We start from the raw sequence: 125,430 nt of genomic DNA on the forward strand, positions 1-125,430 counted from the left end.
CTGGAACATAGTACTATCTAACATGGTTAACATAATGAGTTAATGACTGGAACGTAAGGGTTAATTAACACGAGGGAATAAAAGTTTGCGCGCTATTGTAAAACAATCCCGGACACACTGCACTTATGGCACCGCAGGTTAGGACTGCACGGCTACTGTCAGTCATTGCTGTCGCTTACTTATGCAAAGCACTGCAGGTCTCCAGTTTCCAAGGTTGATAGTGCAAGAACATAGAGATTATTTGTAATGAGATGTAGAGACAATGTTTTCTGAGTATCCTCAAGCGTAGCGCGGTGTACATCAGGCATGAATACATCACGTTGAATTTAAAGATACGACATGGCTGCTTACTATACAATATATAAATGGGTCAAGAAAATGAATGGCCGCCAATAAACTATTTGCTCTAAGTACCCCGTAAATTGGGGGATATGAATAAAAAGAGAAAAAGGGGAACAGTGTGAAAGAAATTTTCGCGCTGTCCCCAACACGTAAATTTGAGATAACTATCACAACATGATATAATATACACAAATGGCACTATAGCCCAGAAGGAAAATTGCTGACTTGGCCCTGTTCCAATCTGTCCTCGCCATTCACCTTATAAGACATCCGGATACGCATTGCAAGTGGTTTCTGTTCAGCAGGATATAGATAACAAAGAAACATCAACAATGAGCATGGGACTATAAATATAACCCCGAAACATTGCAGGGTAACTTTATTCTGAAGAACCATTGGGCTTTCCAGGATTCTGTTCACTGTTTTTTTTTTTGAAAAAAAAGGCTTTCCAAAAGTTCATTGTAATTGGACTACCCCATTTTGACCATTTGTCTGGTTATCACTCGAAATTGAGTACATCAATTTGAATTAAAAACCTGTATATTCAACTTCAAATGTTTCTTGGCCAGGATCTATTCAACCAACCAGGACAACTGGTTATAGGCAGAGTAATTCAGGATCTAAAAACCCTGGGCACAATTGTGATAGGACCAGGGTTTTTTTTACCGACCGGAACCGGTCCGGAAACCGCGGTAACCGGTCAAACCGGTCTGGACCGGTTCCGGTACCCGGTTTCAAACCGGCCCAAATTTAAAATTCAAATTTGAATTCAAAAAAATGAAAAAATCCCAAAAAATTACAAAAAATACTTCAAGTTGCGACGAATCTAATGGTGTCAATTTTTTTCAAATATTCGTTCATTTAGTATACTTTGCGGGCATTTGAAGTTAAACAAAAAAAACGTGCATGCAAAAGTATACAAATACAATGTAAAACATGTTATATATTGTATTAATGTAAAAGTAGTACAAAAGAGGATTGGAGGGTTCATTTAGACAAAAACATGTTATACAAACATTCAAATTTTGAACTAAAGTGGGTTTTCCGTCGGTTTTTTGTTCAACTCCCGGTTCCCACTCAAACCGGACCGGTTTATCGGTCAAACCGGTCGGCTAACCGGTGGAAACTGATTGAACTGCCATCTAGAGTTTGAAATTTGAATTTGACCGGTTTTTAACGGTTTCCGGTCAAACCGGACCGGTTTACCGGAACCGGAGGGTGGCGGTTTCGTCGTTCCGGTCGGTAAAAAAAACCTTGGATAGGACAACCTAGGGACTTCAGACTAATGATGGGTGCAAAATGCTTAGCTCTTTTCTTCACAGAATTATTCTCAATGAAAGCAATCAATATAACAATCAACAGTGCACATGTTGATAACATCTACATTAACGCAAATAATTATGCATTATGGTAGTATGCGCAAATGAGAAAATACCAGCAAGTAGCTTATATAAGAATCCATCAATTTCACGACAGCCTACATAGCAGCATATTATTAACAGTGCGACCGAGATTTACTCGCAGTTATAGTTCTTGCACGCTAGAACCCAAAATATTAGTCTACTTCTGTACTGATCGCATATGCTATAAGTCTTATCATTTTGGACAATGTACACGTGAGAAAGGCTCAGGTTGGTCCTTATCCCCCCCCCCCCCAAAAAAAAAGAAAGAGAGGAATTGATATTTTGTTAAGTTAGAGTACATGCTGTTAATATATAGAGAGAGTCTCTCTTTTCTATTTCTGGCCCATGTAGGCCTCTTGGCCCATACATTGTATATGTATAACCCTAGTCAATGGAATGTAGTGGGTTCAGCTCATTTTTCTCTAACATGGTAACAGAGCCACGGCTTCTCCATGCCGCCGCCGCACTTCTTGCTCCACCTGCCGGCGAGCGCGGCGCACTCCCCTGACGCCCCTATCTCTCAAGTCCTCTGCGCGCTCCTCCCCTTCTTCTGCGCCGCTGCTTGAGGCGGCGCCTCTCCCCCTGACGCCGTTGCTCCACCTGCCGGCTCCCCGCCCTTTTGTTGCTGTGCGCCGCCGCCTGACGCGCCGCTCCCCTCTCGAGAGTTTACTGCGGGCTGGGGTCGACCTCTTCCTGTGCCGGCGGCTCGCCGACGCCGCGCGTTTCCCTCCCCTCCTGCTGCTGCCATGGGATCTTCCCCCTCTCCTTCCAGCATACTTGCGCCAGTCTCTTTTGGTGCCCCTGTCATGGATGTGAAGCTCAATGGCTCCAATTACAGAGATTGGGCCTTCTCTCTCAGGATGCTGCTGCGATCTGTTGGTTTTTACCTCCATCTCACTGATAATCCACCAGTCCCTACAGCTACTAATGATAAAGAAGTCAAAGCTTGGCTCCTTGATGACGATTGTGTGATGGCAGCTATCTGCATGAATACTGATATGAGCATTCGCTCCTGTCTTGAGGATCATAATACTGCATAAGAGATGTGGGACTATCTAAAAGGTCGCTATCAACAAAGTAGCTCAGCTCTTCGCTATTCACTGCACCAAAATCTTCATCATCTCCAGCAACAGGACATGTCAGTTGAAGAATATTACATTTCCTTCACTAAGCTATCACGCCAGCTTGACTCCATGGTACCCAAGTGTTCTTCCTCATGCACGACTTGTGCTCCATCTTGGACTGCCAGAGACCAGTATGATCAGCAGAATACTATGTTTGACTTTGTCATGGGACTGCGGTCTGAGTTCGAACCTATTCGAGTTCAGCTTTTGGGGAGACCTACACTTCCTACACTGGCCGAGGCATTATCTGCTCTCATGGCCGAGGAGACGCGTCTTAAGACGATGTCTGCCATTTCACCGATGTCTCAGCTTTCAGTGCTTGCTGCTCCTTCTATGTCTGATCAAGTTGCAGCAGCGGCCACCTCTCAAAAGACTCCTTGCAGCCACTGTGGCAGGACCAATCATCCTGATGAGCGGTGCTTCAAGAAGTATCCTCACCTTCTGGTTCAAATGAGAAAGCGTGCTAGCTCCCGTCGTGGAATACCTGCATCTTCATCGAGCACACATGTAGCAGCACCATCTCAGCTCCAAGCAGCAGCACCTCAGTTACCACAGGATTATGTGCCACAGCCATCAGCAACTAAGTACCAACTGTTCCCACACCACCAACAGCCATCAGCACATCAGTTCCAGCAGCAGTCCAACAACACAATCTCTGCTCCAGTCAGTGCCTGCATGTCAGCTAGCCCCTTGTCCTCTACGTCACAGCCAGGTACTTTTTGGGTGTTGGATTCGGGAGCTTCGTTTCATATGACTTCCAACTCCTCTCATTTGGATTCTTGTCAGCCTCTTTCTCATAATCGTTGTGTTCAGACTGCTGATGGTAACTTTTGCAGCGTTACTCATCAAGGCAATCTTGTCACTTCTAATTTTGATGTTTCTGGTGTCTCTCTTGTCCCTAAACTTTCCATAAATCTGATCTCTGTTGGGCAACTTGCTGATCTGAATTGTGTCATTGGGTTTGATGACACTTCGTGTTTTATTCAGGATCGGCAAACCCGGGCTCTTCTTGGTACTGGCCATCGCCATAGGAGGTCATCTGGCCTCTACATCCTTGATCATCTTCGGTTGCCGTCTATTGTGTCGCCATCATCTTCTTCTGCACCGACGTCATCAGCTTTTGTTGCGGCTACCTTTCCTCAATGGCATCATCGTTTAGGCCATCTGTGTGGATCACGTCTATCCACCTTAGTTAAACAGGGTGTTCTTGGTCATGTTCCTATTGACCATTCTTTTGAATGTACTGGTTGTAAACTTGGAAAACAGATTCAGCTTCTATATCCTTCTAGTAGCTCAAAAACTACTCAACCTTTTGCTCTTGTACACTCTGATGTATGGGGTCCTGCTCCTTTTGTATCAAAAGGTGGCCATAAATACTATGTTATCTTTATTGATGATTACTCTCGCTATACCTGGATTTATTTCATGAAACATCGTTCTCAACTACTATCCATCTATCAATCTTTTGCTCGGATGGTTCAAACTCAATTTTCTTCTTCTATTCGTATTTTTCGTTCTGACTCAGGTGGGGAGTATCTTTCCATTGCTTTTCGTCAGTTTCTTTCTTCTGAAGGAACTTTGCCTCAGCTATCTTGTCCTGGTGCTCATGCCCAAAATGGCGTAGCTGAGCATAAGCATCGCCATGTTATTGAAACTGCACGAACTCTTCTTATTTCCTCTTTTGTGCCCTCTCATTTTTGGGCTGAAGCTGTCTCTACCGCTGTCTATCACATTAATCTTCAGCCATCATCTCGTCTTCAGGGTAAATGTCCTGGGGAAGTTTTACATGGATCCCCACCTGGCTATGCTCACCTTCGTGTGTTTGGTTCCTCATGTTATGTTCTTTTACCTTCTCATGAATGCACGAAACTAACAGCTCAATCTATTGAGTGTGTTTTCCTTGGTTACAGTCTTGAACATAAGAGTTATCGTTGTTATGATACCTCAGCCCGTCGTATTCGCTTTTCTCGTGATGTCACTTTTCTTGAAAACAAACCATATTTTCACTCTTCCGCTCCTACAAAATTGCCATCTGTTGAGCCTCTTTCTTTCCTCTTTTTGCCACATATCTCTGTTTCCTCACAAAATTCCTCACCTGACATGGTTCCATCTCTTCCTTCTGATTCCACTGAGATTACACATGTTCCAACAGCACCTCCTATTCAACCACCTCCACCTGTGTTATCCAGTCCACCACCACAATCACCACCTCCATCTGTTACGCCTTTTCCTTTTCACTATTGTCGTCGTTCCCGTGTTCATTCTCCAATCTCCAGCCCTACCATAGATGATTCACCACCTTCTTCACCACCTCATAACCTTAGGGATCGTTCTACTCTTCATGCTCCCGATAGATATGGATTTCCCAATGTTGGGGCTGTTTGTGAGCCTTCCTCTTATCAGGAAGCTGTTAACACCCCTGTTTGGCAAGATGCCATGTCGGCTGAACTCCTTGCTTTACAACGCACGGGTACCTAGGAGGTTGTTCCGTTGCCTCATGGTGTCAATCCCATCACCTGCAAGTGGGTATACAAGGTTAAGACCAAAGCTGATGGCTCTATTGAGAGGTACAAAGCTCGCCTAGTTGCTCGGGGTTTCCAACAGTCCTATGGTCGTGATTATGAGGAAACTTTTGCTCTTGTTGCTCATATGACTACAGTTCGTACTCTCATTGCTGTGGCTGCCACTCGTTCATAGATCATCTCCCAAATGGATGTCAAGAATGCCTTTCTTCATGGTGATTTGCACAAGGATGTTTACATGCATCCTCCACCGGGGGTTGAGCTTCCTTCTGGATATATTTGTCATCTTCGGCGTGCTCTTTATGGTCTCAAGCAAGCACCACGCGCTTGGTTTGAGCGGTTCAGTTCAGTTGTCAGTGCTGCTGGTTTTACTCCTAGCGAACATGATCCTGCTCTATTTGTTCATACCTCTCCGCGTGGCTGCACTTTAATTCTCCTTTATGTTGATGATATGTTGATCACTGGAGATGATTAGGAGTATATTACTTTTGTTAAAGAGCACCTTTGTGACCAATTCATGATGTCTGACTTGGGCTCCCTAAGCTACTTTCTGGGCATTGAGATTGATTCAACTGCTGCTGGCTATTATCTCTCTCAGTCCAAATATATTCAAGACCTACTTGCTCGTTCTGGTCTCACAGATGCTCGGAGTGCCGCCACCCCTATGGAACTTAATCTTCACTTGAAGTCGTCGGATGGTTCTCCTCTTGCTGATCCGACAAGGTACCGCCATCTTGTTGGTAGTCTTGTCTACCTCACTGCTACCAAACCGGATATTGCCTATGCCGTGCACATTCTGAGTCAATTTGTGAGTGCACCTACAATAGTTCACTATGCTCATTTACTTCGGGTTCTGCGGTACCTGCGGGGGACAATCTCCCGTCGACTCTTTTATGCCACCTCAAATCAACCCATGCTTCATGCTTATTCTGATGCTACTTGGGCCAGTGATCATGCTGATCGTCGATCTGTTACTGGTTACCGTATTTTTCTTGGTGGTTCACTAATTGCATGGAAGTCCAAGCGCCAAACTGCAGTTTCTCGGTCTAGTGCTGAAGCTGAACTCAGAGCTCTTGCCACAACAACAGCAGAAATTATTTGGCTTCGTTGGCTGTTGGCTGATTTTGGGGTTACTTGTGCTGATCCTACCATTCTCCGTTGTGACAACACTAGTGCTATTCAAATTGCCAACAATCCAGTCAAGCATGAGCTCACAAAGCATATTGGTGTTGATGCCTCCATACGATCTCATTGCCAACAATCAACTGTTGATCTTCAATACACGCCGCCTGAACTTCAGCTTGCTGATTTCTTCACCAAGACTCAGACTAGAGATCAACATCAGTTTCATATACTCAAACTAAGTGTGTCTGATTCACATACTTCTCAGCCACCTTAGTTTGAGGGGGGGTGTTAATATATAGAGTCTCTCTTTTCTATTTCTGGCCCATGTAGGCCTCTTGGCCCATTTGGCCCATACATTGTATATGTATAACCCTAGCCCTGTTCCGCTAGGCGTGCGACTAGGCGCGATTCAGCGCGCTTAATCGGTAGGCGAGGCCCGTCGCCTCGATTAGGGGGGGTCGGCGGCGTCTGGGCGATTGGCGGCGCTGGGCGGGGCTAGGCGGCGCGGAGGCGCGCTGCGCGGCGCGTAGGCGGGCCCGAGCGTCGCAGGCCGCGAAATTTCGCGCCGCGCGCGAAGAAATCCCGCGCGGAGGCGGGCCACGCGGCCGAGCGCGCGCCAAAAACGGGAGCCGCGGCCGAGCGCGCGGGAGGGATAAGAAGGAGACGAGCGTTTCCCGCCCGCCATTTGCTCCATCCGCTGACGACGACAGCATCGACGAGGTCATCCCCGCCGGTCGTCACCCGCTCCCCTGTTCCACCGCTCCCCCACAGGAAGGTCGTCACCCGCTCCCCTGCTCCACCAGTCGTCCCCACTGCCAGGCGCCGCGCCAGGAAGGTCATCCCCGCCGGCGCACCCCCAAGGTCAGTCCCCTCCCCTACTCCTCCGTCTTCCCCCTCCCCTGGTCCTCCTCCCCTGCTCCTCTTCTTCTTCCCTCCCCTGCTCCTCCCCTGTTTTGGCTGCTCTGAAATCTGAACATCTGAATGACTGAATGTGTAGCATACTAGCATCTCTGTTGTTCACTTGTTCTGCAGTATGACAATCTGAAAACTGAATGTGTTTCAATTTCCCTAGTATGCTCATGGATTGGAGGTGGCTGAAATGATTGAGATAAGTGACAACTTGTTGTTTCCTATTTTTTTTTTCATGAACTGCTGTCTATTGACTATTTAGTATTTACAAGATGTCAAAATGTGATGTAGGAGGAAGGAACATGCAAGATTAAGCCACCAAGGTATCAGGTATGTCTACTGACCCTATCTTTTTATTTACTTTAGCCTATATATATTCAGCATTTTTTGCTATATATACATAATATATTATATATATAAGTTGTATGCCAAAACGCCTAGAAAAACGCCTAGCAGCGCCTAGGCGCGATTACTCCCGACTAGTCTCTAGGCTGAGGGTCATCGCCTAGAATGCGCCTAGCGCCTAGCGGAACAGGGAACCCTAGTCAATGGAATGTAGTGGGTTCAGCTCATTTTTCTCTAACACATGCAACATTAGTCAACAGTGTATCTAAGAAATTAATGACACACGAGCAGCAATAGAAATACATCAGTCAGTTTTGCAAGAAATTTGCATTACAATGTGAGCTTTATGGCCTACAATTTTCCTGTTAGTACTTCAGCCATATAAATTTAACAGTTGTAAACCACATCGTACGGAAGAAGATTAAATTCGAGCCAATAAAAAAGATAGACTATAGAAGCTAAATAAAAGGGGGGAACCAAGGGATGTAAATCTTCATATACCTGGCCCTGTTGATTATTGGTGACACTGAGCCCTTGAGTAACCGAACCATTTCCATTAGCTGGAACAGTGTTGCCACTAGCTGGATCCAGTTTCAATTGGATGAACTGCACGCAAAAGAAACATTATCAGCATATCTATCAAATAGCTTTTATTAAAAAAACAAAGGAAGAATAAAATGATTCACTTAGCCTCTTTCTATTGCTCTAATGTGAAAAAAAGGTGTTATCTACATTTTTCTAGATCAGAGTAACAGAAAGTACAAAACTCAAGCTATATGAATTCAAGGAAGGAATGGTCAACAGGACATGGGTAGCTTATAGCCCATCAAACCCAAGCTGAAGATGGTAGAAGAAATGCAACAAAATTTCAAGAACTATCATGCAGTATAATCATCATTTATCACGTGATAAAAACTAATGTATGCAGAACAAAAACCATGGAGTATCAGGGGTAATTTATAGCGCCAGTGGAAAGCTCAAACATAGAATACAGCAATAAGATATTACCTTTGGAACAGCGGCCTGAAAAATAAAATCTGTATAGGTACTCGATGTCAAATTTGTAAAAGTGGCATGAATTGTCGTCTCTCGTGGGTTTCCAGGTTGTCTTTTCAAATCAAAGGTGATCTTCAAGGTTGTACTCTGGAAAGCTGTTATTGATGGGTGAACCGTTTTTTCTAGTCCTGCTCAAATCAGGAGGTTTAGTAACCATGAGCACGATGTAGTTACATTGTTTGCTAATATCAACAACAAAACTAACCAGAAACGGATGTACTTGATGACAAACCATCAAGCAGATCCATGCCTTGAGATACCAAACGTGTGGGTTTAGTCTCTGCTGCATTAGTGTTTAAATAATTCATCAATTGTTATACACATAAAATAGACGATTCAAACAGTCAACATTAAACCAAGCTAACCAGAAACAGATGTAGTTGATGACAAACTACCGAGCAGATCGATAGCTTCAGGTACAGCATGAACAGGTTTGGACTCTGCTGCATCAATATGACACAATTCAACACTGGTCAGCAATAAAAACATAGGCAATCGCTACAGCTAAGATTACTTTTACCTTGTCCAGGCGTGCCATTCTGTAATGGAGATGATCCAATGGATAGAAGGTCCATAAGAATATCTGTGCTAGCAGTTGAAGGTACACCTGAACAAAAATAGAAGAAAAAATTAAGTGCTAAAGTAAGGGAATTTTCTGATAACCAAAAAAATAGAATGTAAAAATTAGTGCACAAAAAGATAATAACTGAAGTACTGAACAACTCTTTCATGTACTGCTGCAGTAAATAAAATATTGACCTGCCTACATCACAGCAAGACTTTTTCATGGGCAAAAGTAACAAGCAAGGCTGTGTTAAATACAAATATTTGGACAAGATCCCAATATCCCACATTATAGCACTAGAACTAAATTTTAGGATAAAAGTATAAATGACTGATTAGCAAATTGTTGAGCATGGGGTGAGCTCAAATTCCATAAAAGTAATCTCCAGCAGATTACTCATCTCTCATACCCTATATATTTTCTCTCTCCATCACCAATAATATTTTTTGCGTTTTTGGTAGCTAGTGCTGTAGCAGATTACTCAAAGGATAGGGTAGAGGAAAGAATTCCCCTACATTTGAGTAAGAGGGAGGTGTGTTTTGGTAATGGGGATGGAATTGGTAATCTGCTGGAGCACTTCCCATTACCAAAAGGACAGTTTTTTGGTATTGGGGAAAGGGATGAGTAATCTGCTGGAGAAGCTCTTTGTGCAGATTCTGAGGGACAGATGGAGGGATTGCAGAGGGCACCAGTCAATAAAGCCCCTTTGCTCTTTTAACGTAATCAGAAAAGCAAGCTAAAATGGAAACCATGCATGAAATAACAGAGATAGTGGCAAAAGAATACCTGCCGTTGATGTACTCACTCCACCAATACCCAGAAGATCTTGCAGAAAATCATTAGGTGTTGTAGTAGAAGTGGTGGTTGAAGCTGGTGCATCATCAGAACTCAAATCAAGCAAATCAGCTAAAGGAGCTGAGGTGGGTTTTGCTACACCATTCGGAAGCTTAAGGCCTCCAGGAGCAACCGTCGGGGCATGTTTATTTGCTGAAATAGTTGCTTGTGTAGCAGTAGCCCGCTTCACCAGATAACTAGCTTCGTCCAATACAGGCATACGTTCAAGCAAAGATGATCTGCATTTGAAACCAGGCACTCTCAGATTTATATTTTTCATAGGAAAAAAAAACTAAACAAATCTACTGCAGTAACGTCTAAAACCACCTGATAGACTGATGTCTTTGTATTATGGAACTGAATTCAATTGATCTTTGCTGTAGTTCAAGCACAGCATTCTCCTTATTCCGAGCAACTATTTGTTTCACCCTCCTGTTAAAAAAAATAAATAAAGCCACAGTATTTAACAATGCAGTATTACACTATAAGAATCACCTAGTTATGGTAAATGTTTTGCATGACATGATAAGCGTAGTATTTTTAAGGCTATAAAAGAGCACCATAATTGGAATAACTGCCACAGATACGATGAAGTTAGAGCCTTAGAGGTAGATGTTGTATAAAATAACTAAGGACATATATATCACCATGTGTCTAAGTTGTCAACACCCAGAAATATGTGATAAGCTTTTCAAGAACATAACTTAAAGGCAGTATTAAAAAAGATGAGGAAATCGTATATGGTGGTGTACCAACAATGACTACCATAATGTACAGATAAATACAGCATAACATGGTTCTTAAAAAGATGAGGAAATTCTACATGGTGGTGTACCACCAATGACTACCATAATGTACAGATAAATACAGCATAACACGGTTCTTCTGTGTGTACAAGGAACAACGTTCCCACAATTTAATGACCGGCGAGTCTGAAGTTCACTCGTGGTAAGAGTAGGAGATAAAAAGGTTGCACAGATTTATGGATTAAGTCCACTTTACTAGCCCAAACTCAAGTTCAGGTCTGCAAAGCGCTCTCCCACTAAACAACAACAACAACAACAACAACAACATAGCCTTTTTTCCCAAGCAAGTTGGGGTAGGCTAGAGATGAAACCCGAAAGAATCATTTAATTTTCACTAGCAATTTTAATATATATATAGGACCCACATGTCAGCATCTATCGCCTTTCTTATTCATAATTATCTTCCCCAAAATAAACAGAACAAACAAGATGGACATGCTCCCTGCTCGACATAGGCCTGCCTACTCAGATGCTACACTGCTCGAAATGCTCTGTCTACTTGTATACATCATTGAAAACCAGGTTAGTTAGGGCGCGTGAGAGAGTTTTGCACCAGTTCTGTGGATAAAAACTTGATATTCATTTGCAAATTAATCAGGAACGTCATGAATACAAGAGAATAATGACAAAAGAATACAAGTTCATAGTTAAGAGAACTGCATCTTTGAGTTGGTATTTTGTGCGACAACTATGAGGTCAAGTTGAAAGAAAGATATCTTACTCTGAGGTCGATGGAAATCGTGAGGAGAGCTTCAGAAGAGCAACAAGACACATAGCTCCAGTTGTCGCATCTGCAGAGTGGCGGTTAAGAGCGATCTCTACAGCATCCACAGCATCAGATTCTGTTACCTGAACAAGTTAATGTATTTCACAAGATGTATGACAAGTTACAAATGACACTAAAAACACAGGATAGATTGCTTATACAACAATGTAGACAAGTAAAAGTCCAACCTTGGAAAAAGATTCTTAAGAAATATAATTCATTTATCTCAAGCTACATGTCTAAATTAATATTAAGGCCACCTGGCATGCATATATAGATAAACAAATAATGTGCATAGAATTTCTGGAATAATCACCCTTGTTTAGAACTTTAGATGGGCTGGGATGGCTGCCTGCCCAGCTCATTCTAGTAGAAGTTAGAACAGACAACAGCAGAACTTAAACATGTGACAGTTATTTAGTAGTTCATACAGTTGGGAGCACAATCAAGCAAGTTCAGAGGGTTAAAAAAGAACAAATCCTGCAACAAATTGTCCACTCACCGTAATTTTTTCCTCCCCATCCAGCATGCCAACATTGTTCACCAGCATTTCACCATATTCACCAATGCACCAAACAGCTACTCTCACTAAACTTCCCTAAATAATATAATATTGACAAAATTACGGACATCAGGTAGGATGAGATGGAATGGCGTGCACTATGAAGAGTATAAAATTTTCCCTAACCTGTTTGCCATATGCTTGCAAGGCCTTATACAATGACCTCACTGAATATCCTTGAAGCTCTGATGCATTGCTTAATACAACAATAAGGGCATGGCATACATCATCCTTCACATGATTTCCAGCCTGTTAAATAATAAGAATGAAACATGAATTTGGCTCGTTTTTGTACATCTAATAAGGCAAGACAACTCAAGTTTGACATCTCCCACTATGTCAAAATAATGGACTGAAACATAACTAGGAACAGTCCACAAGTATACCAGTAACTTTGTGTGCAAAGATAGTAATATTTGTGAAGTTTAAGCAGGCTATGACAAATTTTATGTCATAGTGGAAATGCCTTGCATCCTTTAGAGGTTTCTGTGTGCATGCTGTAAGCATGAGGTACAAAACGGCAAGGAGAAATGCAAGAAGACACAGATCATAAGAACAGGCAGAGTTTCTTCCTCAATGGGTATGTTTGGACACTAGGATAGCTGCCAAAGAAATTCTAAAGCTTCCTTCCCTGCAGTTTTGTATCAATGTGTGCTAATGCAGTTAATATCCCTCATTTGAATATCCAGGTTGTACTATACACAGACTTAAGGTGTTCCATATTTAAGAGCATGCAATGCAAGTTGAACAGACTTGCCCAGAAGATGAAGAAATGACTAAAAAAGATGCAAGGTTAGAAGTATTGAAAGAAACATAAAAAAAAATTGTGTTCTATGAGCACATATTTTTTAATATTAAAATATCTCCACAGTACTTAGGTACTTACCAGAGATAAAACCTTGAACATCTGATCAAGGTACCATAACTTCTCTTGAGAAAACCTATTGGACATGCAACATTGTTAAACGCTCCACGAGGCAACTAGAAACTAACAGAATAAATAGATACTAACTTTTCAACTATTGAGCATATCTTTGATGTGAGATCTCCTTTAAAGTCTGGATCCGCAATGCTTAAGTAATCAATGAGCTCTTTAGTCAGAGGCTTTACATTTGTGTCATTGACTAGCAGAAAAACAAGTTCAAGGGCCCTTTTGCGAATGGAGGCATCGGCATCCTGAAAGATGCACAGACAATAGAAATGTTAAAAACCAGAATAACAGAACTAGGTTGCTGGAAACAGTAAATGTCAGGCTTGATCATACACAATTATGAACTAATGGATCATACACTGTGAACCCTTGATTTTTAGATTGAATGCATTGCAAGAGCAGTAACATAGAATCCAGCTTTAGCAAATACAGGAGAAGTACTCAAAACCAAGGGCACAGGATTAGCGAATCTACAGAAAGGTCCCGGCACAACATTTGGACTAGATAAGCCAACAGCTTTGACACACACATTTGTTCATTTAAGATCCTTTCAAAGTTGAAAATAGAAGGCAGGTCTACAGTGTACACTAAGTTAGCACGCTATAAGGTATCTGCACAAAGGCGAATGCCTAAATTTTGGTAGTATTATGCTAATTTGCTGAATGTTATGAAGCGTTGTCCTGTAGCATAATATGAGGATTCTTAATCTAATGTCATACATACATAGGCATGAATTAGCGCGAGGTATAGTAAGACAAGCACTCAGCATGGATAGAGTTGCATGTATTGTTACCTTTACACACTCTAATATTGTTGTCCTGTGCCTCTGCACCGCCAGTGCATCAACTGCAATGGCCCTCATAAGCATGTTAAGAGCAACATATCTGAAAGAGGACAGGGTGACAGGCAGAGTAACTCCATCTATGGAGCAGATAGGTAAACCAATAAACATTTCATTTATAAAATGTGAAATAACATAACCAACGGCAACCAATTGTTCCATATATTATTGCTTGAAAAATAGTTAGTTAGTTACAACTGAATCAAATTTCATAAGCTATAGCCACAAGCTCAACATAATTACTGATTAAACTAGCAGATCAATCAAGAAAGGTAAAAGAAATTATTCACAAACAGTTTGGTTTATTTTTTTAAAAAAAGAAAAGAGGGTCAAGAACGAAAAGCAGAGAAGGTTGACCTTATATTGTTATCACGGTTTGACAAGAATCTACCCAAAATATTAATTGCCAGAACACGTAAACCACTAGTAGCTTCAATGCCCATTATTGTCTGGACACATTCATACAGAATGGCATTTCCAGCATTCTTGTTTGAGTCAGTTTTTGTTGCAACCTGGATAAACATAAATACCATGGTTAACTATCCACTTCAATATGCAAACAAATGGTCATGCAGATGAAAATAGGGTTGACCATGGGGAAAAATTAGTAAATAGGGAAGGTCTTGGAATCCAACATAGGCACCACCTACAGAGGGTCTAATGGAAATATGTCATAGTTTAGTTAGCACAGCATGAAATACATGAGTCATCCATTATGGGCTAAATAATGCAAAAAAAAACTAGTTCATGTTATTCTATAACACATCTATAAGATTCCAAGTCTGCTCTGATTGAAAGGCAAAACCAAGAGACATATGCAATCAAGAAAAAGATTATGACTAAAAGATACATGCCCGTGCCCTTGCTTTGTTAGATGGACAGTAAATGATAGTGTTCTACATGTGAAACCGAAGATAAAGGTTGATCAATCACCTGAGCAAGAATATCATTCATATATTCACTGCAATCTGCATCGCCTTGACCCAAGATGCGCATAAGTTTCAGAACTCGAATATGCAAGAATGGATCAGCAATTCCAGAAACATCATACTCAGGAGCATATGAACTATTGGACACATCTCTCAGTATGCGAACCAGACCTTCAATGCAGTTCTGCAAATGAGATGAAATGTAAAAGTGTATGAGGATAACGCATATGTCAGCCTCTCAGATATTATATTACCATTTTCAGCATCAAAAATATTAATGTGAAATATTACAAACTTGTGCATTAAATATCAAATAGGATCATTTAAATTATTATAAGAAAAATGTTAGACAGAGAAATTACATGTTTTCGGTTGATCTTTTTCCGTGCACTTACCTGTCATGCTATTTGTGATGTTGGGTGCAAGAAATAAATGTCCTTACCTTCCTCAGGTACTCCAGAGCATCTTTGCTGGCTTTGCATAGTTCTGTGCAGAGCTGAATTGCAGATATAAGAACCCCATGGTGTTTTTCTTTCAACAGTGATGCAGCCAGGGCCATGAAGTTCTCCGCCAAATCTGGCACTTTTCGTACGATCCTTATAGAGCACAAAGCAGCCTAATAACCAAGTAGAAATATACCATAAATTAAAAAAAATACCAGTAGAAATAATCAAATAATGATAGAAAGGCACAAGGTAAGCCCTGCATCCAAACATACTCATATAGTAGTTTACAAAGACTAATTGATGAAAAAGTTTACAGAGCGACTAAATTTGGTGGTTCCAATAAGTATGTTATTTCCAATCAACCTAGGTCAATTCCTTGAAATAACACAAGTCAATAATTCACTCGTTCAGCTGTCAGTGTTTGTCTTCGCCCTGCTCGACTGGACTCGTCTACTGGGATTGAATTACAGAGTATACAGGTACGTACCTTTTTCTTTGTATTGACTTCCCTACTGCGCATCAATCTCTCCACTTCTGGCGACAGATCCCGTGCCATTTCGGCAGAGCAGATGTTACCAAGCGCACACAATGCAAGGCCCACGATGAACTGGTTCGGGTGGTTGAGATCTCTGCCCCAAATTAAGCACTACCATTACTCAAAACTCGGTACACCATTTGAGGAAACAACACTCGCAGCAGTGACATTGCAGGGACAGTGTCGAGCGGGCCTACTGTTTGAGGGAGTTGGTGACGAGCATAAGCACCTCCTGCCGCTCGTCGAGGAGCAGCATGAGGCCGAGATAGCCCACCCGCTTCTCCGGGTACCCCGCGGCCGCGATGAGCTTAAGGCACTCCATATGGGCGAAATGGGTGGGGTAGCCGAGCATGTGGATGAACATGAGCTTGGCCATGTTCCTGTGCCGGAGCGCCGGCTCATTCTCGCTGATAGCCGTGCGTATCGCCGCGCACTCACGCCGCACCACCGCGCGCTCCTCCGCCGCCGTTTTGCACGCGCGTATCGCGCGTATCATATCCCTGCGGGGCAGCTCACGAAGCGCGGTTACAGCATTGGCACGCACGAGTGCTCCAGATCCGGCGCGGGTTGGGGGGAATTCTGGGGCGGCAGGGGGTTCTCACCGGAGGCGTGTGCCGGAGGAGAAGGAACTCATAGCGATGTCCGAGGCAAAGTCCTCGACGATCTTCTCGACCGTATCCATGCCGAGATCTCGGAGAGGACACGCCGCCGCGCGCGGAGGCGGAGAGGCGAGCAGCGGGATCTGACGCCAAGGTGGTTGGGGCGGGAAGCAGCGGAAGGCGAGGCGTGTGCGTGTCGAGCGAGGTGGACGAACGGGGGCCTCGCCGGATCTGGAGACTGGATGGAAATGGTGATACTGGAGGGTGGAATGTGCGAATTTTGTTCGTTTGTATTTTGTTTCTGTTGGGCCTATATTTGGATCGACGAATTTTGACCAAATGCGCGCAATTTCGATTGCCGTCTTGGAATTCAATCGAAAACCAACCATCGCGTGTATTTAGATCCGTAAAATGGTGGTAAAAAGAGTCATATCGGACACTGTAGCACACTGTGGTATTTTTCGTTTGTATGTAATAATTGTTGTCCTACTCTGACCTAACTAGATTCAAAAGATTCGTCTCGTCGTGTACATCAAATTTATGCAATTAGTTTTTTTATTTATCTACATTTAATGTTCCATACATAAGGCAAAAGATTTGATGTGATAGGTGAATAGTGAAGTTTGGAGAGAGAAATTTTGGAATTAAACACAGCCCATAGTCTTTCGGAAATTTGGAATTTTCGTATAGATTTTGTGCCGAAACAGTTTAATTTCCCAAGACATTATAGGAGATCTCCCATGTTTAGTCTTCGGAATGGTGCAGTCCAGTTCGGCCCAGGTCCTAAATTACTGGCCCGACAACAACATGTAGCTTGGGATTTCGGCCTGATTGACTCCAGCATTTTCTTGACCCGGCCCGACAAATGCTGAAACGCGGTAGGACGTTGAATTGATGGTCGTGAATTCGTGATTGGTACAATCTTCCAGAGCACGAGCATGATTCCAGTCCCAGTGACGTTTCTCGTACAGGTATGATGGATGCATACCGATGCAGTTGCTCTGACTGAATGAAAGGAGCAGACAGATGCTATTTTGGGCCCTGTTTGGTTTACTGCTAGTACTACTAGCACACATTTCCCGAGAAAAGAACCTTCAATGCATGAAGTACTAAACGAAGTTTATTTGCAAAACTTTTTCATGGATGGGTGTAACTTTTCACGACGAATCTAATGATAGTAATTAATCGATGATTTGCTACAGTGATGCTACAGTAACTATTCTCGAATCGTGCGGTCAAAGGCCTCGTTAGGTTCGTCTCGCGAAGTAGAACACGGCTGTGGAGTTAGTTTTGTAAATTATCTTTATTTAGTACCCTTAATTATTGGTCAAAATTTTTGTGCTACTTGTGTTAACCTAAACCAGGGCCTTGATGTCATCTGAACGACAAAATTTGGGACGGCGAGGGCGAGGCCCAGGATCTCTCGTTCAATGACACCAGTACACCCGCCCGTTCAAGGACGGGTCTGTGGCATGTGGGGACAGCTACTAGTAGCAACCAAACCTGAAAGACGCCAGCGCCATCAGCCATGTGAATCTCCGGTAGCTGAGGTTCTGGACGACACGATCCTGACAGGTATAGCCATAGCCGGTCGAGAAAGAAATCGGTGGATCGATGAAGCCTGATCCGCTGCTGCGCGGCGCGTGACGTCAGGAGCGGAGGGACGCCGACAAGGCGGAGTGGTACGGGACAAGGGTGTCCGAGAGACCCGGCATGGTCGGGGGACACGCGAGATACGGTAGTTTCCGCCTCCCTTCGACCCTTCTCCTCCAAGCCATGCGCTCTCGTCTCGTGCCCCAACACCGAATCTGCAGGTTTCCTGCGTGCTCGTTTTTTTCTACGCCGAGCTATGATTTTTCCATGGGAGACTATTGGAGGCATCGAGCTGTGGATGAGTGGAGCCGAAGATCTCGTGCTGGGGAGCATTGCGCATAAACAATGGCCTACTGGCGGCCTCGAGTCCCAGAGGCTCCCCTTCTTTTTTACCCCTTCCGACCGACGTGGTGGCCGCCGCGGCCGCCGAGCGAACGAGCGCTCGACATGTCTGTGAACATCTGGCTGGGAGCTCGACCAGGTCTCCGCGCCGAGCTCTAGCGGAGCAAGACACTGTGCGTGTCCCCCGGCCGGCGATGCAGTGCGGCGCACGCCAAAGAGGCCGGAAGCGCGTCGGAAACGGGAGGGCGCCGAGCTCCCCCGGCGCAGGAGAGGCTCTAGGCACCGAGATGGCGATTCCACGGGCACCCAACCAACCCACGGCCGGAGCAACCGGGGCCGCGGCTGCGATGTGCCTTGACCCGATAGACAATTGAGCCCCCGCGCACGCGCCACGGATCGTATTGGCGCAACGGCTGACGCGCGGCCACATGCCTGTCCGGTGCGCCACATGCTTGTGCCCTGCTCGCGCCACCCGAGTCGCCGACGGCGGCCGGCTTCCATGTTGAGTTCCCTGACCCCTGCCCACGCGCCCGATCGCGGGCGCCGGCGTGCACGCCCGGCGAAGAGCGAGCGCTAGCATTACCGCCGCAACATTCGAGTCTATCTAGCTACTGCCCCGGATGGCGTCGATGGCCAGACCGATCGGCTTGCAGACCGTCGCATCACGTCTCGCCGTGCGGTGATAAGCCGGCAAGGCAACTGAGCATCGATGCACCGAATTCGACAGTGGACACGAGTGTCACATGACAGCAGATGGCATGGCTCTGCCTGCGTTGAGAGATTGACTCCTACTAGCAGCTCAGGCTGTCAACGCTCTGTTGCACTCCAGCACAGCACGAAAGGAACAAAAGCCACCGGCGCCGGTGCAGTGGATTACCACTAAAGCACACACGAGACTGACGCGGGTCCTGTCGGTAGGCTACAAGAAATAATCAAGGCAACCTTTGCCTTTGGACGGCCACGGGCCTTGCTCTGCTCAACAGGCAGGCAGACAGATTGGCCGCCTTTGGGCCCCCCTGAACCCCGACAAGCTGCCTCCCGCTGCATCGATTCCTCCTGATCGTCTTCGCTGGCAGGCACCGCACGTCTCTCTCCCCTATATATGCTCGGCATCTCGTCCTCATCCCTGTCATCTCATCTGAATTCCAAACCTCTTCTCGTGCAGCAAGGATCACCAAAACTCGTAGCTTTAATTTGCCAGCGAGAAGACAGCAGCAGCTAGCTGCAAGAATAGAGGATCGATTGATCGAACGATCAGCAAGCAGTTGAGCACGACGACATGGAGCTGGAGCTCGGGCTGGCGCCACCGAACGCGCACCATCCCATGATCAACAACCACCTCGCCGTCGCCGACGAGCTCAGCAGCAGCTCGTCGGATTCTTCTGCGCGCGGGAAGAGAGGGTTCAGGGAGGCGTTCCAGCAGGAGACGCTGCTGCCGCTTTTCGACGACGGCTCGTGCAGGAAGAACAAGAAGCCGCTTGTTGGGTGGCCGCCGGTGAGCTCCGCGCGCAGCAGGGCGGGCGCCGGCGCCGGCGCCAACTACGTCAAGGTGAAGAAGGAAGGGGACGCCATCGGCAGGAAGGTGGACCTGTCGCTCCATAACTCCTACGATGAGCTCCTCGCCACGCTCGGCCGCATGTTCCCGGCCACCAGCAACCATGGTAGTAGTATTATTATTCCATTAGAATTCAGAGGATCTGCAATCATCCAATCAACCTATTCTGATTCCTGAATTATTGCCATGGCGTGCAGACGGCAAGGAAATCAGCAGCTCCACCAGCCATGTGGTGGTCACCTACGAGGATGGAGAAGGGGACTGGATGCTCGTTGGAGATGTGCCATGGGAGTAAGTTCATCGCCTTCCGATCCTGCTGTTGAATTCAGAGCAAGGTTTAGGCGATTGGATTGTTCCTGACATCGTTTCTGTGATTTTCTTGCAGTGATTTTGCGCGATCCGTCAAACGCCTTAAGATACTGGGATGACTACATGAGCTGCACACATCTCACTGCACTGATGTACATGTTTATAAATTTTTTTTCCTGGGTTCAAAAGCACAATGGTGTTGAGGGTCTACACAGTAGTAGTAGGTTACGGGTTACCTCTTTGCGAGTTGTGACAATACGTATACGACCAGGTCTTGTTTGTGAGAATGTTCGCTTGGAGACTTGTCTTTGTGTTTTGCGCGGTTTATGCTGCTGCTGATCATATACTATATATATACAAAAAGAAAAAAGAAAAAAATACTATATATACAATACAGATCTTTCTACCCTTTTTTGTAAAGAACATGGAAGCCTCTCCCTCTCTCCAGTCTCAAGAAAATCAGTTGACGCTCAGGCTAACTGTGGATTCTCCTGTTGCTTTAATAATGATGGCAGTCATAAGCAAATCACTTGACGCGGACGCTTGACGTTCAGGTTAACTGGGATTCTCCCTCTTTTTTTTTGAGTGGGGGGTTCTCCTTATTTGTGCTCCACATTTCAGTCTTCTTCTAATGCTTGAGTGGGACACGTCGGGTCACTCAACTTGGCGCGCAAACGGCCCACGGTCGCCAGTGCAGCCCGCATCGGCGTTGAGATAAAACAAGAGGCCTTTGGACGGATCAGGCCTAGCACAACACGCGGGTGCGCAGCCCATCGGAAATTTGTCTCGATTTCGCCGAACAAACACGCAAGCCCACCTGAGTGAAAGCCTTGGTTGCGGTGAGTCCACATACGGGCCCCGTTTGCCGGTTGTTTACGTTCGCTTCCAACCCAGTTCATCAAAACAAGGTCAGTAATCTCATGTAAAACCCTAGCTACGCATCCATTCTCTCGCTCGCTCTTTCCCCTTTCCACAGTTTTCACAGGCGACCGGCGGGCGATCTCTCAATCCCGGCCCGATCCCGTCGATTCCTCCCCTCCGGTGCCCTCGTCGGCGTCGGAGGGAGTGGAATCGGCGCGGATTCGGGTCTGGTTGTACATACCTACTATCTATAGGCGTAGTTCGTAGGCTAGTAGGTTAGGGTTTCCCTAGGCGGCGGATGGGGCGGCGGCTAGGTTTCTACTCCCTCCGAGGTGCGGTGGTTGGTGACGACGGCGGCAGCAGCGTTGGAGGCGTCGGCTCCTGCGGTTGCACTTCTTGGAGGTTAGTTATCCTTCTTCTCTTTTGCGGAAGGGAGGAAGTCTTTTGTTTCCCCATGGGATTTCTGTCCTGGGCCATGGTCATGGCGCCGGTTTGGATCGGTTGGTGGGAGAAGAGTTCAGAGGAAGACTCTTTGGATGCTCTTTCTCCCCTGTCGGTTGCTTTGTCGTCCGGTGATTTTGAGCTGCTGGCGGTGCTTGTGGCGTCAAGTCCCAAGTTCCTCGGCGTTGAGATGGCCGGCGGTCATCAGTTCCTGCTTGTGCGTTCAGTGGATCTACGGCATGTCGATGATTTGGCGTGCTACTCGGTGAGGCAGTCAAAAACTTTGTTTCTTCGTCGAGTTGGGCTTTGGCTTCAAGCTGCAGCCTTGACGGCTTCATCTTCCAACCTCTGGGGTGGCGGTGGATCGTCGCGGGGCGGCTCCTTGCGCCGGTGACGAAGACAACCGGGAGGCCCTTGGGTGGACCAAAATGTATTTCTTTCTTTTTCCAAGGGTGTGTTTGTAAGAGTTGCAATGTAAACCTTCATATGTGAAATGAAATCCCGGTTTTCTCAAAAAAAAAAAGTAATCTCAATCTCAAAAAAAAAATCAAAACAAGGTCAGATGTGGATTTCTGTATATTGTAGCCATGTACAAAGTCCAAACTCAAGCGGTTTACCCCAAAAGATTACAAATTTTTAGAAATCAACTTAGAATTGTTACTCCACCCACACATAACTAGTGGTAACAATTTTTTTGAAAATTGTTTCTGTTAACCATTGGATCCCACAGATTGGCTTGATACAAAACTCCCATCTACGGCGCAGCATTATTTCAATTCTTCCCCGAAATTTTATAAACTTTGCCGCATTATGTTGTTTGCGTCGTATTCAAACATGAGGTAATGAACGATGAAAACAATTGGAGGGAAGCACGAACTAGTGCAGGCAGCGAGATGGCGGGAAATGCCGGGAAAGGAATTCCCATCTCCCGCCTCCGCTCCCGGATAGCCCGCCTTCCTCAAATCACAGGCACAGGCACCACCGCCGCCCATGTTTCCCTACTGACAGGTGGGTCCGCTAGCATACCGCGTTTCTGAGGCCCCACCTGTCATGTGAATCTTCCAGGGCAAGGAGCGGGAAACATTTCGCGGCACGGCGGTGGCTCCCCCAAATTTCCCTCCCTTTTCGCTCCGCGTCCCCAAATTCTTCCCTATTAAAATCTACCCATTCCCCCTCGACCCTCCCTACGCCGCTCTCCCCTCCCAAACCCCGCGCGCCCAGATCCTAGGGTTTCCCGATCTCCTCCCCCCCTTCCGCCGCCGGGCCGCCGACGTGGAGAGCGCCGCCGCGATGTTGGAGCTACGGTTGGTGCAGGGGAGCCTCCTCAAGAAGGTCCTGGAGGCGATCCGCGACCTGGTTAACGAGGCCAACTTCGACTGCTCCGGGACCGGGTTCTCTCTGCAGGCCATGGACTCCAGCCACGTCGCGCTCGTCGCCCTGCTCCTCCGCGCCGAGGGGTTTGAGCACTACCGCTGCGACCGCAACCTCTCCATGGGCATGAACCTCAACAACATGGCCAAGATGCTCCGCTGCGCCGGCAACGAAGACATCATCACTATCAAGGCTGACGATGGATCCGACACCGTCACCTTCATGTTCGAGTCGCCCAGTAAGTCGCCAATCGCTTCTCGCCTTGTGTTTATCGTTTTCGCTGCTTCTAGTGGTTCTCGATCTTATTCCTGACCGTGGTTATTTCACTGTGGAAATGAACAGAGCAAGATAAGATTGCCGACTTCGAGATGAAGCTCATGGACATCGATAGCGAGCACCTTGGCATCCCGGATTCCGAGTACCAGGCCATCGTCCGCATGCCGTCTGCTGAGTTTATGAGGATCTGCAAGGACCTCAGCAGCATCGGGGACACAGGTACATGGATTTATTCAGTAGGCTATTTGTCTCTGTTGCACATGGATGGTCCTAGCTCTTGTCGATTGAACAGTTCCCATTTCATTCTGCAGTTGTCATCTCGGTGACTAAAGAGGGCGTCAAGTTCTCAACCTCAGGAGAAATTGGGAGTGCAAACATTGTCTGCAGGCAGAACCAAACTGTTGACAAGGTACCCTTTAACCCCGTTATCACCCCCAAATTGGAACAAGTCTCATCCTCTGAATTTATGTGTGCTTGTAACCTGAAAGTTATAGGGACAATAAAAGCAAGGGATTGTTCCTTGTAAGTACTTAATATCTCCTGAAGTTAGCAAACGTGCATGCATAATTTCTCAACCAGTTCCAACATGCCATACATTCATAATACCTACTGAAGTTGTGAAAGAAATGGAATTCAGATGATTGGCTTTGGTGCCAGCGCCAGCTTTCTGTTAATTTGTCTAGCCAGTACACTAGATGTTTCAGAAAGCAGAGGTTGCCACCATCATTTGGTTGGTTGAATTGGTATTGCTAACACTGAATTGAATCGGGCACCTGTTGCATATTTGATATTTAAAAGTTACATGCAAATAAGGTTCTCTATTATTGTAGTCAGCAAGTTTTTATCTCTTTTTGATATTGTTTTAGTCAGTATGTTTTTAACAAAATATTGCAGCATTAATGAGATGCTTGAACTGACTAATGGATACTGTTTGTATCGATGCAGCCAGAAGAAGCTACCATTATAGAGATGCAAGAACCAGTTTCCCTGACGTTTGCCCTGAGGTACATGAACTCCTTCACCAAGGCATCTACACTGTCTGACCAAGTGACTATCAGCCTTTCATCCGAGCTACCGGTGGTGGTTGAGTACAAGATCGCAGAGATGGGCTACATTAGATTCTATCTGGCGCCAAAGATTGAGGAAGATGAGGAGATGAAGCCTTGATGACAACAATATGAATCTTATGTTGCCTACGTTTCCTTGTCTATCAACCATCGTTTGCTTGGCTATTGTTTGCAAGCAAAAAAGGATGTTATGTGTTATCTCTTAGGCCAGACTGCTAGCTACTTGTATTTGTGACTGCCCTGTGAATCCATGGATTTACGGTGAATCTAGATTAGTGGGCTTTGTTTTGCGCATGTTGCATCTATTTGCCCTTTTCAATTCAGTCATTAAATTTTTTACTGAGCACAATGTGCCTTTGGTAATCACCCTGATGGTTGCTGGATAAACAAGCCTTACCTTGAATCTTGACAAGAATCAAGTTCAAGGTAGTTGGGATTGTTTCCTCGTGCTCTGCTCTCGAGTCTCGAGAAAGTGGCAATGTATAATTTCTGTGTTGTAGCCTTACTGCTTCATTTCGATTCATCGGAACAGTGATGAAATGTATTAATTTTCAATCTAAGATTAGAAAGACTAAATATGATTTAATTATAAAATTAATTACACGGATGGATGGGAAATTACAAAATGAATTTATCTATATTTATTATTAAAGTAAGGTATCTACCCAAATTTTTGGTTTGGTATATTGGTTTGATCTGCCTATGCTATTGACAGGTGGGCCCATAGTTCATCAATCGGAATTTAAATAAATCAATCGGAATTCTAATAGGAACCTGAACAAATCAATACTAATCCAATACAATTGAAAACTGGACAATTAATACCTCATGGGGTCATACATGTTGTATACGGAGTTTCCATCGAAAAAATTGTTGGGTCCATATATTTATGGTTAAAATTAATCCATCATTAGAGATTGTTAGTGTTAGTATGACATTGTCTAATTATGGTCTAATTAGGCTTAAAATATTTGTAATTACACCCATTGAATGAGTTTTGTCAATTATTCACATTTAATATTCCTAATTAGTGGTCAAATATTTGAAGTTACTAAACATTTGAAGTTTTTTTAGTAGACTAAACGTTTGAAGTTACTATGACGCTGAAAAAATTTTGGGATCTAAACACACTTTGTGTAAGAAGTGCATCAGTGTATGTTTGCAGATGATTTTGGGGAATGACTGTGTTTACATGTGAAAAGTTTGCGAAAAGTAAAGCTGAAAAACACTGTAGCATTTTTCGTTTATATGTGGTAAATATTGTCCTACCATGGGTTAACTAGGCTCAAAAGATTCATCTCGCAATGTACATTCAAACTGTGCAATAAGTTATTTTATTTACCCACAATTAGTGTTCCATGCATGCGTTATTTGCTATATTTAATGTTTCGATGTGACGGAAAGTTTGGAAATTTTGGGGGAACTAACGCCGTGTTTAGTTCCCAAATTCAAAATTCCAATTTTTTTTCCGGCACCTGCATGAAGATTTAAATCTAGACGAAATAAAAAACGCATTGCACAGTTTGTCTGTAAATCGCGAAACGAATCTAATGATCATAATTAGACCGTAATTAGATGCTAAATTGATACAATAATGCTACAGTAAACAACCTCTAATGACGGATTAATTAGGCTCATTAGATTCGTTTCGCGATTTACAGACGAGTTCTGTAATTAATTTTGTGATTAGTCTATGTTTAGTACTTTAAATATAGAAATGTGTTTTTTCAAAAACTTTACGGGAGGCAACTAAACATAGCCTAAACACAGCCAATGTCGCAATATATAAACACTGGTATCAAAATCCTGACTCCATGTACGAAGAATGAATCTGAAACATCAGGAAGGTTATGTATGAAAAATTCATAAATTGTTTTAAAAAAAACCAGAAAGCTAGAATTCCCTCCGCACCTTGTTCTTCCTCTGCTGCCCAGTCTCGCTGCCGCAGAGCCGTGGCCATCCGACACCTTCCGCGCCTCTTCCCGCCACAGCGGAGCGGAGGCGTGCGAGGATGGGACGCCGAAGCCGACGGAAGCGGAGCCGCATCGCCGCTGGATGCCGTGGCCGCCGGCCTTCAAGTCCCGCCGTGCAGGCCATGACTCCCAAGGCCCAAGCCCAGAAGGCAAATGCGGCCTAATTATCCATTCACCAGTCTAGCTCGTTTATCTTCTTCCTCACCTCTCTCTCTCTCTCTCTCTCTCTCTCTCTCTCCCCCCGCAGCAATGGCGGGCTGACCGCAGCCGCTGCCCGAGGCATCCTATGGGTAAGGCCTCCTCTGCAAACAAACCGGCCGTCTCGCGTTTGTTTTAGCTCCGCCCCTGCTCCCGCCGCCCGCGGTGCCGTCCCAGCCTCACGCACCACGAATCCTACCCCATCCCGCGGGGCCGCATGTCTCTGCACCACCGAATCCGCAGCTGCAGACGCGACTCGTAGGTTCTGGCGTTCCGCCACCCGTTGGCGGTGAAAGAGATCACCCACCACGCGGTCCAAGGTTCTCGCCGCCGCCCGCCTGCCGCCTCGGCCGTGAACGTGAACCTGCGCCGACCACCGGTGAGTTCAAAGTTTAATATTCTGATCAGAAAGTTTAGGTTTGATGTTGGAAATTTCAAGCCCAAAGTTCCGATTCGAGATGAAAGGTGAAATTTGTCCCAACTGTTCCCAATTGCTCAACAATACTGTCATTACACTGGTTTTCAGGGTGGATAACGGCAGGGCGAGATGCTGATCCCGTGCGATTGCTTCCTCCATGTTCCTGCACCGCCACTGACTCCAATACAGAATTTTACAGCTTCAGCGCCCTGCAGAGATAAAGGCCTCACTTTGCAGATCAACTCTGTCTATGCACCAGCTAGAACCTATGAAATTTGCCCGGAATTGACAGTTCCATGCACGGTTGCCAGACAGACTGGCAAAGGGAAGAAGAAAGGCAACTGGGCCCATTATGGTGGGTCGCTTCCAGCAATGCTGGAGGCACTGGATGATGTCCAGGACGTTGGGGAAGCGCTTTGGCCGTGGAAGGACACGCTGAGCAACCGAGAGAGGACGATCCTTCTCAAGGAGCAGAAAGATTGGAGACGGGCGGTCGAGATCTTCGACTGGTTTCGCAGGGAGAGGGGCCATGAGCTCAATGTGATTCACTACAATGTTGTGCTCTGTACAGTTGGGCGAGCCAGGAGATGGGATCTCATTCTTAATCTGTGGCATGAGATGCATTCCTGTGGTGTGGCACCAGATAACTCAACGTATGGTACATTGATCGATGTATGTTGCAAAGGGGGAAGAGAACGGGCAACTTTGCTTTGGCTTGGGGACATGTGCAAGCGGGGTTTGATGCCTGATGAGGTCACTATGAGTATTGTGCTGCAGGCACTTAAGAAGGCTGGAGAGTATGAAACGGCTGAGCTTTTCTTCAGAAAGTGGTCCTCAGACTCAAGTGGAAGAATGGAGGGACACCCTCGCTACAGCTTGTACACATACAACACCTTGATTGATACTTATGGAAAAGCTGGTCAACTTGAGAAAGTATCAGATACATTCAATCAAATGTTGAAAGAAGGAGTTGCGCCAAGTGTTGTTACTTTCAACACAATGATTCATGTTTGGGGTAAACACCATAGAATGGAGCGAGTTTCTTCTTTGGTGAGGATGATGGAGGAATTCCAGTGCTTTCCTGACACTAGGACTTACAATATACTGATCTCACTGTACAGAGAAAGCAACAATATTGATGTTGCAGAGTACTACTTCTGGAAGATGAAGGCAGAAAATTTGGTACCAGATGTAGTGAGCTGCCGCACACTCTTATATGGATACTCTATCAGTGGCATGGTCACTAAAGCAGAAGCCCTTCTAAAAGAAATGGATGAGAGGGACTTTTTGATAGATGAATACACACAATCTTCTTTGACGAGGATGTATGTAAATGCTGGGATGCTTGAGCAAGCATGGCATTGGTTTGACAGATTCCGTCACCAGATGAATTCTGAATGCTTTTCTGCAAATATTGATGCATTTGTTGAGAAAGGATACATAGTTCTTGCAGAGAAGGCTTTTATATGCTGCCTAAAGAAGAAGATGCTCAGTGTTTCTGTGTGCAATGTGATGATCAAAGGATATGGGTTGGTAGACAAGCTAGATGAGGCATGTGAGGTAGCTGATGGCATGGAGATGTATGGCATTTTACCTGATTACGTGACATACAGTTCTCTCATTCAACTTCTGTCAACTGCTAAATTGCCAAAGAAGGCTCTTCACTACTTGAAAAAAATGCAAGCAGTAAAACTGCTGTCAGACTGTGTTCCATACTCTGTGGTAATTAATAGCTTTGCTAAGAATGGTGATTTAGGAATGGTTGAATACCTATTTAGAGAAATGATCACTTCAGGGATCCGTGCTGATGTTTTCCTCTACTCTATTTTAATTGATGCTTATGCTGAAGTTGGAAAGGTCCAACAAGCTACAGCATATTTTGGTTTGATGAAAAAAGATGGCTTATGTGAGAATGCTACAATCTACAATTCTTTGATAAAGCTCTATACAAAGGTAGGGTATCTTGCAGAGGCCCGAGAAACATACAAGCTACTCAGATCATTGGATACTGATACCAGCCTTTATGCATCTAATTGCATGATTGATCTCTACAGTGATCATTGTATGGTGAAAGAAGCACGTGAGATTTTTGAAAGTTTGAAGGCCAGGGGAAGCGCAAATGAATTCTCATACGCAATGATGGTGTGTTTGTACAAGAAAATTGGTCGCTATGATGTAGCTCACAGGATTTGCCAGGAAATGCAAGCTCTAGGACTTCTGACTCAAGCACTAAGCTATAATTCTGCTATCCAAATGTATGTGTCTGGTGGAAGAATGGAGGATGCTTTTAAAATATTTAAGATGATGTTAGTATCGAACACACCGCCAAATGATGCAACATTCAAGGCACTAAATGTTATTCTAGTAAGAAGTGGAGTTACAAGGAACGAGATTAGGAAGCTAGAATTGCTAAGAAGAAATAACACTCATGATTGCTTGCATCAATGGTACAAGGCACTATCCCTTTCCCTTCAGCTGTAAGATCAAGCGTGTGTTCTTTTCAACATAGTATTATCGATCAATCTGCTACAAGGGCACACCCTTACCCTTTCGACATTGACAATTGTAGGAGTAGAAAAAGGAGTACAAGAAAGCAAGTAACTTCATAACTGATTTCAAATGGTTGAAATGTTAGATGTAGATACACAATTGTGATTATCTGTCTACTGAACTCTATACAGAGAAGGTGCATACCATTTTTGAGTAAAAAATGTTGATAGTTGATTGGCAGCACAGAGAATTCATGGAAATCATTTTCACATATGTGTGGATCCTGTTAGATCTCTGCAGGTGAGTGTTATTACTTATATGCCCCCAGTTTCTACGTATCAGAATTTAAGGTACATGCTCTTGCAACATCATGGTTTTGCTAAAATTTAACTGCTTCAGCTTGTATGACTTCCACAAAAAGATTCTGAATTATGATGATCTCCAACTTTGCGATGTTTTTCTAAGTTCTGCTTGTGGTGATTTTACTTATTTTACTTAATTACATCACAGTTACTTGGCAACATAAATTTTCAACAATGGCATCGTACTTCTTGCAGGGATCTACTATGTTATTGATAATTTCTCCTGATAAATCTGCAGTATATATTTATTTGACTTATATATTCAATAAATTTGTGTTCCCTTCTTGGTGGCTCATGTTGGATTTCAGCTCTAGCCTATCACAACTTCACTGCTGAAAGCCTCAAAATTTAAGTGCCAATTTTATGGCATGACACGTTTTTCAATTTGTGTCACTTTGTATTGAGGAATGTGTAATATTTCACCAAAAATATACAAGTCAGAACTATAAATATAATATTAATTTTAAACTTCTCTGATCATCATACTCCAGTGCCATTATTTTATTATAATATGCTCTTCTCTAGCTATTTATTTTTTCATATTAGCGCACACTTGATCACTAAGGACATCTGTTAATAATTTTCTGCCTCCTGTTAAGGCTGTACGGGTTGTAAGCAAGCACTGTTCCTTTGGCATTGCGAGTGTTTTACATTTGCAGCACATAAGAAATGTGCACCATGGAGAACTGCAGTTTGCTGTAGGCACCCTTCTGATTGGCTTCCGCAAACTGAGGTATATCATTTTTTATTTGAAATTGGTCACTTCATGTTGTCATATATGAAATAAATAATAACAGCTTATTGAGTCTAATTTGACAATAGGCAAGAGGGGAACTTTCTAGTATAAGTATTAAAATAGTTTATATGCATATAGTCATTGTATTTTCTGCAAGCTCAGTGTTGATTCACCTGTCACATTTAAACAATGTTTTTTTTTCTTTTCATCCCTAGCTCCATGGAAGATTAAGGCCTCGTTTGGTTTTTTTTAGTTTAAGTCATAAGTCCCGTCACATCGCATGTTTACAGACCAAATGAAGCGGGATGGTGATAAAAAATAGAAGCTAGAGAATAATTACTTCTGATATTCCTTATTTGGCTGAAAGGATATCTGCTTACCTTGCTCATGTCGTGGTAAGTAATATTGTCGGCATTATATACTTCGTGAATTACCAATGATTATTTAGTTATTTATGATTATGAAATCTCTACTACTAATTCTGTAGGTATTTCTTGCCATAAACATTGAAGCTACGCACGGTGCTGTTAATGCCAAAAAACGTGAGGTACAGGTGCTAGAGAAGAGGTACAGGTGCTAGATTTTCTCGGTGGATTTGGACGCAAAGACCTCAAAACTACTGTACATTTTTTCTAACATAAGTATAAGCTTCTTTACAGTAATTCTAGCATATTAATTTTTACATCATTCTGTAAATAGTTGACAAGTTTACGGAGGGAAATAGAATTCATTTGCAGCACGAAGGGCTAAAAAAAAAATGAATGGCCAGACTATAATATCGATGATTGGCCAGTTAAAGAGATCATCAAAACAGCCATCCGGAAAGACGGGTATGTATGAATTATTTTATAGTCTGGCATTTTCCATCATATTTCTAATTTCTGTAAATTTATAATTCTAATTTCTCTAAATCACTCTGTATTTGATGTTGCTCTGGTTGTGTACTGTAGTTATTCATGTGGTTTATTCCTAATAAAATTCATGGAATATTGGAACGGATACATCCTATGTAATGACGTTAATCAGATATATAAAAATGTTTATCACCACTGCTTCATGTTCATTAATTGAGACATTCATTGGTATATGTTCAAAATGATGATATTAATACTGTAAAATAGGCTATGATGAAATTCACGATGAAGCTCGCTGGCATTTTATTATCAAGTAATCTTAACATACGGAAAGGAAGTTAGCAATCAAACTTCTGATGAGTTTTGGGCTTTTGTTTCTTTGATGAACATGAAGCTTGGCAATGATGAGCGCTCGGATATATTGTGTGACTACATCAGTGCAATTGATGATGACAACATTTTGAGGTAAGCAAAGTTTCTTTAATAATAATATATCCTTGCTTATTATGAGTTCTTATGCTATCTCTTCTTGCTATTTTATAGAAAACCTTGGCTGCGGAGCTTTGAACCATACAACATTATCTGTAAAGGACCTCCAAAATGTGTTAAGAGAAGATCAAAGCATGTCTCCGCAATGCTTCAACATAGCGGTTCGCTTTCCTGCATATCACTGAGTTCAGAAAATTGACATACTGCAGTAATAATATTCCCAAACATTTTATGGATCTATGTTTCTGTGTAAGTTTTCTTCCAAGCTTTACGCATCCTCAATGTTATTCTCATCATTGAAAATCAGAATTTTCAAGCAGCAATTATTTATCTAAATTTCCCCTTACGCAAATAATGTGACTTAGCGTGATCACCAGAAAAAAAACATAGTGCCCAATGGCTAATAGCAATTGGTGATTGGAGAATTTACGTAAGGGTTCTTCCTCTCTATGTCTAATTCATAGATTATTACGTTATATTTAATGTTTGTTAGTTTCTCTTGCCATAGACACACGCTGGAAACTATGTGCAGTATACCTTTATATACTTTATACAATGTGGTTTCATAATATTCAATATTTTGGGATATCCACTTTTATGCTGCACTATAATTTTTTTCTGCCCGTAACAATGCACGGGCATAATCCTACTTTAGTAAAAATAGCTAGCTGGCAGACCGTCCACGGTAGGGGTCCGTCCTGATCCCCAGCACTATGGGCATTGTCAACATTAGGGATGGAACGGTAAGAAAAAAGAAAAACAGATGTTCAAAATATTTGAATCTGTTTTCGTACATATCCGATCGGCTTCCATTCTATAAGATGAAAATTTGGAGACTTAAGACGGATATCCTAAATATTTGAATCCATTTCCATGCATATTCGATCAGCTTCTATCCACCTCCACGAACCCAAAATCCCCCTACGGACAGGTGTCACAAGGCGCAAATTCACAAGCACATCGTCTGCTGCTTTGGAACACATACACGATCAGACGCACAACAAATCAACAATCATGGCGTGGATAAAAACAGCAAAAATAAATCCAAATCATTGCAAACCACCAGATACAACCATTATCACCATCATGCATAGGAAAACCGCGAAGGACTACTTTTAGCCGTTACACCATATCAGGAATACTCTTATAACTGACAACAGCTAACACTAAGCCCCTTCTCAACTACACCTTCCGTTCCAATGCAATCTTCACCTTGCTGATCTTAGCTTGCAAGTCCTTGATGCCAGACTGTAGCTCCTTGACACGATTCTCCAGGCAATGCACCTTTGCAACCTCTTCCTCTAACTTGTCAACCCTTGTTCCCTTCTCTGTTGCACCACCAGGCTCCTTACCATGTCCTGCATGTTGCACACATCAGCAAAAATTAGCAATTGCACTACTAAAGTGCAACAAAACATATATCTTATCAGTGCACAATAGCTAAGATGAAACCATACACGTTTAATTTCTAACAAAAAGAAAAGAAAAGAAAAGGACGGAGCTGTAGGCACTAAAACTGAGCAATCAACACCTGAAACACCAAGCTAAACTATCTAACAGTACAGCATGTCTTCTCAAATGGCACGATGTATAATATAATATTCCTCCATCAGTCCCAAAATATAGCGAGCTTTTTGCCGATTTAGCACTTCAAACATTAGGCTTCTCCGATTTACCATCGCAAACAATCGATTCGCCAATTTTCCACTCCAAACGTGGTCGCTTTGCTTATCTAGCCACTGTGACCAGCTTACTCCTGGCCCCACCCGTCATATCCTTCTTCCCCATCTCGTCCACCTCTGCTAAATCGGCAAAAAACTCCCCTCGTCTCTCTCGTTGCTTCCGTCAAGTTGAGAACAGCCACTTCCTCTCTGACCGCTCATCCTCGCCGGCGCTCGTGGCGCTGCCCAAGAGCTCGCTCACCGCCACGCAGCTACCGGCGCAAAGGGGCAGGGGCCGCACCGCCGTCACGCCCTCGCTCCCCTCGCTCACCGCCGCCGTGCTCGTTGACGCGTAGCAGCTGTCGTAGAGGAGCAGGGGGCGCACAGCCGCCGCGCCCCCGCTCACCGCCGCGCAGCAGCCGGCACAGAGAGGGCAGGGCCCCCCGCTCCCCGCGGCCGTGCAGAAGCCGGCGCAGAGGGGCTAGGCTCGTCACCGCCGGTCTGGGGCAGATTGGGAGGAGATGGCTGGAGAAGAAAGATCTGACGGGTGGAGCCAGGGGTAGAGTGGTCTCTGTGGCTGGATAATCAAAGTGCAAGTGTTATGGTAAATGGGCGAAGCTGATCTTAGACGTGGTAAATCGGCGAAGCCACTTGTTTGGACTGGTAAATTGGCAAAAAGCTCAAATATAGCTACTTGCATCCAAATTTTGTCTCATAATATAGCTACTTTTTTAAGTTCCCAAGTGGGTTTTTCGGTATAATAGGCCTAAAATGCCCATCCATGCAAATTAATTATGGCATACATATCTGCATACAAGCTAAGTAGGAAAGCCATGTTATTCTCTTAATTAGTGCATGGTAACTAAAGAAGATAGACTTTTACTCTCCATCGTTAATATTGTTACAAAAGCTCTTTATTTGATCTCATCAAAGCAGCTATCAAGACCATGGTAACAGCCATGGTTAAGGATATAAATTGAGTTTATTGCTATGCTATGAATCAGTTTTATGGCTGCCATTAGAAAGAGAAACTGATGTTCTAAATGTCTAGTCTTAACTAGGTTGTAATCTCCCTATATAAAGGGACCTTGAGATCAATGAGAATATGGCTCTATTCACTACATTCTTGTCCCTACAATTTTCATTCTCTAACACATTATCAGTACACTGCTCTACACTGAGCACACACAGAAAAGGAGGAGGAGATCGACGAGAGCAACAAGGGTAAGATGCCGAAGCACTTACCCAAGATCCTGCAACTCCGTCGTCTTCTTCGTGAGCAGCTCCTGGAGGCTCTGCTTGCTCCAGTGCGCCGCTCTCGTGGTCGCCATGGCATAGCTCCTACCGATGGAGCTCGCCGCGCCGACGACCTCACGGCTCGTCAGGGCCCCCCGGTGCCGCCTGATCACTGCACCGCCGAGGGGCGCATCCTCGTGAGCTCCCCGCGCCACTGTCTGTCCCATGGATGGACAGCCAGGGTGCGGGTGGAGCACGGAGGGTCGCCGGCAGCGTCTGCTACTCATGGCGTCGCCTCGCCACGCCGATCGGTGACGCCGCAACGGTCTTCCTCGCTGGTGTACTCGCCGATCCACACGCCGGTCCGCTCTGCTTCGCCCACGTACTCGCCGGCGACGCCGCAGTACACCCCGACGCCCCTGGAGCCACCGGGCTTCGAGCTCCCGCACACCAGGGCTGCGCGCCGGGGCGCCCTCCCGTTCTACGACGAGGGGGAGAGCTCCTACGTCGCCGACGAGGTCGTCTTCAACGAGCCGGAGCTCGCCCCTCCACCCCCACCTCAGGCGCCGGCGGCCATCGATGAGCTCGGCATCGCCGAGCCGGCCATGGCGCCTCCGCTCCCAATCCCGCTTCCACCCCCGGTCCCGGCGCGCCGCAAAGCGACGGCGGCGGCCAACCGCCGCCCGGGCCTGCACGGGTTCATCCCGACCGGGGCGTCCCTGCGTAGCCCCGAGGCACGCCCACCTGGCTCCGGCGAGGGGGAGGCCTAGGCCGGCCCGACCTGGACGCGAAGGGGGCGGAGAGGGGGAGATCCGGTCGAGCCACGGCCGGATCCGGGTGGAGGGGAGGAGGAGCATCACTGCGACGGCGGCGGCGGCTGGTGAGGGGGAGGGGGCAGTTGGGGCACTTGTATGTTGTAGCACTTGGACTTCATTGTTTTGATTTGGCATTGGGTTGTATATATGCAAAGAAAATTTGAATTCCTTGATTCAATCATAAGATCAAGAATATGAATTTTATTTGAATCAAGCCTCCAATGCCTTTGGTACCTACACACATTCATCCACGTTTTGATGGTACCCAAACTAGGTTGGGTCCTCTCAAGTTAGGAGCAACATACTTTGGCAATGCCTTAGTATGAATAGCGGGATGTTTTGCAATAGTAACAAATGAGGTACCATTACCATCCTTTCTAAGCATAATATTTGCATCAATTGAAATAGGCTTAGAATTGTTACCTAAGGGACATGAATAAGCCATGTGTCCCCTTCCCCGGCATAAGTAGCATCTTCTCTTTTGTTGAGCCTTTTCTTCCTTACTCATTTGATACTTCTCATTGCCTTGCTTCTCATTGTTTGCTTGAGCCTTCTTCTCAAACTTGTTTGGGCAACCCGAAGCTAGGTGACCCAATATTGCACAACTATAGCACTTGATGTGAGCATGTGGATTCTTGTCTTGAATCTTGTTCTTGCTTAACATCTTGGCATCTTGAATATGAGTTGGATGCCTTGCTCTTGCCTTGCCACCCCTTCTTGTTCTCTTTTTCATCATCTTCAAGTCATCAACTTGATCATCATGGTTGATCTTGACTTGAGGTTGGGGTGCCTTCTCTTGCTCAACTTGTGGCTTTGGTTGAGGTTCTTGTTGCTTCACCAATTGCTTGGTTGGGCACATTGAGGTGAGGTGACCCCAAGTGCGGCACTTGAAGCATTTGACATGTTTAAGCTTCTCTTCTTCCTTCTTCAACTTGAGCTTTTCTTTGTTGGGGCAACCATTTGCAAAGTGTCCCATCTCATGGCATTGAAAGCACATGAAATGAGATAGCTTCATTTCTTCTTGCTTTTTCATCTTCCTATTATATTTATCCTTGCCCCATTTCTTGTCTTTGGCTTTGCTCTTGTTGGAACCAATGCCACTCATGTCACCGAAGCTTCTTTGATTTTTGATTATGCTTTCAAGGGTGACTTTTGATTTTGTCCATCTCTCTATTTTGTTGCTCAAATACTTCACTTGACTTTGGAGCTCTTTATTTTCTTCTACAAGGTTAGTCTCATATTGCATAGTAGAAGAAGAACAAGCATCTATATGTGAAGTACATGGCATAGACAATAAATCATCACATGAGGTGGATACATGTTTTTTGCCTACATCACAAGGGTTAGCAACATTTTGCAATTGATACTTTGACCCATGTGATGAGCTCTCACTAGTTTTAATTTCTTTATTAGAAAGCTTGCTAGTGAGTAAAGCATGATCTAATACCAAATTTTCATGAGCAACACTAAGCTCCTCATGAGTCAATTTTAACTCCTCATGTGAACAACTCATGACATAAAGTAGATGCTTTTGTTGTTCACATGTGTCTTTGAGAAAAGAGTTTTCTTTTTCAAATTTGATTGTTTTGGCTAACACTTCCTCAAATAATTTGTTCATGCTAGCATATCTATTCAAGAGCTCATCATATGAATTAGGATCAACCACATTGCAATTTGATACCTTTGTGTCACCTTGTGACATGAAGCAATGTGATGATGGAGATGAGCTTGAAGTATAAATATCATCCATACATGAACCAACTTTATTAACAAGTGTGCTTGGAGTAGGATTATCATTTGCAACACTTGAATCATCACCATCAATTATGTCAAGTGAGCTTGTTGTAGATTGATCATCATCATCATCATCACTTGACCATGAGGTGGAGCAATCTTCCACAACTACCATGTCGTGGACATGCTCACCATCCTCATGTATTTCCTCTAGGGCCTTAAAATCATCATGATCATCGGAGGCCGCCCCATATTTCTTATTGAGATAACTCCAAATCTCGTGGGCGGTTTTCATATCCATGATCTCACCAAGTATACAATTATGTAAAGATCTAAATAAAATGTTAGTAGCTTGGATGTCTAGATCTAGGTATTTCTCTTGTGTTGGAGTTAGATTTCCTTCTTCTAACACATGAGAAAAACCTACATCCACCATCCACCACATTTGAGGGCAAATAAATTTAAAATTGCATATCATCCAATTTTTCCACAGTGCAAAGTGTGTGCCATCAAAAATGTGTGGACACTCAACATCTAGCCCATAAGTCGCCATCCTCTCGGGTCGGTAAGGACCACAAATGAGAGACCTCGGCTCTGATACCACTTGTAGGGTCGAGATGGCGGACTAGAGGGGGGGTGAATAGTCCTTTCTAAAATTAATTACGCCGGCTAACCGAAACTTATACGGAATTGAAACTATTCGCTTAGCCAAGACTTCACCCCTCTAACTATGACTCTAAGGCACCTCCAAAAAGGATCCTACACAAAGCAAATGGAGTGCCAAGCTAGTAAGAGCTCTCCTAACAATTCTAATGCCAAGTCACACAAGCTTAAGCACTAGTACTTCACAAACCGGGGGAGCTCCTAAACAAATCTAATGAGCAAAAGCACAAAGCGAAACCTAAGCTCACTAGATGCTCAAGGACAAGGATACACAATCCAAATCCAAGTGCTCAACTTGCTTAGCTACACAATCTAAGCAAGAGCAACTAATTAAGCTACACAAGCTAACTAGTTACACTAGGATCTCTACTTCTAGCTACACAAGCAAGAAGTTGATTAGCAAGCTACACAAGCTAACTAATCACTAGAGAGCAACTACACAAGCACAAGATATAGAAGAATGTAAATACAATGCTTGTGATTTGGAGAAAGCAAACCACCGAGAAGAGTAGACAAAGTTGACACGGTGATTTTTATCCCGAGGTTCACTTGGTTGCCACCAAGCTAATCCCCGTTGAGACAAGCTCCAAGGTTGCCGCCGATCCTCTTGCTAGTGGTGACTCTCAAGTCACACTCTCCCACGTGGAGTGCTCACACCGAGCTCTAGCACATGATCCGGCCGAACCACTTGTTGCTCTTCAAGTCTCGCTCAACTAGAGTTGCTCTTCGCGGCTCCCGCGGTGTGAGCACAATACCCCTCACAATCTCTTCTCCGGAGCACCGCACAATCTTCTTGCGGGCTTCAACGGAGCCTCTTGCCACCAAGCCGTCTAGGAGGTGGCAACCTCCAAGAGTAACAAGCACACCGGCTTGCAACACGATCACCTAGTGCCACTCGATGCAATCTCTCAAAGCAATCGCACTAGAATCGCTCTCTCACTCGATCGGATGATTACTATTAAGTTAGAGTGAGTAGAGGGCTCTCAAGCACTCTCACACATGGACACTAAGTCCCCAAGGTGCTAAGCCATCTCAAATGGCCGGCCACACCCTCTATTTATAGAGGGAGGCCCCAAACTAGCCGTTACACTCAAATCCCGTGAAAACTGAGTTTTCGCGGACTGTCCGCCTCACAAAAACCGGACCGTCCGCCATTTAAAACCAACGGCTAGAACTGCAATGATTATGTGTCAGAGTCGACCGTTAGAGCCCCGGGCGGACTGTCCGCGCCCCTGGGGCGGACTGTCCGCGGTTCAAAACTTCGAACCAACCGATTTGCAAACGTCTCTGACTAAATCTGGAAGTTACCGGCGGACTGTCCGCTCCCCAGGGGCGGACTGTCCGCAGTTCAAAACATGAGCACACACAGAAACCGCAGTGTTTCTGTCCCAGAAATTTCAGTAGGAGGCGGACCGTCCGCCCCCAAGGACCGGACGGTCCGCAGGTCATTTTGGGCACCCAAGACAGAACAACCAAGTTTCTGCGCCCGTTTCAGCTTTTAAAGGCGGACCGTCCGCCCCCATGGACCGGACGGTCCGCAGGTCATTTTGGACCACCCACAGAGCCAAAAACGGTTCTGTTTGAGCTCAACCGAGATAACGGCGGACCGTCCGCCACTCAAGGGCGGACCATCCGCAGGTCTAGCGGACCGTCCGCAGGTCTATTTCCAGCAGAAATGTACCTCGGTAAAACGGCCATAACTCTTAGCTCCGAAGTCCAAATTAGGTGATCTTGGACTCTATGGAAAGCTAATTCAGAGGGCTACACAACCCAACTGAATACTTGATCCAAAACACAATGGATCAAAGCAGTATTCCACTCCAAGGGACAACCTAATTTCCGGAGAAAACTGAAAAACCTTTCTTGCTTCCCAAAGTTGATCAACATCAACTCCAACTCTTTCTCCTTTGCACATGTGCCAACACCACCACGTGAACAACACCATGTGCATGTGTGTTAGCATTTCACAATCATTTTCAAAGGATTTTCACTTGATCTCACCACGCCACTCGATCCTAGCAACATCGCAATGTTAGATCGCTCAAGTGGCACTAGATGACCGATATGCAAACAAGTTTGCCCCTCTTGATAGTACGGCCATCTATCCTAAATCCGGTCATGCACTTCTCTACACAACCTTTGACCGGTGAAATGAAATGCCCTACAAGTCATACCTTTGCCTTGCGCATTCCATTTCATCTTCCCAAATGTTGATGCCACACAAGCACCAAACTCCATCAAGCCTTTTGATCATCATTATGAGTCAACACTTCGCTTGATCTTTCTTAAATGATATGATCCACTCCATATCATCACATGACCTCTTTGGTCCATCGATCTTGACCTTGCTCGCTCTTCACCGTTGCCTCGGTCCATCGGCGCCAAATCTTGCCCAAGCTTCACCGCCTCGCGGTCCCTCGCTTCAAAGCCTTGACTTGCCCTTCTCCATTGCAACCGGTCCATCAAGCCAAGCCTTGTCTTGATCTTCTCCACTTTGGTCACATAACTCCATGTCATGTCTCATATGCAATGAGCTCTTCGATCACACTATATGAGCATAGCATCAACCCTTAGCCATTTCTCCTCCATGGCACATGTTGCTCATACTAGTGTCTTTGTGTGGACTAATCTCATGTGTATCTCAATCATAAACACTTATTAGTCCACCTAAATTGTCACTCAATTACCAAAACCAAACAAGGGCCTTTCAATCTCCCCCTTTTTGGTAATTGATGACAACTCTACAAAGATATGGAAATTAAACATATTCCAAGCTAGCACTTCACACATGTGTAAATAGCTAACTTGGTTTGGATTTTATGTTTCTTATCCACTATTGAGACCACTTGTAAAAGATTGGATAAGCACCATAAAAAATCCAACTTGGTAGTGATAACTCCCCCTACATGTGTGCTCAAGAGATTTGGTTTTAAACTCACACACATGCATAAATATGAAATTTGTGGGATTGTTATCACTACTAAGTGATGCTAAGGTATATAGGATAAACCTTTGAAGCGTGATACCAACTTGATTTGCATCCTTGAAGTTCATTCCTTAGCATCAATGAGTAACTAGACATTCATCAAAAACTCAAGATGCTTCATGAGATCAACAATATTAGCAAGGCTCTTGATCCATTTGTAAAAAAAATGTCTAGCTACAATCTATGCATGCTAGTTATCAAATCATCAATTAAGTTCTATGACTAGCATACATCACACACAAGCAATGCATATAAAAATTTTAAAACTTATGCAAATGCAAGCAAGCACATGAATATGCACATATCAAATGCAAACAACTAAGTTCATGAGCTTGCTCCCCCTACTTGTGTGCTCCTCTTGTCCAAGAATATTGATCCTCCTCAATATTGCCCCTCTTGATCCATGTCCATGATCGCACTCTCATCTCATCTCTCCCTTTGTCATCCAAGGATAATTCATATCTTTGTTCATTTCTCTCCCCCTTTGTCATCAATGACCATAAAAAGGGCCGAAGCCACATGAAATTGGCCATGTGAAGATCAATGGCTACCACTTGAGGTTGTACCTCTTGTACTTATAGGGTTACCACTTGAATACCCCTTGTAGGCAATCATATGAAGCGTTTGTGGTTTGATACAAAGAGTTGGACTTGGGTAGATGGTTGAGTCTTGAATCTTCATTTTTGATGGACACTTTCAATTTGATTGGAATTGACACCACTTGTAACAACATGTGGAAGCATGAAGATCACCTTGAAATGCCACATGTAGGATACTAGTAGGATCCTTGACCTTGATACTTTGTAGTGGGGCTCCTCCCCCTATGTCAAAGAGTTTTGTCAATCTACTTGAATCTTGAGCTCTTCTTGATGAGGATAGCTTTCTTGATTTGAATTGATCACTTAAAGTTGAGGATCACTTGTGGAACCACCATTGTTGTACTAGATCTACTTGAATGAGTACCACTTGTATGACCATGTATATCACTTGTAGAGATACAATGATATACCTTTTGTTGAATCTAGTATCATTTGTAAAATTATGATGGATCACCTTGTGGAATTTGACATTGATAACCAATTCTTGAACTAGATTGTTTCCATGAGCTTCTTTCTTTTTGACTTGATCTAGACTACTTGCCCAAATAATTCAACTCGGTTTGAACCAATGACAAGCTTCTTCACACCTCATTCTAAGGGTTATCTTGACAATGTTGAGTTAAACACTTGAAAGCTCATTTTCTAGATCAACTACTTGGGTTTACTAGCTCATGAACATGTCATATGTTACCACTAGATCATATCAAGCATAGAAGCAATAGTGGCATCATAAAACATTTAAATTTATTTTATTTTTCATGAATGATCACTATATATGACTATATGCATTAATCATGTCCTTAGCATAGTATGAATGCATATGTCAAGCAATTTCACCTTGCTATGTTGGAGTAGAGGATAGTCATTAGATTCCAATTTAGCTCTCCAACTAGTATCATGAAGTCCAATTATAATAGCTTGGTGAAGACAATGAATGTCAATATGAAAACCATTCTTCACCCATATGAAATAAATATCCCTTATCATCAAATGCACTATCTTATTGTGGTTGGCTTGCTTCATCTCTTTGATCCTTGCTTGCATGAGAGAATACCATTTGAATATCACTTGAATTTTCATGAATCTCTCTACTTTGGGTGTTGCTTGTTTTTTTTTTGATCAACTCATTTGATATTTTCAACTAAGAATCTCCAATGACTCTAGATCACCACTTCCATATTGGCCTTCCAAGCACCTTGCTTGTCAATCCCATTGTTGGGCGGCTTGGTCCCTCTCTAGGGAGAAGTGATCTATCCAAGAACCATTCTTGACACTCATTTGAGATGAATTTAGTTGATTGATCAGACAATGGACTTGTTATGATGAGTAATTTTGGAGTCTGCTCTAAGTCCTTTTCTTTCTACTTGAGGTTGGTCTTGATTCTCAACTTGAGTACTAAAAGTGTGCCAAAAATACTTCACAATCAAATGGCCTTGTACCCAATACTCGTCATGCTTCTAGATTATTTCAAAACCAAACCTAGGTTCCTCAACCACTTGTAAAGATGATCAACTTGAGGACCTTTCAATTTAAGTGACTCAAGATTAATCCAATATTTGTCACTTTTCTGGGCAGATTCAACTTGTCTCAGGCGGACCGTCCGCGGTATACTTGGCGGACCGTCCGCGCTTGCATAGTGGGCATATCATCGGTGTAACCGAAGCTTACCGGTGCATCTGGCGGACCGTCCGCGATTCATGGGCGGACTGTCTGCGCTTTAATTTTCTGCTGATCAGAGCCTCTGGTAAACAAGTCTCATTAACGGCGGACCGTCCGCCTCTTACCCGCGGACTGTCCGCACTACCAAATTTCAGACAGCCCAGAATTTTTCCAAATTTCACAATTTCAACTTTGAATTGGGATCATTGCTCAAATAAAATTCCAAAAATCTCAAAACTAGCATGAACACCATCCAAAGACTCATATGAGTGAGTAAGAACGAGAAATCAAAAATAAATCAAGTAAAATCAAGGAAACTCATAAATAGCCCATAAAAGCCTCAAAAATTCAGAATTTTGTACCAAGGAGTGCACAAAAGAACCAAATGTCATAAGAACTAGTTTTCAAGCCACATTTGAGAAGTAAATGACTTTTAACTCATTTTTCAATTTGCAAAAAGATTGTTCATCCAAAAGCAAGGTTTAACACAAATAAGTTAGCAAGCCAACAAATATTTCCAATGAATTTCTTACAACTAGAAAAAGAAACTTGTATGTTGTAGCACTTGGACTTCATTGTTTTGATTTGGCATTGGGTTGTATATATGCAAAGAAAATTTGAATTCCTTGATTCAATCATAAGATCAAGAATATGAATTTTATTTGAATCAAGCCTCCAATGCCTTTGGTACCTACACACATTCATCCACGTTTTGATGGTACCCAAACTAGGTTGGGTCCTCTCAAGTTAGGAGCAACATACTTTGGCAATGCCTTAGTATGAATAGCGGGATGTTTTGCAATAGTAACAAATGAGGTACCATTACCATCCTTTCTAAGCATAATATTTGCATCAATTGAAATAGGCTTAGAATTGTTACCTAAGGGACATGAATAAGCCATGTGTCCCCTTCCCCGGCATAAGTAGCATCTTCTCTTTTGTTGAGCCTTTTCTTCCTTACTCATTTGATACTTCTCATTGCCTTGCTTCTCATTGTTTGCTTGAGCCTTCTTCTCAAACTTGTTTGGGCAACCCGAAGCTAGGTGACCCAATATTGCACAACTATAGCACTTGATGTGAGCATGTGGATTCTTGTCTTGAATCTTGTTCTTGCTTAACATCTTGGCATCTTGAATATGAGTTGGATGCCTTGCTCTTGCCTTGCCACCCCTTCTTGTTCTCTTTTTCATCATCTTCAAGTCATCAACTTGATCATCATGGTTGATCTTGACTTGAGGTTGGGGTGCCTTCTCTTGCTCAACTTGTGGCTTTGGTTGAGGTTCTTGTTGCTTCACCAATTGCTTGGTTGGGCACATTGAGGTGAGGTGACCCCAAGTGCGGCACTTGAAGCATTTGACATGTTTAAGCTTCTCTTCTTCCTTCTTCAACTTGAGCTTTTCTTTGTTGGGGCAACCATTTGCAAAGTGTCCCATCTCATGGCATTGAAAGCACATGAAATGAGATAGCTTCATTTCTTCTTGCTTCTTCATCTTCCTATTATATTTATCCTTGCCCCATTTCTTGTCTTTGGCTTTGCTCTTGTTGGAACCAATGCCACTCATGTCACCGAAGCTTCTTTGATTTTTGATTATGCTTTCAAGGGTGACTTTTGATTTTGTCCATCTCTCTATTTTGTTGCTCAAATACTTCACTTGACTTTGGAGCTCTTTATTTTCTTCTACAAGGTTAGTCTCATATTGCATAGTAGAAGAAGAACAAGCATCTATATGTGAAGTACATGGCATAGACAATAAATCATCACATGAGGTGGATACATGTTTTTTGCCTACATCACAAGGGTTAGCAACATTTTGCAATTGATACTTTGACCCATGTGATGAGCTCTCACTAGTTTTAATTTCTTTATTAGAAAGCTTGCTAGTGAGTAAAGCATGATCTAATACCAAATTTTCATGAGCAACACTAAGCTCCTCATGAGTCAATTTTAACTCCTCATGTGAACAACTCATGACATAAAGTAGATGCTTTTGTTGTTCACATGTGTCTTTGAGAAAAGAGTTTTCTTTTTCAAATTTGATTGTTTTGGCTAACACTTCCTCAAATAATTTGTTCATGCTAGCATATCTATTCAAGAGCTCATCATATGAATTAGGATCAACCACATTGCAATTTGATACCTTTGTGTCACCTTGTGACATGAAGCAATGTGATGATGGAGATGAGCTTGAAGTATAAATATCATCCATACATGAACCAACTTTATTAACAAGTGTGCTTGGAGTAGGATTATCATTTGCAACACTTGAATCATCACCATCAATTATGTCAAGTGAGCTTGTTGTAGATTGATCATCATCATCATCATCACTTGACCATGAGGTGGAGCAATCTTCCACAACTACCATGTCGTGGACATGCTCACCATCCTCATGTATTTCCTCTAGGGCCTTAAAATCATCATGATCATCGGAGGCCGCCCCATATTTCTTATTGAGATAACTCCAAATCTCGTGGGCGGTTTTCATATCCATGATCTCACCAAGTATACAATTATGCAAAGATCTAAATAAAATGTTAGTAGCTTGGATGTCTAGATCTAGGTATTTCTCTTGTGTTGGAGTTAGATTTCCTTCTTCTAACACATGAGAAAAACCTACATCCACCATCCATCACATTTGAGGGCAAATAAATTTAAAATTGCATATCATCCAATTTTTCCACAGTGCAAAGTGTGTGCCATCAAAAATGTGTGGACACTCAACATCTAGCCCATAAGTCGCCATCCTCTCGGGTCGGTAAGGACCACAAATGAGAGACCTCGGCTCTGATACCACTTGTAGGGTCGAGATGGCGGACTAGAGGGGGGTGAATAGTCCTTTCTAAAATTAATTACGCCGGCTAACCGAAACTTATGCGGAATTGAAACTATTCGCTTAGCCAAGACTTCACCCCTCTAACTATGACTCTAAGGCACCTCCAAAAAGGATCCTACACAAAGCAAATGGAGTGCCAAGCTAGTAAGAGCTCTCCTAACAATTCTAATGCCAAGTCACACAAGCTTAAGCACTAGTACTTCACAAACCGGGGGAGCTCCTAAACAAATCTAATGAGCAAAAGCACAAAGCGAAACCTAAGCTCACTAGATGCTCAAGGACAAGGATACACAATCCAAATCCAAGTGCTCAACTTGCTTAGCTACACAATCTAAGCAAGAGCAACTAATTAAGCTACACAAGCTAACTAGTTACACTAGGATCTCTACTTCTAGCTACACAAGCAAGAAGTTGATTAGCAAGCTACACAAGCTAACTAATCACTAGAGAGCAACTACACAAGCACAAGATATAGAAGAATGTAAATACAATGCTTGTGATTTGGAGAAAGCAAACCACCGAGAAGAGTAGACAAAGTTGACACGGTGATTTTTATCCCGAGGTTCACTTGGTTGCCACCAAGCTAATCCCCGTTGAGACAAGCTCCAAGGTTGCCGCCGATCCTCTTGCTAGTGGTGACTCTCAAGTCACACTCTCCCACGTGGAGTGCTCACACCGAGCTCTAGCACATGATCCGGCCGAACCACTTGTTGCTCTTCAAGTCTCGCTCAACTAGAGTTGCTCTTCGCGGCTCCCGCGGTGTGAGCACAATACCCCTCACAATCTCTTCTCCGGAGCACCGCACAATCTTCTTGCGGGCTTCAACGGAGCCTCTTGCCACCAAGCCGTCTAGGAGGTGGCAACCTCCAAGAGTAACAAGCACACCGGCTTGCAACACGATCACCTAGTGCCACTCGATGCAATCTCTCAAAGCAATCGCACTAGAATCGCTCTCTCACTCGATCGGATGATTACTATCAAGTTAGAGTGAGTAGAGGGCTCTCAAGCACTCTCACACATGGACACTAAGTCCCCAAGGTGCTAAGCCATCTCAAATGGCCGGCCACACCCTCTATTTATAGAGGGAGGCCCCAAACTAGCCGTTACACTCAAATCCCGTGAAAACTGAGTTTTCGCGGACTGTCCGCCTCACAAAAACCGGACCGTCCGCCATTTAAAACCAACGGCTAGAACTGCAATGATTATGTGTCAGAGTCGACCGTTAGAGCCCCGGGCGGACTGTCCGCGCCCCTGGGGCGGACTGTCCGCGGTTCAAAACTTCGAACCAACCGATTTGCAAACGTCTCTGACTAAATCTGGAAGTTACCGGCGGACTGTCCGCTCCCCAGGGGCGGACTGTCCGCAGTTCAAAACATGAGCACACACAGAAACCGCAGTGTTTCTGTCCCAGAAATTTCAGTAGGAGGCGGACCGTCCGCCCCCAAGGACCGGACGGTCCGCAGGTCATTTTGGGCACCCAAGACAGAACAACCAAGTTTCTGCGCCCGTTTCAGCTTTTAAAGGCGGACCGTCCGCCCCCATGGACCGGACGGTCCGCAGGTCATTTTGGACCACCCACAGAGCCAAAAACGGTTCTGTTTGAGCTCAACCGAGATAACGGCGGACCGTCCGCCACTCAAGGGCGGACCATCCGCAGGTCTAGCGGACCGTCCGCAGGTCTATTTCCAGCAGAAATGTACCTCGGTAAAACGGCCATAACTCTTAGCTCCGAAGTCCAAATTAGGTGATCTTGGACTCTATGGAAAGCTAATTCAGAGGGCTACACAACCCAACTGAATACTTGATCCAAAACACAATGGATCAAAGCAGTATTCCACTCCAAGGGACAACCTAATTTCCGGAGAAAACCGAAAAACCTTTCTTGCTTCCCAAAGTTGATCAACATCAACTCCAACTCTTTCTCCTTTGCACATGTGCCAACACCACCACGTGAACAACACCATGTGCATGTGTGTTAGCATTTCACAATCATTTTCAAAGGATTTTCACTTGATCTCACCACGCCACTCGATCCTAGCAACATCGCAATGTTAGATCGCTCAAGTGGCACTAGATGACCGATATGCAAACAAGTTTGCCCCTCTTGATAGTACGGCCATCTATCCTAAATCCGGTCATGCACTTCTCTACACAACCTTTGACCGGTGAAATGAAATGCCCTACAAGTCATACCTTTGCCTTGCGCATTCCATTTCATCTTCCCAAATGTTGATGCCACACAAGCACCAAACTCCATCAAGCCTTTTGATCATCATTATGAGTCAACACTTCGCTTGATCTTTCTTAAATGATATGATCCACTCCATATCATCACATGACCTCTTTGGTCCATCGATCTTGACCTTGCTCGCTCTTCACCGTTGCCTCGGTCCATCGGCGCCAAATCTTGCCCAAGCTTCACCGCCTCGCGGTCCCTCGCTTCAAAGCCTTGACTTGCCCTTCTCCATTGCAACCGGTCCATCAAGCCAAGCCTTGTCTTGATCTTCTCCACTTTGGTCACATAACTCCATGTCATGTCTCATATGCAATGAGCTCTTCGATCACACTATATGAGCATAGCATCAACCCTTAGCCATTTCTCCTCCATGGCACATGTTGCTCATACTAGTGTCTTTGTGTGGACTAATCTCCTGTGTATCTCAATCATAAACACTTATTAGTCCACCTAAATTGTCACTCAATTACCAAAACCAAACAAGGGCCTTTCACCGCCCTAAATATAAAACTCCGCCCCTTCCCTCAGCGCCCTCATTTTCTGCCCACGAGATCCAGAGAGGGGAGAGGGAGAGAGGAGGGGTGCGGGAGGTAATTCCACCGGCGAAGTTCTGCCGGATTTTGGATCCAAACCGCAGGTAACCAATATTTCTCAACTTTGTCATTCCAGAATTTTTGTATGTTTAATTTTATGATTAATATTTTTTATTATTGTAAGCACTTAGGGTTCGGATTAGTGGTTATAATTGAAGCCATAACATATTTCTAGATATTAGATTAATTAAAATGAAGTCTTTGCATGGCCAGATATGTCGAGCAAAGTGGCGTTTCAAGTTCATTACGGTGACTTCTATAGAATTACTCATGATTCCTATGGAGTAAATCTACCAGCATTAGAAAGAAGACAGTGCAGTCTAGATAAACCCCTAGAGAGGAGTTTTGAGTCCATACGGAAATGTCTTCACAGGATGTTCAATGTGAATCCAAAGACTCATTTGCTTACGGTTCATACCTTGACTTCCTAGGAAACTAATGTGGATTTCTGGGAGTTGACGCATATAAGTAGTACGGAAGAATGGCAACATTACATGCACGCAGCTCTTGAAAGTGAGTGGCCTCTCGCAATGGTAATTCAGATTCACCAGAAGACCGGTGATTTAGGTGAAGGGTCAACACACACAACATATGACTGCAATGAAGAGATGGAAGAGGATAAAGAAGAAGAGAACATGCAAGCTCCAGAACTAGAACCAGAACCACAAGGTTTGGCAGATGAAGGCGAGTGTATACCTGGAATTGTGGAGGAAATGGAGAAAGAAGACTAGGATGCACGAATAATGGAGCAATGTGGGGACTCATAAGACGATGAGGACGATGAGCGCTTCCCAGTGCTAGGTGAATGACGTGAAGAGGGTTTTGGGAATCCAGTGGTACAAGATATTAAGAGTTCGGAGTTTGAATAGAATGAGGTTGTACAAGGGGCAAAGTATCGTACCATTGAGGATGTGAAGGATGCTGTGAAGCTTTGGGCTGTATCTCTGAGGAAGGAATTCAGAGTACTGAAGTCTAGCAGCAAAGAATACGAGGTGAGGTGTGCAGATAGAGACTGTACATGGCGAGTGCATGCATACAAGAGAAAGTTCAAGACACACTGGGAATGTTCAATTGTTACACCACATACTTGTAGATTGACAGGTGTTGTGGGACATCATCGTAATATCACATCAACTTTCGTGGCTAAGAAGATGTATGGGGTGATTCTTGACAAAATGGATTACGAGCCTGCATTGATAATTAGGGACATTGAACAGAATTTCCAGTATGTGATCAGCTATGCAAAGGCTTGGCGGGCTAAATAAAAAGTATTTGAGATGAGGTTTGACACTTATGAAGCATCATATGACAACCCACCTCGTATGCTTGAAGCAATTGTGCACAGAAATCCTGTAAGTGCTTTTGATACATACAGTGTACCGAGCTTGTCAGGGGGGCCAAGCATTCTGCTGCGAGCTTTCTTCTTCATTGGAGCATGTGTGAGGGCATTCATTTACTGCCTTACTGTTCTGTGTATTGACGACACTTTCCTGACAGGAAAATATAAGGGAACAATATTGACGGCAATCGGAATTGATTGCAACAAGCAGATAGTTCCCATCGCCTTTGCCTTTGTTGAGAATGAGAACACAGAAAGCTGGTACTGGTTTCTTGAACGTCTGAATATTCACGTTGTTGCTGGAAGGCCTAATGTTTGCCTTATCAGTGATAGGCATGCAGGTCTACTTGCAGCTATAAGGCAGCTCCAAGAAGGTAGTCAATTTTCACCTCCTATATGGCCAGATGTTGTCAATAGGTGGTGTGTGAGGCATATGACTGCTAACTTTTATGAGCGGTTCAAGAATAAGGATCTGATGAATTTGTTCAAGTGATTGTGCACTCAGAATCAACAGAGGAAGTTTGATGCTTTGTGGGGTATAATTGATGACATGAGCGTTGAATTGCTTAAGTGCCAGGCCTCATCATCCAGCAGGAGACGTTCTATAGATTCATTAGTTGGACATGCTAAGCCATTTTCACAGTGGATTGATGGTGCTTCTAAAGAGAAGTGGTCACTTCTGTATGACACAGATGGGAGACGTTATGGGATCGAGACGACCAACCATGCTGAATGTTACAATATGGTAATGCGTCGTGTTCGTGGATTTCCTCTTGTTGGCATTATTGAGTTCATCATGTATGGATGTATAAGGTATTTTAGGGAGCGATACACATCAGCCGCTTCCTTACTTAATGATCCAGGAGTGCATTTTTGCAGAAGGGTCAATGAGTATATGGAGAACAAAATTGAAAAGGCTCAATTTCACTCAGTCATATCGATGGGCACAAAGGAGCAAAGATTTGAGGTATCATGTAGGGACAGGACCGGACAGGGTGTCCGCAGACAAAGGGTAATTCAAGAAGTTTTGATAACCATTGACGGGAGGGTGTTCTGCCGATGTCAGAAGCCAAAGGTGCATCACTTACCATGGTCCCATGTCATCGCGGCTTGTTCTGTATCTGGGTTAGATGCTGCGTCATATGTTTCTCAATATTTCATAAAAGAAGCCGCAGCACAGACTTGGTTTCATGAGATATACGGCATCGGTATTCTAGGCCCATTCACTCAAAAAAAATCCCCATCCAATGCTCATCCCTGATGTAGCTACGAAGCGGGGCATAGGCCGACGGCAGACACGTCGTATCCGGAACGGAATGGACGAGTTCGAGGCTGGAAAGAAGAAAAAATATTGCAACTTGTGTGGAGCGGACGGTCACACTTACAAGAAGTGCCCACAGCTTTCAGTACCCACTGCTGCTGCCGAGGCTGGACCTTCCGGGAATCCGACGGATGGATCGGCTCCACCTACAAGAATTCACCGCATCTAGTTGTGCACGTAACAGCTTGCAATGTATTTGTGTGTACGAAACTAAGTATATTATGTATTTGTCTCGAATTTGGTTGTAACGAATGTATCCTTCAATGTAATATATTATGTGGTATTTTGTTTAACGTTCTATTTATATTTCGTTCATTGTATCTTATGTGGTATTGTATCATAAATATAATCATTACAATCAAACATAGCAAACATATAAATATTGCAATTAAAGGTACATGTGTCCCGTCACAATTTACATCACAATCTAAAAACGATGTCCATAATATGTTACAGATCATGTCATGAAATCATCTAAGTCGTCATCCCAGTTGACAGATAGTGGTGCTGTAGGTGGTGCAGCATTACTTGACGAACCTCTCGACTTTCCTTTTCTCTCTTTTCTGGTTCTAGGTTCATGTACAGGGGGAGGAACATCAGGTGTTTGAGGCCATGATTTGGGGGGGCTTGAAGTCATCCATATCGTCATCCCAGTTAACACAACTAGGTGCTCGAGGTGGTGCAGCATGACTTGACGAACCTCCAGTCATCTGTTCTTGCGGAGGCCAAGAACTATCACCCGAACATCTTTTCCACCTCCTTCGTCTAGTTTGCGGCATAACTCCACCGAAGATACATACCAATTTACGGAAATTTGGTATTAATTTGTTAATCAACTCCGTGTTCTCGGGGTAATCATAGCATATAATTACACAATAATTTTACTATTTCGTAAATATGGATTACAAATGACGGACGGGATTAGAACTGAATAAGAGTTACCTCAATGTGCATCTCATACACCTCTGGCCGCATCCATATCTTACAAGTAGTTTGTAAGAATCCAATAACATAAGGATGATTCACTAGTTCACATACCCTCATGTATATCTTCCGACGTTCTAGCAGGTGTTCCTTTAAATCTTGCATTGTAATACATCGAAACAATGTCAAATCTTTAAACTCAACTAATTTGGACAACACCATCTCTATCGTACCATCCGCTAATGGATCTAACTTCTTACTGATTACAAGATGTGTCATGATTTCAAGAAATATACTAGATTTTTCTTCGGTCCATGAAAATCCAACAGAATTAGAGGCAGCCATTGCCTTATGCTGCAATAACAATAAGGTACTGTCATTCTAATTTTACTATTCTATATTTCACTATCCAAAAACTAAATTTATTCTAATTCATAATTATTGTAGAAACAAGTCTATAATAGTTGAGAAATATTGGTTACCTGCGGTTTGGATCCAAAATCCGGCAGGGCTTCGCCGGTGGAATTACCTCCCTCACCCCTCCTCTCTCCCTCTCCCCTCTTTGGATCTCGTGGGCAGAAAATGAGGGCGCAGACGGAAGGGGCGGAGTTTTATATTTGGGGCGGGAGCCTGCCACCCCCCTGCCGGCGGCAGGGGGCCTGCCGCCCAACAGGGGGGCAGCAAGCACCCGCCAAGGACCTCTGCGCAAAAAAAATATTTTTATTTACATATAGGTCCCTACCGCCCCCCTGCCGGGCGGTAGGCCCCCTGCCGGGCGGTAGGGGTATAGAACTGTAAAATCTAAAACTGAAAATATATTTATATATTTTTTTTTAAAAAAATATAAAAATTAAAAAGACACCCTCCCCTCGCCCCGCCACACGGACTGTGGTGGGCATTGCGGCGGCCCAGCAAGCCTGCCTGCGCGCCCACCCGCCCGCGCCCCTGTTTATGGGCCGAATCTGGTGGCGGGCCGAAACCAGATTTGTTTCGGCCCGCCGCCAAGTTATCTTTTCTTTTACATTATGCATTTTTTAGTTTGCATTCTAGCCCTCAGGCTTTCTACCATTTACATTTCAGCAAGCATACGAGTCTGTAATCTTACATTCAGACCCCCTACATTACAAGTTAATGTATATATGTGTTTGTTCAGTACTCTTTAGCATTACTATGTCATTTCTTTACATTTACTCTTGCAAATTACTATTGTTGCCATTTACTTTATGCAATTTGCATACACAATGCAATCTCTATTTTTGGAATAAATTATTTGAAGTTGAGACAACATGAAATCTACACATACATAGTGACTATCTCCTCAACTTAGAATCAATTCTCCTTGAAGTTTGAGAAAACACGAGATCTACGCATACAACAGTATTGCGACTATCTCCTCAAACTCGGAATAAATTTGATGGCTCACATTTAATTTGAAATAGCTCTACTCTATCTAATTTTTCAAAATTGGTCATGCGCAAAGTGATATTCTAAAATCACTAAGGGATCTACACTATAATTAGTGACTATCCCAACATATGATTTTCAATTTTAGAATAAACGGATGAATATTGAGCTTAATCAAATACAAAATAAGCCTCTGTTTCCAAAAATATTAAGATTATTTAATTGTTGGAGTTCAATTTCATTGAATTCACAATATTGCATCAAGTTTGCCAAATTTCTCAAAATTATCGGCAAATTAGAATGTAGGTGAGATGGTCAACAAAGAGTTTGAGGTTCTCGCTCTTAATGGACACAATTTCCCTACATGGGCGACAGACATCAAAGTGAGTTTGTCACGATGCAGACTGTATGCATGCTTATCGGACTCGGACACGAATACGAAATCCATGACGGAGAAAAACAAATATGAGGTCTTATATATCATAAGTAATCATATCCACCCAGACTTGAAGTCTGAGTATAGGATGGAGGAAAATCCACGTGCATTGTGGAACAATCTCAAGCAGCGCTATGAACAGCACAAAGTTGTAGTTCTACCTGAGGCATCTCATCAGTGGAACTATCTGCGCCTGCAGAACTTTAAGACTGTGGATGAATATAATCATGCTATTCATAGAGTTTGCCAGAAACTCCGGTTTTGTGGAAAGGAGCCACCTGAGGCGGAAAAGATTGAGAAGACATTGTCAACAATGCTTTCGTCTGAAACAATCCTTACACTCTCATACCGTGAGAAGAACTTCACAGATTATGCCTTACTAATTCTGACATTGCGTCAAGCAGAGAAGAACCATATGAGTTCATCTGGAACTCTCAGCAGCGCCTTATGGGAACTGCGCCTCTGCCTGAGGTACATGCGAACATTAAGAAATCTGATCAGAATGGGAACATCCAGTCTGGAGGTTCAACTGGCAAAGGCAAGCTCAAGAGAACTCGCAAGCCATGTAGCAAATTCCAGAAGGGAAAAGACGTTTCTGAGCCTAAATATGACAAGAACAACAAAACCGCTTGTTACAAGTGTGGTTGTTATAATCATGTGGCAAAGAAGTGTCGGACCGCGAAACATCTGATGGATCTCTACATGAAGTCCGTGGATCGTGCACAAGATGATTAGAAGTTTGAAGCACACTTCACTTCCCTCGAGATGGAGACGGGCACTTCGGACCAAGTTCCACATGGAATTGGACCAAGCAACGCCATGACTTCATCAACTGTTGAGGATGAACCTCTGAACATTGATGACATGATCGTGGATTACTCCACGGATGTGTTTGGAGATCTCATTTAGACTCCATCACAACTTAGTCATTTCTCACTTAATTTGCATGCAGTATTGTAATTTGAACATGATGTTGCTATTTGCTTTGCTGGATTGTACTTAAGTACTCGTTCGATTAATATCATCGATATGTTCTATATTTTTCATGAGTTGTTATTTAAATTCTGAATTATATAGACTTTTACGGGAGTCAATCTGATGGAGGAAGAGATATGCCTAGTGGATAGCTGTACCACTAACACTATACTTAGGGAAGTGAGATATTTCCAAACCCTTACAAAGAGGGAAGGAATAGTTCTGACCATCGCTTGACGCGATGCGATGTTAGTAGGTCCTGAAAAGGCCACTATCACACTTCCAATGGGTACACAAACAAATATCGTGGAGGCATCATTTGTATCTCGATTCAACTCGTACCCTACTAAGTTATAGTGATATCCGAGAAAATGGAATTCATATGGAAACATATGAAGAAAATAAAGAAGAATTTCTTCTTTTACAAAGGATATTGGACAAGGCAAAGAGACACTTGAAAAGGTGTCCTCTCTCCTATCAGGATTGTACTAAAATTATAATTACCCGTAATACTTGTTGCGTACAAAATAATTCTCTCTTGATTACATCAAGATTTGGCATGACTGCCTAGTCATTTTATCCGGGATGGCGATAATTATCATCAATTTTGTTGGTCACAACACAAATTCCCCAAATCATCAGATTTGAAGTGCATTATGCACATAATAAGGGAATTAATTTAAGGACCTCTTACCTTAAATTTCAAAAATGAGCATTGCAATTTCTTGATCACATTCAAGAATATTCGTGTGGCTCTATTTAATCATCATACGGATCAACTAGGTACCTCAAAGAGCATATTAATGCAGCCCATTCGTGTCCCTTAGGGTGATACAATTTGAGCCAAACTCATTGCTCAAATCATTCATTTTGAGCATGTGATCCTGGACGCGGGGTCACATCCATGTACATGAAATTGTTTGGTATTTGGAAATAATATTAAGTATCTTACATCCATGATGATATAGTTGAATCTCTGATCAAGAGAATGCAACTATTTTTTGTGATCAAAGAAGAATTGAAAATTGCCAACATCTGTTGGTAGATGTGGTTGTACACACCACATACATTCAAATTTATTAAACTGCAATCATACGGCTCCCTCTGTTTGCAGTGAGTACATGGATATTTGATAATCAAATATTTCCCATCAACATGTCAGTTATGTTTTGCACATACTGATATCACCACCGCAGCATACATTTATGGGTATAGGAAATCTTGGAGGTATAAGGATCCATCATCCATTACATACCTCAGATTATCCAAAGGGGATTTTATAGCCCGTATGCTAATTCTGTTGAGGAGTATTCCAGGCATTGGAGGGAGATTTATACCACACAAAGAATGCCAAGAATCAGGAGTGAATGTCACATCTTGATATTCTCCCTCAATTATTTCCATGTACAAGAAAAATCTGGACTACTTGTTCAGAATCATATTTGCAATCTTTTGTAAATAATCTGCCAAACATGTTTACTAATGGTGTTATCTATTTCTCAGTCTTATTGTGCTAGAAAGAGTGGAGGTACCATTTTCAAAACCACTCAACTCCAAATAAGAGGGGGAGAAGTATGGTCACAAGAAAGATAGAGGATTGACACCTTATGGATATTCACTATCCAAAGCCTATGGATGTTTACCATCCAAAAGACCAGCACTGTGTACACATATTTCAGGCGCTGAGTCATTGGAACGCCCTAACTCTGTCATTATGGGAAGTGACATGGAGTTCAAGGATTAATATTTTCACAAGTAATATTGGTCATATCGAACCAATCATATAAAGTCTACAATGTCGACATTTCTCCATCTTAAATTGCCTTACACCTACTGGATCCAGACCAAAAGTCCTAGGCAAGAGCGTTTCAACGCTCACTTCAGGTCAAATCAAAGGTGGCAATTAAGGAGAATCACTTTTGCTAAAACAATGATTGAGTAATGTTTTACTCTCATAATGCTTTCTTTATAGAAGCATGGTGGTGAAATAGCAAGAGCTTGTAGCATATGGTTTCACATAGAAGCCTAACTAACATACTCTCAGTATGTGTAAAAATTATGTTCCTACAACCAATCACTGGCAGATATTGAAAATTTGATGGATTCAGATACACAATTCAATTAGCTTTGTGTTAGGAATCAAAATCGCAACATACATTGTGTACAAGTCAAGTCAATGCATGACTCGATATAGTCAGTGTTTGTGGTACACTGATTGGTTGAGTTCTTTCCTCAGAAAGTTTACTCCCAACAACGATGGTTGCATAGGTGTGTTCATATTGAAAATCCTAAATGGATTTTGTGTCATCTCCGATCACACTATTAATCATACAATCATTTTATGACGGATTATGAGATGAAGATTTGGACAAAACCAAGTCACGCTTATGTCTACAACTTAAGCATTCACAATATATAGTCTACCAATATCTAATGATATTGGATGATCGTATCCATCAACTCTTATGGTTGTTTATTCCCAAAACATGTACTCTGACCCTGGGATTAAACCCTAGTACCGATAAAGCGCTCATGTATCATGCAAATTGCAACAGGCCTGATATTGCATTTGTAGATACTTGCAAGCCCAAATAGCACTACTCCAGTAACATCTTATCGACGGGAGTCGTCAAGGATATCAATAGATATCTATACGGTACTAAAGGCTTTTAACTTATCATTGGATGAGTTAAACATGACCATAGTGGGATATGAAGATACTGCTCAACTAATCCCCATTAATACATATCATAGACTGATATTTTGTGGTAGAATTCTCATAGGAGTTAAAGACTCTAATGAATATTCCCACATACCATTCCGAAATCAAACATGTGCATGTAAGATTTTGTTGAGTGATTAATTGTGACTTATCTATCAAGATAAGATTACTTGTATTGCTTGGATGCAAACAGGTTATGTGAAAGTAATATCACACTATTACTCACAAAATGGTTTATCCTCATGTATTGTGATACATTCGAGGAACAAACCTCTTGCAAATTAAATATGTGATTACTTCACAAAGTCTCTACCACATTTTGCACTTGCAAAGTGTTCATCGAATTGGTATATGATGACTTTATAATTTGCATGATTCAGGGGGAGTCTCCTAGTGATTATAACCTGTTAAGTAGCATATTGCACTCTTTTCTTTTTATGAGTTTTTCCCTCAGGGTTTCTCATATAAAGTTTTTAATGAGACAATATCAATACAAGAACATATATATCATATCTCCTATTTTCTCCCCATAGGGGTTTTTAAGGAAGATATCCAAGATATATAATGTGATATCTTCTCCTCCGCGAGGAGTTGTTTAGAGGATATCAAAGACACATATTGCTCTCTAAAATCTTACAGATTTGTGATTGAGCAATGACCACATATATGTCATATTATTTTCTCCTTATTTTTCCCACTGGGTTTAAATGAGTTTTAGTGACATATTCATAAACATGTTCCTCAGTTTTTCCCCACAGGGGTTTTCAAAGGAATTAAAGAACATTTGATCTCGAGGACTCGATCAAAAGGGGGAGTGTTACAAAAGCTCTTTATTTGATCTCATCAAAGCAGCTATCAAGACCATGGTAACAGCCATGGTTAAGGATATAAATTGAGTTTATTGCTATGCTATGAATCAGTTTTATGGCTGCCATTAGAAAGAGAAACTGATGTTCTAAATGCCTAGTCTTAACTAGGTTGTAATCTCTCTATATAAAGGGACCTTGAGATCAATGAGAATATGGCTCTATTCACTACATTCTTGTCCCTACAATTTTCATTCTTTAACAAATATGTTTGAAAAACTTTAGAAGTAGCTATATTATGGGACAGAGGGAGTACATTAAAGCATACATTTACTGCTCACTGGTAATCTAGCATTTATTCCATTTTAAAGTGTATAATCAGTGTGGTCCCCAAACTGAACTTTAAACGAATTCAGTGGTATTAGTTTTGTACCAAAAAGAGCTACATGTAGTTGGGTTAGTTGTTTGTCTTTTTTTTAACAAATCAGGCAGAAGAGCTGCCAGTTATATTAAAAAGACGAAGAGCCCGAACTGCGCAGAACAACAATGGCCTTATTTGTTTCAGCTTCTAGTTGATTTTAAAGGCATGATTTTGAGAAATTTAAAAGTAAGAAGCTGAAACAAATGGGGCCAATATCAGCCAATTGAATTGAGCATCAACATGCGCCGCACAACACTATCAGAGATAATGAAACTCGAATCTTGAATGTGTGCATTGCCTACAAAAAGAAATAGAGAGAGCATTGCCGCACAACACCTGAGCTTAGCATGCTTGGAGCTTCCCAAACATTGTTGAGCACATCTTCAACTATAACATTCAGGTGCTGACACTCACGCTCAATGGCTTGGATGTTATCTTTAATGATCAACCTTTCAATGGAAAGAGTATCCACTTTGTCTACCAACCTTTCCACCCCTGGTTTCAGCCAACCACAGAAGTAAATAAGGGAGCCGACAAGTGTAATGTAAGCCACACCGGCTCTAGCTTTTGCAAGCGTAATCGTTCCTCTGAAAATCACAAATGGGAGTGAAATATTTCATCAGCAATCATGCAAACCTCAATCGCCGTGTTCGGCTGCTCACCAGCCGAACAGGTCTACAGTATTTCTCTCTCATCCCTCCAGCTCCAGATACGCGGCTCTCCGTGGAAGAAGACGATGACGCGGCGGCGGCGCTCGCGCCAACTTGGTCAGCACAGATCGAAGCCTTGCTTGCTGAGTTAAATTTTAAAGTATCCGTCAAATTTTTCACATCTTAGGTTGAAGGCAGTGCAGGCATAACATACCTCGTTGCTGGCTGGCGGCAGCGCGTAACCAGAAGCAGCAGCCTCTGAGCGGGCGCCGGCATGAAGACCACGAGCGAGAAGAGGACGACGATGCATCGGTGGTGCGCGTGCCATCTTGCTCGCCACCGATCGAAGGAGCGCTACCGCAGCCATGACCAATCGACCCCTCCTCCCGATTGAATTGAATCTCGCGGTCGCGGATTTGAATTGATTCCCTGCTGCTTCCTCTTCTCTAGAAGACTTGCGGCACCGAGTCCGGACGGGATTGGATCCATATCCATCAATCCATCCGATTCGGAACCCAACCTAACACCAGCCTATCTCTATCTCTACTACGTACTAATAAGACTGCAGTGTAATAGGTATAGATTATTACCACTGCCCTACCAATTTTGGTGTCAAAACCTGTTTGATCCATACCGCAGGAAATGTTACAACAGCGGCATAAATTTTATGCAGCGTGATTCCGAGAATATTACAAAAGCAATAGCAAATACTGATCCTGGAATTGATAGTGACACAAATCTAATATTCCCAAAAGAAAAACCTCTGCCTGCTTCAGGTTACTAGGCACGTCTCCAGCTTTTGCCTTGATCCTGCATCCAGTCCCTTAAATGGTCAGGCCTTTGCCATTGCAAAGCTCCAGGTTTATCCCGATTAACTCGCTGAAATGTTGATAGCATTATATTACGGATAACACAGAGGCTCACTCAGAATTACAGAAGCGGGAGTACGGGATGGGCTGATGACCAGACAAATCCATTCACCTATTCACTGCTCAGTGTGGCCTTACTAATTCATCGTATGCATGATTATATATCCCTCAAGTCCATAGTGGATATATTTGCAAGTTGACTGAGGTCTTTCTTTACAAATTAGTCTATCAGACTACAACCTGATTTAGCTGCTAACATTCAGATCGACAAGGTGGGACTGACGCTCGTCGGAACTTGCTTCTCCTAGTACACTGTCCTTCCAAAATGAAGCATCCTAACTGGAAAAGCATTCAGAACGGTCTATCCATTATGCAGCTAGCTTGGTTCTGCCCTCAGACCTCCATTGGTGTCACCGCTTTGCAAGCTGATCATAGTTAGAAAGAGAACAAGAGTCAGCTAATATGTACTTAAAAAGTAGAGGTACCAGATTTCTTGAGAACAGCAACATTACACGCTTTTGATCAGAGAGAAAGCAAACTAGAAAAGGATGCTGTATAGCTGAACATTGCCCTTCATAATAATCTAACAAAACCTAGGTTGACCAAATTCATGGTGAATGTGGAAAATTTTCACCAAATTCACAGGGTTATGCTAGAGCTAGATCTTGCAGGTAAATAATGTAATAAAATTACCAGCATCAAAATCACTAACTGAAATGTAAGCTCACGGGAGCTCGTCAAATAGCACAATGCCTTTCTCAGAAGTAGTATACAATCTTGCGGAAAAAAGATGACAGATATTATACTGTTATACCAAACAGACTAATCCAAATAGAGTAGACAATTATCCATCACTGATTTTGGAAATATTTAAAATTAGAAGGGAAGATACAAACATCTTATTTTTCAGATAATCCATTTTCATATTTAATAGACAATGTCTACTTAATCTCTTTACGCGCCAAAAGGAAGCTTACCCGTGCAAGTATGGCATAAATAGTACACTTTCAGTGTTTTTCGGCATCATGTCTCGTGCTACTTCTTTCCTTTGTGAACCTCTATTGAAATGACCAGAATTCACCGTACATGTTTCCTGACTAGCAAGCTTGACCTCATGCCCTATTGACAGAACAAATTAGGGGAAATCGGTAAGAAGGCAAATGTTCTCATCAATGGGCCAACAATGGTTGTTCAAACTGTACGATCTCTAAACCTGGTACCGACGTGGTTCCTTGAACTGAAGTCAGGCGATGCTTTAACATCATGTCCTCCTTGAGGATCATCTATATGGGCGAGCAAGAAACAGATCACGAAAAATACATGTGAGGTATAACTAAATGTACGCAAACAAGCGTGTTCATGCCAAACTTATGCTCTAGACATAGCAAAAGGATTATTTACCTCAGGAGGTACAGCTAGCTGAAAGGATTGAAGGTTGGCCTGAGCTGGCTCTTGAAGGAATCGAGCTATGGTCGTTGAACTAGTAGGGATACTTTGCAAAACAAGGGATTTGTTATGCCGTTGGTCATGATTTGGTGGATCAAATGAATGATGAGCTACAGAACTTTGGTTCACAGGAAGTAGGGCAACCCCAGAATCTGATGCCTTGACACCACTTTGGTTAATCGTGGCGCACACTTCTGAGGTTGCCAGAACCTCAGGTACTCCAGATAAGTTTGCTGGGGGAAGATACAGGCCATTCCTCATAGACAACATCTGAAAGAAAAACAAAGAAAGTTATATTAGGCTGCATAAATGAGGAATACATGAATGGTGACTGGAATAGCTAAAGTATTTCTGAGCTACTCCAAACATTACAGCCAAACATTTTTGTTCTCTTTTAGGATGGGAAGCATGCATTGTGATTGATCCTGGCCACCCAAGTGTACATACTCAAAACAGATATATACAACTTTAAAGCATCTATTATACTTTTATACGTCCTGATTTTACACTGACTCTAGCTACTAAACACAATATACTCCAATGTGATGCTGGACCTTTTTTCCCCACAGAAGCCAGCATTTTGGCATAATTGTATCATGACTCTTTCTCATACACATAAGTTAAAGCAATGGAATTTGATAATTCTCTCATGCGATTCCCTTTGGTGTAAAATTTGAAAAATCTAGCTAAATGTACAATGCGCTAGCACCAATCGTTTCTCCCTACCTTGATTTCATCTCATGCTTTCAGTTTTGCAGAAAATAAAGCTACTTCGCATTCACATTCTCTGTCATCGATCAAGTAAATGCTCATTTGAATTGCTACTATGCTAGTCATTTAGCATTCACATGTGTTGGATGGTATACTGGGTAGTCCAGCAGCATATCCCAGTTGTTGGGTACCCCAGTAGTAGTAGTGTAGTAGTAGTGTCGGGTACCATGATTAGGGACACCCTAACCGGGGTACTAAGATCACTTTAAAAACGCAAAACACATGTTAAAGCAACTGGGCCAACAAAGGCCCACAGCCTGCTTCCCATTCGGAAGAAAGGAAAGGACTCAAAGAAGCCCAGCGTGCGGCCCATTCACATTCCCCTCGAACCCGCGGAACGATCTCCGCCTCGCTCGAGGGTCCCTCTCGGGTCCGCTGGGCAATCTCTGCCTCGCTCGAGGGTAGCGGATCTACCCTCGAGCAGGTGGCTCATCTCCGCCTCGCTCGAGGGTCCCTCTCGGGTCCGCTGGCCAATCTCCGCCTCGCTCGAGGGTAGCGGATCTACCCTCGAGCAGGTGGCTCATCTCCGCCTCGCTCGAGGGTAGCGGATCTACCCTCGAGCAGGTGGCTCATCTCCGCCTCGCTCGAGGCCACCTCTCGGCACAAGGGACAAACAACCCCGCCGCCCAACCGCTCGCCGTACGAAGGCATTAAAAGCCAGCCACTCCGCCACGGCTCAAAGGACGGGCGGCGTCAGGCTGCCACTCCCACAGTAGATATGACCGGGGTCCCATCCGCTGACTCCGGTCACCATTCCGCCATCCCGGATGCTGTAGCAGCACCTTGGGACCTGCAACGCGGGACAAAACAGGCTCGGCACTGCTCCTGTTACTGTTCTGCCGACACCGACCATCCGGACTCGCCTCCCACTGGGGAAGGGGTCCGGCGACGTCACGTGTCCTTTCGGGAGGGGCGCCCAGTACAAAATGGACAGAGTCCTGGACCTTCCCCTTTAGGGGTCCGGAACCTCCACGAGTCCCCCGGACCTTCTAGCGTGCACGCCCGCACTCCGACCAGGGGGTCCGGGGCCGTCGCGCGCCATTACTGCCGCTGGTGCATGCAGGACCCTAGTCCGCAGGACCCACTGAACACCACCGCGCCGTATATAGAAGACTACACCAGCGACGACCACGCCGACTGCAAGGACTGACTCGGCGACTGGCGCAATCTTCACAGGACGAAGGACGATATCCAGGACGACTGCGATGCACGCCGTCTTTCCACAGTGTACTTCCTACAGTGTCCGACCACTGTACCCCGCGATTCAGGGGAAACGACGACTTCCGCGCCCCTACACTCGTGTACGCCACCTCCTCCTTGTGACTATAAAAGGAGGAGGCGGACTCCCTTTAAGCCCGCCCTGGACTCTGGCTGGACCTTCTCTGGTTTCTCTTTTCCAAGAGGATGTTCAGGGACTACTGAACATTCATCTCAACCGACTCCACTCCTAGCAGAGACTTCGGAGCTTCCCTCCCACTCTCATCTTGCTTGTACCCCCTACTACAAACATTCCGGGTGCAAGATAATACAGTGCCCTCGCACACCCACTTTGCTGGACGTACGGCTCCGCGGCCGGAATCAGGATAAACCGCGCGTTACTGTGATTGCCTCTTGCATCATCATCTGGGACGAGAAAACACGCAACATTTACTAGTTGGAATCCAGCCCCCCAGGTCGGGACACCGACTAGTAGCAGGGCATCATCAGGTTGCTCACCTGCACCTGTAGCTGAAGCTGCTTCAGGTACTCAATGGCATCGTCAAGCATGGAGGCCTTGTCCGTCTGCAATCGCGAAACCATTCCCCCAAAGCAGCAGGACAATTAGCTTCCAGATTCCAAGAACGCAACAAGAATCAAGAATGGATGACAATGACACACAAAAGCACCAAAGGAGATGAGGTGGTCGACCTTGCTGGAGTTGGGTACGAGGGTCTGCAACGCCTTCATCTTCTCGTTGATCCTGCTCCTCCTCCTCTGCACCACAGAGTTTAATCGGCGGATCAGTAACCAAGCAACCGGCTAGAGGCTAGACCAGGAGAGGTAGCCACGCACCCACCTTCTCGGAGAGGTTGTGCACCTCGGCGGCGCGGCTCCTCTTGCCGCGCGGGCGCGCCGGCCTCGCGGGCTCCGACTCCGACGACCCCAGCGCGTCCTGGCAACAAAACCAACCAATCGTAACATTGGGACGCGCGGGCGGGCAGAGGCAGAGAGAAGCACCCACCTCGCTCTCGCAGCAGACGTTGGCCATGCTTTGGTGACGACGCAGGAACAAATCCAGCTGTTGCGCGTCCATCGCCGGCACCAGCGGCTTACGGATCGATCGCACTCGCACACCAACTACGGCGAGACGAGAAGTCAGCCAACGCAACCCGGCAGCAGAGCACGCGAGACGAGAAGTCGAGAAGTGGTCGCCGCTCTCCCCCTATGGTTTGCGCCCATGCCTCGCTGCAGTGACAGCGCCTTGGCTCACTTTCTCTCTCGCCTTCTCCCCCTCCAACGCCCTGCCCCCGTCTTCTCTCTCTCTCCTGTTCGTTGGTTTGTTTGTTTCGGCTTTTCTCCGGCCCGAGAAAGCTGCAGCGCAGAGCTTTTGAGGGCTCTGCTGCCTTTCCGTTGCTGCAGCGCCTCGGTCCTCTCCTATCTCCCCCGGGCGGCCGGACGCCGTCGCGTCGCGTCCGCCGGGCCGCATTTATGGCCGGCGACGGGACGGGTTCGCTCGGCGCTGCCGCTGCTACATGCCCTAACATTTATGAGCCCAACCGCCTTTAATGGTGTGGCGTGTCCAGCCCGGCCTCCCAACACAGCGGCCGGCTTGCGAGGCTGCGACGACTCGCACGGCCATGGCCCACCAAGTGCAATGCAAGCAGGAGCAACTCCGTGACCATGTGTATTTATACGGCCGTACTGTACACGTGATGGATGGGTACTCCTCGTAGATGTCCGTACATTGTAGGCTTTTTTCAGAGGGGATGGGCCTCGATCTCGTGCGCTAGGGTGGCCGTCAGCCTGTCCGCCCGCTCGTCCTGCCCGCCCGCGAAGTTGTACACCCGGAAGGCCAGCTGGAAGACCCGCCACAGCATCCTCGACGGCGGAGAAGCGCCTGGCGACTGCGCGCTCGTCTCCCTGGCATGCTTGCTCTCCTGCACAGCTCATCGATCAAGCCATGTATGAATTTGTGTGTGTGCAGACTGCAGATGCATTGCTGCATCCAAGTAGCAGTACCTTCAAGGCTTGCTCCATGCAGTTGGACGACAGGTCCACCATGCACTCCTTGATCCGGACCAGCGCCGCGAAGTCAAAGTGGATGTTGTGAGACAGGAACCGCTTCGCCTCCTCGTCTTTGTTCCGCTCTATCATGTCCACGTCGTCTTTGATCTGCACGTATGCAAGTCCGTGTCACCAACGCAGCACAGTGCATCATGCATGAGCTAGCTAGCTCGTGCATGCTGACCAACGTGTGTCCCAGTCCCAGCAAATAAATAAATAAATCCTACTACTACTGTAGTGCTCATGCTCAACCAAATAAACGGTCAAATTAAACCTTGTTGAAGTAGCCCTCGACTCTGTCAAGCTGGTTCGAGAGGGGGGCAGCCAGCTTCCAGCCCTTGAGCTTCGACACGGTGCCGTCCAGCTTGGAGTAGAGCGCGGACGCCATCCTCAGCGATTCCAGCTTCTTGGAAGGGAAGCCCTCGAACCTCGCCAGCACCTGCAGCGCACGCACCTCGACAGCATCAGCATGTCAACACAGCTCGCCGAGGACGAAACAGTCGTTCTGACTGAGCATCATGATGGTAACAACCTGTGTCTCGTCCGTCAGGCACACCAGCTGCTGCTCGACGTGCTGATGGAACCTCACCAGCTCAGCCATGTCCCTGGACTCGAACGAGCTGATGGCGTCCTTGAGGTCCAGGATTGCCGCGGCGTGGTTCTCCGCGTCCTCTTCGATCTGCCGGAAGTAGGCCGATCTTCCAGTTCCAAGTTTCAGACAACGAAAAAAAATGGTGAAACAAAATTCATTTCATCAGCAACAAGGAAACGAGCCACCGATCTGCTGCTGCTAATGGCGGCGCGCAGGCAGCATGTGCCACTCACTACCTCTTGGTCATCTCCGCCAACGCATCGGCCATGCCCTGCCCGGCTTCGCCCTTGGACCCGCCCGGCGTCCGGGGCTTGTTCCCGGCCTGTCTCTTGCCGCCGCCGTGCGTGCAAGGGCCTTCCACTCTGTCCCGCAGATGCCTGTACAGGGTGCCCATCTGTGTAGACCGTTTCAGCTTGCCCGCGGTTTTCTTGGCGCGTAGCGCGGCCGAGATGCTTCCAGGTGGCGGAGGGGGCGGCGCTCGTGAGGCATTGATGGCAGGCGGCCCTCCTTGCGGCGGCGACGATGATGCACTTGCCACTACCTCTGCGGGTTTGTCTCCGTGCGCCGGAATTGGCGGCGTCGGCATCGGCGTCGGCGGTGCGCTTGGCACGGCGGCATTGCCGTCCATGGATGACGGTGAGCTAGGCTGACCTGCCTCCATTGACGCAGAGAGTGCAGAGCCGTCGACGTCAACCGTGTCTTGCTGTGCCGTCGGCGCTGGCACCGCCACTGCCGGGGAGGAGACATTGTCGTCTTGCATTGCCTCCCACGACTGCAGCAGCATGGGCATGCCCAGCAAGGGCACGGGGGAGGGTGGCGGCGCCGACAGTGGAGGCGGGGACAGAGACGACGGCGTCGACTGTAGCAGTACAGAGTCCCCGGTAGGAGTTGACGGTGGATCACGCCTGCTGGTCTGCCCACCCTCCCCGCTGCAACCGCCTTCATCCGCCTCTCGCCTTGGCACCGGTTTCTCAATTTTCAATTGTTTCCTGTGCCTCATTGCACCGTCTTGGCAAGGTGTTGCGACCTCGGCACTGTCTGAATCTGATGGATGATGGCCGACACTTCTGCGGTGAATCAGAGATCTGGTGCGACAGAGAACTGGAGGGAGGCTTCTTTTTTCTGGACGAACTGCAGCAGCTGCTGATCCTTTTGCACTCGTGGAGCTTTCCATGAAACTGAAGATTTCTTTCGCCACCGGAATCACCCGATCAAGAAGCATAGCGACATGCTCACCTACAATCCAGTTTCAACAGTGAGTAATGAACTGGATGACCATAAACCAGTACTACAAGCCTTGGGGTCATATGTTGACAGCAAAACGTTGACTTGGGCAAGGCAAATTGCATACCTATACGATCTAAGCCCTCGGTCTCTATGATTGCTTGCTTCTCAAAACCCAAGTTACTCAATTCGCTGTGTTCTGCTTGGCAATCTTGTACCGACATGAGGACCTTCCGAAGATGAACCAGACCCTGTTTGTTTCTCAGTATTATAGAAATCAGACTTCCTTAAGATAGACCCTGTTTGACAGGCTACATGCTTTATTTATGGATGGTTTCCAGGAGGGATTTTGAGAGCATTGTACATATAAAAGGGGTTCAATTCAGATGACAGACCTGCTGTTCAGAAGTTGTACTGTTTCCTGATAGGCCTGATAAACATTTCGGATATGTAATCTTCAGAGCCTCCAGGGTATCCAGAAGTAACTGTATTAAGTGGGAAGAACAGATTTGTATAAGCCCGCCGTCATGGTCTTCAAATGAGAAAGATGTGAATTTTTGGCATGAACCTGATCCAACGCATCACATGAACTTCGACATGGCAGATCCAGAGCCTCTCTCAGAACGAGGATCTTGCTGATGAGTCTTTTCTCCAACGCCAAGTGGTTTGGCAATAAAGGACTAGGGTTGCATGAGCCAGTGTCCTCAGCAATTGTCGTCAATAATGCCAGGCCCTCATGTCTGTTGGACGCAGCTGAGGCCTCCTGCAAGTTTTTTATCCAGATTAATTAGCCAATTCATCTATTCGTCATCAGTAGAATTCAAGTGCCCATGTTCATGGATGCAGCGGTTGCAGAAGACAAACAAATTGAGACCTTTAGTGGTGACACATCACGGCGATGAACGGGCACGTTAGAGAAGGACAATGCACGGTGAAGGATGCTAGGCGCCATCCTTGACCATGCTTTCTGTCACCCTCAACTACTTCTCATTGGATCAATGAAGCCTACACCACAGAAAAAAAATAAGAACATGAACGATTAACTGATCCTGAGAAGCAGATCATGCCGTGTGATTCTTATGCTATTGTGGCCGAACGATGTGTATGAGAAGCACTGGGGGCTGCAAGAGAATCCAGCAATCCCTTTCAGGACATTAGGATTCTCAGAGAGAATGGATGGCCCCATCAGAACAAGGACGATGTGCATGGATATATGCAGGGAGAGAGAGGAAGGAGACCAAAGAAACAGATGAAGAATGGCAGGGACTTATTGAGACAACAACAGAGTCACGGCAACGGAGCAAGGTTTATAATTAGTGCAGGGAGTTGGCTAAAAATAAGGATCCAGCTTAAGGTAGGCATACCTGCGTACAAGCCCACACGTGTCATATAGGTTGGTTGGACGAGAACAGAAAGAAATGACTTGGAGCTTTCCGGAACTGAACATCATCGTGCATTTTGTTCAACTTGCTTGGCATATCGACGGATTGATCAGCACCTGTGAATGTAGATGAGTCTGTGAGCTCTGGAATGATTCGAAATGCTGAAATTAAAACCGGAAAATATACATGCCAGTGATATATATGGTTTTGGAAAGGTTCTTTATCTTCTCAGTCCTTCCGATTTCAAATGCCATAAGCTTAATTCTTTTTTTGGGGAGGAAGCTTCTCACAAACTTCTTCTAAACTCCATCTCTTCGGTAATTTTTTAATAAAAAAACTTTCTTTATTTGGTTTGGAATTGGACAGATTTCAGTACGGAACATTGAATCTGTCCCAACATTGGCAATGTCCATGCATGAGTACAAACAGATAAGCCGAGCACTTGCCCTGTTTGCTATCTGCTTGCACGATGCCGCCACTATATATTTTTACAGCAGCGAGGAAGAAGACAAGCTCTAGAAGCTCGATAGATTCCACGGCACGGTCGGAGTTACCGATAAGCACCTTCCAATGCTTCACATCGATTGCTCCGTCCGCCAAAAGCCACATGGCAAATTGCACAATGGCGATGCCCTATGCAAATCTCTATAAATAGGCACTTGCTTCGTGTTTTGCAAACTCCTCCGGCCAATCCCAGCTACACTAATCGCAATGGTAATTACTTGATGAAAAGCACAAGAAAAGGCAGAGGCGGCTAGTTGGTACCTGGTTTGACTGGTTCAGAATTAACCATGGGCTCCTTGCACTGCAACGTCGCCGCCTCCCCGTCCTTCTCTAGTACCGGGAGCAGCAGCGGTAGCAGCGGCGGCGAGAACGTCGCCAGCAGAGATGGCAGCGTCAGGATATACGCGTGCTTCGCGCACGGCAGCAACAACAGCCTCGAGTGTTACGAGCCCGGTGCCAACACATGGCGCCGCGTGGGCACGCTCCCGGGAGTCCCTGACGGCCACATACTCAAGGGATTCGCTGTCGTCGCGCTGGGCGAATCCGTGTATGTGATCGGCGGCCGGCTGTGCAGGAGGGAGCGTGGCGGCGCCGCCGCCGCCGGCGGCGTGTACCACGACACCGACGTCAGCGTGAGGGCGGACGTCCTCCGGTACGACGTGCGCCGAGGGGAGTGGCAGCACTGCGCGCCGCTCCTGCTCCCGCGCTTCGACTTCGCGTGCGCGCCGTGCCGGGGCAGGATCTGTGTGGCCGGCGGGCAGTGCTCGCTGTCGGGCGCCCGGGGCACGGCGGCGGCGGAGGTGTACGAGGAGGACAAGGGCCAGTGGTCGGCTCTCCCCGACATGAGCACGCTGCGCTACAAGTGCGTCGGCGTGACATGGCAAGGCAGCTTCCACGTCGTCGGGGGGTTCGCGGAGAGCACGCTGACGGCCGGTGACGCCCATCTGACGCCGGGAACCACCGTGCTGCAGTCGTCGGCGCTGGAGCGGAGCTCGGCGGAGGTGTTCCACTGCTCCAGGGGCACATGGGAGATCCTTCCGGGGATGTGGCAGCTCGACGTGCCCCCAAACCAGATCGTGGCGATGGCGAACAGGCTCTTCAGCTCCGGCGACTGCCTCAACTGCTGGAAGGGCCACGTCGAGGTCTACGACGGCGAGCTCAACATCTGGAGCATCTGGGACCACTCCGCGCTGCCAGACCTGTCGCTGCTGGCCAACCTCCCATCGTCGGCTCAGCGGCGCTACCTCACCATGGCCACCGTCGGCACGCAGCTCTATTTCCTCGCCGGGTACCAAGTGCCGTCCAGTAACGACAGCTTCAGAACAGTCTCGCTGGTGCACAGCTTCGACACCAACGCTCCGCCAGGGTTGGAGCCAGCATGGAGCAACTTCCAGCCCAAAATGGAGCCGGATGAGGATGACATCGAGGACGAGAGCAAGGAGCTGTTCAGCCACTGCTGCTCGGTGCAGCTCTCCAGCTAATCACACACAGTCACCACTCCGCCGCATGTGCGTCATGGTTTTCATCGTAGCATCATGCATTGTGTCTCATCTATATATAGACTTGCTATTAATCTGGTACTTGTGCTCCTGCTCCTGTGGTGAATATGTTCGATCCATATATATAACAAAAATCTGCATGAAAAAAAAATGGTCTGTCTTCTTTAGTACTTTCTGACATGACTATATGGAGCAGTAATTCATATGTAGGGAAAGCAGAACGAGAACTAAAAGCATAGCATAGATGATGAAAACTGGCAGACAATAACATCAGCTGATGAATTAATCAAAGGTTCAGACATTCGAATAGTCAGCAAATGGTGCTGAGCAGGCACAGATAACTGTCTTAGCCAATACACCAGCCACTTGACAGGCAGAAGTTTGAAAGAAACAGATCATTAGTAAAAGCATGCGTGGATGCTTTTCATAAAAAAAACGCCTATACAAAACTACATATGTCATTGACGACCAAAGCCAGCATTTTGTCAGTCTCGAGTGACGGCTTGTTTATGACCAGACAAGCTAATACTAACCTACATGCTGGCACTATTACCCCCTCGTTATAACAATACAGAAATGAGTACTTAGACCGATTCTCCAAGCTACCTGTACGAGAGAGATATCAGAATGTAAGACAAAAAGGAAATTTTAATCAAAGGGGTAAAACAACATTTATTTGTAAAATTCACCTTTGCAGGCTATGATCAACATGAGGTTATTTGCAGCAAGGATTTTATTTTATTTTTATCATAGTGTTGACGAGTTCCAGCTTGCATCAACAGCATCTAAAATTCTCTGATGAAGCAATGCTCCGGAACATGCTATTATGCCTCTATCCAAACCTTCCAAGTAAATGCCCCTTGAGAAGTCCAACTGGCGGCCCCCAGCATCTGTGACCACTCCACCAGCCTCTTGAATGATAACCACCCCTGCAGCATGATCCCATATCTTCTCCTTATATCCAGTTCTTGCAAATTTCATAAATATCTCTGCATCACCTCGTGCTATTGCAGCATACTTCACCATGCTGTACACACGCAGAGGTTGAGTCCTGGAAACAAACCAAAAAGATATGAATACATAGCATATTCAAAAACAAAAGTTGCAATATACATACTACTGAGTACTAAAGATAAGCATGGCCAGCTACAAGAGTCCAGTATCCTATTTAATAAAAACCCTGTGCCAACTAGTGCATGTCACTCACAAATAGCCTTTTGTCCCAAGCAGGTTGGGGCATACCACTCACAAATGTATGAATAAATTTCCAAGCTGGTAAAATGATATCAACATTGTTACACTGAAAAATAAAAGTAAGAACTGACCTTAATCCTACGCTATGAGCAAGTCCTGCTGTAAAGGAATGGCTTGAGTTGGCTTTCTCAACAGGTTCACAAAATGTTGCTGACATTGGATCACTGATGGACGATACTTGAATCTCCCTCGGGTGAGCCCAATCAAGCTTACCAAAGTCATGAACCAGTGGCTGCATCCAAGCTTGGCCACATCCTTTCTGAGCATACATCACACAACCCTTATGCCAGGACCCCAATGGAGGAGGAGCAACCTTAGACATCAGTCTGTAGTACTTTTGGTGATAATTGAGCCACTCCTTTTTCATTGGATAATTTGGGCACCCAAGAACACCAAGTATAACTTCTCCATCTTCAATCAAGGCTAGAGCGATAGCATATTGATCCCCTCGAACAAAACCAAGGGTGCCATCGACAGGATCAAGCACCCAAAATCTTCCTTTTGGACCTCCGGCAGAGCTGCATTTCCGTATGGCTTGAATAACATCATGAGCTCCGAGCTCTTTCTCTGGGGATCTCAGCCCATACTTTGGAGCTTCAACCAGGCAACCATTGACAGCCTCAACAACAGATTCAAGCAAAGCCGCACCGTTGCTACTAGATAGTGTTTCATCATCTTCTTCAGCGACAATCGATATGTTCTCATCATGAAAGGAATTGGAAAGCAACCAGCTTACTATCGCTTGAACACCCCAATCTGGCATGAAGGAACACAGCAAAATATCACCATATGCAAATATAGAGGCACGAACTGCTGCAACCACATATTAGGCAAAGTATCTCCTTAACACATGGAGCAATCATTAGACCAAGAGTTGTGCTGTATCAGTTTTCTGTATAAGCTAGTATCCTGGAGCAATGATTTCTACTTTAAACTATTGGTTGAACCAAGCAGTCCATGAGGTAGCGTTGTAACTAGTCAGCCAGTCCAAGTACTAGTATTATCTAATCGTCGTCATCAAATGTAGGAAATTATGTTCCACTGCAAATAATGCTGCAGCCCAACAAAGGTCAATAACAATTGATAACTAAGTAAACTAAGTGGGCGCCGTTCTATTTTATTATTGGGAGTTGTGACCCAGGTAATCATCTATCCATCGCAAGCGTATTTCCAATTGATAACAAGCGCAGTGTACCTAATCCTCATTGCAAATCGTGCGAGAATGGAGTGAGTACTTCGTGAAGGGAAGGGAAACTGGTGGATTAGCAGCGAGTACGAACCAGCGACTGTGACGGGGGAGCGGTCGAGCTTGGAATGGACGCGGCCGCCTGCGTCGGCGCCGGGGTGGAGGAGCGCGTCCTGGACGCGCTGGCACAGGGTGCAGGCCACCTGCACGACCCGCACCGCCACCTCCATCTCCCTGGTGTAATCCCTGGCCCCGCCCCCGGCGCCGCCGCGGCAGTCCCACAGCCACTCGCGCTCCGCCCCGTCCCGGAGGTGCCCCGCGGCGCCGACGCCGAGAGAGGACGCCACCGCCGGAGCCGGCGACGGGGCGCAGCGCGGGCGCGGCAGCGGCACCCCGTGGCAACAGCGGCGGGGGCGGCGGCGCACGCCCCACTCCGGCGCGGCGGCGGCTGCGGCTGGGAAGCCCCGCTGCGCGGACGCCCAGCCGGTGAGGCGGAGGCTGCCCATGGCGACGGAATCCCCAAGCCCGAGCGAACCCGACCGGATTAGCCCTCGTCCGGTGCTTGGGCCGATCTAAAATAGTAGCGGGAATCTGATCGTTCCGAGATGCTTCGGTTCCCACTTCTTTTGTTAGCCGCCGCCGGCGCGCACGACCGCGATTGCGAGGCAGCAGCAGGCAGGGCCCGGCCGTGAGTGGTAACGAACTCCTCCCTCCCTGTCATCCATCCTCTTTGCCAGCCGTGTTCCCACACCCCTACCAGCGCCAGCGCCAGCGCCAATGGAGTAGTGGTAGGCCCTTGCGAATAGGTGTAAATACGTTTGCTGGAAACGCACGATATTTCTGAGGACGACGATACGCACGATACATACAGAGCACTACAGCATAGAGAAGTGTCCAAGATATTGTATCGCCGGAAAACGTCTCCTGTAAATCCAGCTGTTCAATCTCATCGAAACGTCTTCACTAAACAACTCAGGATCATGTTGTTGATCGAGGGCTATGTCTGCGAGTAAGTGTACATGGCAGTTGCAATTCCATGATCAAATTGTTCACTCATGTGTCGAAGAAATTGGCTAATTTTTTTTTCCAGCTTCCTTCACCATCTGCTCACTTTGCGGTACAATTTGCTGACCGAGTTTTGAACAACAGCAAATTGCCGGCTTTACATGTGATCAGAGTCCATGCCATTTGATGACAGGAGATATAGCTCGTAAGGCACGCCAAACGCCCATGAACAGAACAACAGCATAGGAGATACAGTTGATTTGGATGCAGCATCAAGTATCCGAGATATTCAATCACGGTAAAAGCCTCCAGCAAACCCAGTTCAATCTCATCATAACCTTCATTTCTTTTGAGAAGTCATGATAATCTTCATGGAGGGCTATGTTTGCCAGCAGTACAGGTACAGCACAGTATAATTTAGTTGCCCCCGTACATGACACTGAGCTTTCCAATTCATCATGATCAAGTTCACCACTAGAAGCGGTGGTGTTTACTCATGTTAAAAAAACTTGCTAATTTGTCTATGCTCAGCTTGGACTACCAATTTGCCGAACGGCGTTTTCATTTATGCAGAAGCTAAAATGAAAACAGCAGTTGTCTCGTCGTATATCAGAGCATCTTCAAGAGTGCCCAAAACTTCCTCCCAATAATTTGATTTTGGACATGATCAACAAAATCAAGCTCCAACAAGTCCCAAAACCAGCTGCCAATATTTCCGCACACCCAAAACATCCTGCATTTGTAGACAGATTTGTGCGCATCCCCTGCACTCCCAATCGTGGATGCCGAGGTGGACGGGCCGTTGGTCCCCCGCCACGACTCAGGGGTCGCCTAAGCGAGCCTCGAGCTTTGAGTAACCATGGTGCCGTCGAGGAGCTGAGCGAATAGCTGCTCGCCGTGGACTACATGGAGCTCATAGGGGAGCCCGGGATGTTTTTCTCGTCGATGCCGCTTGACCTGAGGTGCCTCTCGTGGGGTAAGCGATCTGAGCCCATTCCTCCACTCGGACCACTACGCGCGGCACCGGCACCCTGTGCGGCGGCGGGCGGACTGGAGGACTAGGTGTTCAGCATGGTTCGCGCCGAGCCCATGCAGCAGCAGCCTCATATTCTGGTGTGGAAACCTGAGCACCCTCTCCAGCAACAGCCTCGGGCAACAATGGCCTCGTTACCTTGTAGCCTTGTTTGCCGGCGCCGGCGCGTCCACGGCGGCCTCGCCCAGTGCCAAGCTCGTGAGCCAATTGTTTCATCTTGTTAGATTTTTTTTTCATTTTTTTCGTTTTCCAGGTTCAGTAGGTGAGAGACCGAACGAGCATGTTCATCTTGGCTAGCTACAGATTCAACAACTAATTGATTGGAGTAGGAATTTTTCTTCTCAAGTTTACTTGAATCATCAACTAGAGGGAAATGTCGACTGCGATTCCTTGGAAAGGAGGCGACACTTAAGATTATGTGGCATATTTCAAAATTTTGGGATCAAATTTTGGACCACTCCTGGAGACAGATGATTTCGGTGCCCAAAATATTTTAGGATTTCGGTGCCCAAAATATTTTAGGCAGGTTCTAATATAAGGTTATTAGGAGTGAATATATTAAAAGCACTCTTGGAGATGCTCTTAGAGCTTAGAGCCAATGCAACTATGGCGAGACGTCATCGCAAAGAAAAAAATAACGACCCGCGGGGCTAAGGGCCAAAGTTCAATTTTACGAAGCTAGTATAAGAGCAGACAGGGACCAGAGCTCAATTGTCTAAATTTGCTGGGTTTCTGCAGAAGGCCCGAGACTTGAACTAGCAGAGACCACCCAGGGCCATACTGCAAAATCCTTCCCAGATTAACAAGGAGAGGATACTCCAAGGACCAAAGTTTAGTTATTGAGAATTGGCGGGGGCCGCGCGAACGCGTACCCCCGCTACCACAAATTATGACGTCCACTCTCCCACTTGGGGAGATGGTAGACCAGCGCACCCACCAAGTGCAATGTGGGCCACTGATCTAGGCCATGGGCCTTCTTGATCGCCCATCGACCCCGTCCAGGTAAGTATGGGACAACGGCGCACCAGGCCCGTCTTATGTAGGCAGCGCGCCCGTCCTCGGCTGGTTGGCTCGCCGAGGTGGGACTAAAATCCCGCGCACCTGGGAGCAGGGGAGGGGAACCACGACGCCATACCTGCCGTGGGATCACGCGTGGACGGCTCAAACTCAGAGTCCTCACGCGAGCTCGACCAGAGCTCGGCCCATAAACAAACTGGTTATTGGACCAGCCCAAAAGCACAGTCGTACTAGGCTTCTCCTACACCTTCCATTCCAGTGGTGTGGAGTTATTCGAGAGGAGCAAGCAACTGCAGCGGGGAGGAAGATGAGGGCGGTGGTGATCACGCGCGGCGGCGGACCTGAGGTGCTAGAGGCCCAGGACGTGGAGGACCCGGCACCGCTGGGGGAAGGCGAGGTGCTCCTCCAGGTCGCCGCCGCGGGCGTCAACCGCGCCGACACGCTCCAGCGCCACGGCCGCCACCCGCCGCCCGCCGGCGCGTCCCCGTACCCGGGGCTCGAGTGCTCCGGCACCATCCTCGCGCTCGGTCCCAACGTGCCCTCGCGATGGTCCGTCGGCGACAAGGTGAGCTGAATCAGCGGCCCTGCCTGCTTTGCTCCAGTAGCAAATCCAGATTTGGCTTCTTCTTCTGCTGCTGCTGTTTTGATTGGTTTTGAGCACTTGACTGTTGCCTTGCAGGTGTGCGCGTTGCTAAGCGGCGGTGGGTACGCAGAGAAAGTGGTGGTTCCGGCGGGGCAGCTGCTGCCTGTGCCGGAGGGGGTGTCGCTAACGGTTGCAGCCGGCTTGCCCGAGGTGGCCTGCACCGTCTGGTCGACCGTGTTCATGACCAGCCACCTCTCGCCCGGCGAATCATTCCTTGTAAGAACAGCCCACTCTTTTCGTCTCCTCAGCTGCGTGCCGTGATGCGGACTGATAGAACCCCAGTTCCTTGATCCCAATTTTGTATACCTAAATCACTAAGGGTCACAAAGTAACTGTCAGTAAATGGTGCGCACAATTGTTGTTCTTGGCACAGGATTGATTGAACCTCTCTGTCTCTGTTTATTCCTGATGACTGTGTACCTTCAATTTTGCAGGTCCATGGAGGATCAAGTGGAATTGGTACTTTCGCTATTCAGATTGCAAAGCACCTCGGAATTAAGGTTTTTGTGACTGCAGGTTTGTTCACTGTAATGGAAATGATATTATAGTTAAATTTTATTGATAATGCCCCTACTAATTCCATCAAAATATTATAGGAAGCGAAGAAAAACTAGCAGCCTGCAAAGATTTGGGTGCTGATGTATGCATAAACTACAAAACTGAAGACTTCGTTGAACGTGTCAAACAGGAAACCAATGGAAAGGGTATGGCCTACCACCTTATTATCTTTGGTCATTTATCCTGTACACAAGATCTGCATTGTCATACTATGCCACTGGTACCTGCACGCTGATAGCACTCTTTTGTAGTATTTCTCCTTGAATGAGCTGCCTCTTACCACGTACCAAGACATTTTCATGTTGTACAGACTAATCTGAAAATCCCTTTACCAAGGTGTTGATGTCATTCTGGACAATATTGGAGGATCATATCTCCAGCGTAACCTGAACAGCTTAGGTGTTGATGGTAGACTTTTCATCATTGGCTTCCAAGGAGGCGCTGTAGCTGAAGTGAACCTGCAAGCTGTTTTTGCACGGCGCTTGACCATACAAGGTATTTTTAGTTGCTTAGGTCTATAGGCAATGACAACCCTTTTGAATTCCAGTGATGCTCGGTACATGTTTTGCCATTTAACTATCTGATATGTTTTGTCAATCTTAGGTGTTCTCTTTATAGGTGTATGCACTTGTAGGTGTTTTATTTTAGCTCATATTATACTATCAAAATCTTGTGCAGCTGCTGGACTGCGTGGTAGAAGCCCTGCCAATAAAGCTCAGATCGTCAGCGAGGTGGAAAAGAATGTGTGGCCTGCCGTCACGGCTGGCAAGGTGAAGCCGGTGATTTACCAGACGTTCCCGTTATCTGAAGCGGCTGAGGCGCATAGATTGATGGAAGCTAGCACGCACATCGGCAAGATATTGCTGCTCCCTTGACTGCGCATGTGGTGTTTGAACTCTCGCTTTGGGAAGAAGTTTGGGGCTTTGGGCAGATATACAACTTCTGTAACGGCCTCTATGTATGTTACGATGTGGCATGCCGTTTTGTATTGTAAATTCGATCCTGTTTGACGTCTTTCTGTGAACTGTAATGTAATAAATGCTGATATTTTTCTGTGACTAGTGTAATAAAAAGCTGGTGCATGGTCTTAAAACATGCCGTCACGCTACCCGAATCCAGTTTGTTGCCAGTGGCTAAGATAAGCCATCTTAATATTCTCAATATTCGCTCCATTAAGTAGGCAGGGCCTCAATGAAATGTATATACTCCCTCCATTCTCAAATATATGATGTTTATGACAAGTTATTTAGTTCAAAATGAACTAATTTTGTTGTCCTGAACGTCATATATTTGAGAATGGAGGGAGTACATGTATATGTGCATAGGAACTGGAGATGACCAGTAACACACTAATAAGTTTTGCCAATAGCCGGTCTTGGTTTTGATCTTCGCCACTAATTTTTTGCTTCCTTTGATACATTCACCGTGTTCGGCAGGCTGGAGCTGGAGGCTAGAGCTGGAGTGGTGTGAGAGAAAAATACTGTTACTTGGCTGGTGGCTGGAGGCTGGAGCTGGAGTGGTGTGAGAGGGAATTACTGTAGGGCTGGAGGCCTACCCACCAGCCGAACACGGTGATTGTGTTACTGTGTATTTACAAGTAGAGATAAAAATTGCCAATCCAAAGCTACTTAAAATTAGATATCCTCGATGACAAAAAGGAGCTCACCATCTCATAAGTTGTGCCTACAGTAATTTGCACACCGTAACCGCGTACTTGGGATAAAGTGTGAAGATCGCCCTGAATAGCAAACGAACCAACACTGTGGTAGCCATTTCTTCAATTCACCTATCCCAATTCCATATCTCGATCTAGCTTTCCTCCCTCTGGTGTTGAACAAACAAAAAACTTTGAGCTAATCCACCAAAGAAGCTGAAAAACTCCTGCCACTGCCATGCCCTTAATCTTGCGTAGTTTTCAATGGAAGACTGCAATTGCACTGCTGCTTCAGTGATTCAGTCTGCCTCTTCCACATCTCATTATCCTGCAGCAATGAAAATGATTAAGTGGGTCGTGCACATGGAAGAGTTAAAAATGGAAATGAACAGAGCGGAAGCACAAACAAAAATTGAAGGAGGTGGCCCAGGGTTAAAGAGCATATAGTAGAGATTAAAGGAACAGATTTTGACCCCAAAATTTACCTTTTGTAACAGCTCAAGACGCCTGGCTGTCCCAGTCAATGAGGCCTTAACCTGTGAAGAACATTCTCACATGAGCATTGTAGATGGAGCGTCTGAGGAGCACAACCACATGCAAGTCTCTAGCAAGTAAGCAATACCTTTGAAAGTTCATCTTGCAACTGCCTGTTTTTCTCAAGTTCTTTGTCATATTTCATTCTCCATTCGGCAGATTCATCCATCGCTTCTAGGTTTGCTTGTTCAAATTGCCTCCTGATGGTTGATGCAACAAAATAAACAAATAAATAAGGTACATATGAAAAGAGAAGCAAAGCAGAAGCTTATGCTAACATAAACCAGCAAAAGATATTTGCTCGTAGCCACTCTTTTCCAAAGCTAAAGATGCGGATGCTAGCCATGAAAATGCCAATATAATAAAGAGGTTGCTAGATGTGGAAGAAACAAGATCACATGTGGCTGAACTTTCACTACAGATAAGCCATTGATAGAGGAGAACGGACCTTTTGTGGTACCAAACAACCTAAACTATGACTCTCCAATTTCTTTTCTCTGCTAAAAGGTATAGAGCAGCTAACACCATCCATCAGTTGATGATCCCAAGTGCTGTATGACTACATTTGATAAAACCATATTCAGACATCGAAGGAAACAAAAATACAGTTAGCACCCAACAATTCGTTTCCGTTTCCTCCATCTAATGTCTGAATTTGATTAGTCAATTGTTTGAATGTGTTCACCAAGTGGAGATTGTTGGGCTTCGTCCGTTTTTGGGAGCCCGTGTCAATCCATACTTCCTAACGCTAATGAATATAGGAACAATTTCACTGAAACTGATGGACGCACTAACTCGATCCAACCGATGCATTCTACGGAAAGCGTTAGTAGTTCAACACATGGATCCATTCATCAGCGACCAGAAGTTTGATCAAAGATGGTCCGATTCCTTCATTTTTTTTTCTGTGATGACTGAATATAAAAGATTTAGGAAATTAAAACTTGTTGGCGGAGAGAAGGTTTGGGGGCGAACCGGAGCTCCTCGCGGTCGTCGATGGTGAAGGAGGGGTCGCTGGACTGGCGGGCCCAGATGCGGAAGTAGACGGCGGTGCCCATGAGCAGCGCCACAGCGAACGCCACCATCAGGGCCTGCCGCTCCTGCCGCCGCCCCGCCCCTCCTCGTCCCCCCACCATCCTCCGCCGGCTCCTCTCCTGCCCTCACAGGTCGCACCACCTCTGAATCTGAAACCCTGTCTAGCTCTCGGACAATCAGACCCAAATCGAGCCGAGTCGAGCAGAGGTACACGATGACACGAATCGAAGTAAATTGCCACCTCGCCGTCTCCGGTACGATGGGCCTACATTTTGGGAGGGATATCCGGTGCAATCACCGAACTGGTGAAAGCACCGTGAAAGCAAACTAAAAAGGTCTTCAAAAAATTCTGAAAAAAATCATGAATGTACATCTCGGTCTACCCCATCTACATATAAATTTCCACGATCAAATTCATCTTACACTTGCAGTTATAAAAAAGACAAATTTTCTGACAATCATTAACGTTCAAATGCAGCCCAAATTTGTCTTTTTTGTAACTGTTAGAGTATGATGAATTTGATCATGAAATTTTATATGTAGATGGGGTAGACCGAGATGTACATTCATGATTTTTTTCAGAATTTTTTGAAGATTTTTTTAGTTTGATTTTACAGTGTTTTCACCAGTTCAGTGATTGCACCGGATACGCTCCCTACATTTTGGTGGCCCAAAGAGTCCACTCCCGTCGCCGAATTAAAGCCCACAGTCGCTAACGCCACTGAGCTGAGCCGTTAACATCAATGCCAGGGCCGGAGCTTTTGTTTCTTGAGAATTTGTTCACGAAGGTCGAGCTTCTAATGTAGACGCTCATATTTTAGCTAGAAGTTCAGTTTATTGTGACATAGGTAGAAAGGTGTGGTTGCTGTCACCGACTGAAGGCGTTTGTAATTCTGTCTCTAAAGTCATCAATAAATAAAGTTTGGTGATTCCCCTAAAAAAAACTGAATGAGAACCAAGTGGATCAAGTGGCCTAGCATCAACGGCGCTAACGCCACGAAAGCAGATTTCAGGTTTGTCGGTACCCTGCAACTGGGGTACCCATTCTTACTGTGGCAAGACTCGCGTAGTTATCCGTAACTACGTCCTAAGGAGCTGAGTAGCCGGACCCCTGGGGTTCGACTCCATCTCACCAGACCAACGGTCCCGGACCCGCTTCCCGCTCGGGGACGGGTCCGGTGTCACCACGTGTCCCAGAGATGGAAATGCTCAGCACCTTTGGCCGCGGACCCGGACCCCCGCAGGTGGGTCCGGGACCTCCACGTGCCATCCGGACTCCCGCAGATGGGTCCGGGACCTCCACATGCCTATCCAGACCCCCGTGAGCTCTCGGCTCAGCTAGCTGCTCGGGAGGGGTCCGGAGCCGCCACGTGTCACGCAGACGCGGGCGCGGGCGCAAGCCTTCCGCTGGAAGCTCCCTCACCCACCCGCATTAAGTGCGAGTGGTTGAGGCGGGCTCTGCTGCCTTTGGGCACGGGGCAGCTTTTGTCAGTCCACACTGTGGATCGCCAGTTACCGAGACGGCTCGGCAGTTACCAAGGCAAGCATTAAAGACTCAGCGCCGCGCGCATGGGCGACGAGTCATGATGACCAGCTACTGACTGGAGCAACAGTGCACGCTGCGACAATGGACTGAGTCAGTAGTTCGGCGCTTCATCATGACCTCGACGCGCGGCTGCAGAGGCTAGACTCTACTCTGACAGGACAGCTCAAGACCATCCCTGGTCAGAAGCTACGCACGGAAGCCGACGACAAGATCTCCGGATCTGAGGCATTGAAGGCCAAAGTGTAGTTAATACATCGCCGGGTCCACATGTCGGGGCCCCACTCAGTGTACGTGCTCCCCTTAGACATATAAAAGGGAGAGCACGCCCGCTAGAACGCATATACACACAGGCCGAGACTCTCAAAGGCCAGGAAAAGGAGAGCACACACAGACGCACGCTGGACTCAGCACCAAGCTCACCCAGACTCAGGCAATACAACACACAGTGGACGTAGGGTATTACGCTCCGGCGGTCCGAACCACTCTAAACCTGCTGTGTTCATCGTGTTCTTGAGCGAGATCGAACTAGTCGCTAGCTAACCCCCGAGTACTCACCCTCTGGGCTTAGGCGGGTGCATTCCGCCACCCGGCTGTGGTTAGCCACACCATGACATTCGGCGCGCCAGGTAGGGGGTTTTTAGCTAGTTTTAGCTCATCTCTTGCCCATCTCCATGGTTCGGGCGGTTGAGCACTCCCACCATGACGACGACATGGAGATGACGGAGGGTGTGGTGTCATCCGCGCCACACGCCTCTCGCCTTCCTGTGCCAGGGGCAACTGTGCCTGTGGAGCAGCCACCGTCGGCAGCGGCGCGCGCTGCACGTCGGCAAGAGTCAGGGCGCCTGTCAAGGGCCCCCTCACAAGCTGCGAGCGGCGGAGCGACAAATCCCAGCTCGCAGCATACCTCACTCATGTGAGGAAGCCCGCTCCGGCGGAAAGCCGACTCCGGTCGCACCCCCGACTCTGCATCTCTGTAAGTCCTACCCTTAGAGGCCCAACAGGGAATAAAACCTTTTCCTTTGTAACTAGGTAGTACTTCCGTGTGGTCCAATCCGGTGAGCCTCCCCCGTGGAGGGGTCCGGACCTCTGCGAACCAGGTTCAGGGAAGCGTACTCACCCTCCGGGGATGTCCGGAGCCGTGTAGCCGCTTAGCCTGGTTCCGTACCCTAAGTCTGCATGCTCTACCTCCCTAGGGCGAGTACCGTAGTACCTAAGACTGGGGGCCCGGAGGTCCGGACAGCTTCGGCCTCATAAACCCGTGTTCTGGCTTACATCGCACATCTCATGTACATCTAGTTATAAAGGAAAAGTTTATTCTCAGTTCGCCTCTAAGGATGTTAAATTCGAATTTCAATCTACGCATTCTGTTTGCGTTAACCCCCACGTGGCTTCTTACTCTTGTGCGGTGATTGTGGTCCGAATTGAGTTGGCTAGTTAGTGACTTAGCTCGAGACCCCTCATGGAAGAGAGGGGTTCGGACCCCTGGGAACCTGCAGGTTCAGGGAAGCGCACTCATTCTCCGGGGAGGTCCGGAGCCGTGTAGCCGCTTAGCCTGGTTCCGTACCCTAAGCCTGCACGCACCACCTCCTGTGAATGAGTGCCGTAGTACCTAGGACTGGGAATCTGGAGGTCTGGACTTTCTCTTAACCTAAAGGCCGGCCCCTTGAGCTCCGTTCACTGAACCTAGCTGTCTATTTCAAAGGATTACAGCCAACAGGATTTGGGACCCGTGGGCATGCTACTAAGCATCTACCTTGAGTCATGTGCAGGTTCAAATGTGATGATGCAGCAGGTGACCCAAAGGATGGACGACGCAGGACAAGACCCTTGCGCCGCGCACCGCTGGGTGCCAGAAGCAGCCAAGTTGCTCACAGTAGTGGCCCCACCTGCGGGTTCGTTGCCTCTCCCGAGGCGGGCCCGGGGGCCTCTGTCGGTACCCTGCAACTTGGGTACCCACTCTTACTGTGCCAAGACTCGCGTAGTTATCCGTAACTACGCCCTAAGGAGCTGAGCAGCCGGACCCCTGGGGTCCGACTCCATCTCACCAGACCAACGGTCCCGGATCCGCTTCCCGCTCGGGGACGGCTCCGGTGTCACCACGTGTCCCAGAGGTGGAAATGCTCAGCACCTGTGGCCGCGGACCCGGAACCCCGCAGGTGGGTCCGGGACCTCCATGTGCCATCCGGACTCCCGCAGATGGGTCCGGGACCTCCACGTGCCTATCCGGACCCCCGTGAGCTCTCGGCTCAGCTAGCTGCTCGGGAGGGGTCCGGAGCCGCCACGTGTCACGCAGACGCGGGCGCAGGCACAAGCCTTCCGCTGGAAGCTCCCTCACCCACCCGCATTAAGTGTGAGTGGTTGAGGCGGGCTCTGCTGCCTTTGGGCACGGGGCAGCTTTTGTCAGTCCACACTGTGGATCGCCAGTTACCGAGGCAGCTCGTCAGTTACCAAGGCAAGCATTAAAGACTCAGCGCCGCGCGCATGGGCGACGAGTCATGATGACCAGCTACTGACTGGAGCAATAGTGCACGCTGCGACAGTGGACTGAGTCAGTAGTTCGGCGCTTCATCATGACCTCGACGCGCGGCTGCAGAGGCTAGACTCTACTCTGACAGGACAGCTCAAGACCATCCCTGGTCAAAAGCTACGCACGGAAGCCGATGACAAGATCTCCGGATCTGAGGTATTGAAGGCCAAAGTGTAGTTTATAATACATCACCGGGTCCACATGTCGGGGCCCCGCTCAGTGTACGTGCTCCCCTTGGATATATAAAAAGGAGAGCACGCCCGCTAGAACACATATACACACAGGCCGAGACTCTCAAAGGCCTGGAAAAGGAGAGCACACACAGACACACGCTGGACTCAGCACCAAGCTCACCCAGACTCAGGCAATACAACACATAGTGGACGTAGGGTATTACACTCCGGCGGCCCAAACCACTCTAAACCTGCTGTGTTCATCGTGTTCTTGAGCGAGATCGAACTAGTCGCTAGCTAACCCCCGAGTACTCACCCTCTGGGCTTAGGCGGGTGCATTCCGCCACCCGGCTGTGGTTAGCCACACCACGACATTTAGAGTCAAGTGACCCACGGCTGTGTCTAGGCAAGATGTCCACTACGGTGGCCCGCTTCGCGCAGAGACCGCTCGCCACGGTCGACTCAAGTCCACTCCGGTGGCCCGCTCCGGTGGAGACCGCTCGCCACGGTCGCCTCAAGTCCACTCCGGTGGCCCGCTCCGGCGGAGACCGCTCGCCACGGTCGCCTCAAGTCCACTCCGGTGGCCCGCTCCGGCGGAGACCGCTCGCCACGGTCGCCTCAAGTCCACTCCGGTGGCCCGCTCCGGCGGAGACCGCTCGCCACGGTCGCCTCAAGTCCACTCCGGTGGCCCGCTCCGGCGGAGACCGCTCGCCACGGTCGCCTCAAGTCCACTCCGGTGGCCCGCTCCGGCGGAGACCGCTCGCCACGGTCGCCTCAAGTCCACTCCGGTGGCCCGCTCCGGCGGAGACCGCTCGCCACGGTCGCCTCAAGTCCACTCCGGTGGCCCGCTCCGGCGGAGACCGCTCGCCACGGTCGCCAGAAGCCAGGTCCGGGGAAGTGATTCTCTCTCCCTTAGCGGTCCGAGGTCCGTGTAGCCGCTTGGCTTGGTTCCGTACCTTCGCCGCCCTATGGTGAGCGCTCTAATACCTGAACCTGGCAACAAGTGTTCCGGCCTCCAAGGGGTCCAGAGCATCTGCTCTCGACATGAGCACACCGACACAACCAAGTTGCGTGGAAACATATCACGATGGTGGCCCCACCCGCGGGTTCGTACCTCTCCCGAGGTGGGCCCGGGGGCCACTGTCGGTACCCCAGGAATGGGGTACCCCCTCTTGCTGTGTCTAGACAAGAGTCTCGTAGTTATCCTTAACTACGCCCTGACAGCCGGACCCCTGTGGTCCAGAGCCCTACTCTCCTGGTAAACGGCCCCGGACCCGCTCCCCACTTGGGGTGGGTCCGGTGACGCCACGTGTCCCGGAGGAGGTAGCTCTCAGCCAAAAACAGCTAGGGGCCCCGGACCCCCGCCGGGTCCCGGACCCCATATACTATTCGGACCCCTCAGCAGGGTGGAACCAACACCCCGCCTGGAGCCGGGGTTTTAAAAAACGCTAGACGCTAGGTGAACGCTAGCCTATTGTTTAGAGTTTTTTGTGATTAAACGTAGTTTAACGTCTTTTGTGATTAAACGATACTGTGATTAAACGCAACGCTATTCCAAAGTTTAGAGTTTAATCAAGATTAAACGTAGTTTTAAAATGTTTTTTAAAACAGGGCCTGGGGCTGGTCCGGAGCCGCCACGTGTCCGTAGGTGCGGGCACGCGCGCGGGGCCGCGTGCCTTCACTGGAAGACTCGCCTACCTACCGCATTCAATGCGGTAGGCGAAAGTGCGCTCTGCCACAGCAGAGCCCGATGCGGCTTTTGCCAGGTTGCACTGTTGGTCGCGTGTTACCAAGGCGCACAGTGCAGTCGCTGGCGCCGCCCACGCCGCGTATGTCAGTCTACTATGCCAGTTGGACACGACGGCTCTGCTTCGCCCATTATGACGCCTACACGGTAGCCTCGACAGACTACGCCGTAAGCTACATTGTCCCAACGGGCGCCTCGCCGATGGGACAAATAAAGACTCCCCTCGGTCAGAGAGGCTACAGGGCGATGAAGCGTATCCGAGAAGAGATTCTCAACCGTTGTAGCTCCATTGAAGCTTTCTGCGCAGTATACTATACATCCACGTTAGACCCACCTGTCGGGGTCTGAACGCCTGTGTACGCGTCCCCTTAGTCTATAAAAGGGAGACGCTCGCTAGAGGAAGATTAAGTCCCGGCGGGGCAGAGGATAGACTCATTCATACTAAGAGCAATACATCTCACAGTAGACGTAGGGTATTACCACTCTAAACCCGTGTGTTCATACGTTCTTGCCCCCAAGCTAGATCAGCCTAATCGCTTAGCACTTTCCCGAGTACTCCCGCTCTGGGATTAGGCGGGTGCATTCCGCCATCCGGTTGTAGGTACCCCAAAAGCCCACGACAAGGTTTTAACTGCAGCTTAAGAAAGCATCCCACTCCACGTGATCCATTAGTGGCCAACTGAATGGAGAACAAATAGTAGAAGAGAAATTGCTTGGCAACTATAGCTAGGAACACGCCACAGAATTATTGATTGATCCTGCAACGTTTATATAGATATTATACAGGGACACCAGAACATTAACGATCAGGAACCATCTTTATGTTCTACTAGGTCTGGTCGCTGCACTTTATAGGGTCTGAATCCGAACCAGCCGCGGCGGAGGAACAGGCGGTGGCAGCGCCGGCAAGTATTCCTCCGACAGGAACACCATGAAGCGGTGCAGGCCGACCGCAGCAGATGTGACTGAGATGACGAACATGTTCCAGCTCACCCTGACCATCAGGAAAGGCTCCTCTCTTAACTCCCTCACAAACTTGGAGTATATGATCCGCATCCTGCGGTCTCTTACAACCGCTTGCAGTGCCATCAGGGTTGATGATTCTTCAGACAGCACCAGATGGCCACCATTCTCTCCCATGGTCACGGGCGTCCCCATCCTGGTCTCCGCAACTCGTTTCAAGCCTGTGACATTCAACATCCACTGGAAGACGACATCTGCAATAACCTTACTGAGGAGCACCCGGAACATCAATGCATCTCTGGAGATCAGATCACGAGCAAGAGATTTTGCATTCTGCATAAGGAGACACGTGATGGGCTTAGAACTCTTATCATTTTGAAAAGATGGACAGGAGGGCCGGTTGATATAAGTAGAGGAGTGCTGAGATAAGATGTGATGCATACCGCTGTCATAATAAGTCTCCTAATAACAATGCTGTCCTTTGATAATAAAAGTCTCACACACAGGTTTGCAGTGTGCACTGCCCTCTCTGGTGTAGCTGTAGCACGGTCAAGTGAAGATGCACCACTGATCTCTACAAGGCTAGAGACATTCACGTCCTTTGTGTCAGGCTCAGCCAAAGCTCCAATGTTATATTTGAAGTTGCTCCTTCACATATGAAAATGACATCAGCCATTAGGTTTATAAGCTTTAGCAACAAAACTGACTGCCTACTGCTCAGGTAATGTTAGCGCATGCATTTCACATCTTTGAGCAGAACAGAAAACTAACCACCTACCATCTATCATGCATTTTTGTTGCTTCTAATCTTCTATTTTCTGAAGTAAGGAAATAACTGATCCAGGGTTGCAGTGCACATAGAACTAATAAAAACAAGTGACGTTACACTCCAACTTATACCAATATTAATAGGATAAGCTGAAGTGATACATAAATATGCAAGCAACATAAAAAAACAACTAAATTTGATTATTTAGTCCAGTCAATTAAGAATCAATACTTAACTAACAAGAAGGTATTGATATCTGAATAATGCAAGAGAGCACTGAGAGAACCCACATGTTAAAATGACCAAACCAATTTACTAAATGGTAAGAACTATGAAACAAACCTCGCTGAAGCTAACTTCAGAAATGCGGCAACCTTCTGCCATTGGAACTCTTTCTTTTTGTTGAAAATTGCCTGTGTAAGTAAACTGATTGGTGTTAGTTATCACATTAATGCAGCCTAATCCACAAGGAGGGCAGCATAACATGGTTATATTGGTCCAACTTATGGATTGAAGACAACAAGGCCCCATTGACGGCCCTAGTACCACACCTACCTCAGAGGCTAGTTCTGCACACACTGCTCTAAATGAGATAATGAATGATACCTGATTTAAGAGTCTCCTTGTTGCAAGTGAATTATCAGAAAGAAGCTTCCGAACTACATATGGGTATGCTGCTTGAAATGTTTTGAAATTCTCGTCCGCTGCCACAGCCAGTCCTACCAATAGGAAAGGAAGGGAAATAATAAACGTCTGAAAAACAGTCATCATGAAAACAGAAATATTTGGAAAGAAACAAGCAAATTATGTGTTGAATTAGTTTGCTATCTCAATTTCAACTGAACAAGCTAACCTTCCAAAGAAGCAAGTGACCGGAGTACCAGTGTGTAGTAAGGCGGCATACGGAAGTGATATTTAAATGCCACAGACCAAATTTTTCCAAGCACCTAAAAGATGTATGTGTAAACAAGTACAAAAGCAATGTGAAAAGAATATTATTAGCTATGCCACTTAGTTTGAAATAAAAGATAGGCACAAAGATTATCAAACCACTACTGCACTGAACTGAACTTACAAATAGAGTAAACTACTCACCTTACTGAACTTGATTTCTGGAATTCCATCTTCAAAAGTTACCTCGCCCAATGCGTCCTCCAACTCCTAGCACATGGAAGGCACACTAATTACAAACATAAAAAAGAATGGCATATACTAGAAAACAGCACTATGTATAACTATGTTATGAGTAAAAGAACGTTCACTGAACAATGTACTAAAGCCCATTAACACCATAGGATATTAGGCCATGAATTAACTCCTCTCTATACAACTATAAAAGAGGGAGCATGCAGAATAGCAGATAGACGTGGGAGTCAATCAATACCACAATCTTTTGGCAAAAAAGCATATTTGCCCTGTAACATTAGAATTTAGATAGTGGTCCAAAAAAGTATCAAGCAGGGAATTGACCTTTAGTAACCATGTGTATTTGATAATATACTCCACAATAACAATAAATAAATCTGGATCGACCATTGTCATCTGCATTTCTTTACCAGAAAGATTCTTAAAGTTTGAATAAGTCTACCACACGCCACAGAATAAGTCCATGTTCAACAAAATATGCCACAAGGCACATGCTGTGAGCCTGTGACACTGACATGAGGGTCTCCAAGGCCCAGAAGTCACTCACATGGTAGACCAATGAACTTTTTTCAGTTGCATACAATTTCTACATGAATTCCAAGAATGCAGATGGACTCTGATTAACTACTTGACCTATGTTCCTCATTTTATTTAGTATATGTCTTATGTTTAATCATTTCATTTAAGCCAGACATCAATATCAGACCATGTGAGTGGCAATTCCAAGGAACTGAAAACATGAAGTATATGATGTCACTCAATACAAAGAGTGGGGGCAAATCACTTAAAGCATCCCCTCCCCCCCCCCCCCCCCCCCCCCTCCAAACACACACACACACACAGCAACAGTTTGATGAATTACCATTGTCACACGACGCAGATTGGTGTTTGGTGGAACTACATCCATTTCAGTCAAATCCAGGACAAGGGAAGCCCAATCTCCATTTACTATGTGTATGATGCTTGCAAGCATAGCTCGCTGATGTTTCCTCTCCATCATGCAAAGCAGACCAAAATCAAGAAACCTGATATATTTAGGAAGATGTTATCAACAGTTCCAGAAGTATTTTACCACAAAAGCTTCATGTCAACTACAAATCCACAAAGGAGCTAAAGTATCTCATATCACACGAAATGTGAGGAAGAAAAACCCGAAAAGCAGCCATGTAAATGTTCAGCTTGTGAACCTATGTTGTAGTAGAGCTTACCCAACACGACCTTCAGGAGTATAACGCAAGTTGCCAGGATGAGGATCGGCATGCAACAAGCCTGTCTCAAGAAGCTGCACTAATGATGCCTCGACACCTTTATTGACCTTATGAGTAATTGACAAGATGTTAAAAAATATTGGGCAGCAAGATCAAATTGAACTTTTGAAATGTACTAATCATTGGCATGTTTATGCTACCACCACAACAGAAAAAGAAAACCCTCTCAAGATTCAAAACATAGATGTGTTTAATTGCCATGATCTTGAAATAGATGCAAGATGGTACAACTACATAAGTTACAAAAGCACTGGTTGGTTGATAATAGTTTGTTAAAATTGTTAGTAAATACCAGGTCAAGAAGGTGAGTTTTTGCATCCAACTTCTTTTCTGAAGCTTCAGTAACTTTTCCAGAAACTCCTTTAGTCAAAGAAAGCAACTCCTTGGGGTTCTCACCGGTCACCCACTCCATTGTTAAAACCTTCTTTCTAGTAAGTTGTTTTAGAACCTTAGGAACTAGCATAAATGGATACCTAGAATGAACCTCCTGCAAGAGTGGAAATTATTAGCTAAAACACCAAGCTGAAGTACCCAACAGCATGGGTAGGAGACAAGAGCATAGAAACACCAGAAATTTGGTAGCGTTAGCAGCTTCAATATTGTAGTCCAACTCGCCGACGAAACCTCTACCCAACTCATCAGCATAGAGAGAAATATTACTTCTTCGTTTGGCTACCTTTCGTATGAAAGCAAGCTGAAACAAATTATATAAAGTAAACAAATTAGTAGAAAAGCATCACACGAATGATACTACAGTAATAGAAAATTTTAGATGCTACAGTCATTAGTACACTGAACTTATAGCTAAAGCAAGTTCTTGAACAGGGAAACTAGCTGCAGCATTTTTAGGATGGGAGAAAGGTTATCCATAACGGAAGAAACTTATGTCTAGTTTTCACTGGACAGTTAGTAATGTTTGGAAATGGTACATGTTACTAACAAATCCCATGAACAGGGCCATGCAAACAAATAAAATCACAGATAGCATACTAAGAAACAAGATATGGAAATGACATTTAAAGGGTGTCATAAGGACAACAGAAATCCCCAGATGACTGAAGAGCAAAATTATATGTTAGATGGAAATATACAGACCCCAAGACGTAGAATATATATGTCTCGCAGTACAGAGGGTAGAAGGTTCGGCCGCTGAACCTTTATGGCTACAAGAGCACCATCAACTGTCCGCCCCTGGTAAACCTGAAGTAAAATTACAAGAGTTTCTTGAGCATAACAGTACATATTGAAAGTAACGATGTAGAAAAATGAATAAGAATACATCAGGAATTCCAAATAACTTGGTCTAACATAGCACAAGCACGAAGGAAACACATGAAGATATTACCTGTCCAAAAGAAGCAGCTGCTACAGGCTCATCCGAAATGTAACTGAAAATATGTGATACAGGGCACTCAAATTCTCCTTCAATAATCTCCATTGCATCCTCTCTTGGGAAAGGAGGAACTCTTTCATGCAACTCAGCAAGGGCCTAAAATTGAAAAGGAACAGATCGATTAATTTCTAGAGATAGAATACAAGGACCACTAAAATGTCAAGCAACAGCTGATGAAGCAAAAAAAAAAAAAAAGCAGAACAAGGAGAATTTTACCTAACCTCACAAATCTCTGAACCTATGATATCAGGTCTTGTAGAAAGGGATTGTCCAACTGCATATATATAAGAAAAGACAGATGTCAAAAGCATTCCGAGCCACGTGGTAACCACCTTGCTTTAAATCTGTCAAAGCATGACTATCTGACCTTTAACAAAAGTAGGTCCAAGGTCAAGAAACATCTCCTTGAGAAGCTGGCCAACCATGTATTGAGAAGCATTGAAACCATTGCTCCTGTTGCCACTGATGTAGGTAGAATCTGCGTTCAACTGTGATCTTTTAGAAATTTGCATCTTTACCAGAGCTGAGACAAATGCGAAGAGTATCTGCGACAAAGGTTGACAGTCAACTGACCTATTAGCTACAACAATTAGAAAGATGTAGAGGTTAATTAAAAGCACAGGGGGGAACTTAATCATAGCTAACCTGAATGGTGCGAAATGCGAGGACATGTGGACGTGAGGCGAAGTACTGAGCAAGGAGGTTGGGATCGTAATGCTGGGGAAGCGGGGTGGTGAGGATGGCGGAATAGTAGTTGATGTACAACTTGAGGGCTTCAAGATCGGCCATCATTAACTCCATACAGGATAACCCTGCCACAACAATGTAAATTAGTGAATAATGTGACTGAAGTAGCTTAGTTGGCACCCAAATTTTAGAGCTCTTGCTACATTGTGCTAGAAACCTGGAGGGTAGGAGGGTGGAGGGAAGACCGGGGGTTGAAGTATCTGCGGCTGCTGCTCTTTCTGCTGTTCCTGGGGTTTGGGTTTAGGTTGTTGTTGAGTTTTTGACTGCCCCTTGCTTCCGAGGAACCGCCGCGCGAGAAAGCGTTGAGCGCTACCGGCGTACACCTTGAGGGCTTGGAAATCGGCCGCCATTAGCTCCACGCACGACAACCCTACCAAAATCGCGGAGAAATGGGTCATCAGCAGGGCGATGTGCGTGCAATGGATTCAAATTGAGATGCGTTCTCGTCGCTTGTGAGGAACCTGGCTGGTACGCGGGAGGCGGGAAGGCTGGGGCGTCACGACGCAGTCCCTCCACCTCCACCTCCTGCTGCTGCAGCATCTGCTGTTGCTGCGCCGGCTTGGGCTTAGGCTTGGGCTGCTTCCGCTGCTGCTGCTGCTTCTTCTCGAGGAACCGGAGCCAAAAGACGTCGCGGAGCGAGGCGCCAGCGGCGGCCTGGAGGAACTCGCCGTCGCAGCGGAGCACGCCCAGCACCTGGTCCAGCGGTCGGCCCCCATTCCCGCCCGACTGCCGCGGCTGCGGCGCCCACTTCTCCCTTCCGCCGCCGGCGCCACTCACGGCGCAGATGTGCAGCGCGGGCGGCCGCACCAGCGGCGCCATCGCATCGAGCTTCTAGTTCTACTAGGTGAAGCCGAGAAGGACAGGGTGGGACAAGCTCGGACCAGTGGTGGTGGGCTGTCACGGCGATACAAGCGTGGGGAAGAGAAGAAGACCTGATCCAACGCCGCACACGTCATCGCGTCACCACCCCACCGCGTCCACGAACGGGGGGGCGAACGGCGAACGAACAGCTCGCGAATCCGCTCGCTCGGTCTTACCTGGAGGCCCAGTGGATGGGCCGACCCGACTTCCGAGCTCCTCCCCCGCTGACATATGGGCCCATTCTAATCAGCACGAAATGGACACAACAAGCTGCACGTCAAGTCGGCAACAGTCTGAAGAACATCTCAGACATTCACCACTCCACCAATGACTCAATCTTTCAAAAAAAAAATCAATGACTCAACGGGGGAAGCGTCCGACAGAACGCGATATATACCAGAGGCAAGACGTCCCAAACATTTTGTTGCACGGAAGATTACAGGTACCACGAGAAAAGAAAAGAAAAGAAAAGAAAAAAGACAAAGGAGATACGAAACGAAGACATTATGTTCTTGTGGAGTTAACACTGACGACAGCCTATATATACATCAAGGATGCAGGTGCACGGGTTGATGCTTTGTCAGGCTCCTAGGTGCGTAAGAAGGAAGCTTCCATGGACTGCAGGATGCTTGCCGTGTCAAACCTGAAGTTTCTGAAGCTTCTACCTGGGCGGTTGTCAACATGCTGCGCGTCAGATCCTGCCCTAGCAACAGGGTTCTCGACGGGGGCACCACCGCTTGATGAATTCTTCGCCTTCCACACCGTACCTGTGCAATGCCATGTTATCCTATGTCGTTGATGAAGATTATGGGAGACCAAACTACAAGCTCGACTAGGATCAGAGTGCAGTTAGACATCTATTCAGCAGAATTGTTAAGGCAAATTTTGTTTGTGGATTGTTCAAGGAACGGATAGCTTCTGCAATCCTGAACACAATGGGTGCACGAGAGAGCGGAAGAAACCTCTAGCAGATGCCTCTGATTTCTGATACAGCATGGGAGGATGCGCGGCAATCCAAGCCTTTAGACCCCTGGAGGAAGAACAAGGTCAAACACAAAACAATGTATAAGTAAAGAAATTATGCGGTGGAAAAGTAGGTGACTTGATGCAGAATAAAAAATTACATTCTTGGGGTTTCCCTACTTTCTTGAGAGAAACTACAACAGTGGCAATGCCCATAAAAGCATCTACCCAAAAAAATACAGGAAATAAAATGTGGACCAGAAGATACTGACGTCAAAAATGGAGCAACCATGTACAACTTCATTCCATTAACTCCACGAGATACCGCATCATCACTAGCTGGTAGAAGATCATCAATTCTGTGCCATGAGATTTCCTATCAAATTCACAGAGAAAGGTAGCTCAGTTGTATCATTTCATAATTTTCAAAAGAAAAGGAAAATAATAGAAACAAAAAAGGTGTAATGAGGGAAAGTCAATGAAATCAACAGTAGCTTCAATCTAACACTAAATATACAAAAAGTAGTCAACAACATGGGACAGAGTGAGATCTTAGCATCTCAGAGCAGTTTGTAAAGTGTGGACCATATTATTATTTTTTAAAAAAAACAGTGCAGCTGCAAGCAAAGACTGCCATAAAGAATATGAAGATCTGTGGAACAACCTTTTATTCAGCGCAGAGCTAATTTTACCGCTTACTAAGCGAAAACGAAGTTTTTGATGGTCAAGCAACTATGCAATATACTACCATTTCCGGCATATATTTTAATTTAAAGAGCAGCCTGGCAAGCTCTTTGAACAGCTTATCTGCATAAAGTATATATAGAGCCAAGTAGAGCAGCAATAAGGGAAGGGGGGGAAGCGTTCTGCCTCTCTGCTCATAAGAGTGTTCAAAACTTATCATACACTGATTTCCTTCTTTGTTTGAGGTGCAAACACAGTATCTCTCTTAACGCCAGTTATGATATAGAGCCGAACTTTTTGTTGCCCAATTGAAACTTCAATGTAATCATCCAAATTTAATAGTGTAGAAACATCACACCCAGTTTCCTCCAGAACCTGCATTGTTATGCAAGTAGATGTTACTTAGCGAAAATTACCTATGGGCCGAACAAGAGGAATTGTTGAATATAAAAATTATAACTGATTTAGGTTGGACAAAGGCTGAAAAACTATCATCGCAGGTTTTCAAGTAGCTCATGCAAAGCACTGGCTACAGCTTACGAAAAACCTCTATGCTCAATAAAGTTATGCAAAAAATGCTTTGAAGAAGCTAAATAGAGTGATCGTGTTTTTTTTTTCTTTCTTCGTGAAAAAAGTTATAAACTGGCATTCACTTGTTGTCTTTTATATTGATACATCCTGCCATGAAGGGAGCATTCAATTGCGAACATTCAGCGTTAGAGCACAGCGATCTAGACATATGAAATGTGCAATGAAGAAAAGTAAACAATTTGTAGCTCAAACCAAACAAAGACTATAATCATCTAAAAGCAGGAAACAGTGTTCAGTGATATCTAAGAAACCTATTTGCTTGCTGCAAGTAAAATATGCCCAAAAGAAACCGCATCATTCGCTAAAAAAAGAAAAGAGACTGCAGGACAAAACATGACACAGGCAGAAGTTTACTTCTCTAACAGCACAGGTGTGATCTTCCTCATCTTTATTCCTCTTTCCACGAGGAAAGCTCCAGCTGGCCCCAGCTTTCCATCCCTTAACAAGCAAGCACTGTAGAGAAGGGGCAAAGGTGAATTAACCTTCAAAAACGATAAAAATCCCAACAAATTTGGGCTCTAAAAGGGTCAAAGAAAGAAGGCAAAGCTTCAATTATGTGCATGTGCCTGGTTTGTTCCAGACCAGTCTGTGAAATTGTATGTGTAGGGCAACTTTATTATAGATCATCAATAGTCATGGTTTTTCCTTTATTAAATCGGGCCGACTGTAACTGACAGAATAATGTAGGGCATACTCAAATCCAATGTTTGATAAAGAAAAGAAAATGCCACTGCGCAACCTACATTCCCACTTCTAATTCTCAAATCTTAATCAGGGAACTCCTAAAATGCAATCTGTTGGGGCAGTAAAATATCAGTAAATTACCCTCTCATAGGTGTCATCCAGGATGATGGCGCCGGACACAGGGACGCGGAACTTGTAGTTGTTGAAGTCCTTGTAGATATCATCCAGGTGCGCGATGTAGGGCCTGAGAGCAGTGCAGCTCTTGAACACTGCACAGACCACCAATGCAATCCACCACAACAACGCAAGGGCGGCGATGTCAGCGATCAATCAAACCAGTCTCCGATGGGGTTCAGGCAGAGGCGGACATACTGAGGGAGGTGAAGTCCTTGAAGGAGAGGGATTTGAGGTTGGGGTTGTGCTCGACGGAGTTGTCCTCGTAGAACCAGTGCGCCTGCTCCAGAAGGAACAGGATCCGCTCGAACGACTCGAGCTCCTCCTTGGGCACGTTCAGCAGGAAGCGGCTGCAGAGGCGATTCAGCTCCGATTGGTTTGGATTGATCTGAGTGAATCCCAGAAGAACTTGCGAGATGGGGTTAAGGGTTAGGGGGGACTACCTGCAGAGATCGTCGAGAAGCTCTTGTGGCGGCAGCTGCCCCCTCGACGACGACCGGTTCAGTCCCCCGCCGCCGGCCATCGCCATCCACCGGCCACCGCGCCCCCTCAGCAATCAGCACCGCTCGCTCTCTCTCTCTCTCTCTCTCTCTCGGAACTGAGCAGCGCTATCATGGTTGGAAAATAATAACCCTGACTAGGAGGGGTCTTAGTGTAAAATATTAAATCCTGACTAATAACCTATATTCAAATTAGAAAATTTATTGTTGGTGTATATGTGAGCTCTCTTCTTGTCCAGTCTTGAACACCGCTGCGCCGGTAGTTCAGACTGCGGGGGGTGTTGGTGTATATGTGAGCCAATGTATAGAGGCTCATCTAGAGGCCCATGTATAGGATCTATATATCCCACCATTTTAGAGTTTGGAGGAATACAAGTGATTATTCTCTCCATCATGGTATCAATAGCCTAGGGTTAGGGTTCCTCTCCTTCCTCCCCTCCCAGCCGCCGCTGCTGCCCACCGCGCCGCCGCGGACGCCGCGCCCGATCCCGCGTGGACCGGCCTCGGGATGTCGCCCGCGGATGCGCCGCTCTCCGCCGCCGCCCTCCGCGGGCACCAGGCCGCCGCCGCTCTCGCCGCCAAGTCGGAGGCTTCGGCGGCCCAGGAACGGGTTCGCGTGGCTGCCCTCGACTAGGAGCGCGAGCGCGCCGCGGCCGAAGCCTCCGCTCTCCGGGTCGACGAGGCGGAGCACTTCCTCCGCGTCTCCTCCGGTAGGCCCGTCGTCCCCGAGCCCGGCGCCTCTTCCTCCCACCAGGCCCCGCCCGTTGGATCTGGAGCCCGGTACGACCCGACCGACCCCATGGTCGCCCAGCTCCACCTCCAGGCTGCCGGCGTCCGGAACATCAGGGCCCTGGTCACCCTCCTCCTCGACCCGACGTCCTCCTCCTACGGACGCTGGCGGGACCAGGTTCTGCTCACCCTCCGCCGCTACGGCCTCTACGACCACGTCCTCCTCGACACGCCGATCGAGACACAGGACGTGGTGTGGCTGCGCCTTGACAGCGTCGCCATGTCCTGGATCTTCGGGGCCATCTCCCTAGATCTTCAGGACCTCGTCAGGACCCACGGACGCACCTCGCGGCAGGCCTAGGTGGTGTTCGAGGGGCAGTTCCTCGGCAACACCGAGTACCGTGCCCTCCAGCTTGACGCCACCTTCCGCACCTTCGTGCAGGGGGACCTCTCCGTTGGTGAGTACTGCCGGCGGATGAAGGGCATGGCCGATGCTCTTCACGACCTCGGGGATTCGGTGTCCGATCGAGTCTTGGTACTCAATGTCCTGCGAGGCCTGAGCAGTACCTATGACCACCTGAAGAGCTGGATCGCCCGCCAGAGGCTCTTTCCCTCCTTCCTGCAGGTCCGGGACGACCTCGCCCTCGAGGAGATCACCAGGGGTCTCGCGCCCAGATCACCCTCGTCCACCTCCACCGCGCTCGTCGCTGCTCCACTGGCTTCCTCCACCGTCCCTGTCACCTCTCTCCTTAGTGATGCTCCCGCCGGGCAGACCGGAGGTGGGGAGCCGTGGACGTCGTCGATAGGGGACGTGGTGGTGGTGGTGGTGGCGCACCGACTCCGCCGGCTCCGGCTCCGACTCCCGCTTCTGCCCCTGCCCCTGGAGGTACGTTCTGGCCATTCTTCAGCAACCCATGGTCAGAGCGCATCTCGATGTGGCCGTTTCAGGGTTCGGGAGGGGGCCTCGTCCTCAGCTCCAGCCGGCGGCTATGTTCACTGTAACTGAACCGCCCAAATTAATCCAACTTAAGTGCGCTAACTATCATCTTAATGGTTAATCAAGTTACCACGCACTTAAAACGGTGTAATCCGGTCGTCTGTCGGGTTAAGGATCAAAAAACACTAGAAGTCTTGCACGAAGACGAGCACGGATGATTACAAGCAGACAAAAGTTCTCAAAGTTAATTTGTAATGTGGAGTTTTATAAATAAGTTTAAGTAAAATATCAAAGTTCAAAATGCAGCGAAAATTTAAATAGAAGTTTAGTTTTAAAAAACAACAATAACTACGATGACGTGAGGACGTCACATCGAGTCCACCGATGTGATTCCTGGTTAGCTCCAACCAGCAGTAGTTACCTAAAAACAGAGTGACAACAAACCCTGAGTATACTAATACTCAGTAAGGCTTACCCGACTAAGGGTATACTTAGCCCATTATCTAGACATGCAATACTTTTGGGCTGGTGGGTTGGTTTTGCGGAAAAGCATCTAAGGGTGGATCCTTACTTTCAATATTTTAGCTCAAGATTCTATATAGCTAAATTATCAGCTAAGATTTGCATAGCTAAAGCAAACATGGTAAATATTGAATATTAATTCAGAAAATCATTTCCAGATATCTTTCATGTTCCATTTACTTACTACGATGCGGTGCTGCGATCAAGGTGCTCATATCCGAGAGCGACTGATGGCGAATTGATCCGATTTAACCTTGCAAGGTGGACATAACACACACGTCACATATAGGCCCCGTCGGACCATACGTGTCAACCCTTCACATATGCACACCAAATAGCCGAACTGCCCTGCGACCCGGGACTGCTAGCCCCACCGGTACCAACGACGGGTCAGCCATGAGTTTCTATACTAGCTCCACTGGTGAAAACAGTATTGTCGGTACCCCAGGACTGGGGTATCCCCTCTTGCTGTGTCTAGATAAGGGTCTCGTAGTTATCCTTAGCTACGCCCTGACGGCCGAGCAGCCGGACCCCTGTGGTCCGGAGCCCTACTCTCCCGGCAAAAGGCCCTGGACCCGCTCCCCGCTCGGGGAGGGTCCGGTGACGCCACGTGTCCAGGAAGGAGGTAGCCCTCCGAAACAGTTGGGGCCTCGGACCCCCGCCGGGTCCCGGACCCCCATATACTATCCGGACCCCTCAGCGGTTGGAATCGACACCCCGCCTGGGTCCGGAGCCGCCACGTGTCCACAGGTCCGGGCACGCGCGCGGTACCCCTTGGCTTCCACTGGAAGACTCGCCTACCTACCGCATTGAATGCGGTAGACGGAAGTGCGCCTTGCCACAGCAGAGCCCGAGGCGGCTTTTGCCAGGTTGCACTGTTGGTCGCGTGTTACCAAGACGCATAGTACAGTCGCTGGCACCATCCATGCCGCGTATGTCAGTCTACTATGCCAGTTGGACACGACGGCTCAGCTTCACCCGTTATGACGCCTACACGGTAGACCCAGCAGTCTACGCCGCAAGCTACATTGCCCCAACAGGCGCCTCGCTGATGGGACAAATAAGGACTCCCCTTGGTCAGAGAGTCTACAGGGCGATGAAGCATATCCGAGAGGAGATCCTCACCCGCTGTAGCTCCATTGAAGCTTCCTGTATACTATACATCCACGTTAGACCCACTTGTCGGGGTCTAACGACTGTGTACGCGTCCCTTTGCTCTATAAAAGGGAGACGCCCGTTAGGAAAGGACGGAGGCCCCAGCTGGAAAGAGGATAGACTCATTCATACTAAGAGCAATTCATCTCATAGTGGATGTAGGGTATTACGCTCCGGCGGCCCGAACCACTCTAAATTCGTGTGTTCTTGCGTTCTTGCCCCGAAGCTAGATCGGCCTAATAGCCTTGCGCTTCCCCGAGTACTCCCCCTCGGGGAATAGGCGGGTGCGTTCCGCCACCCGGCTGTGGGTACCCCCAAAAGCCCACGACATTTGGCGCCGTCCGTGGGGAAGATGCGGGCGTTGGCTGGATCTCCAGGCTTCTGAGGTTGAGCTCATCCTCTGCAACAGCGACGAGAAGATGAAAAGAGGCATGGCGTCACCCACGCCACATGCCACGGCACCGAGACAACGATGCCCTCGGTGCGGCGGCGCGCGGCAGCGGCGCCTGCTATGCGTCGCCACTGTGACACCTCATGGCCGGCGCGGCGGCGCGCAGCGGAGATACCCGCTGTGCGTCACCCTACAACACCTCTGCGTCGGCTCAAAATTTTCTCTCAAGCAACCGCCAGGGATCCCCGGCGGCGGCATGATGTCGGCTCAAGGATTTCTCTCAACACGAAGCCTGGAGCCAACCACTGTCGCCCGGGGGAAGTTGACAGTCGACTCCTCCCTCCCCAGGACCGAGTCTCTCTCGGTGCTGCTGCAGACAGGACTCCGCCACCAGGCGCGGGGGCCTAACGCCAACACCAAGGTCGAGCCGGCGAACGACCGCCCTTCTACACGCTCCGTGCTCATTCAAACGAGCACCCAGCTCGTGATGAGCGGTCATCAGGCCGGCTTCCGACGGCAGACAGCGACAGCTGGCAACGGCAGGGCCACTCCCATTCAAAACCAAAGAATTTGTTCCCATCCTATCTGAGCATAGGACAACTCTTGTGCTGGGAGGAGCCCCGCAAGCTCCCGAGGTGATGCTGGATGATGCTGTACAAGCATGTCCAGGGCGCCATCGCCCCAACGACTCAGAAGAGCCCCCAAGATGGCAGCTCCACTACGGCCAACAACGTGCACGCTTTGCGGGGCGATGGCTGTAGGTTATCACTAGATAGGATTGAGTGTGTTTCTCCTTTGTAATGATTTGGTGCCTACGTGTGGTCTAGAGCGGTGAAGGTCCGCCCTTGTAAACCCGATCTCTGGCTTCATCGCACAAACAGGCGACACCAGCAAGTGGTCCAGAGCGGTAGAGGTCCGCCCTCGTAATCCCGACCTCTGATGTACACCACGAGTCAAACATAAAGGAGATTTGCTTTCTCAGTCCTATCTTTACTTTAACCTAATAGCACTTGTTCGTTCAACCTGCATGTTTCTTTCTCCCGCACGGAGTTTTTTCTTTAGTTGCTAACAATCCAAATTGAGTTGCTAGCTTGTGGTCAGGTTGGGACACCCCGTCTAGCTGGAAGGCAGTTCGGACCCCTAGGGACCTGCTCAGAGAAGTGGTGCCCGTATCCTGGGGTAGAGAGGTTCTGCATAGCTTAGCCTGGTAATGTACCCTAAGCCTACATACTTCACTGCCCTGTTACGAGTCCCCTAGTATCCGAGTCTGCTATCCCTAGAGGTCCCGGGCTCCTTTCTAGTATAAGGCCTGGTTTCCTACACCTTGCTGCAAGGTCCGGTGACATAATTCATGGGATCGTCAGCAACGCTCCAAGTCCACTCCGGTGGCCCGCTCCGGCGGAGACCGCTCGCCACGGTCGCTCCAAGTCCACTCCGGTGGCCCGCTCCGGCGGAGACCGCTCGCCACGGTCGCTCCAAGTCCACTCCGGTGGCCCGCTCCGGCGGAGACCGCTCGCCACGGTCGCTCCAAGTCCACTCCGGTGGCCCGCTCCGGCGGAGACCGCTCGCCACGGTAGCTCCAAGTCCACTCCGGTGGCCCGCTCCGGCGGAGACCGCTCGCCACGGTCGCTCCAAGTCCACTCCGGTGGCCCGCTCCGGCGGAGACCGCTCGCCACGGTCGCTCCAAGTCCACTCCGGTGGCCCGCTCCGGCATAGACCGCTCGCCACGGTCGCCAGGAGCCAGGTCCGGGGAAGTGATTCTCACTCCCTGAGCGGTTCGAGGTCCGTGTAGCCGCTTGGCTTGGTTCCGTACCCCAAGCCTACACCTTCGCCGCCTTACGGAGAGCACTCTAGTACCTGAACCTGGCAACAGGTGATCCGGCCTCCAAGGGGTCCGGAGCACCCGCTCTCGACAAGAGCACGCCGACACAGCCAAGCTGCGTGGAAACACATCATAATGGTGGCCCCACCTGCGGGTTCGTACCTCTCCCGAGGTGGGCCCGAGGGCCACTATCGGTACCCTAGAACTGGGGTACCCCCTCTTGCTGTGTCTAGGCAAGGGTCTCGTAGTTATCCTTAGCTACGCCCTGACGGCCGAGCAGCCGGACCCCTGTGGTCCGGAGCCCTACTCTCCCGGCAAAAGGCCCCGGAACTGCTCCCCGCTCGGGGAGGGTCCGGTGACGCCACGTGTCCAGGAAGGAGGTAGCCCTCCGAAACCGCTGGGGGCCCCGGACCCCCGCCGGGTCCCGGACCCCCATATACTATCCGGACCCCTCAGCGGGTGGAACCGACACCCCGCCTGGGTCCGGAGCCGCCACGTGTCCACAGGTCCGGGCATGCGCGCGGTACCCCTTTGCTTCCACTGGAAGACTCGCCTACCTACCGCATTCAATGCGGTAGACGGAAGTGCGCCTTGCCACAGCAGAGCTCGAGGCGGCTTTTGCCAGGTTGCACTGTTGGTCGCGTGTTACCAAGGCGCATAGTACAGTCGCTGGCACCATCCACGCCGTGTATGTCAGTCTACTATGCCAGTTGGACACGACGGCTCGGCTTCGCCCGTTATGACGCCTACACGGTAGACCCAGCAGTCTACGCCGCAAGCTACATTGCCCCAACAGGCGCCTCGCTGATGGGACAAATAAAGACTACCCTTGGTCAGAGAGTCTACAGGGCGATGAAGCATATTCGAGAGGAGATCCTCACCCGCTGTAGCTCCATTGAAGCTTCCTGTATACTATACATCCACGTTAGACCCACCTGTCGGGGTCTAACGACTGTGCACGCGTCCCTTTGCTCTATAAAAGGGAGACGCCCGTTAGGAAAGGACGGAGGCCCCAGCTGGGAAGAGGATAGACTCATTCATACTAAGAGCAATTCATCTCACAGTGGATGTAGGGTATTACGTTCCAGCGGCCCGAACCACTCTAAATTCGTGTGCTCTTGCGTTCTTGCCCCGAAGCTAGATCGGCCTAATAGCCTTGCGCTTCCCCGAGTACTCCCCCTCGGGGAATAGGCAGGTGCGTTCCGCCACCCGGCTGTGGGTACACCCAAAAGCCCACGATAAGTATCAAGTCCGCCTACCGGTGCGCATATGGTACTGAGCTTACCGGTTCCGACTACCTCCTACTCCCGGCATGTGGTTAGTACTATTCAAACTCGATCAACAGGGCCAGACAACGGTACGGGCCTTAATCGACACAGGCGGAGGCTTACTCTTCATCCATTTCATATCCATAATCATATTCATCTCCGCCCGGTCTCCATTTGTCTTTCCTCATCAATTCTTTCTCCAACAACTTTGCCATAAGTAACAAGATCCTATAACTCGCGAGTGACAGGAATCACTCGACTTCTACCGAAACTTATTTAAGCATTGCATTACTAATGACCTGCACACTAGTAGAGTAACTGAGGAAACCTAGGGATTATGAATATAAGGTTCCAATCAACTCTTAGAAACGTAAATGCACAATAACTATATAGTAAACATTGAATACTAAAATTAAGGGTTATGCTCCGGGGCTTGCCTGGGATAACACTGAGTCAGTGTTAGTATTAGCAAGGCCTTGGCCCCTTCTGACTTTGAGCCGGGTCTTTGGTTGCTCCAGCGGGTCCTTCTCTCTTCAGGATGCGTCCACCCAACACCATCTTGTGGTTCGGTTCCGTCAGCACGTGCTCCACGTCCACACGTTGTACGTCTAGCATACCTAAATGATATGCAACGAGGCGAGTGCATGAACATAAAGAAAACAACACATGATGCATTAGTGCTCAGGATGCAATGCAATTACAAGAAAGGCCTGACTGGGCAATCATTTATTAAGTAAGCACCGCAAACAAGCTCAAAAGGCAAAATGGGTTGGTGCTACACCATGAGAGTTCATTCAATTTGTTATAGCCTGAAGTGTTTCCTACAAGAAGTATTACTAACTTATTTAGAACGACCAAGCAAAGACATCAAACAAGAAAGAGAAACTAGGATAACTCATTTAACTAACAAGATACATGGAACAAAATGGTATAAAAGTAACCTACATTCTAGTATTTAAAAGAGTTAACAAAACTTATACGAGATCAACATGAGTTATTGAAATTAAACCTGCGGAAAAGAATTGCCTAGCAACCATTATAACAGAAAAGCTATGGCTAGCAACTAAACAAAAGCAGAAACATGACTTGTAGCCTTAAACTTGTAACAAAATTTTACTAGCATGATAAGCTACTGAGAAGGAGTGTAAAAACAATTAACCAACATTTATTGATAACATAAAGCATTTATTTTAGCCTCAACAAGACAAACTGAACAAAAGTAGATTTACAAATAAAGGCCCATCTAGAGGCCCATGTATAGGGTCTATATATCCCACCATTCTAGGATTTGGAGGAATACAAGTGATTATTCTCTCCGTCACTTATTAATATTTAGAGATTTTATGAAAATATCTGACCCATGTTTTATCAAATATTGCATCGTAATTATTAATCATGGTCTGAATTAGCAATATATACAATTATTAATCACGATCTGTACAGCTAAAATTTTCTTGGCCGTGGCCGGCGAGGAGATCTCGGAGAGGAGTTTAAGATGCCTCAACGAGGACGGTTGATGTCCATATTGTTGATGTTCAATGCTTGGTGCTCCTTCAGTCCCAAAAGAATTAGTCATTCTAAAAATTATAAGATAAATTAATAAGAAGATAAAAAGATCATATTTATCTCTATTTATTATTTATATTTGGCATGGAATAAATTTTGAATCATAGAATGATTTATTTTTTTAGGACGGACAGATGTTTATCAACGCGATCCCAACACCTTCACCGTTGACTGCTTCATCTACTTTATCCTACCGCCTTATTCCTTCTTGATCTTTCCAGCAAACGTAAAAAAAATATTTTACCATTCAGTTCTCCTCTTGCTAGCAGGTGTGCCCCTTGTCCTTTTGTTTAGAGATGAATTCAATTGTTAATTTTAAGTCAAGAATATGTGTTGTTTTAGTTGGATTTGTGTTCGTACGGTAATACAAAACACATGACATTGGATTGGACGAAGGCCCTGTTCGGTTGAGCTAAAAAGCTCCGGATTGTTCACTGTAGCTATAGTGACACTGTAGCCACAGTACCGCTAAATACGGATGAATCTCGAGTATTCGAGTACGTACAGCTACCAGCTGCTACAGTACCAGTCGCTACAGTAACCAACCGCTACAGTGCCAAATTCCCTCACAAAACACTATTCTACCAGCCGCTACAGGAAAACAACCATCCCAGCCGAACAGGCTGGAAGAGGGTAGGACCTATAGTTTGTGACTTTGCCAATAAATTTCCTATTAGATAAGATTTTTTAGCTCAAAATCCTATCTGTTGATGGGAAACAAGTCTAGTTTCACCGTGTTCGGCTGGTCACCAGGCGAACAGCTCTACAGGATTTTTTTCTCACATTCCTCCAGTTCCAGCCTCCAGCTCCAGCCTGCCGAACAGTATTTTTTCCTCACACCACTCCAGCTCCAGCCTGCCGAACACGGTGTTTGAAGTCATTTATATTCATATTGGTCAATCATAAAACGAAGACAAGAAAAGAATTTGTATTTATTTCAATAGAACATAGTCTATAATATAGAAGATCTTCTCTGATACCATAAAATGATTAAGTTCTAAGCTAAGTATCGTAGTTTTTGAATGAGCTCTCGAAAAGAATATGGCGGATCCTTGTAATTAGGCATTATTTTTCCTATATTGCAGCAGAAGTATTTCTTTTTTTTGAAACAAAAGGCAGGAGCTCTGCCGCTCAATTAAAACGATAGAAAAATTATTTACAAGAAAGGTTAGCACAACAAGATGCCAAAGGACTTCCGAAGGCTAACCAACCCACGCGACGCGGTTGAGCACAACAACGACACACTGCCATGGGTCATCGTTGCCGAGCATGGAAGCAAAGCCGCCAGCAGCTCTGACTTCCCATGGCAGGCCATCCACGAACCACGCACTGATGGTTTCGAAGCAAGCGGCCACAACCGGTTATCGTTGCCAAGCTCGAAAAGAGCAGCTCCGACTTCCGGTCATAACCCACGCCTCACCCCAGCGGATGAAGACCCCCATCAGAGACCCCAGACTACGGCGGAGGGGAGAGGTCGCTGTGTGTCATCATTGCCGAGCTGCGTCCCTACAAAGCAGCTCCGACTTCACGTTGCAAAACCCGTCTCCACGTGTCGACCGGGCGCCGAGAAGCAAAAGTATCCACCAGGAGACTTCAAAGCCACGACGAAGTCCAAATACGACGCCTTCAACAAGGGAGCGACAACAATGCCGCCGCCGTCGCACGTCCACAATGGACCGGGTTTTCACCCATGGACGTCGACACTAGGGGATACACGACGCCCCCAATAGGAAAAGCGGCGCCAATGGTGTCGCCATCGCCAAGGCTTTCGCCCAAGACCCCACTAGCGCCAATGTCGGGCCAAGAAGCCGGACCCCTCGTCGTCCAACACCTTCAAACACCGCTGTCCCGCCGCTCCATGGAGGCCTCATCAGAGGGCAACGACGCACCGGCTACACGTGACAGCCGCACCGCTGCGTCGACCACCACCCCCTCTGACCCGGCAGCACATGGGGCCGGACCTGCTTCCACCGCTCGCGTGACACCGCCGCACGTCGAGGCCGTTGCCGACCACCGCCGCCGGCACAAACACCCGCCGCCGTCGCTGCCCTCGAGCCAGCAACCATGGGCGCGCGCCACACCACCATGGGCACCGCCCCCTACTTGAGGGCGCCTGCCCCGGCCGCCAGGGCAACCGGCCCCTGGCCCCCGGCGTCAGGCCGCCGCCGCCGCCGCCGCCACCACCCTGCTGGTGGAAAGAACACGGCCGGAGCCGCAAGCCGCCTCCATTCTCGGCGTCGTCGCACCGCCTCCACACGCACGCCGGAGCCGCCGCCACTGCGCCATCGCGTCGCCTCCAAGCACAGCCGCCACTCGTCCATCGCGGGCGTCGATCCCACGCCGTGCTATCGCCCCCGCGCCTGGGAGCAGCCACCGCCGGCGGATCCGGCCGCGGGGACACCCGATCTACACTCGCCGCCAGATCCAGCCACCCTCGCCGGCGCCGCCACGAGCTGCGCTCCTTCTGCGACCGAAGAGGTTGGCCGCCGGAATGCGAAGTGGAACAGGGCTGCCCCACCGCCGCCATCCTTGGGGCCGCACGGACTTCCGGCGGCCGGCTCAGGCGGCGGCACGGCGAATAGGGAGGGAGGAGGAAGGGGGTGATGGCGGCGGCAGCCCGCCCGCCCGTGTCGCCCCTGTGGGAGCGACGCCGGGGGGCTAAAGCAATTTTGCAGAAGTATTTCTTGGCGAATTATAAAATATAGTCAGATTCATTGTTGCTACCATAGCGAGTAATCTTCTTATTGCTCAATCAACTAACATTTGTGTGCACTATCATCCCTCTCCACCCGAGTTCTCGTTATGGTACCAACAACTTCTGATACAGCTAAATGGTAGTACCCGAATTCTCTTTGCAGCACCAACACCTTTCGATATGGCTACAAAACCACTGAAGACCCAACTTTGCCCACCTACATTCTCGAGCATAATACCTCCCTAGGAATTTGCACTAAACTTTTCTTCGACACACCTAACGATTTATATGCATATTATTAGAGGAGTTTTTTAAAAAATATTAATTGCCACAACAACTTAGGGAACTTTTGATGGGATGTAATTATAGTATCAATCATAGTTAAATGGCCTTTTTGCAAAATATGAACCAAACGTCCAAGCTCCTGGACTCCTGGTGTTTACGCAATGTGAATAAGAAGACGGAAAGTTGGCCGTGAAGGCATTGCTTGGCTGGCTTGGCTTCCGTTGAACAGTAGGTTAAAAAATCGGTAGAGACAACAAAGCAGGGCAGCAGCTGGGCGGAGGAGTCCAGGGCGAGGCCGCGAGGGAGGGATGGCTTTGCCGGCGCTGAGCCTGTCTCGCTCCCCGTCGTCCTCCGTCTCCTCGTCACCTGTCGATCGTTGTCCCCGATCTACCTCTACCTTTCGGCGCTTCGGTTCGTCCTTCGCCTACAAACCTGCCGCAGGTCTCTGCACCCTCATCTTCACTCTCACGATAAGTTACTATTTTGGTGTTGTGTGCCCTCCTGATCGAGAAGTAGTAATTTAGTGGTACCCACCACCCAAAATTGTATTGCTGAACTATCCTCCTGATTACTGCATGCATTGTGAACTTAAAGCTTATCATTTGGCAACTCTACAAGCACCAATTTGACTATTTGGCTTTGAGTATGGTTGATGCCTGCCCCCCTGTACTACTACAAATTGACCTAATTTGCCTATTTGAACCTAACACATTTGCATATTTACCGTGTCAATAGTACATGCTGATCACATGATGCAAAGTCAATCACCAAATCTATTTGATGAGCGGAATTTTGATCATATTAATTACTCCCTCCGTTCCAAATTATAAGACATTCCAACAATCTTGGAGAGTCAAAGTTTTTTATGTTTGACCAAATTTATATAATAGAATAATGACATTTATTATATAAGCTAAGTACCATTAGATTCTTTATTAGTTATATTTTCATAGTACATCAATTTGATATCATAAATCTTTATATTTGTCTCTATAAACTTGGTCAAACTTGAGATTGCTTTGACTCTCCAAGATTCTTGGGATGTCATATAATTTGTAACGGAGGGAGTATGTGATATCTCACTTTGCTGTCATGTGGCCATTGTCCTTGACATTTTTTCATTCCAATTTCATTTTCAGGAATTTGCTCTGCTAGCCAGGCAATTGAATTGCTGCCTTCGTTGTGCCCTGAAATTGTTGTCCGAGATGCACAGCTCGAGGATTGTTGGGAAGTAACTGACACTCATTGCAGCTCTTTCTTTCCGGATTACAAGTTCCCATTGGACCTTGTTCTACGGATTGATCGTTACATTGCTCTTCTATCTGGATTTTCAGTTCCACCCGGGTGCATGAGGACTTGCCTTGTCGCAGTCAATTCTAATTCTGTAAATAATAGCTTCAGCATCGAGCGTGGAGATCCTCGAGATGCCGGAGCCGGATTTCAGAAATACAATCTCAATAGGGGCTCCATAGCTGGCATTCTTACAATTGACACAGTGGCAGACTATCTTCCGAGAAGGGGACCCCTGAAGCAGAGAAGGTACATCATTAGTTATTGAATATATAAATTAACGCCTTTTAATCTATGCGTTTAGTTGTCAAGATAGATGAATGCACACTATATATTTTGCTGTATGACTCATTGTAGTAGCATTACCTACTATTCTGTAGTTTTTCTATTGATCATTGCTGTTTGCATGCATATCTTGTTTGACTCGATCAGTGAAAAGGAAAACTTGTCATTTTTGCTTTTATACTGTATAATTAGTATAATCAGCAGCTAATGAAGTGTCAACAGGACATATATATGTTGCACTGAAATGTCAGAAAGCTTTCATAATACTACATGGCCCTTCCTGATTTGGAGGGCACTGGAGTCTAGGGAAGAAAATATGTATATCTTGATCTGTCATAGAAGAGACCAACAATATGTGCTGGACAATAATTTAATTTTATATGTTATTGAAAGCAGTAGACCGCCTTCTGGACTGATCTCTAAAACCAAATTTATTCTGATAAAGTAAATGCAAAATGGAGATCACTTAAATGTATCTTGAGATTTACTAGAAGTTGAGAAGGCTAATTTGCCTGCATTAGTACATTTTGCCAACGATGCAGTTGGACTATTCCATAGCATTTTTTGTCAAAGGTAAAACATGCTTTTTGAAACTAGTTTCAGAAATACAGAGGGTGTTGTAGCTTTTGTCACTAGAAAAAATGCCGAGCCTCTTTTCTTTCTTACTAAAGAAACTTAGCGTTGCTCCTTGCCTCAAAATAATAATTGAAGGTCGAACATGTTTCCTTAACCCACACAGTCTGTTGTCCTATGTTTTTCTTTGCTAGATTATCATAGCCAATTAAATCAATGCCATAAGATAACATGGTTAACATTTCGTTATGATAAAGAATGCTGTGGCATATTTCATATAACCTCTCAGTTAATTTGCAACTGTGGACCAATTTTTTTAGCCATGATGGTCACTGCCATTCTCTCCAATCCTACCTGTTTCAGTCTTGGAACAAACACAGTTATTCAAGGTACTCGAGATGCTCATAAATATTCTATTTGTGGAGTGTCAGTATCAGGTTTGCGGATCGCCATAGCCTTTTATGTTTGCTCGACTCCCCTTTCATGGTTTACTAGGAACCAAAAAGTGGTCTATTGGTAGAGAAAGGTAACTCTGTCAAAGTGTAGCTTCAATACATGAGTATCCAGATATAGTGGTGTACACGCAGGTAACCCTTTCCTTTGTTCGAAACAAATGACATGATTCAAACTACAAGTTGAACAAGCGGGCCATTCCTAGTTAACTATGTAAAATATGAGGAAACCTTGGCCTATCTACAGCTTCCAAAGAAAACATAATGCATAGCCATTCAGGGCAATTAGTACAGTTCATTCGAGGTCTATTGCTATTTTTTCTCATGAAGTCCATGATAATGGTGAATTGATTCTTTGTAAGAAAATGGTGAGCTCAATATGAATATCTTTTTATTAGGAGAAAGCAAGGGTGATGGTATTTAATTGCACAGGTAACAAGGGCAAGCAAAAGGGAACATCCGATTGGATCAGTGACATCTAACATAGTGTGATCAAACACTTCTCAACTGAAGTAGGATTGGGGCGAAGCCAGGCAGAATCACCACCGGGGTCCGCTTCATTGCTTAATGGGGTCAGCATAGCTTATGAACAGTAGATATCTACATGATCTACAAAATTTCATTGGGGTCGGATGACCCCAATAACATAAGGCAGCCCCGCTCCTGTAGGAAGCGAGTGAACACTGTCATTGATTTTGCTATATATGCTTCCATCTGTTTGGGATGTCTAAATATGTACAATTATTGCATTTCGAGGATATTTTCAAAATGTGCATGCACAAGTATTTTCCCCCTTAAAAGCCACGCAAAATTAATTCCAACTTGTGCAGAACAGGTATTGCTTATATAGCAAATGTCGCGGTGCGAAAGGAGGAACGTCGGAAAGGGACTGCTAAAATGTTGGTCCAAGAAGCAGAGGTGCGAGCAAAGAGTTGGGGATGCCGGACCATGGCATTGCATTGCGATGTAAACAACATAGCTGCCCTGCAGCTTTACAAAAATCAAGGTTTCAAATGCATCCGTGTACCAGAAGGAGCTAAATGGCCAGAACCTAAGATTGCTAAAGGAGTGCAATTCAGCTTCATGATGAAGCTGGTGCCTAAGATTTGAGCTGTTCAAGTAAATTGGTTAGAAAATGAAGTTGGAATACGTAGATACTGCACAGATGCACCAGTCGCTCCTTTCACATGTACAGCAGCTGGTACATAGTTCGGTTACTTTGTAAATGGTATATAACAGCCACGTACTGTTGCCCCAAAGTTGTGAGGGTGTTATCACTTCTTTACATGACCTGACCCAGGGCTCCTTACAGATAGCCTGGAGAACCGAATAAAATCTTACAATTTCGACGCCCAGATTTCCTTTATAGCTTGTTTTTTTCTACTATGAATCTTGTGAAGAAAATGTATGAACAAAGAGATTCAGATGATCTCACTGGTAATAGTTCAAAAATTCTTTTCACTGGTCTGTAAGGTAATATTGGCATGGCGTCGCTGGCAAGTACATGCTTTGTACAGAACTTTCAGTTGGATCCATGTCTGTTTGGAACTGCTCCTCCATTGAGCATTTTCTGCTCCTATTTCCTGATCAGATGATTAATCATTTGCTCGTACAGTCATACAGGTAGCAAAGCTTCAATCCTAAAAAACTGAATGCATCGTCCTGAGACTGTTGCATAGTTGGATCCGTATCTGTTTGAAGCTGCTCCACCATTGAGCATTTTCTGCTCCTATTTCCTGATCAGATGATTAATCATTTGCTCGTACAGTCATACAGGCAGCAAAGCTTCAATCCTTAAAAACTGAATGCATCGTCCTGAGACTGTTGCATGCTAACAAGAGGATGGTAGCAACTCGCCAGGGTTCTGCCTGCGGTCTTGGATGCTGGTTGATACCAGTCTGGCAATAGCCTTTCTGAATTGTATTGTATGGTTGTTGGAGCATTGCATTGCTGGTAACGTTTTTGTGCAGAGCCCGCTGGTTCCATTGAGGAAATGAAGAGATTTTTCTGGTGAGTGGGTAGGGTGGGGAAGAGAGTAGGAGAGCAGGTGCATGGGCCTGAACTGAAGAAACCAACATCTCACATGGGATGCATACCTGCATTGTCCTGGAAGCCCACCGCCCTCATCATCTCTACACACCAGCACCAACATGGTAGATAGATCCGTGCTTAATGCATGTGACTCAACGAATTTTCACATCATTTTTGTCTCCCTTTTGTGGCCACCATTATGCTCTCACCAGGCACATACATTGCCTAGTTTCAGATCGGCAAAAAATTGTATTTTAGTAAGAGTATACTCCACAATCCACATGCATGCTATACTGTTAAAAATGCAAGATCAGCTGAAGAGATCAACTGGCTCAAAAATGTTACTCGGGCAGCAAAATATAACCAAGTGCGGCCAAATTTGATTGTCTGAGATGTCAACTAATTTTGACTAGAGGTTGTATTTGATGGAATTTCTTCTGATTGGATAGCATTTTGGTTTAAAAACACGGGATCGAAATCAGGGCATTTTGTCAGTATCTTCCCCCTTGACTTCTCATACCAGTACCAGCTTAAGAAGTGAGCTGCAGCTGTAGTGCACACATTTGTCAAGCATTCGTATCGTATACTAGGAACCACGTCGTGGGCCTCTATTCTAGAACTAATTTTGTTTGAAGATCCGGCAGCAACCGATATGTTATAGATAGATATATAAATAATTCCGCTGCTAATGTGGTTGGGTGGGGTGATTTGACCGGGACCATTTGACATCTCTGCGGCCGTGGTGGAAATCCCGAGGCAGAATCGTGAATAAACCAATCCACCGGAACATGACTGCCTGAGCACCGGCGACCGCCTGTGCGGCTGTGGCGGCCGCGGGCTGCGGCCGGTGGAGTCGCCGTGTCGGTGGCCGACGCTGCTGGCTCGACCGCTCGAGGGCATGGCAAGGCATGGACCGGTGCTTCGAACGGATCGTACGCGGCAAAGGTATCATCACCAATGCCTGAATGAATTCACTCTGCTACAGTTTTACTAAGTCTTGTACTGTGCGAGCACTATTATTGTTGTATAATTCTGCAGCTGGGGATTTATTAGTGGAGTGCTTAGAATATACTCCCGTACCATCCCCACATGACGACCGACGCTCCCTTTCTTTCTTTCGTTCTTTCCCTGACCCAAGCTTAGCTTTGCTTGTACTTTGATTCCCATTTGTTAGATGATATTCATCGGGAAAAGTATAGTTCGAGAAAGAGAATCTCCAAAATAGCTTGAAAAGAATTTAGAAAAATACGCAATGCTCGGCGTGTGATCATACACAAAGATCTCATTTCAACAAAGAAATTCCATAGCAACTAATGCCCTCTGTAGATCAAACATAGATATCTTTGTTGTAATGAATTATTAAAGCTTTTTTGCGTGGAAAATATTTTGTAAAAGTGTATCGAATTGTATCTAGGTAAGTAGTGCTCGGAATGTTGCCAGGGATGGTCAACCTTTAGTGTATCATTTATCTTTTTTTGTTTTCTGTTTTTTCAAAGTTATCAAAGAAACATATATAAAGCTAAAGCCTCCCCTTTGATTGATTTGTTTATGCGCGCAACAGACCTATCTTAGTAGTTGGTCACTCGGTCTTGGTAGGACCAGACGAGTCTTGCGGCACATGCAGCCAACGTGATCCCATGTTTTCTATTCTCCCTTTTCATTTTCCTCTTAAAACAATACTCTCTATGCTTGATCATGCGACTCCTGGCCCAAATTTCATCACCTAATGTTCCTAACTAACTGAAAATAGTCAGTATTTGACAGTGATGAGATGAGCTAGCCGTATCTTAGAAGCAATACCGACTTTCAGGTAGCATCAGAGCACCCAGTACGTGCAGAGAGAAAGGTGCTCGTAGCACATTACCATCCATGCGTGCAAAATTTCAGGGGTTTTTTCCCTCCCCTTTGGTCTACAAATTCAGATATTTTTCGTTAGCATTTGTGGCTTGCACGCACATACAGTGATCATACTAATTTGTCGGTAACCAAATGGCTCCTAGTATGTCTGTTCCGCCCGAGCCTGACTACGATGTCGCAACGGGCAGTAGCGAGTGAGTCCGGCGGCGCACCGATCGGCCGTCCTACGTGGCGACGGCGACAGCTTGTCAGCTTGTGCGAGGCTGTCACCACGGGCACCTGCAAGTGGCACGTCGGATTCAGGGGCGACGCCAGGTCAGAGTTGCAGGGGGGGGGGGGGGGGGGGCGTCCCGCCCCTCCCAGCTGGCAAAGCGCGCGGGCGCGGGACCCAGCGCGCAAGGAGTACATAAACCAGCACAGCGATGCATGAACGGAACGGGAACGGGGGCGCCATCGGCAGCCGTCGGGGGAAGCGTCCAAAACCCCCCTCACCTAATCGCCACGACGACCTCGCGCTAAGTTAATCACGGGGGGCCCGGTGGCGTTCCATCAGCTTGGTTCTTAATTCCCACGACACTGTTGTGTCCGTGTCCGGGGGGGGTCTCTGCACTGCGCTGCACCTAACATACAGGCAACTAGCAAAGCAAGCAATCCGCCGTGACAGCGACGTGGCAATGGCTGACCATCCCGACATCTAGCTCCAACTACGCGAGTGGCGGCACCGCCGATTGCTCCCTCCCTCCAGTTCGAATTCCGTGGCGCTTGTTAATCGTCCGTGAAATCTGCCGGTGTCACGATATATATATATATATATATATATATATATATATATATATATATATATATATATATATATATATATATATATATATATATATATATATATATATATATATATAATTCCATGACTACGACGCGGCGCGTAACGAGAATTCAGTGCTGGAGTCGTTTGTCGTGGCAATTAGACAGTCGACTTCTGGTCTGCCTTTTTTCAGTTAAGCTGTTGCTTCGTGCAGGGAGCTGACTGGCGAGCAGGGATGTGTACGCCCGCCGTGATCGACGTGGCAAATCAGCAGTGCAGGTGGCCTTGCGTTCTGCTACGAGCTACGGAGGAAGAATTCATGAAGGGAATATCTACAAAGGTGGACTTACGTGAGGGGGAGAGGAACGGAACTGGAATTGTTGGCGAAAGCTATAGCTGTGGGTGTGGGCATGGGCTGCATGCCACCATCACCTGATCGGTCGTCGGTCGTCTGAACAGTAGTGCAGGCTGTGGCCTGACGAATCCTTCCTTGGAAGGCAATGCTGGGCCATGTTTGGTTCACACCCTTAAATTTTTTTCACAAAAAGACGAATGCATGTATGGAGCACTAAACGAAACTTATTTGCGAAACCTTTTCACATATGTGTGTAACTTTTCGAGACGAATCTACCAAGTTGCACCGTGATTGGCTACATTGATGCTACAGTAACCACTCATAATCATCCTCTAATCATGCGGTCAAAGGCTTACAACACATGCTACAGTACCATAATTATGAAGATTATTTTGTAATTAGACTTTATTTAATATTTCTAATTATTGGTCAAAGGAAAAAAAATTCATAAATTTTTCACCCCCTCACCAAACAAGGCCCGGGCATGATGCGGGCGCAGTGCATGCATGATAGCGCCACCTGTCATTCACTAGTTGCGTCATGTCTTCACGACATGCTGCTGCACCCCGCGGCGCGATAGGTAGAATCATGCTTAAAAACCGAGCTGTGTGTGTACGGACATAATATGCTCTTTTCCCTGCACACACACACACGTGAAATTTGAAACCACGTTCGTCCAAAGGCACATCACACGCGGCTGCTCGTGAATCCGAATACGGTTTTTGAAACCGGGCCAATCAAAATTCAGAGACTGTAGCGAGATGCTCGATGATGATTACTAGTACTGCCCCCGTATTCATCTCACCGCGATGCGTGCGCGAAGCTGGGTGGCCCACCACCGATGGCGGTGAGAGCTTCAAGTCCACGCGCCGACGCGTGATTCCCGCGCGGGATTGCCGTGTCCGATCCGCGGCCGTCAGTTCCGCGACCGACGGACGACGATGGCCGGGGGGAGCGGCAGAGCGCGATGCGGGTGCGGCACATGGGGGACGAGGCGACCGACCGACGGATAAGTAGGCTGGCGCTGTCACGTGCCCCCGACCGCGTTTGCTTCCCCTCCTCCCTGGGAGTGAGCTGTGAGCTGTCTGTCCCCTACCCCCGCGGCCTCCATCCTCTTGTGTTGGCGTTGGCGAGTCGTGATCAGGTTTTTTTTTAACGATCGGTCCGACAAAACCATCGAACTTCGGTTCTGGTAAACCGGACCGGTTTGACCGGTTACTGGAAAAAACCGGTCAAATTCAAATTTCAAATAAAAAACGGCAGTTCAACCGGTTTTCACCGGTTAGCCGGCTGATTAGACCGATCGGTTTGAGTGGTAACCGGCCAAATTCAAAAAAAAATTGGTTTAAATTCAAATGCCCGCAAAGTATACTAAATGAATGTTTGTATAACATGTTTTAGTCTAAATGAACCCTCCAACTCTCTTTTGTACTAATTTTACATTAATACAATGTATAATATGTTTTACATTGTATTTATATACTTTTGTATGCACGCTTTTTTTGTTTAACTTCAAATGCTCGCAAAGTATACTAAATGAACGAATATTTGAAAAAATTTGACATCATTAGATTCGTCGCAATTTGAAGTATTTTTAGCATCTTTTTGAGAATTTTTCATTTTTTTTAAATTCAAATTTAAATTTTAAATTTGGGCTGGTTTGAAACCGACCCAAACCGAGACCGGTCCGGACCGGTTTGACCGGTAACCGCGGTTTCCGGTTCCGGTCGGTTTTTTTAACCCTGTTGGTGACCCCTGCGTGCCCCTGCAGTCCGATACCACTCCCTCGCTCTCACTCCCAACTCACAAGCAGCGAGCATAAACGCATGTGTGTATCGGCATCTGCGCATTATGCGATCAAACCCCTCTCTTATTCTACTATACTACTGCTATCATTGCTGGTGGGGCCCGGCTGCAGCGAGAAAGGAGAAGAGTGGGAGCCCGAGTGAGTGGATTAGATGCGGTCAAGTTGTCATGGTGGATCGATCAGGAGTTCAGGACGGAGATGTACACAGCCACAGTGACACAGCTAGATAAAGCAGCCGATCCCCAAGGCCAAACAAAGGCTAGCTAGAGCGTCCGTCCGGCAACGTGCGGCACGCATGAGGGGGTAACATGCACGCCTTGGTGAAAGTTAGTAATAAGTGGGCTCGTACTTGCGGCCACGTTCTGCTGCTTCGACCGAGCTGCTCTTTCATTCTGTCCCCAGGCCTCTTCCTCTCCAGGCTAGGCACTGGCAGCCAAGCCAACGGTTTTCTTTTCTTTTCTCGTGTCGACCTCTGCATCGATCGCCTGCTGGAGATGTGTGAAGCATGGATGCGTGTACGGTGTACTTGCTGCACCCAGTGTCCCGATGCAATGCAGCGACAGGTAGAAGGCACGCGGGCCAGCCCGCGCGGTGCGTGACCACATGCACTCGTTTTGGGAGTATCACTCGGCTCGCGTCGGTCGTCACATCCCGTTTTGGAAACAGCATCCAGGTCAACTAGCAGCTATGTATACTAGGAGTAGTATGGTTGCTTGTTTGCTCAACAAAATTAAGGGACCGAAACGGGCGACCAGAGGAGTGAATGAGAGCCGATCAAAATTTCTCTCGAAATTAATCCGTTGGCCTATATCCCGAAAATCATCACAATCCCTCGAACCTATGACGAGAGAGTAGCTATGGACCAGCTAACTCCTTGCGAAAAGCCCTAGGAAGCTACGCGGAAGCAAAACAGTCAATACGATGCAAATCGCAGAACTCGACTGCCTGGACCGGTCTGACCGGTCGTGGCCTGAACAGGTCTTGACCGGTCTGACCGGTCTTGCCGTCCGGTCTGACCGGTGACACCCAGAAAAAAACCCGTGAACAAGACTTCAAAAGAAGAATCTCGAGCAAACGAAGTCCAAATCCAGTGAAACTTGGAGGATACCTCCGCAACTAACCTGCGAACATATCCCCAAGAGATCTTTCCCAAAAGATCAAAGAAACTTGAGAATTTAAGGGAAGATCAAGAAAGATTGTGGTTTTCTCAAAAACTCAAAAACTTCAATTCGTAGGAACTCGTGATTCCAGAGGGTTTGGCACGAGGCTAGGGGCACGAGAATCACTGCAAAGAGCTCTACGAACCGTCGCGATCAAGTGCATCACAAACGAAATGAAAATCCATTACAAAAGATCACAAGAGGGATGTGATTGGATTGATTCAAAAGCCCAGAGGGCACAAGGAGGATGGGGCCTCCTTTCCCAATCAAATCCAATACAAAGTCTCACAAATCTATAATCAAATCCTACTCTAAAGAGAAGAACGGGGAGAGAGACACAGGGGCGGCGGCCTGGGAGGAACAGAACAATCCACGGATGGAATACAAAAGCCGCACTAACCTAATACAAGTGAAGGGGTATTTATACCCGCGGAGATCGGTCAGACCGGTTCCATGGACCGGTCAGACCGGTTGGTCTGCAGATTCCCCCTGTACACGATCTCATCTGACGGCTGATGTTCTTTCTTCGCAACGAAGTCTTCTCCACGATGCCGCCATCTTGATGAAGATCTGGTCCACGGTTTTGGAAGGTCCGTGAAACCCTGGTAGATGGCCGGTTTTGAGAAAACCGCCAATACTTCACGCGCGGGAAGATTCCCGCCTCCACGCCGTGGCCCTAGACGTCGTTCCTGCCTCGGCCTTCTGACGGCCCTAGACGCCGCCCGTCGCCTCCTCGCCCACAGCGAGGCCCTAGACGCCGTCGACGCCCGTCGCCTCCGCCAGTCCCGAGACCGACACCCGTGCCTCCACAACTTGGTGTCTTCAACCGCCGTCCGCCTGCTTGGTTTTGTGGCGTAAACTAAGAAACCCGCCATCCGTCGCTGCTTGCGCCCTCGATCCAGAAATGGACGCCACAGCTGCCGCCGGCCCGAGCTCTGGTCCCGGCTGCCCTTCACCGCCGTCCACCGCACGGTCCATCGGCCACAGCACCTCCACGGCAGCTCTCCGTCGACACTTGACGCCCATGTACCTGCAACCAAAGACCAAGCACATGGCGCAATCTCCGCAGAGTCGCGACTACACCACGGTTAGTCCACTCCACGTGTTGACCACCTGTCAACACCTAACGCTCCACACGGGCACTGAAGAAGGAAACACAAGAACATAAACAAAACGCACACACAGCGGTTAGCCTGACACAAACACAAGCCAAAATCAAACTAACACGCCAAAACCTCCAAGTCATCACGACAATCACTTATCACAATATATGAGGTCAAGGTACTTGTCAACTTGACCTCTCAAAAATCTATGATCAACGGCTACGATTTAATGTATTTTTCCCAAAACACACCACAAACAGACACTCATATCCACAGTACACGTAGTACACTTTTTATCTATCAGCACATCCAAAATATTACTAGATGAGCCGTTTTCTTGTTGCGCCAACCAATTATTTCCCCTGTTTCGTTTCACAAAAAAAAAAATCCCCCTGTTCATCGGTAGATGTGATCGCAGAATTCCTGAAACCCAAAGGAAATTCAGTACCTGAGCTGTATATTTAGAAATCTATCCGGTCAAAACTTATACCACTGAAAAATGTTGTGGGATCAGGTTCGCACCTCAAGAAGAGCAATAAATATTGTCGCAATTTAAAAGATGGAAATAAAGACAGAAAAAAAGTGAGGAATGCACGATGCTCGCTAGCAAAAGGAGGAAAAAAGGATGCACATGGCGTGCGATCGTGCGTGGAATGGGCTACATGTTACAGCTCATGAAGATGAAGCGCCTGACGACTTGTTTGCCTCAATCTTGACCCACGGACCTTGCAAACAGCAATGAAGGGAAACTGCAACGCGCATGCTGCGCACGCACAGCTCGAAGAATCGATCAATTCAGTAATAACTTGGACAGGATCAGCGCCACGCATCACCGGTAGGCCCCTGATACTGATCGTAATATAGTATTGCTTATTCAACGTCTGGCAGGAAAAATGCCATTTTGAATGAGTACAACCTCGGGGGTGAAAGTGAAACCGAAGAATCAGTCCCCTGCAAACAGCAGACTGCAGTCGATTCTTCCTAGGACGGTCAATACCACTGTCCCTTGTCAACAAGCAAGAAGAGACAGTCACCGCGCGCGCTTGTTAAACCCTGCAGTTAATCTCACTACTGTCGCCTGTCAACAAACAAGAAGAGAGACGGCGACGGAGCGAGACCTGCATGATAAAAATTATAGTCTGACTGACGAATTAAGTTACCCTGCAGCTAACCGCGTGGTATGCGACCGGGTATTTACACTTACACAAGTAGCTTCAGATCAGAGAGACTTAGTAGTTAACAATATATAGAAGCAATTGATTTGGCTGGCAACGTACGAAGATCAAACGAGCAAGTTAGCTGTGGTCAATGTACCCAGGCCAACAGGGCATCATCAATCACCATCACTAGGGCATAGTAGAATACGTACGATAATAATAGAGGCGAGATCGCGAGGACGCACATGAGATGATGCCACCTCCACCTTTGAATCAATCGGGCTGTAGCTGTATGCTGTATCAATGTTGCGGCAGCCACCGCACGCGCTGACCGCGGGCACGGGCGCCCGGCCGGCGACACCACCAACATGGGGAGGGGTGGTGCGGGTGAGATGGATCGGCATCCATGCACGCACGCACGCAGGTGCAGGCGCATGAGCAGCAGCAGCATGCAGGTAGCGACCGGGCAACCGACGGCGAGACCCAGGTGAGCTTGCAGCCACATGCTCGGCGTCGTTGGGTGGGGGCGCACCGTCGCATCGGTGGATCATCACACACACACATGACTCGTCTCACTACTGGTGATCCATCACTAGTTAGTAATGCGAGCTAGCGTACTCAATTAATAATTCCAAGTATGGTTTCACCCTGCTAGCTAGCTCGCTCCGTCTCCATAGTTGTTTACGAACCATCCATCCATCAGCGTCAAGTTGATTCGGACTACTCGCGCGGGCCACTGGGGGTTGATCCACTGCTCCCCTTGTTTATTTGTTTATGGTTATTATACACCCAAAGGAACGCAAGCAATTGGGTGATCTAACCTTAAATTTGGGATGCCCTGTCTTTCAGCTCTGATCCGGCCATGTGCTTGCTTTCGTCTGACACTTGCTTATCCTGGCCGGGGTATCTTTCCATTAACCTCGCCATTATTTTGTGCCAGATTATTTTTGTGGTAGTAGTATGTCACCGGCTACATCTTTTATTTAGGTCATTTAATCTCTCCAAACATATTTATTTTACCATTTTATTTTTTCCATTTCCACTGCACGTTAATGATGCCATTTTAATTTTTTCTCATTTTCCCCAAACAGCTCGCGTTCTTTTTTATGAATCGCTTTTTCCCCCATAATACACATACTCTTTGTTACACTGGATCGACCTATAAAATAAAGCACAATTTCAATTTGACGCCGAGATGCAATCCAGTAAGGAATTTTCAGATGCCGAGAATTACATAACGAAAGTGCATAATGTGGAAAAAAGCTATTGATTCATCAGTCGTTAACTAATACGCGATGGCATCTTTTATCACCAGAGCTAAACATGATGCGGTGCTGTATGCGTGTTTGTCTGTCCTCCTCGCACTTACTGCTACTCTCTAGTAGTCGATCGATCAGGACACGAGACGCATGTTACCGGGCTAATCCCAAGCAGCATGTTACTCTCATGCATCCAGCTCCTCCATCACCGAACGCTCCTGTTCCGGTCTCACCCGGCCGGTGGTTGGATGGATCATGGCTCTCGTGCCCGAGCAATCGCCCGCCGCCACCCACACAGCGCCACCGTATTATATGTACGGTACACATGGCTCTGTCCGGCGGGGCCCACACCCTCGTCTGCTTTTCAGCTTTCCGTTTCATCAGAGCGGTTTATGCACCGCATTTTTCTACCTAAGACGAGAGAATCTTCTGCCGATCCAACTTTGCAATTGAATAGCTTGATAAGCCGTAACTAATTTGTTCCAGCGGTACGTCTGAATGGTTGGCCTCCTGCTGCTGCTGTAACAATGCAACTTTTTAAGGACTGTGTTTAGATGGAGGGAAAAGTGGATGCGAAAAATCGCATCGGACACTGTAGCATATTGTAGCACTTTTTGTTTGTTTGTGGTAAATATTGTCCTATCATGACCTAACTAGGCTCAAAAGATTCGTCTCGCAACGTACATCAAAACCATGCAATTAGTTTTTTATTTACCTACATTTAATACTCTATGCATGTGTCATTTGCTATATTTAATGTTTCGATGTGATGGAGATGTGATGGAAAATTTGGATTTTGGGGCATCTAAACACACCCAAGAGATTGTTTTGTTCAGAAGCCAGCAGCCAGCAGCAGAACACAAGAGGCATGTTCAGCAATCATAATTCCCCTCTCCCCCTCGGGATCGACGCTGCAGGCGCAGGGAGTTCTATATGCCAGGGCTGTCAGAGATCCGGTGCTGCCTGTCGTCTGCCTCCACCACCACCGCTTGTTCGGTTTCGATCGATTACTGCCTGCTGCAGCGGCAGCATCTTTCTTTGCTACCCCAATTACTTGCAGGATCATGCGAAGCTAATCTACCTGGCTGGTTAAAGCAAAGTGCTCCGCCCCCCGTGACAGCGCGGTCGGCACACAGGACGTGATCGTCCTGTCCTTGCTCTTCCTCCTCCCCGTGAGCGAGGAGGCCGTACGCGCTCTAGGTGCTCCACCGATCGCCGCTGCCACCAGCACGCACCAGACGGGCGCGGTTAACGGCTCGTGCCAACGGCTGGTCCCCGTGATCGGGGTGCCGGTGGCGTCGATCATGGTCTCACTCTCTCCGCGCCCCGCAACGCATCAGCCAACCGCCACCAATTAAGCGCCGTGCGCCCGCGGCCTGGGGGGCTTATAGATGGCAACGGATACTATCCGTGCGGATAGTGACTCTGTAAACCCGAACCCGCGGAGCAAAAACCGTGCCCGCACCCGCGCCCGTCACCCGCAACGGGCACCACCCTACGCCCGCGCCCGCTACCCGCTACCCGCGGGTAACGCATGCCCGCGGGCATGCCCGTACCCGCCAGGGCGCCAGACCGGCCGCTGGATCTGGGGTGGCCGCGACGGCGGCGACCGGGGAGGGCGGCGGGCGGCGGCGGCCGTGACGGCGGCGTGGACAGCGGAGGGCGGCGGGCAGCGGCGACCGGGGACGGCGGCGGGGAAGGCGGAGGGCGGCGGCGGCCGGGGACGGCTGACGA

General features: G+C 46.7%; 13 protein-coding genes and 1 non-coding gene across 30 annotated transcripts; 6 read left to right on the forward strand and 8 right to left on the reverse strand.

The window, feature by feature from the left end:
• Positions 1–237: 237 nt before the first annotated feature.
• Positions 238–16,886, reverse strand: LOC120645420 (AP-1 complex subunit gamma-2-like). Of its 5 annotated transcripts, none has more exons than XM_039922218.1 (20): positions 16,644–16,886; positions 16,239–16,541; positions 15,994–16,135; positions 15,503–15,676; positions 15,065–15,244; positions 14,489–14,643; positions 14,084–14,174; positions 13,372–13,535; positions 13,246–13,300; positions 12,486–12,608; positions 12,300–12,395; positions 11,753–11,880; positions 10,553–10,657; positions 10,178–10,464; positions 9,347–9,433; positions 9,192–9,269; positions 9,032–9,106; positions 8,779–8,954; positions 8,272–8,376; positions 238–636 (listed from the first exon to the last, which is right to left on the reverse strand). In XM_039922218.1, exons 1-20 carry the CDS (start codon positions 16,721–16,723, stop codon positions 541–543), a joined length of 2,700 nt encoding a protein of 899 aa, XP_039778152.1. In that variant the 5' UTR covers positions 16,724–16,886; the 3' UTR covers positions 238–540. The 5 variants fall into 5 exon arrangements, with proteins under 5 accessions (XP_039778152.1, XP_039778158.1, XP_039778146.1 ...); XM_039922224.1 differs by having other exon boundaries at positions 9,192–9,266; positions 16,644–16,885; XM_039922212.1 differs by having other exon boundaries at positions 9,032–9,109; positions 9,192–9,266; positions 16,644–16,885.
• A 2,807-nt stretch (positions 16,887–19,693) lies between these two features.
• On the forward strand, positions 19,694–20,859 carry LOC120645462 (auxin-responsive protein IAA9-like). 2 transcript variants are annotated; one of them, XM_039922246.1, is made up of 3 exons: positions 19,694–20,239; positions 20,328–20,421; positions 20,516–20,859. In XM_039922246.1, the coding sequence occupies exons 1-3, from the start codon at positions 19,855–19,857 to the stop codon at positions 20,556–20,558; spliced, it is 522 nt and encodes a 173-aa protein (XP_039778180.1). In that variant the 5' UTR covers positions 19,694–19,854; the 3' UTR covers positions 20,559–20,859. The 2 variants fall into 2 exon arrangements, with proteins under 2 accessions (XP_039778180.1, XP_039778190.1); XM_039922256.1 differs by having other exon boundaries at positions 19,696–20,236.
• Positions 20,860–22,913: 2,054 nt separating this feature from the next.
• LOC120645453 (proliferating cell nuclear antigen) lies at positions 22,914–24,804 on the forward strand. Its single transcript, XM_039922238.1, has 4 exons — positions 22,914–23,350; positions 23,455–23,607; positions 23,700–23,797; positions 24,334–24,804. Exons 1-4 carry the CDS (start codon positions 23,032–23,034, stop codon positions 24,553–24,555), a joined length of 792 nt encoding a protein of 263 aa, XP_039778172.1. The 5' UTR covers positions 22,914–23,031; the 3' UTR covers positions 24,556–24,804.
• Positions 24,805–26,492: 1,688 nt separating this feature from the next.
• On the forward strand, positions 26,493–32,327 carry LOC120645478 (pentatricopeptide repeat-containing protein At3g23020-like). Of its 10 annotated transcripts, none has more exons than XM_039922269.1 (9): positions 26,495–27,005; positions 27,153–29,521; positions 29,614–29,637; positions 29,726–29,834; positions 30,045–30,629; positions 30,923–31,027; positions 31,120–31,462; positions 31,881–31,951; positions 32,030–32,327. In XM_039922269.1, exons 2-4 carry the CDS (start codon positions 27,174–27,176, stop codon positions 29,745–29,747), a joined length of 2,394 nt encoding a protein of 797 aa, XP_039778203.1. In that variant the 5' UTR covers positions 26,495–27,005; positions 27,153–27,173; the 3' UTR covers positions 29,748–29,834; positions 30,045–30,629; positions 30,923–31,027; positions 31,120–31,462; positions 31,881–31,951; positions 32,030–32,327. The 10 variants fall into 10 exon arrangements, with proteins under 10 accessions (XP_039778249.1, XP_039778203.1, XP_039778209.1 ...); XM_039922275.1 differs by having other exon boundaries at positions 30,496–30,629; XM_039922281.1 differs by having other exon boundaries at positions 26,497–27,005; positions 29,614–29,834; positions 30,496–30,629; positions 31,120–31,273; positions 31,370–31,462.
• Positions 32,328–60,634: 28,307 nt separating this feature from the next.
• LOC120645561 (transcription factor PIF5-like) lies at positions 60,635–65,706 on the reverse strand. The gene is made up of 8 exons (XM_039922344.1): positions 65,297–65,706; positions 65,132–65,227; positions 64,984–65,049; positions 64,792–64,857; positions 62,260–62,574; positions 62,072–62,141; positions 61,836–61,977; positions 60,635–61,283 (listed from the first exon to the last, which is right to left on the reverse strand). Exons 1-8 carry the CDS (start codon positions 65,366–65,368, stop codon positions 61,235–61,237), a joined length of 876 nt encoding a protein of 291 aa, XP_039778278.1. The 5' UTR covers positions 65,369–65,706; the 3' UTR covers positions 60,635–61,234.
• Positions 65,707–65,925: 219 nt separating this feature from the next.
• LOC120645537 (uncharacterized protein At4g04980-like) lies at positions 65,926–70,829 on the reverse strand. The gene is made up of 11 exons (XM_039922322.1): positions 70,303–70,829; positions 69,520–69,653; positions 69,030–69,160; positions 68,724–68,918; positions 68,551–68,640; positions 68,283–68,406; positions 67,168–68,167; positions 66,872–67,037; positions 66,614–66,778; positions 66,295–66,447; positions 65,926–66,212 (listed from the first exon to the last, which is right to left on the reverse strand). Exons 3-11 carry the CDS (start codon positions 69,105–69,107, stop codon positions 66,033–66,035), a joined length of 2,151 nt encoding a protein of 716 aa, XP_039778256.1. The 5' UTR covers positions 69,108–69,160; positions 69,520–69,653; positions 70,303–70,829; the 3' UTR covers positions 65,926–66,032.
• On the forward strand, positions 70,329–71,555 carry LOC120645555 (kelch-like protein 8). The gene has a single exon (XM_039922338.1). The coding sequence runs from the start codon at positions 70,329–70,331 to the stop codon at positions 71,520–71,522; it is 1,194 nt and encodes a 397-aa protein (XP_039778272.1). The 3' UTR covers positions 71,523–71,555.
• Positions 71,556–71,815: 260 nt separating this feature from the next.
• On the reverse strand, positions 71,816–74,748 carry LOC120645543 (PAP-specific phosphatase HAL2-like). 2 transcript variants are annotated; one of them, XM_039922326.1, is made up of 4 exons: positions 74,075–74,748; positions 72,866–73,607; positions 72,230–72,591; positions 71,816–72,146 (listed from the first exon to the last, which is right to left on the reverse strand). In XM_039922326.1, exons 1-3 carry the CDS (start codon positions 74,484–74,486, stop codon positions 72,288–72,290), a joined length of 1,458 nt encoding a protein of 485 aa, XP_039778260.1. In that variant the 5' UTR covers positions 74,487–74,748; the 3' UTR covers positions 71,816–72,146; positions 72,230–72,287. The 2 variants fall into 2 exon arrangements, with proteins under 2 accessions (XP_039778260.1, XP_039778266.1); XM_039922332.1 differs by having other exon boundaries at positions 72,866–73,550; positions 74,075–74,747.
• A 2,119-nt stretch (positions 74,749–76,867) lies between these two features.
• On the reverse strand, positions 76,868–77,028 carry LOC120658603. Its single transcript, XR_005668743.1, has one exon. It is a non-coding gene; the product is annotated as a U1 spliceosomal RNA (small nuclear RNA).
• Positions 77,029–77,253: 225 nt separating this feature from the next.
• On the forward strand, positions 77,254–79,344 carry LOC120645574 (quinone oxidoreductase PIG3-like). The gene is made up of 6 exons (XM_039922360.1): positions 77,254–77,600; positions 77,715–77,894; positions 78,113–78,194; positions 78,275–78,382; positions 78,573–78,731; positions 78,915–79,344. Exons 1-6 carry the CDS (start codon positions 77,343–77,345, stop codon positions 79,109–79,111), a joined length of 984 nt encoding a protein of 327 aa, XP_039778294.1. The 5' UTR covers positions 77,254–77,342; the 3' UTR covers positions 79,112–79,344.
• A 496-nt stretch (positions 79,345–79,840) lies between these two features.
• LOC120645597 lies at positions 79,841–81,656 on the reverse strand. Its single transcript, XM_039922381.1, has 4 exons — positions 81,400–81,656; positions 80,513–80,624; positions 80,376–80,426; positions 79,841–80,218 (listed from the first exon to the last, which is right to left on the reverse strand). Exons 1-4 carry the CDS (start codon positions 81,558–81,560, stop codon positions 80,135–80,137), a joined length of 408 nt encoding a protein of 135 aa, XP_039778315.1. The 5' UTR covers positions 81,561–81,656; the 3' UTR covers positions 79,841–80,134.
• Positions 81,657–88,147: 6,491 nt separating this feature from the next.
• Positions 88,148–94,648, reverse strand: LOC120645569 (uncharacterized protein slr1919-like). Its single transcript, XM_039922353.1, has 17 exons — positions 94,200–94,648; positions 93,896–94,108; positions 93,637–93,803; positions 93,359–93,536; positions 93,213–93,265; positions 92,944–93,087; positions 92,694–92,798; positions 92,167–92,292; positions 91,891–92,085; positions 91,539–91,645; positions 91,193–91,355; positions 90,280–90,345; positions 90,038–90,131; positions 89,791–89,903; positions 89,527–89,597; positions 88,859–89,063; positions 88,148–88,748 (listed from the first exon to the last, which is right to left on the reverse strand). Exons 1-17 carry the CDS (start codon positions 94,555–94,557, stop codon positions 88,302–88,304), a joined length of 2,805 nt encoding a protein of 934 aa, XP_039778287.1. The 5' UTR covers positions 94,558–94,648; the 3' UTR covers positions 88,148–88,301.
• Positions 94,649–94,955: 307 nt separating this feature from the next.
• On the reverse strand, positions 94,956–98,321 carry LOC120645584 (mRNA-decapping enzyme subunit 2-like). 2 transcript variants are annotated; one of them, XM_039922369.1, is made up of 8 exons: positions 98,139–98,320; positions 97,894–98,045; positions 97,663–97,790; positions 97,192–97,290; positions 96,469–96,621; positions 95,835–95,938; positions 95,562–95,629; positions 94,956–95,366 (listed from the first exon to the last, which is right to left on the reverse strand). In XM_039922369.1, the coding sequence occupies exons 1-8, from the start codon at positions 98,222–98,224 to the stop codon at positions 95,188–95,190; spliced, it is 969 nt and encodes a 322-aa protein (XP_039778303.1). In that variant the 5' UTR covers positions 98,225–98,320; the 3' UTR covers positions 94,956–95,187. The 2 variants fall into 2 exon arrangements, with proteins under 2 accessions (XP_039778303.1, XP_039778308.1); XM_039922374.1 differs by lacking the exon at positions 96,469–96,621 and having other exon boundaries at positions 98,139–98,321.
• Positions 98,322–109,756: 11,435 nt separating this feature from the next.
• LOC120645605 lies at positions 109,757–113,626 on the forward strand. Its single transcript, XM_039922387.1, has 3 exons — positions 109,757–110,006; positions 110,705–111,104; positions 112,996–113,626. Exons 1-3 carry the CDS (start codon positions 109,874–109,876, stop codon positions 113,273–113,275), a joined length of 813 nt encoding a protein of 270 aa, XP_039778321.1. The 5' UTR covers positions 109,757–109,873; the 3' UTR covers positions 113,276–113,626.
• The last annotated feature ends 11,804 nt before the right edge of the window (positions 113,627–125,430 follow it).

Source organism: Panicum virgatum, chromosome 1K, assembly GCF_016808335.1.
Source record: "Panicum virgatum strain AP13 chromosome 1K, P.virgatum_v5, whole genome shotgun sequence".
Taxonomy (NCBI): Eukaryota; Viridiplantae; Streptophyta; class Magnoliopsida; order Poales; family Poaceae; genus Panicum; species Panicum virgatum.

Excerpts from the sequence above, each read along its gene's own strand:
- LOC120645420 (XM_039922206.1), bottom strand. The coding sequence starts at position 16,723 with ATGGATACGGTCGAGAAGATCGTCGAGGACTTTGCCTCGGACATCGCT. Across the intron at positions 15,677-15,993 it reads AAGTCAATACAAAGAAAAAG|GCTGCTTTGTGCTCTATAAG; the intron begins GTACGTACCTGT and ends CTTGGTTATTAG. Across the intron at positions 14,175-14,488 it reads AACCGTGATAACAATATAAG|ATATGTTGCTCTTAACATGC; the intron begins GTCAACCTTCTC and ends GTCCTCTTTCAG.
- LOC120645462 (XM_039922246.1), top strand. The coding sequence starts at position 19,855 with ATGGAGCTGGAGCTCGGGCTGGCGCCACCGAACGCGCACCATCCCATG. Across the intron at positions 20,240-20,327 it reads GGCCACCAGCAACCATGGTA|ACGGCAAGGAAATCAGCAGC; the intron begins GTAGTATTATTA and ends CATGGCGTGCAG. Across the intron at positions 20,422-20,515 it reads GTTGGAGATGTGCCATGGGA|TGATTTTGCGCGATCCGTCA; the intron begins GTAAGTTCATCG and ends ATTTTCTTGCAG.
- LOC120645453 (XM_039922238.1), top strand. The coding sequence starts at position 23,032 with ATGTTGGAGCTACGGTTGGTGCAGGGGAGCCTCCTCAAGAAGGTCCTG. Across the intron at positions 23,351-23,454 it reads CTTCATGTTCGAGTCGCCCA|AGCAAGATAAGATTGCCGAC; the intron begins GTAAGTCGCCAA and ends GGAAATGAACAG. Across the intron at positions 23,798-24,333 it reads AGAACCAAACTGTTGACAAG|CCAGAAGAAGCTACCATTAT; the intron begins GTACCCTTTAAC and ends GTATCGATGCAG.
- LOC120645478 (XM_039922263.1), top strand. The coding sequence starts at position 27,174 with ATGCTGATCCCGTGCGATTGCTTCCTCCATGTTCCTGCACCGCCACTG. Across the intron at positions 29,522-29,613 it reads CTATCCCTTTCCCTTCAGCT|GAGTAGAAAAAGGAGTACAA; the intron begins GTAAGATCAAGC and ends TGACAATTGTAG. Across the intron at positions 29,638-29,725 it reads AGAAAAAGGAGTACAAGAAA|AGAAGGTGCATACCATTTTT; the intron begins GCAAGTAACTTC and ends AACTCTATACAG.
- LOC120645561 (XM_039922344.1), bottom strand. The coding sequence starts at position 65,368 with ATGGACGCGCAACAGCTGGATTTGTTCCTGCGTCGTCACCAAAGCATG. Across the intron at positions 62,142-62,259 it reads AGCTAGCTGTACCTCCTGAG|ATGATCCTCAAGGAGGACAT; the intron begins GTAAATAATCCT and ends TCGCCCATATAG. Across the intron at positions 61,978-62,071 it reads AGGAACCACGTCGGTACCAG|GGCATGAGGTCAAGCTTGCT; the intron begins GTTTAGAGATCG and ends TTCTGTCAATAG.
- LOC120645537 (XM_039922322.1), bottom strand. The coding sequence starts at position 69,107 with ATGGCGCCTAGCATCCTTCACCGTGCATTGTCCTTCTCTAACGTGCCC. Across the intron at positions 68,919-69,029 it reads GTGATGTGTCACCACTAAAG|GAGGCCTCAGCTGCGTCCAA; the intron begins GTCTCAATTTGT and ends AAAAACTTGCAG. Across the intron at positions 68,641-68,723 it reads CATGTGATGCGTTGGATCAG|TTACTTCTGGATACCCTGGA; the intron begins GTTCATGCCAAA and ends CACTTAATACAG.
- LOC120645555 (XM_039922338.1), top strand. The coding sequence starts at position 70,329 with ATGGGCTCCTTGCACTGCAACGTCGCCGCCTCCCCGTCCTTCTCTAGT.
- LOC120645543 (XM_039922326.1), bottom strand. The coding sequence starts at position 74,486 with ATGGGCAGCCTCCGCCTCACCGGCTGGGCGTCCGCGCAGCGGGGCTTC. Across the intron at positions 73,608-74,074 it reads CTCCCCCGTCACAGTCGCTG|CAGTTCGTGCCTCTATATTT; the intron begins GTTCGTACTCGC and ends ATGTGGTTGCAG. Across the intron at positions 72,592-72,865 it reads GCTCATAGCGTAGGATTAAG|GACTCAACCTCTGCGTGTGT; the intron begins GTCAGTTCTTAC and ends GTTTGTTTCCAG.
- LOC120645574 (XM_039922360.1), top strand. The coding sequence starts at position 77,343 with ATGAGGGCGGTGGTGATCACGCGCGGCGGCGGACCTGAGGTGCTAGAG. Across the intron at positions 78,383-78,572 it reads ACAGGAAACCAATGGAAAGG|GTGTTGATGTCATTCTGGAC; the intron begins GTATGGCCTACC and ends CCCTTTACCAAG. Across the intron at positions 78,732-78,914 it reads ACGGCGCTTGACCATACAAG|CTGCTGGACTGCGTGGTAGA; the intron begins GTATTTTTAGTT and ends AATCTTGTGCAG.
- LOC120645597 (XM_039922381.1), bottom strand. The coding sequence starts at position 81,560 with ATGGTGGGGGGACGAGGAGGGGCGGGGCGGCGGCAGGAGCGGCAGGCC. Across the intron at positions 80,625-81,399 it reads GACGACCGCGAGGAGCTCCG|GAGGCAATTTGAACAAGCAA; the intron begins GTTCGCCCCCAA and ends ATCAACCATCAG. Across the intron at positions 80,219-80,375 it reads GTCTTGAGCTGTTACAAAAG|GATAATGAGATGTGGAAGAG; the intron begins GTAAATTTTGGG and ends TCATTGCTGCAG.
- LOC120645569 (XM_039922353.1), bottom strand. The coding sequence starts at position 94,557 with ATGGCGCCGCTGGTGCGGCCGCCCGCGCTGCACATCTGCGCCGTGAGT. Across the intron at positions 92,799-92,943 it reads CAGCTGCTTCTTTTGGACAG|GTTTACCAGGGGCGGACAGT; the intron begins GTAATATCTTCA and ends ATTTTACTTCAG. Across the intron at positions 89,904-90,037 it reads GTCACTTGCTTCTTTGGAAG|GACTGGCTGTGGCAGCGGAC; the intron begins GTTAGCTTGTTC and ends TCCTATTGGTAG.
- LOC120645584 (XM_039922369.1), bottom strand. The coding sequence starts at position 98,224 with ATGGCGATGGCCGGCGGCGGGGGACTGAACCGGTCGTCGTCGAGGGGG. Across the intron at positions 97,791-97,893 it reads CAAGGACTTCACCTCCCTCA|TGTTCAAGAGCTGCACTGCT; the intron begins GTATGTCCGCCT and ends TGGTCTGTGCAG. Across the intron at positions 97,291-97,662 it reads TGGATGACACCTATGAGAGG|TGCTTGCTTGTTAAGGGATG; the intron begins GTAATTTACTGA and ends CCTTCTCTACAG.
- LOC120645605 (XM_039922387.1), top strand. The coding sequence starts at position 109,874 with ATGGCTTTGCCGGCGCTGAGCCTGTCTCGCTCCCCGTCGTCCTCCGTC. Across the intron at positions 110,007-110,704 it reads CGCCTACAAACCTGCCGCAG|GAATTTGCTCTGCTAGCCAG; the intron begins GTCTCTGCACCC and ends TTTCATTTTCAG. Across the intron at positions 111,105-112,995 it reads GGACCCCTGAAGCAGAGAAG|AACAGGTATTGCTTATATAG; the intron begins GTACATCATTAG and ends CAACTTGTGCAG.